Raw genomic sequence first — 144,179 nt, forward strand, 5'->3', positions numbered from 1 at the left:
CGAATTGCATTGTATAACAATAAAACATAAGGCTCCGTTAACGTCTGTACTTCAAATTAGATCAACTACCCACGTTAAGTACGCCGTCCTGTGAAATACAAAGGGTTCCTCCAAAATTGTTTTCATGCGCTTTTTAATATTGAAAAATGATAAAGGCTGTCTTCAGCGGCATCCGATGTCAAATATGACCTGTACGTACCTACGTACAAAGTGCTTAAGTGGGATGATAGATTTGTATGGGTTCTTAGATATTATTTTCTTTTCAGATAGGTGACGTTCATACACATGCGAATAATTTCAGTAGTGACATTCATTTGAAATTTTTTTTACGTATCCTAAAGTCGGACAACAAACGAAAAAAAAATCTTTTTTCATGTCAAATAACTTAAAATTAACTATTTTCTGATTTTCTCCCTTCAGTTTTACTGTGAAGCCGAGCCTCTAAGTAGAGTCCAGAGCTGGCCTACGATGCCTACGGAGTCAGAGCCTCGGTGACGACAGACGAACACTGCAGCTTGGAGACTCGGCGGTAACTGGAGGCAGTACACGACTTGGCGCACTGAAGAGACCTGTCCGTCATAGCTCAGTGCTCTGGTATATTAGAGGGCATCGATTAGTCGGTAACCACACACGTCATGCTCGTGGGTTGGCAACTACGGTCCCTGGCTGACATTGGTTTATTTCGTATAGTCTACCCATACAGCAGCTTCGCTACGGGTGTTTCGAGTGTCGCTTATCGATTGTGGAGCGGTACTCTCTGAATCGACGCACCATCGTCGAGGAGAGCTATGGGGTGATCGTTGGCGTGGGAGGATGAGAGGGGTGGGGGCACCGCCAACAGCCATCCCGCTTCCCGACGCCGGGAAACCGTCGGCCGTGGGCAAGCCCGGGCAGTTCCTCATGGGCGCTAGGAGACGAGGCATCCCTGTCGGTTCTTGAAGGTTGTCGGCAACGGAGATGACGTCAGCGCGTCCAGACCCGCAGGGGCCGGGTCGTCCGAAGACTGCGTGTCCAGGTCCATATGGGCACGCAGGGGGGAAGATGGCGCTGCTGGTGAAGTCTGTTCGCAGGCGTGCGAAGGTGGCTGCACCCTCAAGGTGGGAGGAGACGCGTCGGAGACAAAGGGAGACACTGCGGCCCGAAGGCAAACTGAGCGGTCCACTGAAGGCTGGCGATAGGGTGCTAAGCGTTTAAGGAAATCTTGCGGCAGAATCACCGTAGTCATCATAAGAACTAGGCCTCAATTAGATCTGGTGTCGACGACAGATGCAACCTGAAGCCGACGTGACGTCGGTAACTTGGCCTAGTTTCCAGGCACATCGTTGATTGTATATGCAGAAGCCTATTTTATCAGACACTGAACTTTGCGTGAAATTGCAGAGGTTATGGTACAGTTCGTGGATGCAGTAAGCTGAAAGGAGTACCGTAAAAACGTCTGTATTCAAGCTCTGCTGAAGACTGTAACACCTATTTTTGACCTATTTTGTATCTGTATCGATGTTTCCATCCAATTTGTAGTATTGCTAATGTATAATGATGTACCTGTCATGGAAATTCTTTGGCTATGAATACATATTTCACTTATGTGAATTTTTGAGCGATGTTGTTTAAATTATGCTTGTGAATTTATATAGGAACTGAAATGTTTGTTATGTAATGTACAGTAAATGATTTGGTCAATAATTAGGGAACGTAGGGTTAAGTGTAAAAGATGTGGGGAAGCCCTGCAGCTACGGAAGCAGCCTGGCGGAGTGGAAAGGGTTTAGTTCGCACTAGTGGCAACTCGTCTTTTGTGACGGGTAAGGAGTATGGAACGAACAGTGTTGTATTAACACCTCGCTAGCAGTAGGTGATCACTGTGGCTCATATTCCTGGAGTTTCGAGGTCAGAAGGGCTTAAGGGCAGTATTTATGGGCCTCGGATTCTGCATTTGATGATACCATTATCATGACATTGTTTTTGGCCATATAAATATAATTCCGACTCCAAGAAGATACTAACAGGGGGAGGCCAACAGTATCGCTATGACTGCATCGCTGCCAGGTTAACAGACACTGCAAATAGCGCCATCAGTGCTTCCAGCCTTCCACTAAATTGTTTATATTTGGCACCCTCTACATGGACCAGGTATTTGTGAAATTTATTTGTTCCAGAAACTAAATTATCATCTAGATATTTGGCACAACGTGGAACATTACACAGTAACTTTCTAAGTGCTTTTGAAATAATGCAGGAGCACAAGAGCAGCTGACTGGTAAATGATGAAACCGAAAGCTGCCAATGGAATACTGATCACGATGAACTGTAGGGTTTCTTCATCCAGTGGTACCTGGAGGTAGGCATCCTTCAGATCTATTTTGGAGAAATATGCGCCAGACTGAATTCCACGAATTATATTGTCAGGGTCAGGCAGAGGAGAGGTGTCACCTGAGGTTTGGACGTTTCCAGTATACCTGAAATCCAAACAAAATCTCCACTAAGTTTGGTTCATAAGACGATAGGTGACGCCCACTACACTTGTCGTAGTAGGCTGCAAAACGTCATTGCTTTGCAAGCTATGGTGCTCTGTGGCAACTTTCTCATGAAGTTCATGAGGGACAGGGCGCTCCGTACAAAGCTTTGGACATAAATCTGGGCGAAGGAAAACATGTTCAGCATAATTTTTTGTGCAACACAGAGCTGCAGCTAATAAAATTGGGAATTTCTAACATAAGGCATTACCTTCAGTAAAATATGTATGAGATCCAGGTGCAGCATATGGCCTTGTATTCACAGTCTAAAAATATCCTAACCAAATGTGTTCTGTCTCGAGGCTCCACGAAGGAAAGTACACTGATGTGCCAAAGAAACTGGTACAGACATGCGTATTCAAATACAGAGATAGGTAAAGAGGCAAAATACAGCGCTGCGTTCGGAAACGCATATATAACACAAAAAGTGTATGGCGCAGTTGTTAGATCTATTACTGCTGCTATAAATGCAGGTTCTCAAGCTTTAAGTGCGTTTGAAAGTGATGTTATAGTCGGCGCACGAGCGATGGGGCACAGCATCTTCGAGGTAGCGATGAAGTGGGGATTTTCCCAAGTAGTCTACCAGGAACATGAGTAATCCGATAAAATATCAAATCTCCGACATCGCTGCGGTAGGAAATAGATGCCACAAGAACGGGACCAACGACGACTGAAGAGAATCGTTCAACGTGACGGAAGTGCAGCCCTTCGGAAAAAATTTGCAGATATCAGTGCTGGGCCATCAACAAATGTCTACGTGTGAACCATTAAACGAAACATCTTCGATATGGGCTTTCGCAGCCGAAGTCCCATTCGTGTACATACGGCACACCATAAAGCTTTACGCCTAGCCTGTGCCAATCACCACCGACAATGGACTGTTGATGACTGGAAACATGTTTCCTTGTCGGACGAGGCTCGCTTCAAATTGTATCGAGCGGACGGACGTGTACGGGTATGGAAACAACATCACAAATCCGTGGACCCGGTATGTCAGCAGGGTTCAAGCTGGTAGAGGCTCTGTGATGGTTTGGGGCGTGTGCAGATGGAGTGATAGGGGGGACGCCTGATACGTCTAGATATGACTCTGCCAGGTGACACGTACGTAAACATCCTCTGTGATCACCAGCACCCATTCGAGTCCATTGTGCATTTCGACGGACTTGCGCAATTCCAGCAGGACAGTGTGACACCCCACACGTAAACAATTGCTACAAAGTGGCTCCAGGAACACTTTTCTGAGTTTAAACACTTCCGCGGTTCACCAGACTCGCCAGACATTAACATTATTGAGCATATTTGTGATGCTTCACAACGTGCTGTTCAGTAGAGATCCCACCCCACCGTAGTCTTACGGAGTTATGGACAGCCTGCAGGCTTCATGGTGGCAGTTCCCTCCAACACTAATTCATTCCACGTCGTGTTGCGGCACTTTGCGTGCTCGCGGGGGCCCTACACGATATCAGACAGGTGACATTTCTTTGGCTCTTCAGCCTAAATGGCTCTGTTTTCGCGGTGTTCTTATAAGTGGCATTTAAGACACACGTTCTCAGTATGTTAGGCTTAGCACCATAATTTATGTATTTACACGTCAAGTTCCACAGGACCAAATTGAGGAGCAAATCTCCAAGGTCATAGAACGTGGCAGTACATGGCATTACAGCATAAAAGTAATAACAGATACAAGTAAATGTTTATGAATCCGAAAAAAGTCAGTTCAAAAGTTTAGATAAACGCAATCAACAATACAACAACAATAAGCTTAATTTTTCAAGGAACTCCTCTGCAGAATGGAAGGAGTGACCCATGAGGAAACTCTTCAGTTTCGATTTGAAAGCGCGTGCATTATTGCTAAGATCCTTGAATTCGAGCGGTAGCTTATTGAAAATGGATGCAGTAGTATACTTTACATCTTTCTGCACAATAATTAAGGACGTTTGATCCAAATGCAGGTCTGATTTCTGCCGAGTATTAACTGAGTGAAAGCTGCTTACTTTAGGGAATAATACTGTTAACAAGAAATGACAGTAAGGAATATATATATATATATATATATATATATATATATATATATATATACATATACATATATATATATATATGGAGAGACCAATGTCAAAATACCCAGACTCCTGAACAGGGGTCGACAAGAGGTTCGTGAACTTACATCACTTATTGCCCGAACCTCCCGTTTCTGAGCTAATATTATCCTTTTACAATGGGGGGAATTACCCCAAAATATAATACCATACGACATGAGAGCATGACAATTAGCAAAGTAGACTAATTTTTGTGTCAAATGCTCGCTCATTTCAGATACCGTTCGAATAGTAAAAATGGCAGCATTAAGTCTTTGAACAAGATCCTGAACGTGGGCTTTACTGTCTATCTGAATTCCCAAAAATTTGAACTGTTCAGTTTCACTAATCACACGGCCATTCTGTGAAACGAAAACGTCAGATTTTGTTGAATTGTGTGTTAGAAACTGCAAAAACTCAGTCTCACTCTAATTTAGCGTTAGTTTATTTTCTACAAGCCATGAACTTAGCTCATGAAACGCACTATTTGTAACCGAGGCAGCCGGCCGTTGTGGCCGAGCGGTTCTAGGCATTTCAGTCCGGAACCGCGCCGCTGCTACGGTCACAGGTTCGAATCCTGCCTCGGGCATGGATGTGTGTGATATCCTTAGGTTAGTTAGGTTAAGTAGTTCTAAGTCTAGGGGACTTATGACCTCAGATGTTAAGTCCCATAGTGCTCAGAGCCATTTGAGCCAAACCGAGCCAGTGTTGCACACAACATCCTTTACAACCAAGCTAGTGCCATCAGCAAACAGAAATACATAATACTAGAGGGCGTACCATCTATATAAATAAGGAACTGGAGTGGCCCAAATACTAATCCCTGAGGCACCCCCCCCCCCCCCCCCCCCTGTATCCCACTCAGACCCCACATCACAGCCAGTATCAACATTGACCTTTTGCTTTGTGTTGCTAAACAAAGAGGGGACGCAGTTGTGAGCTACTCCCCTATTCCGTAATGGTCATAAGTCGTCGCACATTTATCGGAAGGAAACAATGGCGGTTTGGCAAGAAATCTGTAAGTGTTTTGATTCAGCAATGTTAAAGATTCACCAGTGTCCAGTTGAAATTGCACATCGTGCTGACCAGTATGCAGTGAATTGAACAATTTATTTGAACTTATAGCAACTTTCCATAGGCTCTGGAAGGGGTTTTCTTCATTAGCAGTAGCAGGTGCGGGGTTAATTTTCGTGGCATTAGTAACATTTACATCCATGCGTACTACGTGCTGAAGGCTTTTGCGAACGTCTGTTTTTAGAGCAGACTTCCTGTACATGACCAGGTTGTTACAGAAACATACATACAGCGTCATTATGAGGACAAGTTCGTTGCAGAGAAAGCTTTGTGAGCATGACATTAATTTATTTCCGGTGGGTACACCTAATAACTGTTTGTGTTTGTGCGAGCGCGTCTCTTGTTTACGAGAACACTGTGCCTTTGCCGGCCCACAGGATCATGGCCGGCCGCAGTGACAGAGCCGTTCTAGGTGCTTCAGTCTGGAAACGCGCCACCGCTAAGGTCGCAGGTTCGAATCCTGCCTCGAGCATGAATATGTGTGATGTCCTTAGGTTAGTTAGGTTTATGTAGTTCTAAATTCTAGGGGACTGATGACCTCAGATGTTAAGTGCCATAGTGCTCAGAGCCATTTGAACCAATTGAAGAGGATTATGGCTGTCCGCGCTTGATGGCAGCTGTTTGCCGCGGCACTTTGTCAACAGCAGCGATTACAGATAGTGTCATGTCTGTGTTTGCTAAATCACAAGCTTCCCATGCTTCGAGAATCTGCACAACATCTGACAGGGTTGGATTCCTGTGCTGCAATATTATAGAACGGATTCTTTTATCAGCAACACTGTGAGGAATTGCCTCTCGGAGCATTTCATCAGCAAATGATTATCCACATGAACCGTGAAATTTGCAATTTATTGTAAGAACACGCAGCTGAGTCAGTCATTCCTTGTAACTTTTCTGTGGTTGTTTCGTACACCGAAAGAACTTGAATCAAGCGACAGCAGCGTGAATTTTGTTGTCATAGAAATCCGCAAGATATTTAGTAATATGCTGAAAAGTGCACTTATCCTGCTCAGGCTCAGGGAAAATTTTGACAAGGAGAGTGAACGAGTCCTTGCCAACACAACTTAAAAAGAATGTTCGACGGTCCTCACCTTTGATATTGTAGGCCACAAAGTGCTACTGTCGTTGCTGAAAATAGATTTTCCAGTCTTCTGCCTTCTCATCATAACTACGAAAAGGTGGCACAGCAATTTCCCGTCTTGTCTAAGCAGCAATGTTTGAAGAGCAGCCATGAGCTGTGTTATCTGTTATCACTGAGACAAAAGCAAATCATCTAAGTTCACGTTCTCGTTAGGCATCATGATAAGTAATGAAACACACTAACATACGTGATAAATAATAAATACTGTTAAATTAAGTTCTGCTGTCCGCCTTCCTGAAACAGCAAACTGCGCACATGCACAGTAAAGTATTTGCGCAGTAGCGTTACACATATTTTTCCGCTATCTCCTAGCGACTGTACAGAAAACAGTGCATCAAACAGAAAATACCGACTGCGCCATTTCGTTGCGAATGGAGGACGGTGTAGGTTATAGTCGACTAGAAATATTCCCTACAAATAGCAATAAACAGATATTTATTAAATATGGAGAAATACTCAACTTAGCCGGCCTGCGTGGCCGTGCGGTTCTAGGCGATACAGTCTGGAGCCGAGCGACCGCTACGGTCGTAGGTTCGAATCCTGCCTCGGGCATGGTTGTCTGTGAAGTCATTAGGTTAGTTAGGTTTAATTATTTCTAAGTTCTAGGCGACTGATGACCTCAGAAGTTAGGTCGCATATTGCTCAGAGCCATTTGAACCATTTTGAAATACTCAACTTAAATGATACTTTTTCTTGTGAAATGTCCACCACAGTTAAACGTTTGAAATTATTACACGTCCCTTAAAATATTGACGTCTTGTCACTGTGCCTCTGACTCATGCCTACATAGAGTCCAGTGCTGGCCTACGATGCCTACGGAGCCTAAGTACCGGAGACAACGGACGAACTCTGTAGCTTGTAGGCTCGGCGATAACTGGTGACTCTACACGACTCGGCGCATTGAAAAGATCTGTCCGCTGTAGCTCAGTGCTCCGTTATTTAACAAGGCATCGACCAAGCTCTGCCACATACGTAATTCCCATGGGTTGGCAGCTACGGCCACCGCCGGACCTCGGAATAGTTTGTAGTACCGACCCATACAGCGGCTTTGCTATGAGTTTCGAGCACAGCTTATCGATATGATGCTGTACTCTCTGGAGTCCTGAGTAACGTCACAACAGTGGGCAAGTATATTATGTGGAAAGAATGTATACAAAATTGTACATACCTTTTTTGCGGTTCTAACATCCATTTTTGAATAAACGATTTTGGAGATTCGACATGATTGGGGATAAAATGAAGCACACGTTGGCATTTTCCCATCAATGACAAACTAGCCCCAATTTTCCGTGATACCGGCTGTGCTTGTTACCTTCTTTGAGGTCTGTGACTTACGGTAAACGACGATTGTCAACAAGGTTGACGATCTTATGCACAACTTCCTCATTTATTTCCTCTGTTGGTGAACGCAAGCATTTTCACCCTCATGTTTGAATGATGTACAGGAATTAAATGATACAAAATAGAATATGGAAACGTATGACTCATGACTAGGGAAGCTAGTTAATCAAGAGGGGCAGTCAAATCGAACACTACTCACAACGGGACCATGGAATGGTTGTATTCAAGAGTAATTTCCACACGCTTTAGGACATTTACCCCTGACGGATCCAAAACCGCATCCACTCTTGTACTTCCTAGTCCAACAGAAACCGACGTCAACTATTGTCCTTCCTCAGATCGCTGAAGACGCGAAAATCACAGTGAATGATATGAGCTGTACAGAGGATGCTGCAGTGTTTCTCTGAAGCATAGCCTTCGTCCGACTGGCAGTGTGGGGGCGAGATGATTCCGTCCGACAACATTCAGACAGCCAGGGGGCAAACGGCAGAACCAAAAGTGGGCACGTCCCACATCTTCCCTACAAACTAAATCCAAAGCTGGTCACACAAATTCCGGTAACGTTTTTTTGTAAGTAACTGGCTCTAAGCACTATGGGACTTAACATCTGAGGTCATCAGTCCCCTAGACTTAGAACTACTTAAACCTAACTAACCTAAGGACATCACACACATCCGTGCGCGAGGCAGGATTCGAACCTGCGACCGTAGCAGCAGCGCGGTTTCGGACTGAAGCGCGTAGAACCGCTCGGCCACAACAGCCGGCTGGTAAATAAAAATCGCCTTTTTTTCTGCACTGTAATTTGCTTCTCCCTTTTTTGGACTCTAAGGCTTCTTAGGAGTGATCTAGAACGAAACCCATCAGGCTGAGACTCATAGTGAACTCACAATATTTACGCCTGAAAAAGCACAGTTTTCAACAAATATCTATAAATAGTCGTCGAAGAGTAATACTTCACGATAAAAATGAGGATTAAACAAGATGAACACTGCGAAGGAAAAAGTTTGGATTATAAAAATGGTGCTTAGGTTTCGTAAACGAAATGGTAGTGCGACCTCCAGACCAGATGAGAGGAAACGCAGATGCCAACCAAACAAGCAAAAAACTGTAAATAATTACTTATTTACATAAAAAACGCTTTACGATCTAAAAATAACACTTATCAGGACAAAACTGTGTCGATCTAGATATTTCTGATGATACCATAGTATAAAAAACAGGCAAAACGCGTCTGGAAGAAATAAGTTTCAGTGCAGCAAGAAAAAGGGATTTTTATTTACAAAACAAACAAGTCTGTACTTGCTGCGGAGGATGACTACGCATAACAACTTGAACTTCCGGTAAGGTCATGATGACCTTCTACTTCAAATGCAAGGGTCCTCTACTCGTCGAGTTCCTCGAGCATGGAACCACAATCGTGGCGCAGCGCAATGAAGACACTTTGCGGAAACCGCGACGCGTTGTAAGTAGGCTGTTTAGGTTTTTATGCTGTAACGCCACGTATCGCTCTGTATGAAAACCACTGAGTATGCTGTGTGCAGTCTGTGATTTTCATACAGTGCGTTACGTGGCGTTACCAACATAAAAGCCTAAACATCTACATCTACATTTATACTCCGCAAGCCACCCAACAGTGTGTGGTGGAGGGCACTTCACGTGACACTTTCATTACCTCCCTTTCCTGTTCCAGTCGCGTGTGGTTCGCGGGAAGAACGACTGCCGGAAAGCCTCCGTGCGCGCTCTAATCTCTCTAATTTTACATTCGTAATCTCCTCGGGAGGTATAAGTAGGGGGAAGCAATATATTCGATACCTCATCCAGAAACGCACCCTCTCGAAACCTGGACAGCAAGCTGCACCGCGATGCAGAGAGACTTTCTTGCAGAGTCTGCCACTTGAATTTAATAAACATCTCCGTAACGCTATCACGCTTACCAAATAACCCTGTGACGAAACGCGCCGCTCTTCTTTGGATCTTCTCTATCTCCTCCGTCAACCCGACCTGGTACGGGTCCCACACTGATGAGCAATACTCAAGTATAGGACGGACGAGTCTTTTGTAAGCCACGTGCTTTGTTGATGGACTACATTTTCTAAGGACTCTCCCAATGAATCTCAACCTGGTACCCGCCTTACCAACAACTAGTTTTATATGATCATTCCACTTCAAATCGTTCAGCACACATACTCCCAGATATTTTGCAGAAGTAACTGCTACCAGTTTGTGTTCCGCTATTATATAATCATGCGATAAAGGATCCTTCTTTCTATGTATTCGCAATACACTACATTTGTTAAGGGTCTGTTTCCACTCCCTGCACCAAGTGCCTATCCGCTGCAGAGCAATTTTCTAATGCTAAAACTTCTCTGTGTACTACAGCACCATCCGCGAAAAAAATTGTTCAAATTGCTCTGAGCACTATGGGACTTAACATCTGAGGTCATCAGTCTCCTAGAACTTAGAACTACTTAAACCTAACTAACCTATGGACATCACACACATCCATGCCCGAGGCAGGATTCGAACCTGCGACCGTAGCGGTCGGGTGGTTCCAGACTGAAGCGCCTAGAACCGCTCGGCCACACTGACCGGCTCATCCGCGAAAAGCCGCATGGAACTTCCGACAATATCTACTAGGACATTTATATATATTGTGAAAAGCAATGGTCCCATAACACTTCCCTGTGGCACGCCAGAGGTTACCTTAACATCTGTAGACGCCTCTGCATTGAGAACAACATACTGTGTTCTGTTTGCTAAAAACTCTTCAATCCAGCCACACAGCTGGTCTGATATTCCATAGGCTCTTACTTACAGGCGTCAGTGCGGAACTGTATAGAACGCCTTCCGGAAGTCAAGGAAAATAGCATCGACCTGGGAGCCTGCATCTAATATTTTCTGGGTCTCATGAACAAATAAAGCGAGTTGGATCTCACACGATCGCTTTTTCCGGAATCCATGTTGATTCTTACAGAGTAGATTCTGGGTTTCCAGAAACGACATGATACGCGAGCAAAAAACATGTTCTAAAAGTATGTATTTATATGAACGTTTTTCACATGTCCGAAAGAACAGACAACTGGGTCAAAACCCCCAGGAATGCTAACTGACGGAATCATCATGTTGCACGATAACGCCAGCCCCCATACTGCCAATCCGGCGAAGGCTAGGTTTCAGCGATTTGGTTGTGAAACAGTGCATCGACCTCTGCACACCTAAGATCTTTCACTGTCTGATTTTCGCATGTTTGCCGATCTGAAGCAAGAGAAAGACATGCATGAACGTCGTTTTCAGTCAGACGTGGAAGTGCAAGAACAGGTGCGATTGTGTCTCCCTCGGCTGCCGACTTCGTTTTACGAAACAAGTGTTGTTCATCTTGTCTTGCAGTGGGGTAAATATCTGTACGCGTGTGGTTCCTAGTTTTGAATGGAGGCCCTCCATGGTCCCGTTGTGGCGGGTGTTCGGTTTTCGTTTTACTGCTACTTATGCACGGATTTATTTATGACGCTGTTCATAGATGTTGGCATTTAATACGGCATTATATAACGGATGTTAACGTATCGCTGAGCAGCGTTTGGCCATTAATATAATCCATATTTCAGCACAGTACAAATTTGATGCAGTTGCGGTATTTTCATGCAGATAATCGCGTGGCGCTAAGCATATTGGATTTTACATTATAGAAACAGATACGATTCGTATAGAGTATAGGAAAGCTGATTTCGTGTTTTGTCTGTGATTAACTATCGTTCGAAAGTCGTAAATATTGTACTGCCTTGTTGGTGTACTTGTGTCTTTGTTTTTAACACAGAACTGGTGTGCTGTCATACAATTAGGTCGAATGCGTGGATAATATGTGTATAAAAAGCATTTTAGTTTTTAGCTGCGTTTCCGTCTGATCTGCCTTGTCTCTCTTACTGGAATCAGTTATTTTATGTCTAAGTTCTCGTTTTTTTCCTCAACCTCTACCGTAAACTTGTTGGTGGTATGAGTACTTTTTAATGAAGCAGCTCTAGGGTCTGTTATTCTACCCAGTAGTACGGAGTTTCTGTTTCTAGATGTCCTTCCCCACCCTCCCTCTCTCTCTCTCTCCCTCTCTCTCTCTCTCTCTCACACACACACACACACACACACACACACACACACACACCACTCACACACACACCACACACACACACACACACACACACACACACGCGCGCCACGTACACACATGCTAATTGTTCATTCCGTCCTTCCGCTTGATGAATCGGGTTATTATTTGCTTGATAATCTGGTTTTCTTTTGTCTCTGTTGTAATCCTTTTTCAGATTGCGAGGGTACGATGAATCACTCCAAAAAATTTATACTCAGTCAGATTTAACACACGAATAGACGACATCAAAGACAAAAAGATATAAATTAAATATTAGATATCTAACAGTTACTAATTGTTCTGATGTACGTATTCACTATTAATCGTAAGACACGCTTCTACTTTAGACATATCGAAAGAAAATAATGTATAAAAATAATTAAAAAGTGAAGTGTACAGGTAAGAATATCATCCAAATGGAAGTGATCTGAGCTTGTGAAAGAACCCCCACGTGCTTGAAAACGATTGCTCCTTATTCAAGTGTTACGCCAAGAAAATTTGATGTAGCTATTTATCTGTTAATGTTCTTCCAAACAAGCGTATGCCACAACACCTTTCAGTGAAATACGAAGGTAAAGTATAAGATTTAGTAATGAGAAAAGACAAAAATATCGAAAGGTAGAAACGTCTTTAAGTAAATGTCAATAAAGATCGAAATTATGGACGGTGGGACTTAAGCAAACAGTGAAAGGTCAGTCATCAAAACAACTCAAAAGTATTAGCTAGAGACGATCCATTACTGTCGTTGAGTGCCGTGAGAAATTAGTCGTAAGAAGAACAGCAACATATTCTATGCATAACCGCTTGAAGAACGTACTCGTAGATTGCAGAAGACGGAGGGTGGAATAAAGTGAAGGATTCAAAGTATTCATGATAAAATGAAATTTATGAAAGCACTAAAGAGGAAATTGTGACGCATAGTGACTACAAAGTTAGGCGTCAAAATTTCTTGCCGCTGGCGCTTTGGTGACCGAAGATGTTTGACGGCAGCAGGAAGAGATCCTTTTCAAATTCTAAAAATTTCCGATGTAGCACACACAAGAACTTAAATTGGTTTATATAAAAGTAAAGAATACTTAAGAATATTAATGAACAATAAGTCTTGTAGCTCACTACTGCATCAAGATCAACGGTTGGGCTTATTGTTGTAGGTCTGGAAATGAGAGAACGACAAGGCGACTAGGCAGAAAACTGTCTCGTTTCTCGCAGTCTCTTTGGAGACGACATTAAGGAGTCGTTAGTTCACAGAACAGAATGGATGTCTGTTTGAATTACTGAATAGACTATGAGCTGCCATTGGTAGTCATCACTATCTAGGGAAATCTTCATCAATGAAGATGCTTATTTTAAATAACATAAATTTTCTAAAAAACAGTCCTTTTGCATCAAAATCCACGCTTATACTTTCCTACTAAAGCCTTTCACTGATTCTACATGGACCTAATCAGTATATGGCGGACACTCATGTATTTATATGAACGTTTTTTCACATGTCCGAAAGAACAGACAACACACGGAATCCGCACTTGTGAAACATATTATGTAGATTGAAGATGGAGTGGGGAGAAAGAAAAGGAAATGGAAGTAACTAATGATATTATCTGCATCGGGACATTATGCACAGTCAGCAGCGATGAGTAAAAATGTGTGCTGGACCTGCACTCGAACCTCAGATCTCTTGTTTAGTACACAGTTGCGTTAACCACTGCATCACCCGGACACAACACTATGACCAACGTGTGGACTGTCTCGGTATGCTGCCCAATTGACGCGCACTCCCACTTAGGGTAATATACACGTAATTCCCGTCCATGTCCTTCACGCTCGCTAATTTTAAATTCTCGCTCTAAGTCTAATGTAAACGTACATCCGCTCTGAAGGTTGTGGATTCATACCCATCCAGGCAAATCAATTGTATAAATGCATGGTGTCTACTTTTTTGGATCTGTCGGAAAGAGCAAGCGACAGGATCTGTCGGAAAGAGCAAGCACCAAACAGAATCCATAGCTGTGATAGATATTACGTAAATCTAAGGTAGAGTGGAGAGAAACGGAAGTAAAGGGGGAAGAACTAATGATATCAGCCGTATCGGGACGTAAACGCGGAATCAGCATCCAGGGGTGAAAAATTTGAGTGAGACATAGACTTGAACCTGGGATCTTGTGCTTACTAGACAGTCACGTTAGCCATGTGCTACCCAGATACAGTGTTTGCCACTAATATATGGACTATGTCGGCATTTTCCCCAGCCGATTCACACTGCCAGTTGGCGCCGCCTTTCCGAAACTCCGACCATCTCCTCAATGGACTGAAGTTTGTGGACTCATTGCCGATCAAGACGAATCAATTACGTGACTGCGTAGCGTCTGTTCTTTCAGACATATTCGAAAGAACAGACACCATGCAGAAATCACAGCTGTATTTCTTAATATTTAAACTGGTGGTATAAAGAAGGGGGGGGGGGGGGGGAAGAAAGGCAAGGGAAGGATCTGATGATGTCAGCTGCATCAGGAATCTATGTGCAATCAGCGGAAATGAGTGAAAATGTACTCTGAGAACAGCGCTTGAAGTCACGTTTTTTTTTTTTTTTTTTTTTTTTTTTTATTTACACCCCTAGTAACGGCTGCAAGTTTGTCTTCTCGAATAATTGGATTCCACTGAGTCCACAATCATGTCCGGATTTTCTGTGCATCGTTTTCCAGATTAAGTTTACTATTGGGGCTTCTCGTAACTTTGAGCGCGCCACTCGTCCGACGGTGCACAATTGAGGTTGCTCCAGATAATGGCTAAGGTACTCTGTTCTTTCTTCTTTTTTAATTCAAACAGAAATGATAGTTTCCGTCATGCCTGTTGCCTAAGAGCTAAATGTGCATTCCTATTTCTCCAAAACACAGACCATTATTCTAATGGCACTAACCGTGCGCCATGCACTCATAAATAAATAAATAAAACTTTCTGAAAGTTGAAACATAGATGTTATGAGAGGATACATATCTTTCATTTAGCATAAGAATGCTTGCGTTAAATCAAATTCCGTCTGTAGTGGGACAAGGCAGTAAGACACGACTACATACGTAGACGGCGCTCTTGGATTTGTCACACCGTGTTAAAAACTGCCGGCAAATAGTCACTTTCATTGTTTTTGCTGGGATTTTTTCGCGTACTCTTGCATGAGGTCGTATTGAAATTCGACTAGAGATTTGCTCTTAGTTGCCAAACAGAATTCTACGAACTTACCCATGAGCCAACAGGTTGAAAGTCTTTTCTAATTTTGATACGGCCATCTTGTGGGAGCGAGCAATTCTTCAGGATCTACATCGTCGTCAGTCGTGGGATTCATGATTGCCAGTTTATGTCGTGTCCATAGCCATACCTCGTTAGCGGCGCCACAAGTAAAACAGTGAAGTACAATATCAGTCGTCTGACAGTGCAAGCACTGGTCAGTGTTTGACAAGCCGACCTTAAAGAGACGCTCATTTGCGCTTATGGTGTTGTATAAAGTGCAATACCACGTATCTCTTAAATGGGACGGTAAGGCTGTAACAGGAATGTTTTGCCAAACTCGATTCCAAGTGACTGTGGGAAATTTCTTCTTTTATTTGCTTATACACTTATCGTCGGAACTTTATAAACTTCCTTGCTTTTGTAGTTCCTTACCCTTTGTCGGATATAGCTGTTCTCAACAATATATGTTTTAATATGCGACAAGCTATAGTTTATATGGCAGACCGTAACTGGCACCCTGTTGTCTGGAGCAGACACTGCATTCAGAACGTAAGCAGTGAGATTTCCATCAACTGATGCTAGGGCCTTTGCCGTCCGAGACATCAACAGAGCTCTGCATTTGTTTCTAACGTTGGGGAGACCTAAACCACCTCTCGTCTCGGGTAGAGTCACGGTCTGGTAGTCTACACGTAGGGTTTGCCCTGTCCATATGAGCCACGCTAGAGCAGATTCAATTCATTTCTGTGTTGTTAAAGGCAAAGGGAAAATACTTGCGAAGTAGTACACCTTAGGAAGTATAGCGAGATTTATCAGCGTGATATTTTGTATTATATCTGGAGAACGGGTGGAATTCTCTCGTAATACCTTCCGGAGAGTGCTGAGCATCATTTTCCAATTCCAGGCCCCTGTCTTGACAGGACATTTACTAAACCGTATCCCCAGAAATTTGATGGTATCCGCTAGTTCAACTGGTCCTGTTTCTAGGATTCCTAACCCTCTACCTAACTGTAAAACGCTAGATTTACTTAGATCAATTTTAGCTCCAGAAGAAGAACTATATATCTGAATTACGTCCTGCATCTCCACAACATCGGTCGGATCAGTCAGATACACGGCTAGGTCATCGGCGTAACATCTGCAGACAAATTTGTTGCCTCCAATTTCAGTTCCAGGGAGCCTGGCAAGTAATGATCGTAGAAGAGGCTCGATTGAGAGTACAAAATAAATTCCCAGTCTTTCGAGGCAGTAACATCTGTCGAGTATCTGGATGTGACTATTCGAAATGATCTCAAATGGAACGATCAGATTACACAAGTAACGGGTAAGGCGAACTCTAGATAGCGGTTTATTAGTAGAATCCTGAAGCGATGCTGTCCTTCAATAAAGGAAATGCTTAAGTTATCCAGTCTTAGAGTATTAGTCGTCTGTATGGCACCCTTAACAGTTGGGTCTGATTCAAGAGATTGAAAAGGCTCAAATAAGAGCGGCAAGATTCGTGACTGGTACATTTAGCCATTGCGAGAGCGTTACAAATCTCACAGAATGTTTGAAGTGAGACACACTTGCAGATAGTCGACGCGCTAAACGGAAGGGGCTGCTCACTAAATTCCAAAATCTGATCTTCGCCGAGGATGTAGATCATATATCAATACCACCAATGATCACTATTCAAGGATAAGGAAAATTAGACCCCGTACTAAGGCGTTCAGACGGTCTTTTCTACCTCACGCGATCCGCGAGTGGAACTGGGTGGGGGGTGGGTGGGGGGGGGGGCGTCATATGACTTTGGCGCAAATAGTGCCCTCCGCCACACACCGCTGATTGACTATCTGAGTTTATGTGTAGATGTAGATGTATACTGATAACGAGAACAGCTGCATCGAGAGGGGGCAGACTTGTCGTATCGACGCTAAGATGGCAATTCTCGCTGTCCATTGACCATTGACTAGAATTCTTGAAGTTGTATGAGTGTATAATCGCCTGACGAAATTCACGATAGAAGGTTTAGTTCCCATTTTCGACATGACACGCAGCAGGTAGTTGTGATGGATCCTGTCAAACGCTTTATGTCTAACGACATTATGGCCACTCTGCATTTCGACGCCGAGGCGCCAGCCGTTACATTCCGGTATTCTTCCAGCGCTTGCTGTATTGTCCTCCTTGGGACGGCAACCACTGATATTGACCGATGAGGTGCCCAGCAGTGGTGTTCAATCGACGAAGCAACACCCTAGCAACTGTCTTGACGGCTGCGTTTTGGAGCGATATGGGACGCATGGTTTTCAAATCATCAGTACATGCGCTTTTAGGAACCAACATTATAAGCCCTTCTAAAAACTCACAGGGATTAGTGTCAGACGTACGCAGTTCGTCAAACACTGCAGTCAGCGTACTACCGATTAAATTCCAGTACTTCAGGTAAAACTCCACAGGTAACCCATCGGGTTCAGGGGATTTGTTCCTCGGGCTTCCTTTCAGCGCTTTCAGCGCTTCGTACAGTTCTTCCGTAGTGACAGGAGCTTCCATTTCTGCGTTTTCTGCATCCGTCACAGTCTGGTCAACGCAGTTAAAAAAGGCCTCACAATTGTCGTTGTCGCCAGTTCAAAAATGGTTCAAATGGCTCTGAGCACTATGGGACTTACCTGCTGAGGTGATCAGTCCCCTAGAACTTAGAACTACTTAAACCTAACTAACCTAAGGACATCACACACATCCATGCCCGAGGCAGGATTCGAAACTGCGAACGTAGTGGTCGCGCGGTTCTAGACTGTAGCGCCTAGAACCGCTGGGCCACTCCGGCCGGCGTTGTCGCCAGTGTGCCCTTCAGCATACAGTGTCGTGAAATAATCACGGGCAAACTTCTTCATGTCCTGCTGGTGAATAAGTGGGATTCCTTCATTATTTCGGAGAAAACTTACGTGCAGCCGGCGTCCTCTTTTGAATTCGGCCAGAAGGTGGAGAAGAGCATTTTATTTTCATTCTCAATGACTCTTTTGTCTCTCGATCTTATTTTAACTCCCTCTGTTTGCTGGCGTTCGAGAGCGGTTATTTTGGACTTGATTCGATTTATTCTCGTGGTGAGACGTGATACATTGGCGGTATCGGTGTATAGTTCCTTTGGGTACTGGAAGTAGATTTCCACTGTGTGTCTTTCCCACTGTTTCTTTTCAAAAGCGTAGCGTTTGAGTAAAGTTCGTATATTAGGTTTTGCATGTGTTACCCACCATTCCATTTTAGTTCTGCAACGCCGTATATTCCTTAAGCACATTTTCCAATCTCGCGTTAACTCGTGGTCAATTCTAGTGTCCATCAGGTGCGAGGTATTGAATTTCCAGACACCCCTAACCTGAAATGTCCTTTTGCTTGTTCATGTTAATCGTAGCCACAACTGCCAAATGATCAGAAAAACTTGCTGGAGACGTTTCAACACTGAGAACATATTTTGGGCGACGAGAGGCGTAGATGCGGTCTGTCTTACTCATGGAATGGCTAGTAATATAAGTGAACCCTGGGTTCGCTCTTGGCTGGCTTTGCCAGGTGTCGATGAGGTGCATTCCGCTCATTAAGTCTTCCAATTCCAGCCATACGTTAGGATAGGGCGTTTGGACGGCGGCGAAACGAACACAGTTGAAGTCACCAGCAAGGATGATGTTCTCGTTTGCGGGAGTGATTAACTTAACTGTACTCTCCTGAAAGAAGGTAGATCGATCCAGACTCGCTTGCGAACCGGACAGAGCGTAAATATTAATAAACTGAGCTGTGTCTGTTTCGATAGAAATTCCTCCTCCACTTGCTAACGTTTTAACGCCCCTAGTTATTATCCCGTCCTTGAATAATGTGGCAGTGCCGCTTTCAGGTCCTCCACTGAGGATAGCATTGTATCCTCCGATATGTTCCACTCTATCCGTACTCACTTCTTGCCTCATGACTAGGTCTGTATCGAAAGCATATATAAAATCACGTAGGCATTTAATTTCCGTCAAACCAGTGATTCTGTTAATGTGAACTGTAGCTATACTATACGATTCTAGATCAGCACTACTACACATTTCTGTCAGGCTTCGATTCACAGTTGTGTGCTAATACAAGTTTCTTCCATGTCTACATCAGTTCCACCGAGCTTGAACGGCTCGCGTCCGCCACCGTGTGTTGCCGGAGGATTACAATCCACCATATCCTCATGACAAGGTGAGTTGTAATGTGGTGTTGCAGACATGTCCATATTGTTAGGAGGAAGATTGTCAGTACGACGATCTCTATGTTCTGTGCAAAAAGTCGCGGATTCGCCGCTTTGCGATTTGTTACGAAAGGTTTCTCCAGAGACGGTAGATTCAGCGTGTGCTGCTTGCGATGAGGGGATCTCGTGTTGGACAGAGTCCTTCTCCTCCTATTCTTCGTGCCTTGCCTTCAGGTGTTGCTGTCATTGCTTGGTTTTGAATACCGGCTTCCTTATCCTCCTCCCATGCATCTAGATGGTTGGCTCTCCGTGGTTATTTCTTCCCCTTCGGTGCGTCTGTAGGTTGGTTTTTCGTGTTTGCTGGGCCTTTTTGAATCTTTATGGTATTTGTGGTTTCCTCTAATTTTGTTGTTCCTCGATCTGATAGCACCTCCCTTCTTGATTACTTCGACAATTGTTGATGTCCTTCCTGGCTGTCCGATGGCATGGCATGTAGTTTCTGTCGTACCTGGCTGCACTTTTTCTCTCAAGGTGGGCACAATTTTTTCAGCTCCTTGATGGGCGATCGTGCGTTTTTGTGTTCATCTTCGTTGGTGGAGCTTGCTGGTGTTTCGTCGTTTCTCTTCTGTGCTTCAGTTTCATCTGAAGACTGCTTCTCGTTGTTCGGAGCTACGGTCGTTCCAATGTCTACTCGCTGCCTCGTTCAGTGTTCAAATAGTTCAAATGGCTCTAAGCACTATGGGACTCAACATCTGAGGTCATCAGTCCCCTAGAGTTAGAACTTCTTAAACCTAACTAACCTAAGGACATCGCACACATCCATGCCACAGGCAGGATTCGATCCTGCCACCGTAGCAGCAGCACGGTTCCGAACTACAGCGCCTAGAACCGCTCGGCCACAGCTGCCGGCTCGTTCAGTGTCAATGGGATGAGCTGTAACTGTATCTCCTACAGTTTCTTCTGCAGTGGTCGTTCTCATTCGAGTGTCCTCTTCGACGTGGCCTGTAGTGTTATCAGTAACTGCATCTGATGTCGTAGCTGGGGTTCCACTAGCTGCTGAAACGTACGTTACCGGTATCTGTGCCACACTGGGTGGAACAGGTGCCTTACCCCGTCGGTAGTTGTGCCACTCGGCGCAGCAGGCACTGAGCGCGTCCGTGTCCTGTAGAGCCACATCCAGTGCATGTTCTAGTATGCCCATCATAAATGACAATGGCCCTATACCCACAGACATTAACATAGGAGGGAATATTTCCAGAATGAGATTTTCACTCTGCAGCGGAGTGTGCGCTGAAATGAAACTTCTTGGCAGATAAAAACTGTGTGCCGGACCGAGCCTCGAACTCGGTCAGGCACACAGTTTTAATCTGCCAGGAAGTTTTATATCAGCGTACGCTATGCTGCAGAGTGAAAATCCCATTCTGGAAACATCCCCCAGGCTGTGGCTAAGCCATGTCTCCGCAATATCCTTTCTTCCACGAGTGGTAGTTGAGCAAGGTTCGCAGGAGAGCTTCTGTTATGTTTGGAAGGTAGGAGACGAGGTACTGGTGGAATTAAAGCTGTGACGACGGGTCGTGAGTCGTGCTTGGGTAGCTTCGTTTGTAGAGCACTTGCACGCGAAAGGCAAAGGTCCGGAGTTCCAGTCTCGGTCCGGCACCCAGTTTTAATCTTCCAGGAAGTTTCCGGAGGGAATATGTTTTATCAAGTCAATATTAAACTGCTGCACGCCATTTAATACCGGAAATTTATGTGCACCGGACCACTTCTCAGCAATTTTACTTAGAATGGTGCTATAAGGCTTCAACACTGTATTAATCTGCTCTGAGATTATTTCAAATGGTAGTTCGAAAACTCTAATACTTCTGATTCCAAGTCCAGCGTAAGTAACTTTAACGTTAGCGACAAGGCCGTGGGAATGTTTGAACTTTAAGTTGTTCCAGTATTATTCTACAATTTGCTCACATTTTTCGTGATTCTTTAACTTAAGATAGGCGGTACTACTAATGATCGATAGATGAATTCCAATTATATCCTCAGCTGTTAACTTGACTACTTCTTCCAGAAAGTCCTCTACTCCAAACGATTTAGGTCGTGCATAATTACTGTCAAACATAAGCTTCAGAGTATCTTTCCGTACAGGTTCTGCCATTAGAAAACGAATCTGCTCAGCGCGAATAAGTTACGAACGCTCTACGCACGGCGTTTCAACAGCAGCGCACGGCCTCTAGCAGCGGAGACGTAAACGGCTCACTTCCGCACGCCACGGCCGCCAAGGACCGACCGCTTTCTAGGCAGTTGCGTTAACCATTGCGCCAACCAGACACAGTGCTCACTGAAAATGCGCCACCTATTCTCCATCCTTGTCCGTGTGCTCCATACACGCTGATTTTACATTCACATTGGGGATCGAATGTAAGAGTACATATGCACTTATGTTTGGGGATTCATTGCCCATTGAGACAAATCAGTTATATGAGTAGGTGGTTTCTGTTCATTCGTACACATCTGGGGAACGTGCTGAGATAGTCAACGCCATAAACACAGTGTCCAGGTGGTATAGTGATTAACACAACGCAAAAGTTTCAGAGTTTGAGTGCTGCTTCGCCACACCTTTTCAAAATGGTTCAAATGGCTCTGAGCACTATGGGCCTGAAATTCTGAGGTCATCAGTCCCCTGGAACTAAGAACTACTTAAACCTAACAATTCTTAGGACATCACACACATCCATGCCCGAGGCAGGACTCGAAACTGCGACCGTAGCAGCCGCGCTGTTCGAGACTGTAGCACCTACAACCGCTCGGCCACCCCGCCCGGCGCCACACCTTTTCATCCGTCTTCTCTGATTCTGCATTAAGTCCCGACGCAGCTGATATCATTAATTCCTTCTCTTTCATCTCGATTCTCCCCTTCCACCTCCAATTTACATAATGCACTGATCAGCCAAAACATTATGACCGCTGCCCACCGTCACGCTGGATGCTGCCTGGTGGCGTTGTGGGCATTAAAGTATGTAAGCGGAGCAGACACGGATTGGTCACCACCAGATGGAAGGTATGGGCTTCAGATGCAGAAATCCATTGAGACAGGTGACTTTAACAAAGGGCAGATCATTACTACGCAGAGCTTGCGAATGAGTTTCTCGAAAATGGAGAACCTGGTTGAATGTTCACGTGCTACTGTCGTGAGCATCAACGGAAGGGCGAAGATGGACAGTGAAACTACCACTAGGCAGTAAAAGCTGGACTCCACGACTCTACACAGAATGGTTCAAATGGTTCAAATGGCTCTGAGCACTATGCGACTTAACTTCTGAGGTCATCAGTCGCCTAGAACTTAGAACTAATTATACCTAACTAACCTAAGGACATCACACACAGCCATGCCCGAGGCAATATTCGAACCTGCGACCGTAGCGGTCACCCGGTTCCAGACTGCAGCGCCTAGACCCGCACGGCCACTCCGGCCGGCTACGGAGGTTGTCTGCTGCGCAAAAAGCAGGCTAAAAGATGATCTGTGGCATCTCCGCCTGAATAACACTATGCTGGCGCACGCACAAGTGTTTCGGAGCACAGCGTTCATCGCACATCGTTGAACATGGAGCTCCGCATGGTGACTCAACGACCTCGTCTGTTACGATTGCGCCCGCATCTCGTGGTCGTGCGGTAGCGTTCTCGCTTCCCACGCCCGGGTTCCCGGGTTCGATTCCCGGCGGGGTATGAGATTTTCTGTGCCTCGTGATGGCTGGGTGTTGTGTGCTGTCCTTAGGTTAGTTAGGTTTAAGTAGTTCTAAGTTCTACTGGACTGATGACCATAGATGTTAAGTCCCATAGTGCTCAGAGCCATTTGTTACGATTGCAGTGTATTCGGGCTGTCGGGATTCGATCGTCGATAAAGGACACGTATCCGCTCTTCACGTGAATCACATTTTTTTCTACCTTTCGTCGATGTTCGTCTCCACAAACGCCGTCATCGTGGTAAATGGTGGCTCTAAACGAGCAGCGCGGCGTTGACACAGGCTGGTGGAGCAGTATTAAGCTACGGGAGACATTCGCCTGCGCTTGGATGGCATCTACGAAGTACTCGAAGACACGCCGACAGACGCGACCCATCTGCACTTCTTCATGCTTGTTGTCTTAACCGGCGGCGATGTCGTGTTTCAATAGTACAACTGTCCGTGTCTCGGAGCCAAAACTGTACTTCAGTGGTGTCAGAAGCATTATAGACGACTCGCGTCGATGTCTCGTCAACCAAATTTGCCTGATGTAAAAGCCTGGAACGCATCTGGTTCGCTATAGGGGGCCATAAACGCATCCGCAAATCAGTGGTCCGTTCTTTACGAGGAGTACACGACCTGTACGTAGACATCTAATGCCACCTACCTCCACAAACCTACCAACAACTGTGGGATCCCTGAAACGCCGAATTAGTAATGTGTTTAGTTCCAAAGGCGGACAAGCAAGACATTAAGCGGGTAGTCATAATGTTTTGTCTCATCAAGGTATGTAACGCAGCCACTGGGCAGCAGTTCTTTTGGACCTGTGCAGATGAAGGGACACCACGCATTCATATAACTGTTCCGCCTAGACGAGCAATGAAGTAGTAACCTTTAGGGAGGATTCAAATTTACGTTCGACTTCCTGTGGAAATCTAAGACTAGCGAGTATGAAGGACATTGACGGGGTCTGCGATAGGAGACGTTAAGTGTGAGTGTGAATCGTCAAGGGATCATGCTGAGATAGTTCGGCATTTGCGATAAAGGTTGTGTCCGGATGGCACAGTGGTTAACGCATCTACCAAGTACGCAGGAGATCCCGGGTTCGAATACCAGTCAGGTACACGTTTCCACTCTTCGCCACAGATCCCGTATAATCACCTGATGCACCTGATGTCATTATTTTGTTCCCCTTCATTTTTCGCCCTTCACCTTCAATGTGGATAAAACTCAAACGTTTATCTGCATTTCCACAACCATATCTTCCAGAAGAGTAATTTGCAAAGAACAGATCTCTGCAGTCATTTTGCCTGGCCATGATGTAACATTCATGACCTACTCGTTGCAATGCCCAAAGAACAAATCTCAAGTGACGACTCAGAGATTTTAAACACACAGCTATATCTGAATATAATTCTGATGCGTATGATACTTCTTGGCAGAAAACGGTAGAAAATACCTTCGACATTAATAATGAGTTATCAAATTTCACTGCGAGCCTCAATTAACTTATACGATAAACATGCTCCTCTAAACACGATGAGAGAAAGGAGTAATCCTGCACCATAGCTTGCACACCACATCAAACAGCTTATAAATGTCGGAGACGCAGCACACACGGCACAGAAATGATACTCGACCTCTGATAACCACGTCTCCTACTAGCAACTAGACAACCGAGGTAGTACAAAAGCACAACGCAGGAATGCCCACACGTCACAGTGGACATTCACAGACACGCGACCCTGTGGGAAAATCTGGGATGTCTAGGAACGGCCAGACATAGATCTCCTGCTGAACCTCTGTTCCCCATAGGCGATCTAAATGACTCTTTCGCGCTGCCGATATTTCGAACTTCACGACCGCAAAAGCAGGCAAACTATCGATTCCATTATAGTATCCGTATCTCGTTTTTGAGTCGGTCAGCCTTAACACGGTCAGGAAGTCCACTTTCTTCGATCGCCCAAAATAATGGATGTTTTTATCAGTCTCTGTCCTCCAGCATCTTCTCAACAGCGTGGAATCAGGGACTCACAAAACCATTTAACATGAAGAAATCTGCCGAACAAGCTTTCGACTACATTCCCAATTGTATTGTACGGGCATTATCCTAGATTTTAGAATACATAATCCCCAAGCACTTTACTAATCATTTAACAACCAAAAAAACATCATATCTTTTTAGTCATAATTCTGTAACGATGTTACAGAATATAGACCAATCATTGATTTAAATTCTGGTAAAGACACTCCTAGCGGTGTTGAAACCCCGTTAATTCTTTGAAAATAGTGACCGAGGGCTGTTTTTCTTTCAATTGCATCTATTCACGGTCTCTGAACTTGTAGCCACGTACAAAACTTTGCGATTGTTGGCTGCATAAGCATCCAAGGCTGCCACCAAATAAAAAGCTTTAAGAAAGAAAACACTAAATACAAGTAGGGCTATTAATTTTAATAAACAGTGTGAAATAAGGGGTTTAGTCCCTACCTACGCGAAAACTTATATGAACTTCGCTGTTTGTAAGAAAAATCCTAAATCCTTCAGACCTTTCATGAAAAATCGCTATCTGATAAAAGTAAAAGGCTATATGCCAAAAAACATCTTAACGAAGAAGCTTATTACCTGTACTTAGAACTGACAAATATTTTTCATGTGAATTACAATTTTAATGTTGACTATTAATGAACATTTAGAAACTTGTAAACTAGGCATAATACAGAAGCTAGAAAAGAAACTCAGTAAACTTTTCTGTCTGTTTCCTAGCGAAAACCGTCATCAGAGTACGTTTAAAAAGCAGTCACACTTTTTACAAAAGAATTCTGAACAGAACTAACATTATTGTTACACAAAATGAATCTGCCTTGCTGTAAAAATGGCTGAAGTATAATGTCTCGCCCAACTTTTCACATAGAAATGTGATTGATAAAGTGCTTGTAGATCTTAAAGTTGGCCTCGATGGTAAAGAAATAGATAATGCTTGTCAAACTCGTATTTCTTGTGACGTTGCTAACATTTTCATGAAAAATACAGCACCTATTTATAACGTTACGCATAATGATAGAAAATTGGTCGTTTCCATTAATAATAAACTTAAAGAAACAAAAGCCCTAATTACGTCAGACAAAGGGCGCTCTTTAGTTATTGCTTGTAACTCTGAATATATTTCCAAAACCGTAGATTTCCGTAACGAAAATAATATTTCGGAACTGGACGAGTATCCGACTCCAGTTTTACAAAAAGGGGGTTAGGTCAGCTATCAACAGCGCAAATTTCCTAGTTAAACCGTTTGAGAAGAAAATGCTCATTAACATGAACCCTCAGCCCCCAAAACATCGGTCTCAATTTAAAATCCACAATCCTAACCATCCGATACGCCCGATATCTAAAAGTATGAATAGTGCATACCATGATCTGGCTGAATTTCTACCTGAAACTCTGAGAAAATCATTCGTTTTTGTGAACAATTTTTCCGTCCCAAGTAGTCACACCTTAGTTCAAAAAATAAAAGATATAGAATGCAGTTCAGACACCAAGTTAGTTTCTTTCGAAATGAAAAATCTTTACACTAACGTCCCCGTACAGGAAACGCTTACAATTTTAGAAAAAAATTTATGTCGGCTTCGAAAAAGATATTTCAGAATACTTCATGAAATTCAGCATGAAATTCAGATACTTCATGAATCTCATCTCGGTCGTAGTCAAGTACAACTATTTCTAATTTAATGGACATTTGAAACAGCATTCCGACAGTATCGCTATGGGAAGTCCGTCAACTGGTATCCTTGCTGATATCCTTGCTGATATTTTCATCAACTCCCTAGAAGAAAAATTTTTTAATTGTTTTCCAGCTGCGTCACCAGGCATTCTTTCCTATTCCAGATACGTTGATGATATTCTAATTATCTACGAAGGACCCGCTGACGGTGTTGATCGTATCATTAACCTATTCAACGATCTTCATGAGGAAATTTCTTTCACTATCGAATTTGAAAATGAGGCCCGTCAATTAAATTTCCTTCACTGGACGCTTACTATAGGAACAAATAATATTTCGTTAAATATTTTTCATAAAGTAACATTTACCGACCAGGTCGATCCTGCATCTTCTACTCATCCACAATCGCATAAAAAAGCCTTCTTCCATTCTGCTGTTTACCGAGCGATTTCCATCCCACAGTCTAAAGAAAACTTCAACGACTAAATAAATTTACTTAAAACAATAGCAGTTAACAACGGATATAAACCTAACATCGTGGATGACGTCCTTAAAAATAAAATTGCTAAAAGACACTACGCTAGGCACTTCTGTTATCGAGTCTAACTGAAAAAGGTATTTCTCTGTTCCTTTCGTGGGGCCTATCTATTATCAGATCCAAAGCATTCTTCGAAAGAAATGCGATTGCAACGCTGCTTTTTATACTAATAACGATTTGGGAAAAAAATTCATTCATAATTTACATTCTATGCGTTCCCCTTTAGAAAATTCTGGTGTCTACAAAATTGACTGCTATACTTGCTCTTCTTACTATATAGGACAAACAGGACGTGCCTTCACTATCAAATATAAAGAACACTTGCTAAGAAAAAATGACACTAGCCCCCAAAATTCGTCTTTTTCCGACCATCTTCTAATTGCAGATCATTCACCTAAAGCCATCTGCGGTAGACATTTTGTACACCGAAAAGAAAGGGCGTAGACTAGATATTCTAGAAGAATTAGAGATTTTCAAGCATTTTGCTCGAAAGGATAGCCTCATCCTTAACGAACAGCTACAGCTACGTAATAAAAATTTTTTCAACCGTATAAAGCCGTTGCTCGATATGTGACTTCGTGTCTCCTTGTGCAGGTAGCCGAAATGTTCTTTTCCTTCTAATGTAGTCCTACGTTTTTCAATTATCCGATGTTTCTTGGATGCATTTTGTTGTGGGTTGGCAGGGGAGCCAACACTGGGTTACCAGAGGAAGCCGAAAGGCACGCGTTTTAGCTCACGCAGGTTGGCGTGAGGTCTGGAACAGGACAAGGAAATTAGACTTTAGAAAAAACGGACGTAGCTGGTGGAATACTTAACTTTAATCTATTAATGATGAGCGTCGCTCTTGACTGTACAAGATTCAGTATCAATAGTAACTGGTAATGTCGCCTTGCTAGGTCGTAGCAAATGACGTAGCTGAAGGCTATGCTAACTATCGTCTCGGCAAATGAGAGCGTATTTTGTCAGTGAACCATCGCTAGCAAAGTCGGTTGTACAACTAGGGCGAGTGCTAGGAAGTCTCTCTAGACCTGCCGTGCGGCGGCGCTCGGTCTGCAATCACTGATAGTGGCGACACGCGGGTCCGACGTATACTAACGGACCGCGGCCGATTTAAAGGCTACCACATAGCAAGTGTGGTGCCTGGCGGTGACACCACACATTTCACGTCAATATTGCTTTCTACAAGCTGTCATTCAGTCGTATCTACAGTTTCATAATGATGTTTTCATGTTTAATCTTACTGTTATCAACTTTGATGTAGACAAAATGTTGTGTTGTATGCTACTATCAAATAAACATTGCTTTCCACTATGTACCAAATACTGTTTATTTATAATCATTTCTGCCTATATTTCAATATGAAGTAGCCTAATTGTATCTACGGCTACTAGATGGCGCGCCCGTTGCAATGCCATTTTCACCTGGCCGCATTTGTTAACGCGGGCTGTTTTATTTCATTTGCATCCAGCATGTAATTGCTGATTTATCACAGTACGCAACACATCCTAATCCGTAGCAAACTTAGTCGTTCAAAAAAGACTTATTGTAACGCAGATCATAGAATCTCTTCCACTTTTAATCCTAAACGGCACAGAAATATCGTTTTCTTCTTCTGCAAAGAACTTGGGGGCAATTCTGGACCATCACTTCGACTGAACTGAACATACAAGTGCAGCCTGTAAGACGGTGTCAGTGTGGCTTCAGTCACCAAGGAAATATCCTTTCGATCTTAGAAAGAAGCTCGTAGAACCACTAATATTTACCATACTTGACAAAGATTATGCTGTTCTCTAAGACTGACGTACGACAACCCGTGCAGTATCGAACTGGCTATAAGTGCGTGTCTATGATACATTTGTGACCTATGCCGTTTAGCCCATACAACTCCTACCTACGAAAAAGTGTTATAGCTACGTACCAGTAAGCGTCGACATTGTTATACTCTATGTCTGTCGTAGCGTCTTCGCAATCACTGCGCTCATCGTACTTACCTTGAACTCTCACACTCCTACCTGAACAGCACAGCAGAAATACTTGTTCTGAACATAACAAAATCCCCTCTGTAGCATCGCGTGACACTGCCGTGTTCTCCAGGTAATTTTCTGTATCAGGAAACCAACGTTGGAACAATATTTCTCAAAGCATCACATCATAATAAAATACTTCCAAACTTCCAAAGACAATTAGTGGTCCACTTTTTATGCCAATTGCGATCTTTCCTATATACTAGTCTGCTGCTCACTTTTGTCAAATACACTTGCCCCGCAATTTTTCCTTCCCTACGTTGACAAAGTTTTTCATTTAAATTTTGTTCTTTCTTAGTAGCCACTGTCACTGTCATTTCAGTCTTCTTTCCTTATCCGTCCCGCTAGTTATAATAATAAACATGGCTTCAAGTGTGCGGAACTAAACCATATCAATTTTACTGCACTATACTACTACGGCTACTAGATGGCGCGATACTACTATTATTAATGCTGACTGTTCTTGTTATTCAAAAAAATGTTCAAATGTGTGTGAAATCTTATGGGACTTAACTGCTAAGGTCATCAGTCCCTAAGCTTACACACTACTTAACCTAAATTATCCTAAGGACAAACACACACACCCACGCCCGAGGGAAGACTGGAACCTCCGCCGGGACCAGCCGCACAGGCTACGACTGCAGCGCCTGAGACCGCTCGGCTAATCCCGCGCGGCTCTTGTTATTGTTGTCACTATTATTAATACTACTCTCGTGACTGATTTTATAATAGTTTTGGAATAAATGATTCCTGATGATATGTAAGAGAGGGCGTTAAAGCCATATATAATCACGCTAAATAGCCAGTAAGAAAATAAATAAGTAATAATAATTTGGAACCAGTACATGGTTGATGTAGCGTTACGAATGGAATATAGTGTTCTCATATTCGCCAATTACGTAACTATTCGTTCATCTCCTTTGAACATGGAATTAAAGTTCACGAGTGTGTGAGAACGTTGATTGAAACCTGGAAGCCTGCGTGGATCGTTTACCCCTTTGATTCTGAATCGTATTCATTTGGTTAGTAATATTTTTACTAAAATTAAATGAGTCGTTCTTTCAATTAAGTTGCAAGTCAACTATTCTCCACATTAAAGCAGATGAAATTTTAAGTGGAGGTACTCTTGAAAGTGATGTTAAATTATGTGTGGACATAAAGGATGCTAATGGATGTTTGCTTGGATTTAATAAATAAATAATTTAAGCTTCTAAAGAAACGACTGTTAATGATTTCCCAAAAATTATTCCACTTGCATTCATAAATATAAATTTTAGTTAGACTGATGCAATGTTTCTAAATTGTACTGATCACTTTCCTTGAGAAACTAATATCACTGCAACATTCAAGTGTAACGCTGAAATTGGTGGACCACTAATCTGTGAACCACATTGTTATTGTTGTCGTCGCCCTTAAACCAGAGACCGATTTGATGCAGTTCTCCATGTCACTCTATCCTGTGCTAACCTCTTCATCTCTGTGTAACTACTGCAACCGACACCCTTATGAATCTGCTTAATGTATTCAGCTCTTGGTCTCCCTCTAAGACTTTTACCCTCCACGTTGCCCCCTAATACTAAATTAGTGATCCCTCGATGCTTCAGAACGAGTCCTACCAACCAATTCCTTCTTCTACTCAAGTTGTGCCACAATGCCCCAATTCTATTCAGTACCTCCTCATTGCTTACATGATCTACCTGTCCAATCTTCAGCAGTCTTCTGTAGCACCTCATTTCAAAAACTACCATTCTCATCTTGTCCAAACTATTTATCGTCCATATTTCACTTCCATACACAGCTTCACTACATACAAACACTTTCAGAAAGGATTTCCTGACAAATCTATACTCGATGTTAACAATTTCTCTTCTTCAGAAACGCTTTCCTTGCCACAGCCAGTCCACATTCTATATCTTCTCTACTTCGATCATCATCAGTAATTTTGCTTCCCAGATAGCAAAACTCGTCTACTACTTCTAGTGTCTCATTTCCTGATCTAATTCGCTCAGCATCGACTGACTTAATTCGGCTATATTCCATTATCCTACTTTTATTGCTTTTCATATTATATGCTCCTTTCAAGACACTGTCCATTCCGTTCAGTGACTCTTCCAAGTCCTTTGCTGTCTCTGACAGAATTACAATGTAATCGAAAACGTCAAAGTTTTTATTTCTTCTCCATGGAGTTTAGTTCCTACTCCAAATGTTTCTTTTATCTCCTTGACTGCCTACTCAAATAACAGATTGAATAAAATTTGGGATAGATTACAACTCTGTATCACTCCCTTCTCAATCGCTGCTTCCCTTTAGAGCCCCTCGAACGTATAACTGCCATCTGGTTTCTGTACAAATTGCAAATAGCCTTTCACTCCATGTATTTTACCCATGCCATCTTCAGAATTTGAAAGAGAGATTTCCAGTCAGCACTGTCAAATATTGTCTCTAAGTCTACAAATGCTAGGAACTTAGGTATGCCTTTCCTTATCATGACTTCTAAGATAAGTCGTCGTGTCAGAATTGCCTCGCGTGTTCCAATATTTCTACGGAATCCAAACCGATCTTCCGCAAGGCCAGCTTCTACCAGTCTTTCCATTCACCTGTAAAGAATTCGTGTTAGTATTTGGCAAGCGTGATTTATTAAACTGATATTTTGATAATTTTCACACCTGTCAACACTTACTTTCCTTGGGATTGGAGTTATTACATTCTTATTGAAGTCTGAGGGTATTTCGCCTACGTCACACATGTTACTCACCGAAAGGAAGAGTTTTGTCATGGCTGGCTCACCCAAGGCTATCAGTAGTTGTAATGGAATGCCATCTACTCCCGACGCCTTGTTTCGACGTACTCTTTACCTACGATCTTTTGCATATCCATAATACTGCCCACAAGTACATCGCCATTGTACAGATTCTCTATATACTCCTTCCTCCTTTTTGTTTTCCCTTCCTTGTTTAGAACTGGTTTTCCATCTGAGTTCCTGATATTCATACAGGTGGTTCTCTTTTCTCCAAAGGTCTCTTGAAATTTCCTGTAGCAGTATCTATCTTACCCATAGTGATATATGCTCCCACATCCTTACATTTGTCTTCTAGCCATCCCTGCTTAGCCGTTTTCCTCTTCCTGTAGGTCTCATTTTTTAGACGTTTGTATTCCTTTTCGCCTGCTTCATTTACTGCATTTTTATATTTTCTCCTTTCAATAATTAAATTCATCTTTTCTCTTAACCAAGTATTCCTACTTGCCCTCGTCTTTTTACCTACTTGATCCCCTTCTGGCTTCACTATTTCATCTCTCAAAGCTACCCATTCTTCTACTGTATATCTTTCCCCAGTTCTTGTCAATCGCTCCCTAATGCTGTCTCTGAAACTCTTTATAAGCTCTGATTGCTTCAGTTTATCTAGGTCCCATCTTCTTAAATTCCTATCTTTTTGCAGTTTCTTCAGATTTATTCTGGAGTTCATAACCAATAGATTGTGGCCTGAGTCCACATCTGCCACTGGAAATGTCTTACAACTTAAAACCTGGTTCCTAAATCTTCGTCTTACCATTATATATTTCATCTGAAACCTTCCAGTGTTTCCAGGCCTCTTCCATGAATACAATGTTCTTTCGTGATTCTAAACCAAGTGTTAGCTACGATTAAGTTGTGCTCTGTGCAGAATTCTACAAGGCAGCTTTCTCTTTAATTCCTTACACCCAGACCATATTCGCTTACTACTTTTCCTTCTCTTCTTTTTCCAACCATCGAATTCCATTCCCCAATTGCTATTAAATTTTTCTCTCACTTAACTGTCTGAATCGCATCATACATTTCTTCAATCTCTTCATCATCTGCAGAAGTGATTTCTTCAATCTCTTCATCATCTGCAGAAGTGATTTCGGAAGGTGATATTAATGTAATTTTTACTTGGAGTTCTTGCGCAAATGATACCAATCTTCAGTCAGCTAACCACAATCACGATGGTGCTAAAAATGTGACCACTCTTCCTCAGTAAGGTAACATTGTTGATGAATCCTTGGAAATCTCTGTCCCTGTTCGTAGATATGAACCAGAACATTCACTCGAGCTAGAACAAGAAAGACTAAAGGATTCGAAGATTCCCATTTCTTTCTTTGAATCATAAACCACAGAGATAGCAAGACTAAGTGGAAAGAGAATTATCAGCTAGGCGTCAGCGGTTACTATAATTCTGTTGAATTTGATATGCCTCATTTTGTTTTTGCCGTGTTTCAAACAAATCAAGACCACAGTCAGAGAACTGACTCTTCCCTGCTCGATCATATCAAACTATAGAGTATCTATCTAAAGAATGGAAGAAATGAATTTTTTCCTCAAGAAATGTGGAATATAGATCGACCAAACAATTATCTGGAGGTTCGCGATGAGTTTTGAGATTTTAGACAAGTTGCACAATTGAATAGTGATTTTAATGTAAATTAATACGATTTCATAGGAAATTATCCTACCTATGACATAAATATGTATAGGAAAATCAATGTCATCGCCACCTAGAAGACTGTTATCTATATTTTTGACACTTTCAACAAGAAAATTCCGAATAAAACACTTGCCTTCATAGTCATCTATGGTAAGAAAGATATTGACATATAATACCCAGCATACGCTTTTGAATTAAATTCTTTAACTGTAGAGCTGTTAACTTTGTATTTACATTTTATGGAACATAGAGTTATTTCTCTGTATAGGCCTTTTCATGTGCATTATATTAGGTTTTTTAATTTTTGAAATCACTTAGTATTTGGCTCAGACATTTAGGCAAAGTGATCTATTTGGATACAGACAGGTGCCAGCTGCAGTACATAGATCCTGCCTGCCTGAGAGAACAAACTAGAGTGACTGATCCAGGAAGTGGGCACAACTAATACAACAATCCAGTCATGCCTTCTGCTTCGCTCCACCTACTTACTTCAACTCGCTTGCTCTGTCTGTACCGTTCACACAGCAGTTAAAGGCTTCACTCAAAGATGGCACTGAGCAGTCTGCATTCAAAACAGCATTGCAATATACTTGTTTTTTATTTAAATATTATTTTAAATCTTCAGTTTAGTGTTTACATACATATTTACATGTTGTTCACAATTCATCGTTTCTGAAATAGCGCAGTAATGTAAGTAAAACAATGCATTTGCTTCCAAAAGAAATTGATGTAAACTTCTCGATTTGAATGAAGTTATTCACCGAAACTACATATGCCAGCTTTGAGATGCTTTATTCTGTCAAACTCTACATGAGTACCTCGACTGAATAATTTTGCCCATTATCTGATGGAGTCTTAACTGCGTCACATGTGGAGAGAGCTAGGCATTTCACAAAACTTTTCTATCTTCGCGTCTGTATGACTCATCGTCATCCGTGGGCAGGTTTGATACCTGTGTTACTGAGGGTAGTGGCATATTCCAGCACTAACTAAAAAAGTGCTTCTATTAATTCAGGACTCCGTGATGCATGGATGTAGAGAAGGCTGGAAGCCAGTAGCTCAGCCTATAGATATCACGGAGTGGAAGTTGTTCGATACAGAAAGTTTGGCACTTCTTTAGTGTGCGGCATGCCACTCTCTGAATAAATATTTTAGCTATACAAATGGAGGCTCTACTCAAGAAGATCAATTATGCTAAGAATTCTAATTTCTTTAAAAAATTATCAAGTTAGAAATATGAATTATACTGCATTACAGAACCTGGATATTCAAATAACTTACACTACTGGACATTAAAATGGTTACTCCACGAAGATGACGTGCTACAGACGCGAAATTTAACCGACAGGAAGAAGAGGCTGTGATATGCAAATGATTAGCTTTTCAGAACATTCACACATCGTTGGCGCCGGTGGTGACACCTACAACGTGCTGACATGAGGAAAGTTCCCAACCGATTTCTCATACACAAACAGCAGTTGACCGGCGTTGCTTGAGGAAACGTAGATATGATGCCTCGTGTAATGAGGAGAAATGCGTACCATCACGTTTCCGACTTTGATATAGGTCGGATTGATGCCTATCGCGATTGCGGTTTAACGTATCGCGACAGTGCTGCTCGCGTTGATCGAGATCCAATGACTGTTAGCGGAATATGGAACCGGTGGGTTCAGGAGAGTAATACGGAACGCCGTGCTCGATCCGAACGGCCTCGTATCACTAGCATTCGAGATGACAGGCATCTTATCCGCATGGCTGCAACGGATCGTGCAGACACGTTTAGATCCCCGAATCAACAGATGTTGACGTTTGCAAGACAAGAACCATCTGCACGAACAGTTCGACGACGTTTGCAGCAGCATGGAATATCAGCTCGGAGACCATGGCTGCGGTTACCCTTAACGCTGCATCACAGGAGCGTTTGTGATGGTGTACTCAAACGACGAACCTGGGTGCACGAATGGCAAATCGTCTTTTTTTCGGATAAATCCAGGTTCTGTTTACAGCATCATGATGTTCGAATCCGTGTTTGGCGACATCGCGGTGAACACACATTGGAAACGTATATTCGTCATCAACATACTAGCATATGACCCTGCGTGATGGTATGGGGTGGCATTGGTTACACGTCTCGGTCACCTCTTGTTCGCATTGACGGCACTTTGAATAGTGGACGTTACATTTCAGATGTGTTACGACCTGTGACTCTATACTTGATTCGATCCCTGCGAAATCCTACATTTGAGCAGGATAATGCACGACCGCATGTTGCAGGTCCTGTACGGGCCTTTCTGGGTACAGAAGTTGTGCGACTGCTGCCCTGGCCAGCACATTCTCCAAATCTCTCACCAATTGAAAACGTCTGGTCAATGGTGGCCGAACAAATGGCTCGTAACAATACGCCAGTCACTACTCTTGATGACTGTGGAATCGTGTTGAAGCTGCATGGGCAGCTGTACCTGTAAACGCCATCCAAGCTCTGTTTGACTCAATGCCCAGGCGTATCAAGGCAGTTACTACGGCCAGATGTGGTTGTTGTGGGTACTGATTTCTCAGGATCTATGCACCCAAATTGCGTGAAAATGAAATCACATATCAGTTCTAGTATAATTTATTTGTCCAATGAATACCCGTTTATCATCTGCATTTCTTCTTGGTGTAGCAATTTCAATGGCCAGTAGTGTACATGGCGAAATAATTTGAGTGGAGCACGACGGTAAATTTTACTTAATTTTCCCAAACAGGTATCAAAAATTATTTCCTGTCTGGAATTTTAAGTTTTTTGGAGATGGTAATTTGAAGCTGAGATATAAAGGTGGTAATAAAGTTAAAAATAATGATAATATATTTCACAATCGTGAATTAATTATTTCATTTTTATATTTATGAATACACAGTTCTAAGTCTTGCATGCTAAATTGTAAATATTTTTTTTATATTTAGTACCCTAAGCCTCCGCCTGATTCACAGAAAGTAGGGATCTTATTTTACACCTTGAGTGCACCCAACGAACCCACTTAGTAGTCATGGTGGCGACTTGGTTAGAGTTACACTGATTGGTCCAGAGGTGCATTAGGAGGCCGCGCTCCTACTCTCGTGACTTGGCCTATCCTGACCCCAGCGGTAGGTGACTGAGTTGCCCTAGGTCTGGGCTGATGACCAGACGGTGGTGACAGGTGATGGCGGGTCCCAGAGACTCGGACCTGAAAGGAATTCTGTGGTCACCCTGAAACGTTGGCAGCCTCACAGCGTACCCAAGCACACAGTAGACATCGATTTGCAGTGCATATGTGGCAACATGCTCAGCCAGGCCAGATGGGCAGGTTTTCTACATCGCAGGACAGGTCATGTTGTGGCTGAGGTAATGTTTGCGGTCTACCAAAGCCATTAATATATCTTGAAATATCAGATATTACCCTAGTGCTCAATGTGCAGTTGCAGAGCCACTGAGAAACGTCCCCTTTGAAGAATTAAAAATGACAGTGCTGGAAAACCTCTTACGTTATTTGGCTTTCAAACAGCTGAGCAAAACTGACCGTACTCAGACATTTCTCTCTTTAATTATTCTGATCATCACTAAACTGACACACAATATTTTTAGCGGAACCCAATAATCTGACTTTCAATAATCCCCACAAAAGAATGACCCTGACTGACAGTAACCTATACCTTTCATGAATCTCTTACCTCACAAAAATCTTCGTTACTCGAACTACTGCAATACAGCGAGCACCAATACTGCCAGCTAAATAAAAGATTCTAACCACTGAAGGCACTAACTACTGACAGGCATAGTTAACAAATGAAAGATTTAAATAGAGAACAAACAATGTATTTACGTTAACAATGTTCAAAAGTCGTTTTATATATATATATATATATATATATATATATATATATATATATATATATATATATGACCTCCATCTTTACAAATTTCCTTCTTCTGGCGGACACACGTCCAGGCCGTCCCCTTATAGCAACCTCTCAAAACTCTGGCATCTCTCTCTCCATATCCACCACTGCCGGCGGCTCACCTCCAACTGCACACCGCTATGCGCTGTTCACCTGAATTAACTTCCTAAACAATTCGACGTTGACTTCTTAAAAACCAAGACTGAAGTGATAGTTTTCTGGAGGTAAAGAACTGATCAGATCTAAAATCATTGTGCACAATGTGACCCTACAACAAGGGTCACCTTTTATTTATTTGGGATGTCATATTCGCCTAGAGAGTTGTAAACATATACATGTAAAATTGGCTAGATGCTAAATATATATGGCACCATTGATAATGTAACCAAACACGAATGCAGGGAAGAAATGAGAGTAAAATTTTGTAAAACTATTATTTTTCCAGCAATGTTGGGTACCTACGAAAAGGACATTAAGTAAAACACACAGTTCATAAATGAAATTTCTAAAAAGAGCTGCAGGCTATTAAAGAACAGTTCACACAAAAAACGAAACTGCGACAAGAACAAAAGTAGAGCAAATTGAGACCAGAATACCCATTACCCCAACACTTGGTACGATCATGTCTAAAGAATGGACGGCATACCTAGTCCCAAACCAACCTTGGCTTACAAACCGGCAAAAGAAAGGATGTTAGAGGACATAAAAATGGATGGATTTGTGAAAACGAAGTAGACTTAATACCTAAACCATTAAATGTAGAAGAAGAAGATTAATTCGTTGTTGAAGGATTTGGATAATGGCTGTAAAGTAAAGGGCGATCAAAAAGTCAATATAAATCTGAAAACTTAATAAACCACGGAATAACGTAGATAGAGAGGAAAAAATTTACACACATTTTTAGAATGACATGGGGTTTTATTAGAACAAAACAAAAAAAAAAATCACAAAATGTCCAACAGATGGCGGGTGAAAGATCTCTTGCGCGCGTCGTTTGATGTCATAGTGTGCTCAGCCATCAATTTCGTCATGCTTGGCCTCCCAGGTCCCCAGACCTCAATCCGTGCGACTATTGGCTTTGGGGTTACCTGAAGTCGCAAGTGTATCGTGATCGACCGACATCTCTAGAGATGCTGAAAGACAACATCCGACGCCAATGCCTCACCATAACTCCGGACATGCTTTACGGTGCTGTTCACAACATTATTCCTCGACTACAGCTGTTGTTGAGGAATGACGGTGGAAATATTGAGCATTTTCTGTAAAGAACATCATCTTTGTTTTGTCTTACTTTGTTACGCTAGTTATTGCTATTCTGATCAGATGAAGCGCTATCTGTTGGACATTTTTTGAACTTTTGAATTTTTTTTTTTTTGTTCTAATAAAACCCCATGTCATTCCAAGCATATGTGACAATTTGTACCTCTCTATCTACATTATTCCTTGATTTATTCAGTTTTCAAATTGATACTGACTTTTTGATCACCTGGTATATGAATGTCTCTGTTTTTGAAACTTAAGTTTCTACTCCAATTTAATCCATTGGGAACATTGAAAATATTTTTGTTACAATCGAGAGAAATACTCTTCTTCATTGATGCACAAGATGTTCGATACCGTTCCTTGACTGAATACTTTAAGAAGAGGAGGGATGTGTACTCCGTTTTCGAGTCTTCTTTAAAAACAGGGTCAGCCTCACGGAAGTAATTTTACACAAGACAAGACTGTGGATCGGAATTCTGAATCACTTGTGACTATATCTCACATACTTGCCAGTTATCTCTCGGCGCTTTCGTAATTTCCCAGCGCTGCATCCTGCAACTGAAATTCAGTCCTCTAACGTTTGATTTAATTTGCTGCGTGCTGGAGGAGCATGTACATAAGGATTACCACAATTATCTTACAAAGTTCCACGTGAAATAAAGGAAAGTAATTTGGGCTGCACCTTTCTTACACTGCTCACACAATAGACGCAAGTTGTAGTTAGTACGTCAGCCTGAGTGGTCTATTTGGAAGACATTCAAACTGTAGTCACTAATCACTTACCAATACCTCTGCAGATAAATGTTAATTCGACAATCAGTATAGCTTCTTGTGGTTAACAGTAATTAATCCTAACGATGCTACCATTTACTTTCACGAGCGTGGACGCAATGGTTTGGAGACGCGGGTGGCTATTAATCTCAACGTACAAACGAAAGTAACTTCATCATTCCCGCGGATAGTTCATAGGCCTTTATCTCAATTACAGTGGATTATGGTGAAATCAACGTTGATTGATTCTATAAACGTCGCGGTGCGTGTGATTGTTACCTCGGCAACATCTTACAGGAACGGAGCTAATTTTAACCTCGACGAGACGGCAGACGAATACGAGAAGTAAATTTTTCAGAGTAACTTGCAAACGCCTTTGCTGATGAATACGGATATACTCGCGGCGCCCTCTACGAAAGCTCGCACACGACCTTCAATCTACCACAATCCGTGTTCTCGAGAGAGGCAACTATTGACTCTGAGGTGGGCAGTGATATTACAGTACGTTTACAGAATCCCATGTAGATGTAGAAGTAGGTGTAGTTTGAATATCAGAGTCGCGAAGGAAAAATGATTATTAAATGAGCTCTTGTGCGAAATAAGACGTTCCATTGACTTCATTGTCCCAGTAGCCAGTAGTGAATATGAGACATAAATCTACATCTACATCTACAAAGATACTCCGCAAGCCCCGCTACGGTACGTGGCGGAGGACACCCTGTACCATTACTAGTCATTTCCTTTCGTGAGCACATAGATCGAGAGTAAAACTAGCCTGTGTATGAATCCGTACGGGCCCTAATTATTCGTATCTCATCTTCGTAGTCCTTCCGCGCAACGTATGTTGGCGCCAGAAGATTCGTTCGGCAATCAGCTTCAAATGGCGTTATCTTAAATTTCTCAATAGTGTGTATCGAAAAGAATGTCGCCTCTCCTTCAGAGAATCCCATTTGAGTTCCCGAAGCATCTCCGTAATGCTTAGATGTTGTTCAAACCTTCATTTTTTTTTCCTTTTTCTGGTTTGATGCGGCCCGCGACGAATTCCTTTCCTGTGCTAACCTCTTCATCTCAGAGTAGCACTTGCAACCTACGTCCTCAATTATTTGCTTGACGTATTCCAATCTCTGTCTTCCTCTACAGTTTTTGCCCTCTACAGCTCCCTCTAGTACAATGGAAGTCATTCCCTCATGTCTTAGCAGATGTCCTATCATCCTGTCCCTTCTCCTTATCAGTGTTTTCCACATATTCCTTCCCTCTCCGATTCTGCGTAGAACCTCCTCATTCCTTACCCTATCAGTCCACCTAATCTTCAACATTCGTCTATAGCACCACATCTCAAATGCTTCGATTCTCTTCTGTTCCGGTTTTCCCACAGTCCATGTTTCACTACCATACAATGCTGTACTCCAGACGTACATCCTCAGAAATTTCTTCCTCAAATTAAGGCCAGTACTTCATAATAATAGACTTCCCTTGGCCAGAAATGCCTTTCTTGCCATAGCGAGTCTGCTTTTGATGTCCTCCTTGCTCCGTCCGTCATTGTTTATTTTACTGCCTAGGTAGCAGAATTCCTTAACTTCATTAACTTCGTGACCATCAATCCTGATGTTAAGTTTCTCGCTGTTCTCATTTCTACTACTTCTCATTACCTTCGTCTTTCTCCGATTTACTCTCAAACCATACTGTGTACTCATTAGACTGTTCATTCCGTTCAGCAGATCATTTAATTCTTCTTCACTTTCACTCAGGATAGCAATGTCATCAGCGAATCGTATCATTGATATCCTTTCACCTTGTATTTTAATTCCACTCCTGAACCTTTCTTTTATTTCCATCATTGGTTCCTCGATGAACAGATTGAAGAGCAGCGGCGAAAGGCTACAGCCTTGTCTTACACCCTTCTTAATACGGGCACTTCGTACTTGTTCGTCTACTCTTATTATTCCTTCTTGGTTGTTGTGCATATTGTATATGACCCGTCTCTCCGTATAGCTTATCCCTACTTTTTTCTGAATCTCGAACAGCTTGCACCATTTTATATTGTCGAACGGTTTTTCCAGGTCGACAAATCCTACGAAAGTGTCTTGATTTTACTTTAGCCTTGCTTCCATTATTGACCGTAACGTCAGAATTGCCTCTCTCGTCCCTTTACTTTTCCTAAAGCCATACTGATCGTCACCTAGCGCATTCTCAATTTTCTTTTCCATTCTTCTGTATATTATTCTTGTAAGCAGCTTCGATGCATGAGCTGTTAAGCTGATTGTGCGATAATTCTCGCACTTGTCAGCTCTTGCCGTCTTCGGAATTGTGTGGATGATGCTTTTCCGAAAGTCAAATGGTATATCGCCAGACTCATATATTCTACACACCAACGTGAATAGTCGTTTTGTTGCCACTTCCCCCAATGGTTTTAGAAATTCTGATGGAATGTTATCTATCCCTTCTGCCTTATTTGACCGTATGTCCTCCAAAGCTCTTTTAAATTCCGATTCTAATACTGGATCCCCTAGCTCTTCTAAATCGACTCTTGTTTCTTCTTCTATCACATCAGACAAATCTACACCCTCATAGAGGCTTTCAATGTATTCTTTCCTCTGCATTTAACAGTGGAATTTCCGTTACACTCTTAATGTTACCACCGTTGCTTTTAATGTCACCAAAGGTTGTTTTGACTTTTCTGTATGCTGAGTCTGTCCTTCCGACGATCATATCTTTTTCGATGTCTTCACATTTTTCATGCAGCTATTTCGTCTTAGCTTCCCTGCACTTCCTATTTATTTCATTCCTCAGCGACTTGTATTTCTGTATTCCTGATTTTCCCGGAACATGTTTGTACTCCTCCTTTCATCAACCAACTGAAGTATTTCTTCTGTTAACAATGGTTTCTTCGCAGCTACCTTCTTTGTACCTATGTTTTCCTTCCCAACTTCTGTGATAACACTTTTTAGAGATGTCCATTCCCCTTCAACTGTACTGCCTACTGCTCTATTCCTTATTGCTGTATCTATAGCGTTAGAGAACTTCAAACGTATCTCGTCATTCATTAGTACTTCCGTATCCAACTTCTTTGCGTATTGATTCTTCCTGACTAATGTCTTGAACTTCAGCCTACTCTTCATCACTTCAATATTGTGATTTGAGTCTATATCTGCTCCTGGGTACGCGTTACAATCCAATATCTGATTTCGGAATCTCTGTCTGATCATGATGTAATCTAATTGAAATCTTCCCGTTTATCCCGGCCTTTTCCAAGTATATCTCCTCTTCTTGTGTTCGAACCTACTGGTAACAAATGTAGCACCTAGCCCCTGAATTACTTCGATGTCCTCCTTCAATCCGACCTGGTACGGATCCCAAACGGTCGAGCAGTACTCAATAACCGGTCGCACCAGCGTCCTGTATGCGGTATTATTAACAGGTGAATCATTCTTACCTAAAATTCTCCCAATAAACCGAGGTCGAACATTCACCTTCCCTACAACCGTTCTCACATAATTCTTTGATCTCATATCGGTTTGCAACGTTACGCCCGTGTATTTAAACGACTTGATTGTGCCCAACATGACGGTAGTAATGCTGCAATCGAAAATTACAGTTATGATCTTCCTACTCAGCCGCATTAACTTACATTTTTACATATTTAGGGCTAGCTGTCATTCATCACACCAGCTGGAAATTTTGTCCAAGTCGTCTTGCGCATTCCTACATTCACTCAACTTCGACAACTTACCGTACACCACGACTGTTACGGAGTAAAGTGAAGCACCGGTACGCCAGTGAGGAAGAACAGGGAAGGGAAAGCTGCAAGAAGAAGTCAGCCAATCGCACGCTAACCGTATCTCCCTCCAGGACGACAATGTGAAAGCAGCGGCTCCTATGTGAAGAGAATTTAAGCTGGTGACGGCCCAGCTGGATAGCAGCTTCGAGATACCCACTTAGATAGCAGCGTCAACTCGAGGCACTTCGATAGCAGCTGCGGAAAATCTTTTGTCAGACAGTGATCAGCAGTCACTGAAAAGAGTAATTATTTCGTATGTCGCCCTTTGCTTGCGACACATCTCTGTAATTGCCAAAGTCAGGTATTGTAATTGATCTTTTTGTAATAAAATTCGTTAATACGACTTGTTTTATTGTTTGTGTAGCGAAACGAGTATGCAGGCTTACTAGACACTACAAAAGAATCATCAGCAAACAACCACAAATTGCTGCCTACCCTGTGAGCCAAATCGTTAATGCTTATAGAGAACCACAGCGCTCCTTTCACCCTTCCCTGGAGAAATCCTGACGATATCCTTGTCTTTGATGACCACTCACCGTCGAGGACAGCACACTGGGTTCTGGAACTTCCTGGCAGATTAAAACTTTGTGCTTGACCGAGACTCGAACTCGGGGCTTTTGCTTTTCGCTGGCAAGTGCTCTACCATCTGAGCTACCCAAGCACGACCCACGCCCTGCCCTCAAGGCTTTACTTCTGCCACTATCTCGTCTCCTACCTTCCAAACCTCACAGAAGCTCTTCTGCGAACCTTGCAGAACGAGCACTCCTGGAAGAAACGATATTGCGGAGACGTGGCTTAGCGGAGTGAGATTCTCCTTTTGGAAACATCCCCCAGGCTGTGACTAAGCCATGTCTCCGCAATATCTCTTCTTCCAGGAGTGCTAGTTCTGCAAAGTTCGCAGAAGAGCATCTTTGAAGTTTGGAAGGTAGGAGACGAGATACTGGCAGAAGTAAAGCTGTGAGGACGGAGCGTGAGTCGTCCTTGTGTAGCTGAGGTGGTAGAACACTTGCCTGCGAAAAGCAAAAGTCCCGAGTTCGAGTCTCGGTCCGGCACACAGTTTTAATCTGCCAGGAAGTCTCATATCAGCGCACACTCCGCTGCAGAATGAAAATCTCATTCTGGAAACACTGGGTTCTATTAATTAAGAAGTCTTCGAGCTCTCACATATCTGTGAACTTATTCCATACGCTCGTGGCTTGCTCAAGACCACCGTGTAAAATGCTTTCCGGACTTTAGAAATATCGAATCTGCGTGTTGCCCTTCATCCACAGCTCGCAGTATATCATGTGAGAAAAGGGCAAGCTCTGAGTTTCGCACGAGCCGCGTTTTCTAAACCCATGCTGATTCGTGAACATAAGCTTCTCAGTCTCAAAAAAGTTTATTACTTTCGAACTGAGAACATGCTCAAGGATTCTGCAGCAAATAGAAGTTAGGAATGCTGGTCTGTAATTTTGCGGGTCCTTTCCTTGTCCATTCTTATAGAATGGAGTCACCTGCGGTTTTCTCCACTCGCTTGCGACTTTGTGATGGGCTAGAGGTTCACGATAAATGCAAGCTTGGTAAGGCGTCAGTGCCATAGCGTACTGTTTGTAATATCCAACTGGGATTCCATCCGGGCCTGGTCATTTATTTGCTTTCAGAATTTTCAGTTGTTTCTCTACGCCACGGACGCTTATTTCTACGTCGTGCATACGGGAGTCTGTCCGATAGTCAAATGACGGTACGTTTGTATGATTTTGTTGTGTGAACGAATTCCTGATCGTGTAATAGATAGCCGTAGAGCAGGTTTTAGGAACTGTAAATAAAATGTATGTCTCTTTGATAGCTGGTGGTTTTAATAGTGTGCATTTATTTAATTATTTCTGTTTATCAATCAGCTTTATAACGAGGTACGAAACAATAGTCTGATCTCCCTTCAAGGATAAGCGTCAGTTCCAGCGGAGAAGTTTAAAACAACTACGCTAATAGGACGATTTCTCTAAATAAGCCAAGTAGCCGGCCGTGCTCGTTCCGGAATGGCAGGGAAAGCGCCGCAGGAGTGGTTTATCCGCCGAGGAGCAAATGAAGCACAGGCAACCAGCAATACTCCGCTCTCACCGCGGGCGCAACTTTGTTCGCCTTGGAGCCGCGCGGCCTAACAAGCTCTATTCAGGGATTTGTATCGTCTCGGGAGGGTTTTATGAGACAAAGAGCACGCGGATAATTCAGAGCTCTAGAAGTTCGCTAATTATCCGCCATAAAGAGAAGGGTAATGAACGTGGCGCCGCGCCGGCGAGACGCGGTGCGCACTCCATCAGGAGCATCGGGCAGTTCGCACGGGCGCACAAAGCCATTTAGCCGCTATGGATTTGCATTTCGCTGCGGCTCCTTCCACCAGACGGCGGCCCAGTTCCCACCTCTCATACATCTTTCTTCCGAAGCATTGGCACTGACGTGCAGCAACGCACACGGAGTGGTCTGCTTGCTATTCCCATGTACGCAAATGCGGCAGTAAGAACGTACGTTAACTTCCAAAAGTTAATTGCAGTGAAGAAACGGAAGCATATTTCTTAATAACATTGTCGAGCTACCAAGATTTACCTATGAAATTGTAGACTGGAGACGTAAGACATAAGAGTCACCTGTGTACTGCCGCTAATAATTTGTGGAGCGGCTCGGCCCCCTTTGTCAGCTTTGTTATCTGACGGTTTGATCTCCTGGTGGCACGACGGAAACTTAAGTAAGGACCACCCGCGTGCCCTCGAGAGGTAAGTTCATCAGCGCACCTCATCGTAGTTGGCTTGATATCAAGTTAAATTCATTACGTGGTGGCAGTGTGGTATGATTATAGGACGCTCACAACTGACGACCGAGACTGCTAATAGTGAACGCAATCGTGTGCAACGAATGGCTGTCTTATCTGAATAGTACAAACACCCTGAAGACGCTGTAAGCAAACAAATGACTCCCGTAATATGGCCGATATTAGATATAAATTAAATATTTTGATCGATCTCTCACTCCATAACATGTAATCCCCATAATAACAATATATGTGTCAAGGCAAAAACTACACCTAAGAGCACTAGAAGAGCCTGTGGTACAAACTGGAGTTTAAACCCTAGTAGTATGTAGAGTATCCTCTTTCTGCGGCGTTATAATTCTATTAATAAAACAAAAATTCAGTTATGATGCCGTTGGATTGATATACATACAGCTACATACAACAGAAATGTCTGCCGGCCGGTGTGGCCGTGCAGTTCCAGGCGCTTCAGTCTGGAACCGCGTGACCGCTACGGTCGCAGGTTCGAATCCTGTTGTGATGTCCTTAGGTTAGTTAGGTTTAAGTAGTTGTAAGTTCTAGGGGACTGATGACCACAGATGTTAAGTCCCATAGTGCTCAGAGCCATTTGAACCATTTTGAACAGAAATGCGGGAACGTAAAGACCTAGGACATTACTAAGCCAGTACTCAAGGCGTGAAACGGCTGACGTGCTGCTGGTGCAGAAATGGACAAACTGGGCCTGGTCTGCGGGCGTGACACGTTGTGGCGAAACTGCTCGTATTGCCAACTTTTAGCGCTGCAACTGAACTGCTGCTGTGACCGGACGGAACTACTGGTACTGTCTATTTGAGGCGTAGGGCGTAACTGACTTAGTTTCCCTATCTGTGGTCTAAGAGAAGTGCTGCCACTGTGTGGCTGGGCCTCCTGGATGGAAAGGTAAATGGGTAACGTTCTCCTTCTTTACTTGTAAGAAGGAGTGCGGGCTCTGCGTCAATGAGACCTTCTGTGATGTTGCTTTCTACACTTTTCTGTTGGTTAGCCGGCCGGTGTGGCCGAGCGGCTCTAGGCACTTGTCTGAAACCGCGCGACAGCTACGGTTGCAGGTTCGAATCCTGCCTCGGGCATGGATGTGTGTGATGTCCTTAGATTAGTTAGGTTTAAGTTGTTCTAAGTTGTAGGGGACTGATGACCTCAGATATTAAGCCCCATAGTGCTCAGACCCATTTGAACCATCTGTTGCCGCGGGGGATTAGCCGAGCGGTCTCGGGCGCTGCAGTCATGGACTGTGCGGCTAGTCCCGGCGGAGGTTCGAGTCCTCCCTCGGACATGGATGTGTGTGTTTGTCCTTAGGATAATTTAGGTTAAGTAGTGTGTAAGCTTAGGGACTGATGACCTTAGCAGTTAAGTCCCATAAGATTGAACACACATTTGAACACACGTTTTTGAACCATCTGTCGGTTACTGACGAGCTTCGACGATGGCCTGTGCCAGGCGAATGTGGTGCCAACGTCGTGGGACAACAGATCCGACGTAGTCCAGATGGCGGATGGTTGGCCAGAGGTCTTGAGTGGTGGCCAGGAACTTACGTGTTGCCTTCCTGACGGCGTTCTGGGTGGGGTCGAAGTCCACTTCTTGATGAAGATCCCTGCCCCGAGCTCATCGAGAGACTTTGAGAATGAGCGGAAGATTGAGATTTTGCAACGCTCGTAGTTGTTTCATGTTTGTGTTACTTGTGACGCCACATGATGAGCAGCCATGCAGCATGGAGGGTAGGACCGTTGTCCGGTAAAGTTTAAGTTCTGTGCTAACATATGAGTACTAGTAACGAGAGCGTACAAGTAATATATCAGGCGCAATATTGCTTTGACCAGTTCCTTGAAAAGTAATTTTTTATCGATTATGAATGTCAAATATCGGTCGTGATCAGTGCAAGTGACTGCAACGTTGTTTATAACTAGGCTGTCACGAAAGCTGGACGTCGGCACTGAACCGAATTGCCCTCAATTTTTCTGCACTAAGTTTTGAACGATGTGTCATTGTCCTGTGTTCTGAGATCTTCAGCTGCAGCTATGAAGCACCAAATTGCCGCGGTCATGCGCCGACTATTTGCTAAAGACGCGGTGCCGATCTTGAACTGTCCTAGGACTACCTGTGGGAGTACTGGCATGTCATTCACGTACAATGTAAAGAGCATTGGGAAGAGGACGGACTTTTTGGTGAGCCCTTTTGTAATTGTAGCGTGTTGGACCGTTTTCAGTTTATCTTGACATATATGCGCCGTCCTTGCAGAATATTGTCAACATTTTTGATAGAATATCCCGGTATAGAACCTAAGGCGTTGAGTTTGACGGCCAGTTTCTCCTTCCACGATCGGTGGTAGGCTTTTCGATATCCAGGAAATCAGTGGCAATGGAGACTATGTGATCAAAAGCATCAGGACACGTGGCTGGAAATGATCTACAAGTTCGTGGCGCTCCCCATCGTTAATGCTATAATTCAATATGGTGTTGACTCACCCATAGCCTTGCTGACAGCTTCCACTCTCGCATGCATGCGCTTAATCAGGTGCTGAAAGGTTTGTTGGGTAATGGCAGCACATTCTTCACGGAGTACTGCACTGAGAAGAGGTATAGACATCGGTCGGTGAAGCCTGGCACCAAGTAGGCATCCCAAAACATTCCAAAGGTGTTCTATAGGATTCCGATCAGGACTCTGTGCCGGCCAGTCCATTACAGGGATATTATTGTCTTGTTACCGCTCCGCCACCCGTGCATTATGAACATGTGCTCGATCGTGGTGAAAGATGCAATAGCCATCCGCCAATTGCTCTTCAACAGTGGAAAGCAAGAAGGTGCTTAAAACATCAATGTAGGCCTGTGCTGTGGTAGTTCCACGCAAAACAACAAGGGGTGGGACCCCCTCCATGAAAAACACAACCACACCATAACACCACCGCCTCCGAATTTTACTGTTGGCACTAAACACGCTGGCAGATGACGGTCATACCCACACCCTGCCGTCGGATCGCCACATTGTGTGCCGTGATTCGTCACTTCACACGACGTTTTCCCACTGTTCAGTCGTTCAATGTTTACGCTTGTAGTGGTTCTTTATTTATGTGACCATTATGGCACTCTAACCCCAGTTCTCGATACCAGTAATATCGTACTACTTTTCTGCGAAGAAACAGACATATATTGCTGATAATATTCACATTTGGTTTTATTAATGTATAGGTACTCCGATGTATCGGTATCTTACAGTGATATGGTTCTTGTGTGTATTCATATCTGTGAGACTGTCATAATCTTTAACTTACTTGTAACCGTCTTGGCGCGAATGCGCACAGAGCTGTCTTTGTTTCACTTTGTAGAAGTTAAGTTGTTATTTCGCTTTGTAAAAGAACAGTCAAGTCTTGTGTTTGGTTAAAGTGGAAATTAAATATATGAAGATTGATACAAAACTGTTTTCTTGATGATGTGACAATTAAGAAGAAGTATATGTGAATTTACAAGAAGTTTAATAGAAATGTGCATCGTGAACAGCAAGTCAAAAATTATTTCTACCATACAATTGATCTGATCTGGGATTGTTTGATCACGAAGAATTTCCTGAAAAACGCATTTGTTAGGTCTTCAAATGTTGCTAAAATACAGATCTGGACCTTCTAGCAGTCAAATTGGAATCACCCTAGAATCAAAAATATAAGCCATAACAACTTCGACGAAATCTACGTGGGAAAACATTCAAGATAAGTGCCAAAATTAATGACTTTCTTACAGTGACTTCATTATTTCCGTTCTGACGATATCATCCAACCGAGCGAGGTGGCGCAGTGGTTAGCACACTGGACTCGCATTCGGGAGGATGACGGTTCAGTCCCGTCTCCAGCCATCCTGATTTAGGTTTTCCGTGATTTCCCTAAAATCGCTTCAGGCAAATGCCGGGAAGGTTCCTTTGAAAGGGCACGGCCGATTTCCTTCCCCATCCTTCCCTCACCCGAGCTTGCGCTCCGTGTCTAATGACCTCGTTGTCGACGGGACGTTAAACACTAATCTCCTCCTCCTCCTCCCCGATATCATCCACAGTCAATAACTGTGTTGTTGCCCGATAAAGCGAACATATGCTGCGTAAGCAATATTATTAATCTGATTTCTAACCTACTTTGCAAGTGGTGGTATTGTTAGACGCTGCTTGCACCAAGCGAGGCGTCGTTTGGCATTTATCGGCGCGATGTGTGGCTTATGAGCAGCCGCACGACCATGAAATCCAAGTTTTCTCACCTTCCACTTAACTGTCATAATACTTGCAGTGGATCCTGATGTAGTTTGAAGTTCCTGTGTGACGGTCTGAATAGATGTCTCCCTATTATACATTACGACCCTCTTCAAATGTCGGCGGTCTCTGTCAATCAAGGTCAGCTTGTACGCTTTTGTGCTGCATATATACCTTCACGTTTCCACTTCAGTATCATATCGGAAACAGTGGACCTAGGGATGTTTAGAAGTGTGGAAATCTCACGTGCAGACCTGTGGCACAAGTGACATCCAATCACCAGTCCATGTTCGAAGTCCGTGAGTTCTGCGGAACGCCCCATTCTGCTCTCTCACGATATCTACTGAGGTCGCTGATGTGGAATACCTGGCAGTAGATGGCAGCACAATGCACCTAATACAAAAAAGGTATATTTTTAGGGGTGTCCGAATGGTTTTGATCACATAGTGTAGTTCGATCGATTCATGATTGTATGCTGAATATTCCGTAACGCGCAGTTGCTGAAGTTCCGTTGATAGTCTTGGTTTACAGGCGAAAGGATCTGGTCTAATCATGTCCTACATGGCGATGGGTTGTCGAAGTCATTTCCAGATTATCAATTAGAGGACCTTTGATAAAGTAGGTAATAAACTCGTTCATATGGCTTTAAGCACAATGGGACTTAACATCTGAGGTCATCAGTCCTCTAGACGTAGAACTACATAAACGTAACTAACCTAAGGAGATCACACACATCCATGCCCGAGGCAGGATTCGAAGCTGCGACCGTAGCAGCAGCGTGGTTCCGGACTGAAGCGCCTAGAACCGGTCGACCATAACGGCTGGCAATAAACTGGTTGGCCGATAGTTTGTCGGTAGGCTGAAGTCCTTTCCCGGCTTGGGAGTCGGCATAAGGTGAATTGACTTACCGTGGCCTGGCAGTGGCGTAAAAAGTCGCGATCGGATGGAATTCCGTGTGACGCTGCGAGGTTACGTGACCTGGCGTAGCGAAATTGTGCACCGTTGGCAGCGCTCTCTGCTGCGACAGGCACGCTGCCTGTTGGTGGGACCGACATCCCCAGATGCTGTGAAGGAACACGTGTAACTCCGTGGTACAAAGGAGAGCCGTGCAAACGAGTGTGTGAACGCAAATACGCTCCGCGAACGTTGGAGGAAGTTGCCGAAGATTACTGATGTTAATTACAGACGTGTGCTCCCTGCCACATGGCTGGCACTGCCGTATGGGTACTTGCCCCCCAGCCAAGCAGATTTCATGTACCTGCACTCACTTCCACATGGGCTGGGAATTTACAGTGTGCGAATGCGTGATGAACATCCCTTACCAATAGAGTTCGATACGAATGACGAGTTAAGAATACAGTTATAATAATTCGTGCCGGCCGAAGTGGCCGAGCGGTTAAAGGAGCTGCAGTCTGGAACCGCAAGACCGCTACGGTGGCAGGTTCGAATCCTGCCTCGGGCATGGATGTTTGTCATGTCCTTAGGTTAGTTAGGTTTAACTAGTTCTAAGTTCTAGGGGCCTAATGACCTCAGCAGTTGCGCCCCATAGTGCTCAGAGCCATTTGAACCATTTTTGAATAATTCGTGAATAACAAATGATATTCTAAACTTTATTCACTTACAAGAATGAAAACACTTATTCGTCAACTGTAAATAAAATGTGGTAAGGATAATAGGTAAGTTTGAAATCCAATGGCATTTATTGCTCCAATTCTTTGTCATTTATTAAACGAACGTACGTATTGTTTGTTTTTGATACGTGGCGCCGTTGGCGCTAGTTGCTTCTCTGTATTCATGTAAGGTCTCTGTGATCGACTCTGTATCGCGTGGCCGCAGTTTTCCTCTTTGGTCGCTTCTGGACTATTTAAGCTCAGCTCGCGTGGAGATATGGGTCGTTTGGTCGTTGCCTGGCGCTCCGGGGGTGCAGTCTGGTTGTCAGTGGTCAGTCTTTGCCTCTCCCTGCCTCTTTCTGTTACCTGGGCAGTGAGCCTGCGGATGGAGACGTGCGTGAGGTCGAGAGTGTGTACTGCCTCTAGCGAAAGAGCGATGGTCTCGTCTGTGCTGCTAAACGATGTGCACACGCAAAAGTGGCTTTGGATTGTATCAGCATGCAACTGGATACGCTACAGAATCAAACGGTGGGAATTATTCACGTTCTTGAAGTGCTGCTCTGTATATGTGTGTTCTTGAAGTGGCCAAAGTTGATTTTACAATAATGCGGCAACAGGAAACGAAACTATAGACGACCGGCCGATTGGCTATTCTCAGGCTCTAATTTTCAGTATGGAATACTGTTAGGGAAAAAATTTGTGCCGTGCTTAACGGCTTCGTTTTCATCTAGTTTTTCTTTTCGTTACTACTTTTGGAATTTATTATAAACCAAGTTTACGACGAGCTAGAGACTTCAGACTTTCAACATATCTCATATATGGTTGCCAATGAAGCATTAACTCGCTTTCTTCTCCAGGGTGTGGCGAAGTTTCCTTTGTTTACTAACGTCATTTCCAATGAGTTACGGACTTGAAATTTTCAACACAGGTCAGAGATATATAGCAGTGCAGTATTTTCTCGTTTTCCTATCTGCCGGTAACCACTATCATTTCCCCCTTGTTCTGTTATAGTTTCGAATGGTTGGCGGAATGAACGACTGCTGGTAAGCTACCGTGTGAGGCCGAAGCCTAATTTTTACCCTTTGCAAGATATTCATAGGAGAAAGCAATACACTGAAAATAACTGAAAATCTATCACATGTCTCAGTAGTGATCTCATCGAGATATTCAAATTGATTGAAAAATTTCACACACACATGACTTAGAGGCAGAACACAATTCAATCGTTAAGTTGGAAAAGAGGCCATGTCCCAGAAAGCAAATATTTCAGGAGACACAAAGACTGTTTTACTACACAGTGGGTTTAAGCATGGTGTAGCGGTGTGGCTGAGAGGTTCTAGGCCCATCAGTCTGGAAACGCACGACCGATACGGTCGCAGGTTCGAATCCTGCCTCGTGAATGGATGTATATGATGTCCTTAGGTTCGTTAGGTTAAAGTAGTTCTAAGTTCTAGGGCACTGATGACCTCAGATGTTAAGTCCCATAGTGCTAAGAGCCAAGCATGGTGTCGTGTAGTTGTCGTGTAGAAATTCGCCCCCGAGTGAAACAAATTACATCATTACAGTATACATTAGCCATCAAGTGTTATCAGTAATCTAGTTGAATGAGCTGGAGATGATCCTTTTCCGTACCCGATGACACTGATGAGGAAACTGACGTTCTGTTTGCAGCAGAAGATTTATGTTCTGCAGTTTCATATTAGTCATCTTTAGTACAACAATAAAATGGTGTGTTATGAGCGTAGAGGTTAGTTCACAATGCATCCAAAACAGAATCGAAATCAAAATACAGCAAAATCGACAATGGTGGATTTTCTTCAATCATCTTTGTATTATCCATGCTCCACTAGCCACTGGTAGATACTGTTATAAAATGGTTTCCGATCGTCAACTACGTATTGTAGAATTATCTTAATATCGTCAATGTTTTTTTCCTTCTTCATTAGAATGGATCTACTACATGCTTGTTTCTTACTTAAAAGGTGGCAATATGAGGGTTGCGACTGTTGATAAATACAAATAATACAATTTTCTGCATCATTCATTTGTTTATTTCGATGGTTCACACAAACATCTTCGGTAGGAGAATTGTTTATTTACGTAGTTTCAGTGAAGAGTACAGTCATATTTTCACAGTCACAGGACGCGAGCCGTCTGGATTATGTTACGTCCTTTGCCAATGATAAAAACTGTTTGTTTAGAAAATACACTTTTGAGCTTACAAACATGGGTTTATGAATGTGAATTGTAAGATGGTAGAGTCGTAAAATGTCTGGATACTGCCGCCTGTTCTATGTCCTCTTCTATGTAGACTATGTCTACATCATCACCTGGAAAATGTTGTTCATAGTACAGATGTACTTGTTTACACTGGATACAAGCTTAAATAACAGATGACTCTTCATACATACGTTTTTCTTTCAAAAAATAAATGAGCTGCAACAGTGTATGGACATGTGCACAATTTAGTTATTACAATAGATCCTAATATATACAGGAATATGTTTCCCCTGTATTTTTAAAAAGACAAGATAAATGGCTGTATGATTATGTGCACAAATATGTTTTCCTTTTATTTAAGAATATATAAATTGGCTTCACCAGAAAATGGATATGTGCAAAAATTAAATTACTATATTTATTACGCACATACAGAAACATTACATCAGAACATTCATATATGTTGTAGGTTGAACTTACTGAGAAATCATTGCGAATGATTACATTAACTGATGTTCTTGGAACTGTAAATTATCAGCTTAGTTAAAGCTTTTGGAAACGTGGGTTGAGCCTGTTTCACTATGGTCGTTGAGTAAATGTTCCCCAAGTTTCTTTCTGTGGCTATGGATTTCTAGTTCTTCATACTGAGACATTCCCCGTCCTCTGTGCAGTTTATGTAGTATTTTAAGGTTGATATGTCCAGTGTCTTTTACATGGGAGGATACTGCAGATACTGCAGATTGTGTTGTACCGGCAACACTCTGGTGTAGAAGTTACGGCCAGAGAACGAAAATTTACCTTGATTGTTATTTTAGGTTATGAGGTAGTCTTTGGAAGACTTTATGGTTTGTTTGTTATGCAATTTTTATTGGGTGTCACTTGAAGATACTGACAATTTGAAAGAAAGACACTGGCCTCACCAGAATATGGATATGTGCACAATTCAATTATTATATTAATTTCTCACATATCGAACATATGTAAACATTACATCAGAACAAGTTGAACTTGTTGAGAAGTCACTGGGAATCATTACATTAACTGATGTAAAGATATTACTCAGGAAGGGAATTAATGTTGTTACTGTATTTTCCTGTTGCTGATTTTGTTCATTCTTCTTATTTTCCTAAATGATTTGTGTCTTAATATCTCGTAGTGTGGATTTGTTCCCATTAGCTGCAGCTGTCGGTTTCATGATTCTTGTTTCTTTTTGAATGTTCTCATCACTCAATGGGATTTTTAGAGCTCTATGACGCATTCAGCGGTATGTCGATCGTTTGTGCGTTTGGGCAACATCTTTGTTTACCCCATCAATGATCAGAAATTGAGGAATATTTCGGCTGTAATTCCTGATATGCTGACACCCATAAGTTCGGCGTGGAACCTCATTGAATGGAGCAGAACTGTCCTAAGTGATGATTCGCGCTTCGAGTTTACCCCCGATGACCAGCGATGGTGTGTCTGAAGACGTCCCAGACAGCAGTGGGACACCAACCCGCTTGTCACCAGTCATACGGCCCGACAACAGGGAGCGGTGGTCTGGGGGCTGTTTCTTTTCGTAGCAGGACTCCTTTGGTAGTTATCCGCGGTACCCTTACAGAACAGTGGTAAGTCGCCGTTATTCTACGCCTCATTTAGATGCCATTCATGTCAACCCAACCTGGGCGAACATTTCGGCAAGATAATGTCCGCCCACACATGGTGAGAGGTTCTGCTACTTTCTGTGCTTTCCAAACCCTATCTTGGACAGCAATTTCGCCGGGTCTCTCTCAAATTGAGAAAGCTTGAAACGTTGTGGACAGCGCGCTTCAACGATCTCAGGATTCTTACGATGTAACGCTCCAATTGTAGAGAATGAAGAGAGCATACGACAGCTCTGTTAATCAATGCCATGCCGAATAACTTCTTGCGTAAGGGACAGAGAAATGTTAACGCGGAACTGACTTGCCCACTTTGTGAAACTGTTTCTCTTGAATAAATTATGCAGTTGTTGTGAAATTGTAATCATTTGTTTGTCTGGAAACGTACATCACATCTGCCGAGCTCCATTCAATTCGGATGGTTTATTCATGGTGCATATTTTTTTAGAGTGTACATTGCCACAATAAACACGTGTGGTAGATGCCAAAACTTAAGGGATCTTGGAAGCATGGCATCTGCGTCGCCTTAGTACACATCTGTGGGCCAGAATGGTGGTTATCAGACGCATTAGACCATACTTTTCAACGGAATAGTTAGTAGGTGCTGCTTGCTATCAAGATCTGTCATACAGTAAAGGATATTTGAACACCTCAATGAATGACAATGAATGTGGTTCATGCAACGCGGAGCAATGCCCATTTCCTACGCATCTTAGGACTAGGGATACCTTAAGACCCAAGCGACGTAAGACGCCGATCGGGACGCTAAGCTTGGAGCGCAACCAGAGGCACCGCCACTGTGAGATTTTCCTGCAGGACTTACCACAATCAGTAGCGGTTACTTGGGTGCAAAGCAGAGAGTGGCGCCAATTGAAAATTTATGAATATTGCATTTGATTATTAGTGGCTAAAACTGACTCTGGTGGAAGTGAACGAGTAAAAAGAGGTAGTTGGAGGGAGGGGGAAGGAGGGGAGGTAAGCGCCAGATAATAAGTCGCTTGTGCGGAAAAGTGCTCTCGCACCGGTTCTCCTTACGACAATACCTAACACAAATAAATAATGCGCGATTGGTTGGACAAGGAAGGCCACTGATACTGCCTCCGTGTTTACCTGACCTGAATACCATACACTTCTTGGATCAAGGTCTCTTAAAGACATTGGAGTAATCCACACACACCGAAAAGTGCACACGTTTCATCACTGTGTAACCAGTGGACGTGACCAAGTCCAAAGTCAGTCAGCGGTGCTTTCGCGAGACGCCATTCTTGTGAGTATCGACGAACCTGTAAACATAATTGGTAACCACAATGAGAACGTCTTGTAATGTTGTATAGTAAGATACACTGACCCATAGTTAGACGACATTATATAGAATTTTTCATAAAATTTCATTTTTTTCTTTTGGACCAGTCCCATTACATGGAACAGTAGTTTTAAACACTCTATATATATATCTGCATGGAATAAACTTCGGGAACTGGACGTACTTTCCACAACTGCCATTCAATAGGACAGCTGGATTAGTAGTACCAAATTTAAAATGTCTGCCACATAATTTTGGTTTCCCAATATTCGTAGAAATGAAAAGTGGACCGGTTCCACAATATATTAATTTCTCCTCTGCCATCTTAATTTTGTGCTACTGAATTATTGGTGTACTATATCAGAAGACGTTCGTTGAATTTGGTATGGAAGTTATGGCCTGTACTACGTACGTATTGAGCAGGACACTTAATAGATATGACTTTGTATATGCCAAAGGATGAAATTTATATTGACTGTTTTTTAAGTTACGAGGCAGCCTTTGGCAAATTTCATGATTGGCTTCGAATGCAATTCTTTTTGACATTATTCTCACAAGAGAAAATTAATTTCCCATCTGTTACGAAGGGTCAGTGACATTTGTCTACCATCGTGAATTTATATTTTAGCACAGATGAGTTAGTTACGCCATCTTGTACTACTGTCTTTCAGTTTCTGGAAGCAACGTCTTTAGTATAAGGAATTTGAAATAATGGGTCCACAGCCCCTAACTGAACCACTTTATTTGTTTTCGTTTAATTTCATTTACAGACAATTCTGCTTCATCGTCACAGACATCGACTGCATTATTTAACATAATTCATTTTATCCATAATTAAATACAACTTCTCATGTTTCAAAATAATATTGTCTTCGCATTTACAAATCTTCTTTATTCTAACGGCAAGCAGAAGTAAAACTTTAAGGCACTAGTATGACACTATGAAACACACAGAGAAGTGCCAAAATTTTATTGCCACCTGCCACCTTGGCGCCTTGAACCACAGTACAGCAGTTATGCTGTGTGGAGAGAATACGGAAAGTCCTTGGTAGGTTTCCGCAATATATAGCACCAGATGTCTGTGCACAGGTCACGGAATTCCCGTAAATTACGGACGGTTACTTCGTGGGACAGGAGACGGCGGCCGATATGGTCCCATCTGGATTTCATCTGATTCAGGTCAGTCCAATCTGGCGGGCAAAACATCAACGCGAGTTCACTACTATACTCCTCAAAATGCTATAGCATGAAAACAGCAGATGGACACAGAAGGACACCATACTGCTGAAATTTGCCATTTCCGACAAGGAAGACATCAAGCATTAGAATACAGATGGTCCGCATACTTCTCAGGAAATTCGAGGACGAGGCGCCTTTCATTACTACAACAGTCCCTTGTGAACCCAGCGTAATATACCCCATAGAAGAACACCGCCCACACAGACCTGCCTCTTGAGGGCGTTGCGTGTTCCGAGCGTGCGTTCGACAGCATAACGACGTGTGCGGACTCAACCACCGAGCTGGTATAACAATAACTGTCTGACCAGGCGAAACATTTCATCGATCTATAGCCCAGTCTCCATTATAGAGGACCCACCGCAGGAGTAACTGACATCGTCTGCTGCGGAGCTACATTTTCAATAGTGTGCGCTGAACGTTGTGCTCCGAAACACTTGTGCCCGAACCAGTATTGAACTCTGTCACTAGATCTGAAACTTCATTGAGCAGGTAAGCTTCATAGTTCAACGGTTCGTGATGGGGCGTGGTCCAGCCAGGTCTTGCTTATTCGTACTATAACGGTCTTTGAACCACTTTCCATAGATGCTCACTGTAGTACAGCAGGTTATCGATAGTGTCAGAGCCAGCGCCTCGAATATAACTGCATACACCGCGCCGCCAATGTAGAACCTCCAGGTTTCCGACCAATGAAGAACGCCAGGACGTTACAATAAGCATCGGCCGCCAGGGTACCAGTCTTCTGCTTGTAGTTCTGTGCTTGTAGTGAAAGTTCTTAATATATCCGCCGTGCGCGGATAGGAAAATCTCAGAGTGTGAGTTATAGCGGTTTTATTTAAACTAAAGTCTTTCTTCAAAATTTACAAAACAATATTCGTGAGGTAGGACTGACCCTCCAAGCCTACCAATAACTAAATCAGAGATTCTTCCAAACATAAACTGTGTGTAGTAACCATACAACTTCACCAAACCAAGCCCCGGGCGTCTCGTGAAGAGCGACGCGGAGTCCACGTTGCCGTCACCTGAGTCCGAGGACGAGTAGAGGCCCTGCGAGGATGGTTCCGGTACGCTGGCGGCGGTGGACGATGACGCGGCGGCTACGATGACACCAGTGGGCTCGCTCGGCGTGCACTGCCTCTCCAGGTTTTTTTGTTTTGGTTCTTTTTCTTTATTGTTATTTTGAACACCCTATACAAAGACGGGCTGTCAGCAGCATATTACGCCGCTCTTCACCCTTGAGTGGTACAATAAGTATTGCATATAGGTGGCACAGATAAAACAATAAAAACGGCGGGCAAAAACTGTAGACACGAAAAACAAAAAACATGGAGCCAACCACGCTGGAGGAGAAAAATTACTAACACTAGTTGACACGGCGCACATAACATGGAAGACGGCGACGGCACACGTGAACAGTGGTGGCGTGACGGCGAAAGAACACTAAACACAAAACGAAAGCACACACACGAGACACTGATGGCGATGATCTCCAGAGCGCGAATGTTCACTGAGCGTGTGCGAGTCCGGGGACCTGCCAAGAGAGGAGGAGGGGGGGATGGGAGAGGGAGAGTGGAGAGCAGAGATGCCACTGGCAGGGGAGATAGGGGGAAGGGAGGAAGGGGGAGGGGAAGCCCGGGGGAAGAGGGTGGAGGTAGGGGAATGGGGGGAAAAGGAGAGAGAAGGGAGGGAGGGTGCCTAAAGGAAAAGACACAGGAAGTGGGAGGAGGATCAAAGTTGATAGGAGGGGTAGATGGAGGGGAGGAGGACATCATCAGGGAGGGGGAGCTGGCGGAAGCCACCTTGGGAGAGGGTTAGGAGGGTGGAGAGATGTAGACCAGGTGGGACGTGGGAATACAGGTGCGGCAGCGGGCAGGGGTGGGAGAGGATGGGCGAGACAAGCGGGTGAGGAGGATCGAGTTTACGGGTAGTGTTCAGGATCCGTATCCTTTCAAGGGAAAGGAGGAGGTGGGGGAACGGAATGAGATGGTACAGGATCCGCGTGGGGGAGGGAAGACGGATGTGGTACGCGAGGCGGAGAGCATGGCGTTCAAGGATTTGAAGGGATGTATAAAATGTAGGGGGGGGGGGGGGTGGAGATCCAGGCCGGATGGGCGTAACAAAGGACAGAGAGGATGAGGGATTTATAGGTGTGGAGTATGGTGGAGGGGTCCAGACCCCACGTACGGCCGGAGCCTCTCCAGGCTCCTGAGCCAGCCTAAATACTGCTTGGCACACGGATATGGCTGGCTCTATTTGCAGTCACGTGTCGAGCGGAAGGAAAGAGGTCCGCGGCTGTAGCGACCTCTTGCGGCGCCGTAGACGTCCTGGTGGTCTCTGGGAAGCGTCTGTGTTTCCCGGACGACCGGCCAGGCTGATCCCTACTCGGTCCGGGGCCCGCTGTACCGGTCTGCTTCGCGGGGAGTGAGAATTGCAGGCGCTTAGTCTGGACACAGTAGTTCGTTGTTGCTAGTTGGTGCCGAACATTACACCCAGTTGTTGATTTTTAGCTCTACCAGCAAGTATTCGCTGTATACAGACGCACGACCATTTCAGTGCCGTGTTTATTTCTAGTCACGGCTGCAACAAGTTGTCAACGGTGCAGCAGTTCTCCAGAATAAGTCCAGATTTCTACGGTGACAGACTCTTTGACCACTTTCCATTCATTTGTCATTAGCAGCGAGAGCATAACCGTGGCCGATGCGCAGCACAACATTCAAGACTCGCAATTTCACTGTCATTCTACCACCTTCCTTAGGTGCTCATGACAGTGGCACACGAAAAACCAATCAGCTTCGCAGTTTTGTAGATGGTCGTCTCAGGCGCAGGCCACAAGTATCTGTCCTTCGTCAAAGCTACTTATGTTAGTGGCTTCCCATATTTGCAGCCGGTCTCGTCGCTGGAATGATTACCAATTTCTCACTGCTCGCCCTATATACGGTCTGACGTCCTACATCGTCAACAGGACGCATTCAACAAATTCAGTGTAGGATGTACTCTTAAACGTCTTCATTAATAAGCGTACCCTTTCACAGTCATATTCCATGCATTTCTGTTCCAATATGTACGCTTGAAACACTTAATTGTAGATTAAAACTTCTGTAAAGAAAAATGTTACGGTACGTAAGGTGTCGAATACCTCGGAAATTTGTAGGAAGACAGGGTTGTGGTTCCTCTTTAGACAACATTCAAGACTGTTAGAAATCTAGCGACAGCCCAACTAACAAAATTCTGGGTGTGTAACATATAACTGGCCAGACGAGTATTTATAGCTCCTGGAGAGATATTCGGGCTGTGAGAATCAGCAAAGTTTCTGATATTACACCTAATTCTCATTTCTCATTGCGTCTCAGGTGCACACTTTTAATACGATCACACGTTTCGATCACGCTGGATCGTCTTCAGATCTAAGTAGTCGAGTCAACAAAACGTCTTGTTTACGCATAACTGCGTATCAAAATTCTGTACTCTATTACGCGTTTCTGAATAAACAAGATGAGTTTCTGAGGCATTTATTTAGATCCAAAGATTAACCTGAGTGATCAGAACATGTAATCTATACTAAAGGACCTACGAAACTGGTATAGGCATGCGTATTCAAATATAGAGATATGCAACCAGGCAGAATACGGCGCTGCGTTCGTCAACAAATGTCTGGCGCTGCTGTCAGATCGTTTACTGCCACTACAATGGCACGTTGTCCAGATATAAGTAAGTTTGAACGTGGTGTTATAGTCGGCGCACGAGCGATGGGACACAGCATCTCCGAGGTCGGAATGGGGATTTTTTCGTAAAACCATTTCGCGAGTGCATCAGGAATCCGGTAACACATCAAATGTCCGACATCGCTGCGGCCGGGAAAAGATCCTGCAAGAACGGGACCAACGACGACTCAAGAGAATCATTCAACATGACAGAAGTGCAACCCTTCCGCAAATTGCTGCAGAATTCAATGCTGGGCCATCAACAAGTGACAATCTGCGAATCATTCAATGAAACATCACCGATATGGGCTTTCGGAGCCGAAGGCCCACTCATGTACTCCTGATGACTCCACAACACAAAGATTTTCGACTCGCCAGGGCCCGTCAACACCGATATTGAACTGTTGATGACTGGGAACATGTGGCCTGGTCGGAAAAGTCTCGTTTCAAATTGTATTGAGCGGATGGAAGTGTACGGGTATGGAGACAACGTCTTGAATCCATGTACCCTACATGTCAGCGGATGACTGTTCAAGCTGGTGGAAGCTCTGTAATGGTGTGGAGCGTATGCAGTTGTAGTCATGAGGGACTCCTGACACGTCTAGATACGACTCTGACAGTTGACACGTAAGTAAGCATCTTGTCTGATCACCTACACCCACTCTTGCCCATTGTGCGTTCCGACGGACTCGGGCAATTGCAGCAAGACAATGCGACACCCCATACGTTCACAATTGCTACAGAGTGCCTTCAGGAATACTCTTCTGAGTTTAATCTCTTCCGCTGGCCAGCAAACTCCCCGGACGTGAACATTATTGAGCATATCTGGGATGCCTTGCAACGTGTTGTTCAGAAGAGATCTCCACCCCGTGGTACTTTTACAGATTTATGGACAGCACTGCATGATTCATGGTCTCAGTTCCGTCTAGCACTATTTCAGACATTAGTCGAGTCCGTTCCCCGTCGTGTTGCAGCACTTCGGTGTGCTTGCGGGGGCATTACACGATATTAGGTAGGTGTACCAGTTTCTTTGGCTCTTCAGTGTAATTAGAAATGTGCAAATGAGATGAAACAAGAGATAGGGTAATTATTTATAAGTATTTATAAGACTATTTCGGAATGTATCATCGGTAATGAAAAGAGGAACTACACATCAGAGAAAACACTGGAAACGTTCATTTCAAAGTACGATAGACTGCTATCACATGTTTGTGGGAGCGCATCTTTGGCATACTCTGTACCGACTACATCGCTGTCATTATGTCTGCGAGATACAAGTAGACATACTTAGTGAGATGGAACACAAACTTGTACCCACAACCAAACAGTGCGTGTGCATTATCGAGTATTATGAGAATTAGAACTGGTGGAAAATGTATACGGATGTCTTGCGATAGAGTTTAAGAGCAGGAAATATAGAGCTTACGACCAGGAAAAAACCTCAAACGAAAGACATAGCTTAAAAATGGTGTGAAACGGACTTCTTAGCGAATAAAAATCGTATCCGAAATGAGTTTGAGCACCTGAAAAAATTATTCCAGTGAAGGAAAGCCTGGAAAAAAATTTCACTAAATCTCAGCATAATTTATCTGAGTAAGTGGGAATTGAGGTTGTCGTCTCGAAACATTATGGAAATATACCTGCACATGTATCCTTAAAAAATTAGTGCAGTGCATTAATAGAAGCGTGCAGAGGAACTGTTGCATGTTGAATCTGCCGCTGGTGTGAGAGTTAAATGGAACTGGAGTTTCTGGGTCCTGTAATTTTCATTTCTTCAGGTGAGGCCTGGTTCACTTCTCAAGGTGTGTGAAATCATAGAAAATGCATCATTAATACATCAGAAAAACATCGCTACTTTAAAGAACCACTGCGTAATTTCAAGATATAAGTGGATCAATTCACAGAAGATGAATGGCTGCATGGATATTTTTAGTAAGACGGAGAGACTGCAGACATCCCCCCAACCCCCTAACAACCTTGTTACGAGTGCATAAGGTGTTCGGTGAGGAGAGGACAATCGGCAGTGGCAATACAATTTCCTGATTGTTTGATTCCTCTTTCAGTAATTTTTACATATGGGGCAAACCTAACGTTCAGGTATCTCAAATAATCCTCACACTCTAGAAGAGCGCGCGTGTCACACAGTTTGATAAGTTTAGCACAGTTTATCGATGTCGGTAGTGATCATTTCTACCGTCTTTTGTGATGCTCATTATCAACCCTCAATCCGGCCTCAGTCACAAACTTGCGACCCACTCAGCCTTTTTTTTCTTTGCTGTTATTGCATTGGCGCTCCCCCCTTCACCTACTGGGGATTGGGGCAAAGCTGTCTGCGATAGGAAATTACACCCTCAAGCCAAGAGTTTTAAAACATGTAACAAAGACGAAGACAAATGTTACTAAACGGTGAAAAGTTTACAGATGGTCTTAAAAACTATAAAAAGGTTGAATTTTGTTGGCATTTACATAAAATCAGAAGCTTGAAATATAAAAACGAACAAAGAAACTTAAAAATTAAAGAAGGACAACAGACAGTCAAAAATATTCGTAATCGATTGCAGCAGATCTAGATTTCGACTGTAACATATCATCAGTGGAGTACCAAAGACTGATATAGCTCCCAATGTGTCAGAGCAGTAGCATATGTCACAATGAGACTAACCTTAACATGGCGTAAGCAAAAGTTTTTCTGTGTCTGATATACAAAGGATACTGTCAGTTTGTCATATCTTTGTGCTCTGACACATTGGGACTTATATCGCTGTTCAGTAACGCTCCGATGATGACTATTCTATAGTCTAAATCTAGATCTGCTGCAATAATTTACGGATTTTTGCGGCTGGCTGTTATCCTACATTGAATTTTAGTATTCCAAGGTTGCTGCGCACACAGGCATTCCAATGCATTCCAATATGGTTAAAAATGCATAAATTCAAATACACATAAAGAAACATGACATTCTTCTAAGAGACAGCACTGCACATTCACGCGAAAGCTGAAGCATCCACATAGGGAGAAAAGAAAAAGGAGAGGGATGCTCTGACGTAGTATTGGGATGGGTGGGGAAGAATTATAGTAGGTAGGACAGGTAAATTTCGAGGCAGATATCAATGTCTGGGAGAGGGAGCTGCGTTGACTTAGGATGCGGCCTCAGGGATGCGGGTAGAAAATATATTGAGGTGAACGTAGGTGTTGGGTTCTATAGCGAGAAGACACAGGTTGGGCATGAGTTTGCAGATTGGGGAGGGCAGCAAATTAAAGAGGAAGGGAAGAGCTAGAAAAGGAGAGGGATGCTCTGACGTGGGATTGGGATGGGTGGGGAAGAATTATAGTAAGTAGAACAGGTAAATTTCGAGGCAGATATCGATGTCTGGGAGAGGGAGCTGCGTTGACTTAGGATGTGGGATGTGTGTAGGTGTAGGGACGGAGTAATGTGTTTGTAAAGGCACAGCAGCACACAAGGAATGGTAATCAGGAGGAAAACGAAAGGATTGTTGGAACCTAAATTGTGGATAGTGTAGTATATGTGGAGATGTTTGATGTGGGCGAGGAGGAGAAACAATTCGATGAAATGGTAGAGGATCCGCGTGGGGGAAAGGTAAACAGGTGCGAAAAACACGCGCAGAGTGTATGACATTGAAGGATTTGGAGGGACATAGGATATGGCATATTGGCCTACATACGGACATAACATATTGGGGGGGGGGGGGGGGTAGGGCAGATTTCCATTGTGAAGATGGGTTGGATGAAGGTTTTTCAGGCTTGGAGTGTAGTAGAGAGGTGTAATCCTGAAGTTAGAACAGTTAGTAGCTTTAGTAGTTCCAGTATGTTGTGGCTGCCCTTGCTTCGAACTGGTAGTACCCATGATCGAACCGTTTGTCTGGCATAGCGTAAGAAATTATGTCTATATAAACACGAAGCATTCTCGTCACTCACTCTATTAGAGAAAACCGTGTCAAAATCAGTACAGTAGTCCGCGAAATCCAGCTTCACGCAGACAGAAAAACGCGGCAGAGAACTTTAATTTAAAATTTGTGAATAAAATATGTATACGTATATATGTATGAAACGACGGAGAGGCTTCGCCCCGCTGTAGCTATCAGTGGTTCACAGCTACACAACAGGCCATAGCAGCCCACCCAAGCCACCGCCGCCCCACACAAAACCCAGGGTTATTATGAGGTTCGGCCCCTAGTCGACCCCCCCCCCCCCCCCCCCCGCCATCCGTAGTGTTTCATACCAGACGAGTGTAATCCCAAATGTTTGCGTGGTACAGTAATTATAGTGTACGCGTACGTGGAAACGGTGTTACAGCAGCATTCGCCGACACAGTGTAATTGAGGCGGAAATGGGGAACCAGCCCACATTCGCCGAGGTAGGTGGAAAACTGCCTTAAAAACCATCCACAGAGTGGCCGGCACACCGGACCTCGACAATATTTCGCCGGGAGGATTAGTGCTGGGGACCGGCACCCCATCCCTCTCGGGAAAGTATGCGTAGGTAAAATGGAAATGTCGTGTGGCTAGGGCCTCCCGTCGGATAGACCGATCGCCTGGTGCAGGTCTTTCGATTTGACGCCACTTCGGCGACCTGCGCGTCGATGAGGATGAAATGATGATGATTAGGACAACACAACACCCAGTCCCTGAGCGGAGAAAATTTTCGACCCAGCCGGGAATCGAACCCGGGCCTTTAGGATTGACAGTGTGTCACGCTGACCACTCAGCTACCGGGGCGGACTATGCGTAGGTGAATAGATTCTCCACAAGCTTCGCTGCTATATTGAGTTCCAGTGGTTTACAGGGTTTCCCGCTAGATGCCACCTCCTTCGTAGCCGGTTTGCTAGTACCTTTCATCTCTGTCACGAGATGACACTCCAAAATGTAAATATGGAACAGAAACAGTTCAAATGGTTCAAATGGGTCTTAGCACTATGGGACTTAACATCTGAGGTCATCAGTACCCTAAACTTAGAATTACTTAAACCTAAGTAAGCTAAGGACATCACACACATCTATGCCCGAAGCAGGATTCGAACCCGCGACAGTAGCAGCAGCGCGGTTCCAGACTGAATCGCCTAGAATAGCTCGGCCACAGCGGCCGGCAACAGAAACAGTACATACATTACACACTCATCAGTACTATACAAAATATATTCATAAAATTTTCTCATGAATGAGTCTCTCTACAAGCGAAACCTGTATAAAAAACTCTGAAGTAGTTGCTGAGATTAATATTCTCATACAAACTGAAATATGTGACGTGTGACTTTACGTAAGTAATATGTATCGATGACACCATGGCGTGTTTTATTTCACGCACCCAGTACAACAGAGCAGCGGTCCGACGGTATTTTCTACCTCTGTTCGTCACGAAAGAATTCCTGTTTCGTTCCTGGCAGAGTGTATGGGCTCTGCAGCGACAAAGCGACAGGGAAATTGAGGATGGTGGTTTCTTTCTGTGGAACAGGCCGCCTCGAGAAACACCAGTCCATTCCAGAGGACAGTTAATATTTGACGAGATCGTTCGCGGCGGCGTCGCCGATTGCGCCCCCTGGAATTTGTCATGGCGGCGTGTCGTTAACTGGAACCGGAATGTGCCGCTTCCTCTACGGACGACTGTGTGGTGTACGGGCTTTTGTGGGTCGACTGGACTTCTGCACACCGCAAATAAAGAGAAATCATATTTACGGCTCGCTCATAAAAACAGATAAAGAGGGATTTTTGCGGCAGCACCCTGTACATATCGGTCTTCCACTTGTGACGGGGACTCGGGAGAGGAAGAATGGAATGGTTAGCGGAATGGGGCCGAAAAGGACGCGGAGGAAGAAGGAAGCGGAATTAGTGGGGCCGAGAAAACCGCCCCTGCGAGTCTTCTAGCGCATTCTTTTGCCGGCGCGAACTTGGTGGCTGTTTATTACTGCTGTATTTATAATGAGGACGCGCTACCGCCGTAGCGATAAATTCTCGGCAAGTTTAGCCCAAGAATTTCTGCAGAGTAATGATGAAGTCCGTGGCTTCGCCTGTGCGCCCTGCCACGACAACCAGCTGCTCTCCGTGACGTTAAGCTCACGGCCGTGGTGTATTTTGTTCAAAAATTGGCAGATAGAGATTCGATACAGCGCGTGGGATTCCACAGCGGTCTTGTTTAGTATTCAGCGAGTAATGGTTTAGTACCTGCCATACCGTGAGAGACGAAACAGAAAGGGAAAATCTGGGAAATGAATGGCATCCCAGAAGAGATGAATTTACCATTGTCACTACTGACGTATATTTTTTATTATTCTTTTTCTGTTACATCTGTCACGACCTTTGCTGCAAACCCAAGAGCATTATCTAAAGAAGGAAACCGGTAATGAAATTTTTGAAAATCCAATTCCTTTTTTTTTAGCTGTTTAGCCGTTCAAGATGTGCTCTTTCCATTCCGCGCTTTTGCTGTGGATGTACTGCTCGACAAACGCTGGGACTGAGAGGGGCGGCGTTCTGCCGATATGAAATACTTATCATTGAATTATTCGAAAATTAGTAAGTGAAAAAAATTTAATTTTGCACATCTTACCGGCCTTAATTTGAGGAAGAAATTTCTGAGGATGTATGTCTGGAGTACAGCATTGTATGGTAGTGAAACATGGACTGTGGGAAAACCAGAACAGAAGAGAATCGAAGCATTTGAGATGTGGTGCTATAGACGAATGTTGAAAATTAGGTGGACTGATAAGGTAAGGAATGAGGAGGTTCTACGCAGAATCGAAGAGGAAAGGAATATGTGGAAAACACTGATGAGGAGATGGGACAGGATGATAGGACATCTGCTAAGACATGAGGGAATGTCTTCCATGGTACTAGAGGGAGCTGTAGAGAGCAAAAACTGTAGACGAAGGCAGAGATTAGAATACGTCAAGCAAATAATTGAGGACGTAGGTTGCAAGTGCTACTCTGAGATGAAGAGGTTAGCACAGGAAAGGAATTCGTGGCGGGCCGCATCAAACGAATGAGTAGACTGATGACCAAAAAAAAAAAAAAACAGTTTGATATATTCACTGGACAAATAACTGAATTTATTTGCGCTATCCATCATACTTACTGCGCTACATCACATTACGTAAAATGTTGCACAGAATTTTAAAAGGGTTCGCACAGATAAAAACGCAGAGCGGAAAATTTGCGTATCAGTGGTTTCAGCTCGTTGTTGTTGTGGTCATCAGTTCTGAGACTGCTTTGATGCAGCTCTCCACGCTACTCTATCCTGTGCAAGCTTCTTCATTTCCCAGTACGTACTGCAGCCTACATCCTTCTGAATCTGATTAGCGTATTCATCTCTTGGTCTCCCTCTACGAGTTTTACCTTCCACTCTGCCCTCCAATGCTAAATTGGTGATCCCTTGATGCCTAAGAACATGTCCTACCAACCGATCCCTTCTTCTAGTCAAGTTGTGCCACAAACTCCTCCCCAATTCTATTCAATACCTCCTCATTCGGTATGTGATCTACCCATCTAATCTTCAGCATTCTTCTGTAGCACCACATTTCGAAAGCTTCTGTTCTCTTCTTGTCCAAACTATTTTTCGTCCACGTTTCACTTCCATACATGGCTACACTCCATACAAACACTTTCAGAAACGACTTCCTGATACTTAAATCTATACTCGATGTTAACAAATTGCTCTTCTTCAGAAACGTTTTCCTTGCTAAAGCCAGTCTACATTTTATATCCCCTCTACTTCGACCATTATCAGTTATTTTGCTCCCCAAATAGCAAAACCCAAGATACCCGTACTTTATTTGAGACAGAGAGGAGAACGATACCTCATTTCGTTTAAGATTTATTGCGTTTTACATCCCATGGAAGGTCGGGTGCGATGCGTGCAGATCCGTCTATGCGGACCTGGCAACTGCTATGAAAGCTTTATCACCCGTTTTTCGAAAAACTACTACGTGAACAAAGTCTGATTTTTGCACGTCATACAGTCTATCGTCTCTTCATAAACGACTAGGTTCCTTTCGCTGTAGCCCATAGTTACTGTGCTTCTTCACATTAAGTTAAACGTTGCACGAAATTTTAAAGATTTTGTAGAGGTGAAAACACATGGAGTAAACATTGTAGACGCTTGATTCACGTCCTAGCGCATCGCCTTAAGATAGCGTCATACTTCATTAAGAAATCGAAACGACGCTTTTTACAAATGGATGAATGCAATGAGGCACATACGTTGAGGCACATACGTTGTATGATAAATACTCGAAAGTTATTTATTCCCTGAGATTATGGAGGGAACTCGTCCACAGTAGTGAGATGTCGGCTGCTCAGGACACCTTCTGACGTCCATATAACTGCAGGAAAACCCAAATGGCGCTGGTATACGCGTCCACAACACATGGGGAACGGCGTTTCAGGATGTCTATACACCAACACTGCAGAAGAAGGGTTTAATGAATATTATTTTTAAATTCCGAATGTCGAAGGGAACTGTAAAACACCAACTTTGGATTCCGAAAAATGTATGTATAACTGATTGGGTGATTAAATTTTATGGTTTCAGGTGTAAACAGAAAAAAATAATCGTAAACCAATAAGCTTGAGAATGTCGGGCATGCACAAACTTTTCCAGCTGTTTTCGTAATCCCCCTATGTTTTGATGCTGTATCACATGTTTCTTAGCGAATATCTTTCAGTGGTATAACCTAGTAAGTTGCGCAATTAAGGTACCATTGAGATTACTTGTTTATTCTTGTATGTTGTTTACCGCTCCCTGCTACCACTACCGCAGCACTAGCGCCGCAGTTCCGCACATTTTCACTCGTCTCTCTGGTTGATTGTATTTGCACTGATGCCGTTACAACCGGACTGTAACGTATTTACATTTGTTAGGTTATCATTCATAACTATTAAGTTAATATCTGGGCCGACTGAACATGATATGCGTCCTGTGATATGGCTTTTGAACGAAAAGAATGTTAGGTCAAATTAAATTCATCGTCAACTTATAGAGATTTATGGTGAAAATGCGAAAACTGATGGATGAGCCACTGTTCACCACGAAGCACGTAGGGGGTGCCCTTCTGTTGTCAGCGATGGTTTGGTTGGGAAAATGAACAAGACAATTAATGAAAACAGACAGTTCACAATAAATATGCTTTGTAATGAGTTTTCACAAATTTCAAAAACTGATTTGCACGAGATTATCACAATCAGCTTAAATTTTAGTAAATTGTCATTTCGTTGTGTTCCTAAATGCCTGTGAATGTCAACAAAACAAAACGACTTGGCAGTGCATTGACATATATTACTCGGTGCCATGATAATGAAGATAGAGTCTTAAACATGAATGTCACCGCCGATGAAGTTTGTGTTTGTTATGTCACTCACGATCCCACTAAAAACAAAAATACCAACATTGTCTGCTGCACAGAAAACCATATGTACTATGATCTGGGACAGACAGGGCATTCTGCTTATTGAATTCCTTCCCAGCGGTGAGAGTGTGATCGCAGTACAATATTTTGAAACCCGGGAAACTTGATTTTTCTTTTTTGTATTTCGACATAACTGTCGTCAAAGAGTGTTAAAGGATTGTCACTGAATCGAATTTTAAATGTTTGTTGGATACCTCAAACGATTGTCAAGCCACTTTACTAATTTCGCCGCACTGAGTTTTCATTTTGAAATTTAATCACAAACCTGGAGAACTGCATGAATATTTGCAACCACACATCTTACACATATTATGAAGAAAACTCTAAAGGCAGTAAACTGCAGCAAAGGCAGCATAAACGAGTCACAAGATATCATGACAGTTTTTTGGTTCATCAGTCATTTCATTTCTTAATGCAGCGTAGATAAAAACTGTATCGGTATGAAAGATCTTATATAGTCTTGCACAACGTCCTGCGCTGATGCAACGATCATTTTGCAAACAAAGACTCACATATCTGAAAATTAAAAAATACGTATATTTAACTAACATCATGGCGAAAGCCGCCTTGAGATAAGTAGATATCATTCCCTCACCGTAATCGTATAATGTACGGCAAGTGGAAAATTAGAACACCGCACACAATCGTATTGTGTTCTATTAATGAAATCTTACGAAGATGATGCACTCCCATTTTGGGCTAACACGAGGCTAAGCTGCAACCATGATATCGCTTCAGTTACCTGGTTGCACATCAGCTCACTAGAGGGCATAAGTGAAGCATACAAAAACAAAAGACAAAAAGAGACCTACACAGAGTTTACATGAACAAGCACCAGAAGGAGCCACTGATGGTAATTATGATGTTTGGTTTGTGGGACGCTCAACTGCGCGGTAATACCGTCTTTACAAAGTCCCAATTTTTACACAAACCTGGCCGGGAATGGAACCCGGGACTCCATGATCAAGAGGCAGCAACGCTAGACACTAGATCACGACCTGCGCACAGATGGCGCCACTGTCAAATTTCTACGAACGTGTCTCTTGCTAAAACGTAAACACTATCAGAATGTGATATTCATAGTTTACAACCTACAAAGACGGTTGACAGAGTGCATGATTATAGTAGAGTAATTGTAACAGCTTAGAGAAAAAATTTTTCTTACAGTGCAGCACTATGGCGCCGCAAATATTGTTATAAAGACAGTATATAGTTATAATCCTACATTTAATAATATGATGCCACCTGTAACCCATTATTATACTGGTATGTTCAGAATATGTAATTAATAAAAATGAATGATATCTCTAATGTATCTGTTGTTATTAAGCTATTGTCTTTGGTTTTAATATCACTGATACAGTATTTGTTGTTTACCCTAGTAGTTGTTGTGCAAATATGAAGACGAATATTGTCCTGATAACTATAATTTTGGAGATTATGTTACATGGTGTGACACTGGTTATCTTTCACTCATTATTCATAAAAATATATAGGTTGACTAGCATGTTTGTAAATGTTAAAGTTATATGGCGTCGTGTACTGTGTTGCACAATGTACTTACACAACAGCCTTGAGCTGTCTACCATATGAATTGTTGTTGGATGTCTGTCCTACTTCTCAAGAAATAATGTTTGCTTGCGTTGCTTATAAGTATTTGTGTGCTATATTTTTACTTCGATATGGTTCTCTATTATGAATCAATGTATTATTACACATTCTGTACTCACTGTCACAGATAGTTTATCCTACTTTACAAAATACACTGGTGGTCTGCCTTATTTACAAGTGGTATTGTTATATGTCACTTGCCTGTCCTACTGTACATGGTACTGGTGTTCTGCGTTGCATGTAAGTGTTGTTATGATATGTCATAGTGACACAGTTGTGTATTATGAATCAATATTTTATTACATATTTAGTATTAACTATCACTGAGTTGTTTTCTTCAGTTCACTTTTACTGCCATCGTACATCTTTATTTGTAGTAATTATTCGTGGCAATAACAGAGATCAATATTGTCAAATAACTTATAATGTTTCACAGTATATTATGATATGCAGTTAATTAGACATCTAGCTACATACAATACACAAGCAATAGCACAGACCTAATGAAACCTACTGCTATTTGGTCTTCACTTGTTTTTATTTATAAAATATCAGTTGTCTACCTCATTTGTGAATGTTGTAGATATATCCTGTTTTTAGACACGGTAATATATTTTGTGTAGAATTACATATGCAATAGCATAGACCTTGAGCTTCCTATCACATTCATTTATGTCTTTACATATTTTTGTATTATTGTACAACATATAGGATCTCTGGCCTGTTTTGCATCCTTTGCAATAGAGCGCAACCGAGACAGTGTTCCGTACTGGCTACACATTTGTTGCACCTTAGATCAAACTTAAAAAAATCAAATATGTATCACTTATCAACGACCCCTTCCCCCCACCCCTAAACTTTACTTTCACACTTTCTATAATGACTGTACTTTTGTATTGCCACATCGCATTACAAATATAATAAAATTGTATTGACTGCTTATTCTGTGCATAATTATGTAATTGTGAGTAATAAACAGTGTTTCAATGGTTACCACAGCATTTTACTCTGTTTACAACAATATTCAGGCTGCATAATGCTGAACTGTGATGAAATGTCATTGTGGCATTGTTATGTGCTTGCTATACATTTTTCCAGTTCATTCAAAGATAAAATATAGAGTATAAATTAATTGTTTTCTCCCCCACCCCACGAATCCTTCCCGTCCTACTACCTGTGATAGTTGTACTTTTGTATTAACATAGTGCAGTAGAGATGTAGTTAATTCGTACAAATTGCTTATTCTGTGCATAACTACATAATAATGAGTAACAGATGGTATCATAATAGTGAACATATGATTATCACTTTATACTGTACTTATAACAATATTCACGTCCAAAAGTGCTGCGCTGTCAGGAAACTTCTTGCTGTAAGCTGCTACAATTAGTCTACTACGATCATGCACTCTGTCAGTCGTCTTTATAGGTTGCAAATTATAAATAGCATCTTCTGGATAGAGACATTTTGACAGTGGGGTCTTCTGAAGCTTGTTATTATAAACTCTGTGTAGGTTTCTTTTTGTCTTCTGTTTTTATATGCTACACTTATGCCCTATAGTGAGCTGGTGTCCTACCAGGCAGCTGAAGCGATGTCATGGTTGGAGATTAGTCTTGTATTAACCCGAAATGGGAGTGCATCGTCTTCGTAAGATTTCATTAGCTGAACACAGTACGATTGCGTGCTGTGTTCTAATTTTCGGCTTGCTGCACGTTATAAGATTACAGTGAGGGAATGATAAGTACTTAGCTCATGGCAGCTTTCGTCTTGATGTTAGTTAAATATACTCACTTTTTAATTTTCCGATGTGTGAGTCTGTTTGCAAAATGATTGTTGCATGAGCGCAGGACATTGTGCAAGATTATATAATATCTTTCATCACGATACAGTTTTTATCTTCGCTGCGTTAAGGAATGAAATGTCTGATATACCAAACAACTGTCATGATGTCTTGTGACACGTTTATGCTGCCTTTTCCTTCAGTTTACTGCTTTTAGCATATTTTTCATAATATTTGAAAGAAGTTTGATTGCAAATGTTAATGCAGTTTTCCAGGTTTGTGATTACTTTTCAAAGACTCAGTTGCTTTAGTGACTGCGGCTTGACGACCGTTTGTAGTGTCAAACATCTGAAACTGAAAACTTAGGTGTGAAATTCAAAACAAAAGGCGTCGATTTGTCAGTCAAGGCACTGTGTTGCTTCATGACAATGCACGTAGATGTTATGCTGGTGACACTCAAAATGTTACTCAGAAATACGCTTAGGAGCAGTCCGATCACCAGCTTTACAGCCCCGATCTCGCACCCTCTCACTAACACTTGTTCTTGAACTTGAAGCATGATTTTGGAGGAAGGTGCTTTGACAGCGATGAAGACGCAAAAATCACGTTCAGCAGTTGCTGTCTTCACAGGCGTTGTCTTTCTGTGAAGAAGACACAGAAACTTTCTCAGTCAGAATACGGAAAACCGCTGGCAAAATATAGAAAAGCGTATTCCGATGATTCAGTATGAACTACTGTACAACTGGCCAACATGATTGCAATGTAAGAGATAGCCCAATGAAAACGAGAGAGATGGAAAATAGTAAGTAAACTGTTTATTATTTAAATAAGAATCGCCGTAAGTGTTAATACCTTTATCCCACTTTGAGAGAAGAAAATTGTCTGCGGTTGCCTACACAAACATGACTAAAACATTGACTGTCTTGGCTCCCAGTAGGATTAAGGTATAAACAGTTACAGCGATTATTTTTGAAGTACTAATCAGTCCACTTACTTTCTCATATCTGTCTCGTTTTCATTCACTGCCCAATATAGGAATCTTGGGTAATCTATTACAAAACTGCACCACAGTCACGCAGTTATAAATAATCGTTCATATGAATTGTCCGTTCTTTCGGTTATGTCCAAAAGAAAAGACACAGTCGTTGATCATGCAGCCTTTATATGACAATTAATCAAAGGAATAATTGCATTTGTTCGCAACTACCATTGAATTAAATCAGTGGAGAAAGTTGGAAACTTGTGCCACACTTGGTCTCCAATCTCGATTTTTCCGTTTCTAGAGAACCGTCGCTTTGACCACCGTGGCTATCCAGAAGCAAACCCCCACCAACCCACATTCCAAACTTATCCACACACTACACACACGAAGTACTAAGTGCTACTGACAAGGGATTTCAGATCTATTCCGTATATCTGGATTTCTGGAAGGCTTTTGACACTGTAACACACAAGAGGTTCGCAGTGAAATTGTGTGCTTATGGAATATCGTCTCAGTTATGTGACTAGATCTGTGATTCCCTGTTAGAGACGTCACAGTTCGTAGTTATTGACGGAAAGTCATCGAGTAAAACAGAAGTGATTTCTGGCGTTCCCAAAGGTAGTGTTATAGGCCCTTTGCTGTTGCTTATCTATACGAACGATTTGGGAGACAATCTGAGCAGCCGTCTTCAGTAGTTTGCAGATGACACTGTCGTTTATCGACTAATAAAGTCATCAGAAGATCAAAATAAACTGCAAAACTATTTAGAAGAAATATTGGAATGGTGCGAAAAGTGGCAGTTACCCTAAAATAACGAAAAGTATGAGGTCATCGACATGAGTGCTAAAAGGAACTCGTTAGACTTAGGTTGCACGATAAATCAGTCTAGTCTAAAAGCCGTAAATTCAACTAAATACCTATGTATTACAATTACGAATAACATAAATTGGAAGGAACGCATAGAAAATGTTGTGGAGAAGGCTAACCAAAGACTGTGTTTTATTGGCAGGGCACTTAGAAAATGCAACAGACCTACTAAGGAGACTGCCTACACTACGCTTGTCCGTCCTCTTTTAGAATACTGCTGCGCGATGTGGGATCCTTGCCAGATAGAACTGACGGAGTACATCGAAAAAGTTCAAAGAAATGCAGCACGTTTTGTATTATCGCGAAATGTGAGAGAGAAGGTCACAGAAATGATACAGGATTTGGGATGGACGTCATTGGTGATTAGTCTGGGCCCTAATGACCATTGTAGTTGTGCACCCTAAAACCACAAACAAACAAAAAATCGTTAAAAGAAAGACATTTTTGGTTGCTACGGAATATTCTCACGAAACTGCAATCACCAGCTCTCTCCTCCGAATGCAAAAATATTTTGTTGACACCGACTTACATAGGAAGGAACTATCACAAAGATAAAATAAGGGAAGTCAGAGCTCGTACGGAAAGGTATAGGTGTTCATTCTTTCCGCGCGCTATATGAGATTCGAATAATAGAAAATTGCGAAGGTGGTTCGATGAACTCTCAGCCTGGCACTTAAATGTGATTTGCAGAGTATCCATGTAGATGTAGATGTAGATGTATGGACGTTTAACGGGAACAGGCCATACGTTGAGTAGATGCCATGTATCCGGTTTGGATAAATTTTGCTGTTTCATAATAATAACTAAATCATTGCCTTTGTTAATTATCTAAGTTTCAAGTGCTTGAGACATATTAGAATAATAGAGACATCTTAAAGTGTTAAGTGCATTCAGTGGGTTCTTCGCCTCAAACTGATTTGCAAATTGTAGCCGATATAGGAGGGAGTTAACAACAACTTACACCTGACGTGAAGGAAGTTCTGTATGACAAAAAGCGTGCGCAGCTAAAGACACATCGCCAATTCGTTCTTTCCAGGAAATTCCAGTAACAGACTGGAGTTTGACCTACTTTCAGTAGTGGGACGGCTCTCGACTATACCACGGCTCTCTTGGCGTCCACTCAAATCTGTCTGGGCGTTTAACCGTATTGCATGATTCCCTGTGATGTTACTCACTCAGTCGTATCCCTGTTCTGCCTGATGGGTTCAGCTAGCCTTGCACGCAGACTCGCGCCAGCACCGGTGTCACGGCATCCTCGCTGACAGCGCCCCGTGTAGTCGCTGCTGCAGAGGCAACTCTGCTAGCTAAATTTTTCGAACTACCATGGCTGAGTGATATCTCGTGACGGCACATCCTCCCTTCTACGGCCTTCGAGGCTGAGTGTAGGAACGAAGCTGGAAAAGTCAAAAGCGCCATTTAGTAACATGAAGGCTACCATAAGATCCACAGTTTAGAAAACTTTATATTACAGAGAACCAACGAACTGGCATAGTGAAAATTTAGTTTTTAAGAAAATAAAACCATGAGAAACTCAATATCAGTCTGTAACACATAAACTCTAAAAACACATCTGTTCTTCGGTCATCTGTCAATATGGAATGGTAATGAAACATACAATTTGGACCAGGTCCTTGATAGGAGGCAAAAATTTGTCCATGGCCTTATCGATACCTTTACTCACAGCACGAAACTCTTTAACAAAAATCTGAACCTTGGCTTCAGTGACAGGGGCCGTCTCCCTAGTGCTGAACGATTCTTTCTTCATTCACTCTTAAATCCTCCCTAACCAGTTTCTAAGTGTCTCGGATTTTTCCAGCGTCAACATTCTGCGTCAACGAACCATTCAGGAACCTCAGATTGGAGAAGAGTGAATTAGGCTTCAATGTAAATATGGGATTGATAAGGATAAACTTGTGCACCCAATGGTCAGCGTTGTAAGTGGTTTCTTTAACACTACGATATATAATGATAGAAAGATATATAATGATAGAAAGCAATGAACATTGCTAATAAATTTTGGGTAACGCGCTCTGTGAATCAGGGACTTAGGTACTAATGTGTTATAGTAGTATATTCCGATCGCGAAGCGGAGGTGTATAATCTCCATTGACGTAAAAGTGGTAACACTGTCAGACACTAGTGTCCTACAGGTTCCCAATTTTCCAACAGTACCCTTCAGATATTTGACAGCGGTCGTCGGGTTAATGTTCCTAGTGCAGAGAAGCCAGCGAGCACGTGCTCTCCTCTATAAACATGAGCCTTTATTTAGGAAATGGACTGACGTAATCTATGTGCATCACGTGCAACATGGCGTGAACGACGTCGGGGGATATTATACCTATTCGGCTGTTCAACGCCGGCTTACTAAGGCAACAAGTCTTATTGGACTTTACCAGCTTGTGGATCTGATTGTCCATCCTCTTCCCGATAAAATTTTATAGGATCTTCATCCTGGTCTTAAAGTTACGTATATGTCCTCCTACATGCATTTCGTTATAATTCCTAAAGAAGCACAGTCCCAGTATCGATGGCAAAACGATTTTATTCCAAGGAGTCCCAGGCAGGGCAACAAGACATTACCGCTCGTAAAATAAGGCTTGCCCGTCTTCCCTTTCCACAAACACTCTTTACAGGGAGCCAATTCGCAGTGTCTATCTCGTTGCTATGCAACGTCCTCAAATGGGAGAAGATGCTCTCTCAAAATTGAGCAATTCACTTCATCAACTTAATTACCTATAGGAGAAGATTCCCTGTCAAAATCGGGCATACCACTTCACCGAGTTCAGTGCCTGTCACCCGTGTGTGTTCGTTTTCCTGCGTATCTCCGCACTGTCTTCGCAGAATATGCGGATCAGACCATCCGGGACAATGTTCTCCGTATCTTGAATACGTATAACCATAAAATGTAAGAATGACATCCTGAACGCCAAACTACAGATCTCGTCAGCCTCTGCCACAACAGCATCAATCTAGGGAGATGGTTAAGCGTTTCTAGCTGAAAGGTCCCGTGCTTCAAACATATTTTTAACTTTTCTAAATAATATGGAAAATGTTTCAAGTTTCGCCAGCACAAGAGCGCCTACCAGACCCGATTTTAGACCTTCAAACGACGTCCTATGAAGTAGGAAACTGCGTTCAAATTTGTAGGCGGTGGGTACGTTTAAACCGCTTCCAATCGAATCTGATCAATACCAACGCCCACTGAAGACACTGTATCTCACAGAAAAGAGATCTCTGGCTGGAAAAATTTCGCCTTAGATGGTTTGACACTAAACCTTAATGTAAACGTTAAAGGACTTTCCTAACATGGACGATGGTTCAAATGGCTCTGAGCACTATGGGACTTAACATCTGAGGTTATCAGTCCCCTAGAACTTAGAACTACTTAAACCTAACTAACCTAAGGACATCACACTCATCCACGCCCGAGGCAGGATTCGAACCTGCGACCGTAGTGGTCGCACGGTTCCAGACTGAAGCGCCTAGAATCGCTCGGCCACCCCGGCCGGCAACATGGACAAAATACGCCTTAAAATCTCAGCTAAATATAACCAAATTGAAGTAGTGTTGATCATAACTATGCTCCAAATAAGAAAAAAAAGACATTACCTAAAATACAGGACAATACTTATGTTCTAGTTGAGAGCCCAGAGAGAACATGATTCTAGTTAATCAGGATCACGACATAAAATTTGGTGAAACAAGCGTGCTAGCGAGGACGTCGCACTATTATACACGTATGTATAGAGAGGCAATTGAAATCCACAAACATCAATACAATTTTAATCGTAAAGAAGAAGGATTAAAATTGGATAAGATATGGCGGTCGACGTTGCATCAATCACGTGACAATCGATTGCCTGCAATCGAGAGAACAAACGATAGCCAGAGATAGCTGCACATCGACGCCATGTGACGTGTGGTGGCGCCCCCTACGATCTCTATATAAGCGGCGGCCCCAGCTCCTAGCAGCCAGTCGTCGACTCACCTCGGAAGATGTTCTCCGTAGTTGAGAACGAAACGTCAGGGAGAAGAAGTTCTACAGATCGACCACGGCAACTTAGCCCGGAAGAGTTTACTGATAAAGGTTCCCGTCAGTTACAAAGCGCTGTAACTGGTTTCGGCTTTTCCGCTAACAACAGATGGAAATAAGCCTCTTTAAGATCAAAAGTGGGGAACACATTAGCCGTTTAAAATAACAAAAAGCAGGAGCACCAATACGGCAACAGAATAGACTGCAAGACAATTTTGTTACCGAGTGTGCAGAACTCAGCCACAGGTCTAAACCCCACCCTGAGGATTCGGAACCAGAAAAATGGGTGGGAGGGGGATGGGGGAGGGGAAACTTAGATGGCCTGATTACTCATTCCCTCATCATATCTTCCACAGTGACCTCCAGTTCCTTCGTGTAGGGAAGGGGGAGGGAGGCAGATGATAGGCCAATGGAAGATATCTTAAATGGAACAACATCATCTCGTTCTGTTTTATACAGCCTGCACTTCACCGGCACTTACCAGTTAGTGACAATATCCCTAAATTTTTCGCATATATTCTGCAGCTGTTCCGACTGAATATGTGCAGCCTTGACGATGCCACTCTTATATAATTTTGACCAGAGACGTGAAATATTTTCAGAAGAGGTTTTGGCATCATATCCTCTACAGCTCTACATATACAAGGCAAGATATGAATTATTTAATTTTGATTATTACAGTGTCGTTCTGTGACCAAGTGTGTTTTGCTCATTGTTATGGTACTTACACCTACAAAGTATTACCGCTAGATATCAGAATCAATTTCATTTTTCTTAAATGTTAGCAGCGGCTACAACAGTGGCAATGTTTTCTTAAATTTAAATTGTCAGAGTATCGCTCATTTTTGATCGTTCGGTTTTTTTGCATCACTTGAGTAAAATCCATTTAGATAAAAACATTTTATCAAAGTTTCAAGAGTATATTACTTTTATTCAAATGACAAGTTGAAAAGACATGTAGTAATTGAAGCAATTCAATAAATATCTTCTGAGATTCATTCTGATTTTCAAAATCAAATTTTAGCCTTATTAAAAATTAACTTGCTTAACCATTCCCAATTGAATGAACGGATTTAACATTCAAATTCGTTCCTCCAGAACAAGGGAACGCACATATTTCCTGTCATCAGCAGTCCAATATCGGTGATGACGGGCTTAGGCGAGGCGTAAAGCTTTGTGTCATGCAGTCATCAACGGTACACTAGTGGGACTCCGGCTACGAAAGCCCATATCGATGATGTTTCATTGAATGTTTAGCACGCTGACACTTGTTGGCAGAAAAGCATTTAAATCTGCCGGAATTTGCAGAAGAGTAGCCCTTCCGTCACGTTGAACGATTCTCTTCAGTCGGCGCTGGTACCGTTCTTGCAGTACCTGTTTTCCGGGCGCAGCGATGTCGGGGCCTTGAGTTTTACCGGATTCCTGATATTCGCGGTAGACTCGATAAATGGTTTTTGTTGTTGTGGTCCTCAGGCCAGAGACTGGTATCAGCTCTCCATGCTACTCTATCCTGTCCATCTTCTTCACCTCCACGGACCTACTGCAACATACATCCTTCTGCATCTGTTTAGTGTATTCATCTCTTGGTCTTCCTCTACGACTTTTACCCTCCACGCTGCCTTCCAATACTAAATTGGTGATCCCTTGATGCCTCAGCGTATGTCCTACCAAGCCATCCCTTCTTCTAGTCAAGTTGTGACACAAATTTCTCTTCTCCCCAATTCTATTCAGTACCTTCTCATTAGTTATGTGATCTACCCATGAAATCTTCAACACTCTTCTGTAGCACCACAATTCGAAAGCTTCTTTTCTCTTTTGTCTAAACTATCTATCATCCATGTTTCACTTCCATACATGGCTACACTAAATATAAATACTTTCAGAAACGACTTCCTGACACTTAAATCTATACTCGATGTTAACTAATTTCTCTTCTTCTGAAACGCTTTCCTTCCCATTGCCAGTCTACATTTTATATTCTCTCTACTTCGACCATCGTAAGTTATTTTGGTCCCCTAATAGCAAAACTCATTTACAGCTTCAATTCCGTATCTAATTCCCTCAGCATCACCCGATTTATTTCGACTACATTCTGGAAAATCCCCACTTCACCGCCACCTCGGAGATGCTATGTCCGATCGCTCGTGCGCCGACTATATCACCACGTTCAAACTGACTTAAATCTTGATTACCTGCCTTTGTAGCAGCAGTAACCGACCTAACAACTGCGACAGACCCTTGTCTTATATAGGCGTTGCCGACAGCAGTGCCGTATTCTGCCCGTTTACATATCTCTGTATTTGAATACTCATGCCTATACCAGTTTCTTTGGCACTTCAGTGTATGTCAGATTTTTTTCTCTTTGTCTTGTTGTATGATCGCATAATGGATCTCATTGTGTACAAATTTTTCACGATTGTCTGTCTTAATATATTTAGGTCTTTAGGCATTTCTTGACTGTGTAATGGGAAGCGAATACGTGAACAGGTGAATGTTAAAAAGGAATACAACTGTAAAGAAGACTAACCAGCAACATCAACTGTCTTTTACAACCGTCTCTTACAGGAAAGGCAAGCAAGAAAGAAAAATCTAGGATAAAACAGTGGAACCTACTGTCCACATTACAAACCCAGATGAATTTTCAGAGGGCTTTACGTCACTTGCAAGGTGAATTTCAGGCTTTTACATTGCTCCTCAAAAGCAAAATTAAGGCAAAAATCGTAAGACTTTCTTCACGTAGCCAGCAAGTGTGGCCGAGCGATTCTAGGCGCTTCAGTCCGGAACCGCGCGACCGCTACGGTCGCAGGCTCGAATCCTGCCTCGGGCATGGAGGTGTGTGATGTCTTTAGCTTAGTTAGGTTTAAGTAGTACTAAGTTCTAGGGACTGATGACCTCAGAAGTTAAGTCGCATAGTGCTCAGAGCCATCTGAAGAATTTTCGTCTCGTCTGAAAGTGAATGGAGTCCAAACAGGCAGCAATCATCTATGTCCATTTAAGAGAGGAAACGAAAAGTTTTGGAAAAATATTCCCCTTTGGTATGCGTAGCGCAGGTATCGAACGAGTCATCGCATCTACTGATTGGCCACGTTAGCAAATACGCCTTTACATACGCTGCGCTCTGTAATTTTTTGTCTAGTATGTATAGTCAGAGAATTAAATAAAAAATAGTGCCTTCACCCAGATTTGACCAACTGTTGAGGATGTTCCCTTGACTGTGAAACAATTGAGGATATTGGAAATCCCTTTCCAGATGCGACCTCCGATGCCCCGCCACCATGTCACCTGGTATTTGGCATAAAACTCCCTGACTATTTAGAGGAGGCAAGAGCGTCACCTGGTATTTGGCAGAAAACTCCCTGACTCTTTAGAGGAGGCAAGAGCGGCCTATGCTGTCCCGGGAACCTGATCGCATACTTAACCTTGCTGGCCGCCTTGTCATGTGACGTGAGATTAGTGCTCCTGGTGCATGAAGCCAGAACTAGAGCGACGGTGATGTTTTTCGTGAACTAAAGGGCCGACATGAGTGGCACTCCTTTTCCGATACACCAAGCCAAAAATTTGTGCCTCATAACACGCGGTTGAGTGTACGTATATTTTACGTTCACTTCGTCTTCAGACGTTTGTGTTTATTTACGCGTAGCGATCATTTTATCTAGACTTACGACGTCTTCCAATAGCTAGCTTAATATCTTCAGTTTGTAAAGTTCAGCAACGCCATTACTAAAGAAGTAATTTCACGACATGTTAGTAAATCCAAACATCTGAAGATGGGTTTGCCAGGCATCTTCAGATATCATCATGAAGAAACAGGAAGAAAGAGGAGCCTACTCGTTGCTGCTAATTCTTTATATTATACCTTCAATTTCAAAAGTTGTAGTTTTAATACGTCCAGAACGGACAGTAGAGCCAACGGCCTCGTCGTAGTGGTAACACAGGTTCCCGTCGGATCATCGAACTTGAATACTACTGGGCTAGGCTAGCACTCGGGTCCGCCGAGCGCTGTGGGCAAGTGCGTTGTATTCAGCCTTGTGTGGGCACTTCACGAGTTACCTGACTGAGAAAAATCGACGCCGATCACGAAAATAGACAACGGCCGAAAGAGCGGTGTGCTGACCACATGCCCCTCCGTATACGCATCCCATGACATGTATAATATGTTAGAGCATCATGAATTACCTCGAAGAAAACGATTTACTGACACGTTGTCAGCACGGATTCAGAAATTAACCTTCTTATGAAACACAACTAGCTCTTTAGACTCATGAAGCAGTTAGTGCTATCGACAGGGGATGTGAAATTGATTCCATATTTTTAGAGTTTCGGAAAGCTTTCGACACCGTTCCTCATAAGCGTGTTCTAACCAAATTGCGTGCCTATTGATTATCGCCTCAGTTGTGCGACTGGATTCGTGGTTTCCTGTCAGAAAGATTACAGTTCGTAGTAATAGACGGAAAGTCATCGAGTATAACAGAAGTAATATCCGGCGTTCCCCTAGGAAGTGTTATAGGCCCTCTGTTATTCCCGATCTATATTAACGATATAGGAGACAATCTGAGTATCCCTGTTAAATTGTTTGCAGATGATGCTGTCATTTACCGTCTTGTAAAGTCATAAGATGACCAAAACGAATTGCAAAATGATTTACACAAGATATCTGTATGGTGCTGTGACTGTACGTCACATAAATATTGAGATTTTTAACGGTTATAAATCGTAGTTTACGTATTTTATGAATATAATTAGTGTAAAAGGTATAGTTAATGTTCTAGAAGCAACTGATATGCAGCGATAGCAACTCTATTTAATGTCTATGAAAATAAAAAAAAGGATCGAAAGATACGTGATTGTACGGCCGAGGAGGAAGGACGTATTTTGTGGTGGACACACTATTTTGTTTCGCTATACGGAAGGCAGCCATTGAGCGGCTACACTTATTTTATGTAAGTTATTCGTATTTATAGTTAAAATAAACTTGTTATTATTATTACAAAGTAAATTTCTTTGTAATAGTTGTCACCTCAAACGCTCGCAGTGGCTAATTATTTTTAATAAGCATTTTTTCAGTAATTTGCGCTGAGAGAAGCTCATCTTCCGATGCAGCGTCTTGTCGGCCATTACGCGCCGAAGTATTAATTTATTTTTCAGTGTTAACACTAACTGTAAATGCGAGAGATTTCATTCGTTATAAGAACCTTTTTAACAGATAATTAATTTACGTTAAAGTTCATGTTTTTAATCTATAAATATTCCATGAGTTCAGTAAGTTTTATTTTGGCCGGTCCACGGTAACAATCGAAATTCTCTCAAGCTTTGCTTTGCAATCAATAAACAGAAATTAACAAAATTACATTCAGTTCAGTTAACGGCAACTGTATTTTAGTCATCACGTTCAAAATCTAAAGTTGGTACATGAATAACTGTGCCCCTTCAAGAACCCGTTTCATATTTGCTTATGCACGTAAGTAAGAGTCATAAGAAGAGACAATATCCCTGAGTGAAAGAATCATGTTGATAAATTAAACACACACACACACACACACACACACACACACACACATATGTATATATATATATATATATATATATATATATATATATATATATATATATAAAACTTCCATTGTATATAACGAATAACGAATGACAAAGACGTCACAGTGCGAAAAGTGGAAACTGACCCTGAAAAGAAAAGTGTGGAGTTATTCACATAAGTACTAAAAGAAACCCGCTAGATTTCGATTACGCGGTAAGTCACACAAATCGGAAGGCTGTGAGTTCAAGTTCAAGTAAATACTTAGTGATTATAATTACAAATAACCTTAATTGGAACGATCACATTGATAATGTTGTGGGTAGAACAAACCAAAGAGTGCCATTCATTGGCACTTAAAAGGTGCGACAGGTCTACTAAAGAGACTGCTTACACCACGCTTTTCCACCCGATTCTGGAGTACTGCTGTGCGGTGTGGGATCCACATCAGGTGGGACTGACGGATGATATTGAAAAAGTTCAAAGAAGGGCAGCTCGTTTTGTACTATCGTGAAACAGGGGAGATAGTGCCACAGACATGATACCTGAATTGGAGTGCCAATCATTAAAACAAAGACGCTTTTCTCTGCGACGGGATCTCCACATGAAATTTCAATCACCAATTTTCTCCTCCGATTGCGAAAACATTCTGTTGGCACCTACCTACATAGGGAGACATGATCATCACGATAAAATAAGAGAAAACAGGGCTCGCACAGAAAAATTTAAGTGTTCGTTTTTCCCGCGCGGAGTTCGAGTGTTCAGAGACAGCTTGAAGGTGGTTCATTGAACCCTCCGCCAGGCGCATTATTGTGAACAGCAGAGAAATCACCTAGATGTGGATGTAGTTGTAGAAGGACTGAGTACGACACGGCGGCCCGTTGGTACCGTTGGGCCTTCATGGGCTATTCAGACTTGTTTGTTTTGCTTTTATAACGGACGAAAATATTTACTAATGTTAATATGAGAAATGGCAGGAAAACAAAATATGGTATTGAAAACAGGCAATCACAGCAACCAAACATTTAAGGGTAACTTCGGGAATTTTTTCCGCCTATCGAAATGAAAACTGTCGCAAGCTGTATCCGACCCACGGGCAGCCGGTTACCCATCCTTGCTATAAAGGTTCATTATTCGAACAAATCAGTTGTTTTGGTGTGAAAATTTTGTTTAGGCAATCGCATGTGATGCTTTATGCAATGAGCAAATCTTTTTGTAACAACGCCACTAACGAACTGTGTTTGCACAGTAAAGTTTGTCATCTCCTACGTAGTTTGGGCTCATACATTTAATAGTCGATTCGTACTGCGTATCACACAAATCTCAGAAAGTCTGAACGCAGCAGCTTGGAGAAGGTACGTCACTGGCTCAATAGCAATACGTCCAGCCCTTTTAGTTTTCGATTCATGGATACCTTGGATGTTTGCCTTACTTCTAATTGTGATATCACTTCGGTTTATTCCTATTTTCTCATTGAAAATGAACTCATTGCAATCTCTGATTCTGAAATCATATGTACCGTCACATGTGGATAGATCAGAATTGAATGTACCACTTATGAAGGTAGCTGGTCATTACAATATGTGAATAGCCAGAGTGTAGGTACTGTACGCGAGTTCATTTGAATGCTATTGGCAGTAACCGTATAAGACTCAGTAACGTCGCCGTTACGTCATCACTAAAACGATGAAGAAAGCAACCACAGAAGCTCGAGTAAGACGTAGAACTACGCTGGATGGAAAAAAATCGCAGCACCTCAAAGCAATTTCTTTAGAAAAATGAAATTTCAGGATCACCTTTGTCTAGATATGATATTACAGTGATTAACATTGCAAGATCACAGATTAATGAAAGTGAAAGATCAGCCATTTCAAATGTGAAATGCTGGTACATTAATAACTAGTCTAGCCGAGGAATGCTGTTCATGAACGGCAGCACAACACATCGAATCACCAGAATAACGCACAAATTTGCAATCACGGAGAGTGGAAAGATCACGAAAGTGCTCCTGATGTCATACGAAATCGTGCGCCAGACCATTAGACCAAGTGCACGTCCAGTGTGTCTATCCCGCAGACAGGTTCGTTGCAGGACCTCAGCTCTCCTCCTCCTAACCGACAAACGGCCTTCACTGGCACCGAGGAAGAACCAGCTTCCATCAGAAAACACAAGAGATTCCACCCTGCCATCCATGGGCTCTCGTTTGACACCACTTTAGTTGTAAATGGCGATGGTTTGGACGCAGAGAAAAGCACGCTACACGTATCTGGCTCGGAGCTGCCCTTAAAGTTACCCATTTGTAACAGTTCATTGTGTTACTGTGGTGACAACTGCAGCTCATGTTACTGCTGTAGACGCATCACCATGCGCCGGAGGCAGATACCGATTACAATGATATTCCCTCTCGGTAGTGCCACTCCGGCGCCGGATCATCTTGCGCCCGTACATCATCGTGACCTTCCCTGTTATATTCCTGGTAAATCTTTCTGCAGTGTCACAGAAAAAACATCCAACTTTTCGTAGCACTATTACACGACCTCATTGAAACTCATTGTGGTGTCGATAACGACATCTTCGTCGTCTTAAAGGCATTCCTGACTAACATCAACTCACCACGTCCTGTGTCAAAGATAACTAACGCACACTACCGTTAAAAACATTTCTTATTCGCATCCTCATAGCTGCGTTGCTAGCGCCGCTCTTATGCGGCTTGCGCGAAATTTTGATAGATAACTTCCTTCAGATCTAGAAATGCTCCTACCAACTTTCGTTTACGTCGCAGAACTCCCTCTTAGCGATGTGAGTTTTTCCTCTCAGCGTATTTACAATTTTTTGATAGCATATTCGGAGAAATTTAGAGGCGGAAATTTGAGGAATCTTCCCGTATGGCAAGCTGGAGATTTGGATATTATACTCAAGTTCTTATAACATTTTCATACACTAATCCAAGGCGAGGCAGTCGAGAGAGCGCCTTATACCAGCTGACTCCAGAGATGAGAAGGCTCAGGTAAAGATTGTACCAGAGGGTCTTTGATGTGACAAGGAGCGCAATGGTAGCAGACCTACACAGGTGTAAAGCGCACTTTCTCAAAAGGAGAAAAATAGTAAGAGGAACACTACAATTTGTCACATTTCAGCAGACTTTTTCTTTCCACTGGCCTCAAGCATCAGTAGAATAAAGACCGAATTCATACTCGTCACTTGTTTTGTAAACGCATTGTCACTACTGCTGTGGAGGCCGAACTGACACTGTTGATACGGTAGGCCGCGTTTAGGAGTTCGAGAAACGGCTTCTGGTGCGTACACTAAGACAATTTCTCCCTGCCACTATTACAAAGCTATGCCACAAGGTCAGGTAACCGGATAGTAGAACGAAGGTTCTACAACACTCCAACAAATTAGTAACAAAGTTACACACATGAGATATAAAGGTTTACTTATCTTTGAGACTGCTTGAAAACGGAAGACTGGAACTCTGCTTGTAATATAACGCAAAAAGGCCCTCAATGGCTAAGCGCATATAATCATAGGTAAAAAGTGAATGCAATGGACGACAGCTCTCTGTTCACTTCTAAGAGTTCACTAAACTACCTTCCCCGTCTAAGTCAGCCCTGGACGATGGTCTATAACCGAGTGGGAGAGAGCTGCTCTTCTATCTTCCGAGTAGGCTTTTGTACGTTGTCATCCGCTTATTGGCGGAATGTACACTGCCAGCAATTTTCCATCGCGTAGTCGATATGTTCATCCTCAGCGCCGTCCATGGCACTGGGTGAACTCGCGCAGCCGGCCGAAGTGGCCGTGCAGTTAAAGGCGCTGCAGTCTGGAACCGCAAGACCGCTACGGTCGCAGGTTCGAATCCTGCCTCGGGCATGGATGTTTGTGATGTCCTTAGGTTAGTTAGGTTTAACTAGTTCTAAGTTCTAGGGGACTAATGACCTCAGCAGTTGAGTCCCATAGTGCTCAGAGCCATTTGAACCATTTTTGAACTCGCGCAAGTGGCATGTCTCTATGGCACTGCAACCAGCTCGCATTTTTGCGCCTGTGGTGCTTTTGCCCTGGCTGTGCCTTGTTCGGACGACTCAGCACATACTGACCTACTTCAACCCCGAGGCCACGCAGGAAACTGATATCGAGCTCCATAACGTCAGAGATACTACATTGTCTTCCAGCAGTAATATTAGTGAAAGGATGAATAGGTGCAAACGTAACTCACAGAGTTTCATCTGGCTGGAACAATTTGCTTTCAGTGAGATCCAAAAATGACTGTAAAAAGGAAAATTTATAGAACATGGTGAGACCAGTTCTGGATGGCAGTGGCATCAAAAATGACTCAGGAGCAGAAGGTCCGTACAACAGTAATGCGTGTGTTACGAGGCGTTCAAATAGTTCAAATGGCTCTGAGCACTATGGGACTTATTGTCTGAGGTCATGAGTCCCCTAGAACTTAGAACTACCTATACCTAACCGACCTAAAGACATTACAAACATCCATGCCCGAGGCAGGATTCGAACCTGCGCCTAGAACTGCTCGGCCACACCGGTCGGCTACGATGAGTGGTAAGAGTAACAATGAATGACAAAGTGCACCATGAAGCAGTGAGAAGTAATTTTAAATTCCATCAAATTAAAAGTAAAACAGGAGTGAATTCAGAAATAGCTTCTAATATAATATTGATGTGTTATGTCTGTTCTTTCGGACGTGTCCGTAAGAAGGGACACCGAACACTCATGTAATTTGATTGGCCTAGCTGGGCAATTGCTCCACCTTCTTCACTGCGAATGTACAAATACATCCGCTCTACTGTGGGAATCTCAGAGTAGCGAGAGGGAGCATAATGGACAGGGACTGCAAACAGGTGAGTCTCGATGGTAGTGTGGATCAGTCGTCAGGCCTGCCGAGATAATCGTCGCAGCGGCGATAACTCTTAATACACCTGCCTACTAAGCAGGAGCTCATACGTTCGAATCCCGGTTCGGTGCAAATTGAATCCCGGTTAGGTGCAAATTTTTGCTCGTCGCTGTTGATTTTGTGTAATGTCCCGCTGGAGCTGGCAGCAGTGATCCACTTCAATTTACGTACCTCTAATATTGCCAATGGGACTGTAAAATCAACTGAAGGAGGAATTTACCGCTGCGCATACTTAAAATTGTAGAAATCCCATTAAAAGTATTATGAAGCTTACATGCCAACGTTTAGTACTGGAATGAAAGACAGCTGGAATACTAATTTTCTTTAAAGGCACCGAAGTTAAAATTTTTCGGGTTGTTAGGTCATGATGCATTTCTTTAAACAATGGATGTTTTGACCTCTCAGCTGGCATCTTCTTCAAGATCTTTTCTTGTCCACCGTCAGAAACAAGTGTCACCTGCTCCAATTAAGGAGAGTTTGCCGCGTTTAGCTGGAGAAGTGGGATTATTGGTAAACGCCTTGAACTACCGTTGGTGGGCCTTCGTCATTCGACAGCAAGAGACGTTTACTCATGCTAATAGCGAAGGAAGGGGTTATTGGTTAAAATCACTTTAGTGAGCCAATGTCATTCGTGGTAGGTAGGAAAGTAAGGCACAGGGGCTGCTGGAGTAGAAACGTTGAGTTTCATATGGTATCCACTTTTTACTTCATTCCAAAATACATAAAACAAGCTTCACTGCTATTACCAGCTTAACTGGTATTAAGAGCTGCACTGGTATTAGCACAAACGTTATCTGTCCTAACATCCAACATGATGAACTTATTACAGTTAATCAGCATTAAATAAAACTACAAGGCTAAAACTTTACGAGAGGCCACACTCTTGAAAAAACCTTCCCGAATTTTTTTAAAAAGACTTTAACTGCAATTAAATAAGCATGTTATTGCTTCTGCATTTTGTTTTCCCCACTACCATTTAGGTAGATACCATTGCTGCTCAATTTTATAAAAATAGTTTCAGACAACTAATGGCATGAAATTATCAGGTAACAGCAACAGAGATTACTATTGATCACCCTGTTTAAGAGAAGCACTCGTCCTGAAAAGTTTGTGCATGACAATTTTATAATGAACTGCAATCATCGAACAAACATTGCCTTGTTGTGATCTCAGTCTCAATAAAGTCAATGATACACTCTGCTAAACCCGCAGGACAGGACAGATACTTTAAGTTGTGGAAGGGTGCCAAAATAAGCGGCTGACAGTTACACTCGAACATACAACTTTTTATTTTATCAAACATTACAAGAGCCAAAAAAAATTAAAAAAACATGGTTTGGTTTTGGAGCTTAATTAGCGACTGCATGCGCAGTAAAATCTCATGCCTTAAGGGCAAGACTACTTTAGTTGAAAAGCGGCTGAAAGCCAATAACTTAAAGCTCAACCAAAGTCAGAAATTTAAAAGGCAAAGCCGTATCTTAAAACATTTCCTTAATTAGGCTGAAGGCACAAAGAATCTGACACTTTAAGAGGGAACAACTTAAATTCAAAATCGGCTGAAGGCCCAACACTTAAAAGACTCAATAACATTAATTTCAAAAATGCCGAAGGTTTTATGTAACACATTTTTTAAATTAGTTGAAGGCCAAACCATCACATGCCTTATGGACAAAGCAACATTAATCTAAAAATCGGCTAGAAGCCATACTAGTACAAACAACAAGAAGCAACAAGGGCGCTCAGAAGTTCCGAGGGTCCGCCTGGAATTCAAACACAAACGCTCGCTTAGGTGAGACAGGCAGTCCGGCCCAACCATTTCCGATCCGACGATAACCCAACCCACAGACAATCAACGGACCCACCGACAAGATAACCTCCGCTTCACCCGACCAGCACACAACAGGGTTCAATGGAACAACGTAGAAGGTATTGGCGCCCACAACCAACTATACATTGAGCTGTCAAACTATACACCGTGGTGGGCAGCGACAACACGATGAGGGAAATACACTGCCTGATTTTACGTCAACGGCCAGGACAGGTAACCGGAACGTTAACGGCCACGAGGCAGAAGATTCCGCTGGTGAGGGTGGCTAACATTTGCCAATTTGAAAACACACGTTGTTGCTCGTGGGAATATCCCAACAGCTGACAACGACAAACGACACAATGTGAACAGTCGTGACTTGTTGGTAGATTAAGTCAAAACTCAACCTTCATGAGCAGGATCGGTGAGCCACGAACCTCGTAACAACGGGAACAGCACCACACATACTGTCACCCACAGAGGCCATCAGCGGGCCCTGCCAAACTATGCGCCGCGGAGATTTTCTCGATGCTCCACGCCAACCAACCAACTGCCCAGGCCCAGAATCAGTGAAAGGACCGAGTATACGTCGGCCGATGAGACAACCAGCCAAACGTCCAACCAACCGTCATCCCGTTCCAATCTGCCTCCGTCGGACAGTTCATGATTGTCTCCAGCTGTCAGCGAGCACTGGAGGTGGGCGCCTCACCGGCGCTCCGTCCCCCAACTTCACTTCTGCTGCGTCGCGACTGCACTGCTGCTCCGTCCTGAACTGACTGCCACATACAAGAGGACCCAGAAATACTATCAGTCGCTCCAGAGATGGTACAACAGTGAACTTACCGATGCACGCTGCTGCTGCTGCTCACCGGCAAGTACGTCAGGAAATTAGTGACGTCAGTAAATGGAATAAGAAAACGAGGCGGCAGTACCGTAATAGAAGATGACAAACAATAAATGGAATAGCCGGCCGTGGTGGCCAAGCGGTTCTAGGTACTACAGTCTGGAACCACCCGACCGCTACGGTCGCAGGTTCGAATCCTGCCTCGGTCATGGATGTTTGTGATGTCCTTACGTTAGTTATGTTTAAGTAGTTCTAAGTTCTAGGGGACTGATGACCTCAGAAGTTGAGTCCCATAGTGCTCAGAGCCCATTTGAACCAATAAACGGAATAAACGCGAGCTGTGCACAGATCAGTCAAATTAAGAAGCGGGGAGGCAACCATTTTACAATCAGGCACAAACGTGTTCTAAAAACTTTTATGGTTACCGTACATTAAAGAAATTGTCGTAAAAGAAGTTGCTGTTGAAGAATAGCCAATGTAGACTCCCACCATTTGCTGTAAATTAGTTTCTTCTCTTAAAAATTTTTATTATAGGGATACTCTGCATTGTCTAGTCACTGTAGCAAGAAAAAAAAAATTCTCTTAAAATACACAGTCAGGAGAATAGAGGCTCTCTGTGTGTGGCCAGTTAGACAACACAAGATGTTTAACAACTTAGTCCCGCAACCGAACACTATGCCCTAGGCAGGACAAATAGACTATGAACAGCTAGATCTAAACCATAAGAACACAATATTAACACACTGATGTGGCTTCAGCATCTAATTCTTGCTGCATCAGCTAGCAGGCAGTTTACATTCTTGGGCACTCTCATGAACAAGTGGTTGAATTATCTGCACAATTATAGCTATTTCTCGTATTCCCAATTATTTTTCAAGTGAACTGAGAAGCACGAACCTTAAAGTTGCCACAGAATACAAATTTTGCACCTGTGACTTTGAAGTATGGTATTCTCATAACCGCGCCTTTTGAACATGGCTAACACAACCATTTGAAATATTAACCTTCAGAAAAGTTTCGAACTCTGCCTCATCAGCATTTGTTTAACATATTAACTGGGATGGTCTCATCTAGCAACTAGCAAAAGCAATTTTCCACAACTCTCAACAGAAATGTCATAGAAAGAAATAGATGCTCTTAGTGCAATAAGAAATCACAGTCAATTTCCTTTCTGTACTCTTAACGCTACGTTCACAACAGCTGGGGCACAGTCACACTTAAGCAACGAGCTTGGATGAGACACCAAATCGAAACAAGTATTAATACTGGACACAACGGCATAAAGCACGAGCCCACTACATGGGTTGGAGCTGTAACTGTCTTTCTCCGTTTAATGTCAATTCGACCAGCGCAGCAAGGCAGCAACTCCGGACCGGCTCGGGCGCTTGCAGACAAACACCGACAGCCCCAGGAAGCAACAGCGGCTGCTTCACGCTCCCAGCCAAACACCAGCTCCGCTACCAGGGACACGCCACGTCACGTTGTCCCATACAGGTGTGCTGCCAAACTAACCGCCGTGTTACACCCTGCCCCATGCTCGGTACCCAACGACAATCCACCAGGAGCCTCCGACGATATGCCGAAGACACCCCTTTTTTGTGTCAGTTGTTTCCACACCTATTTTAGGTAACGGACACTCTCGAACAAAATGCCCTGGTTTGCCGCAATCGTAGCACACCCCCTAGCAGGCACGGAGGACCGGACTGGCAGAACATTAATGTTATTCATCCTGTCCAGACAACAACCCATGTCTAATTCTTCCCGCTTAATGACACCATAACTACACTGAAGAACCAAAGAAACTGGTACAGCTGACTAATATCGGGTACGGCCCCCGTAAGCACGCAGAAGCGCCGAACTCGACGTGGCAAGGACTCGAGTAATATCTGAAGTATTGCAGGAGGGAAATGACACCATGAAACCGTCAGGTCTGTCCATAAAACCGTAGAGTACGAGGGGGTGGAGATCTCTTCTGAACAGCACGTTGCAAGGCATCCCAAATAGGCTCAATTATGTTCATGTCTGGGGAGTTTGTTGGACAGTGGAAGCGTTTAAATTCATAAGAGTATTCCTGGACTCACTCTGTAACAATTGTGAACGTGTGGGGTGTCGTATTGACCTGCTGGAATTGCCCAAGTCCGTCGGAATTCACAATGAATGAATGCAGGTGATCAGACAGGATGCTTACGTATGTGTCACTTGTCAGAGTCGTATCTAGATGTATCAGGGGTCCCATATCACTCCAACTGCACATGCCCCCACAATTTTGTAGCCTCCACCAGCTTCTAGACCCGTCCCCTGCTGACATGTATGGTCCATGGATTCGTGAGGTTGTCTCCATACATTCACGCGTCCATCCGCTCGATACAATTTGAAACGAGACTCGTCCGACCAGGTAAAATTATTTTCAGTCATCAGCAGGCCATTGTCGGTGTTGACGGGCCCACGCGAGGAGTAAAGCTTTGTGTCGTGCTGTCTCCAAGGGTACACGAGTGGGTGTGTGGCTCTGAAAGCCCATATCGATGATGTTTCGTTAAATGGTTCGCACGCTGACACTTTTTGATGGCCCAGCACTGAAATCTGCAGCAATTTGCAGAACGGCTGCACTTCTGCCATCCCGAACGATTCTCTTCAGTCTCGTTGGTCCTGTTCTTGCAGGATCTTTTTCCGGTCGCTGCGATGTTGGACATTTGTTTTACCGGATTCCTGATATTCACAGTACGCTGGTCAAATGGTCTTACGGGAAAATCCTCACTCTGTCGCTACCTCGGAGATGCTTTATCCCATCGCTCGTGGGCCGACTACAACACCACGTTCAAACTCATTTAAATCTTGTTAACGTGCCATTACGGCAGCAGTAACCAATATTACATCTGCGCCAGACACTTGTTGCCGTATATAGGCGTTGCCCACCGGGCGCCGTATTCTGCCTGTTTACATGTCTCTGTATTTGAACACGCTGGCCTATACGAATTATTTTGGCGCTTCAATGTAATATTTTCAATTCTGACCGTTAATTTGTCTAAGTCAGCGAAACACAATGGCTTGTCATAGAAGAGAACCCTTGATCTGTCTTCCGATCGCATCCCTTCCAGGATAGTAGCCACGGCCACAGCTTCAGAAATTTCTACGCACAAGGCTAAGATGGCAAAACGTTCTTTGCTGATATAAAGCGCTAAGAATTCGTTTTTTGGATTTCACCTGATACACATAGTTAATTTCTCAATTTGTTCTCTTCGCGACTCACAACCCATAGATTCAAATGTGACTTCCGGAAATCCCATAACGTTTCCTTATTCTCTAACACCTCTGCGATAACCCTAGCCAAGCGAATGGTGGCTAATGGGTAAACTAGTTACAACACCATACTATGGTCTACCGGCTTCACGTTCTCATCTTCATGTAACTTAACCAATAACGACAAACGTTCCATTAACTGGTCAGTGCTATCAACGGATAAACTTATCTCTCCTTGGAGAGTAACCATTATTGGATTAGGTAATCATCCGAATGGACTGTCAAGTTTTAGTTCACGGTTACCCTCACTGAAACTAGTACCAGCATTTGATTTCTCAGCATACCAACTTGACAATTACATCTGCTGCCGCAGGGAGAAAATTTCATCTTGCAGTTTTTGATTTTCGTAACACTGCGGGGTCTCTCCTCATACTACGAACATCACGGACTATGGGCCAAATGATCATGGAGGGACTGTACTCGGCAAATTTTCTTACGACGGAGGGAGGCAACTTCGAATGCTGTCACATAATCCTAGAGATCCCCTACCACATTTATACTCACGTCTCTGACTGATTTGGCCCTAATATTCATGGGCAAGATCAAGGCAGCCCGGCAGCGTTGACAGGGGTCACTAACGCTCCCTTTTTCATCATGTTCACGTATACGCAACTCATACTGGAGACGTACTGGAGACTTGGTTTTCGGTGGCTGGTTACACTGATAGCTTTCCTTACCCCAAGGATTCCCATTTACCCCAAGGATACCCATACAGACTCACACGACATTTCAGCAGACCCAGAGATCGGCATGAAAAGAGCAAATATATCATACAATAAAAACTCTACCGACGTTATACTAGTGCAAGTGTAAAATTTTGTTTCCTAACTCCCACGGAACGCAACAACGTGCTCTGCTACAATTGACAGGTAGAAAAGCAGGGCACAGGGGCTACTGGAGAGATAACACTTTTAATTTTATATTTCTTCCAAAATACATAAAAGAAGCTTCTTTGGTATTACTATGAACACTGAGTGACTAACATCGAAAATGATGAACTTATTATAGTTAAGTCAGCATTAAATAAAGCCGATACGCAACAGCTTTTCGGGAGGCTCCACTCTTAAAAAAAATCTTCTCTCTTTTTTTTCTTTAAATAACATTAACAAAAGTCAAACAGCAGTATTACTTATTATATTTTACCTTGTGCCAGCAGCATGGTAGGTGCAATGACATAATAAAAAACGGTAAAGTACTATAATGCTGCTGAAATTGTTAATTGCTAGAAGTTTTAGATTAGCAATAGGCCTATTCCGGCCTTATCCCTGTCTTCAGGCTATATGCAACCAAATAGGTTTTTTTACAAGTTGTGACTTTACAACGAACGATAATTTTGTTTTACTGTGTGCTAGTACTTACTTCCAGATTTCATCGTGGTGCTGTCGCTGTCTTTTAATGTTATTGCTGGATATGGCAATTCCAAAAAAATGGTTCAAATGGCTCTGAGCACTATGCGACTTAACATCTGTTGTCATCAGTCCCCTAGAACTTAGAACTAGTTAAACCCAACTAACCTAAGGACATCACACACGTCCATGCCCGAGGCAGGATTCGAACCTGCGACCGTAACAGTCCCGCGGTTCCGGACTGAGCGCCTAGAACCGCTAGACCACCGCGGCCGGCGCAATTCCAAATACAGCCGAAGTTTTAAATATTTGACTTAATTATCTCTGTTAACCACTCTTGCTCCCAAATGTAGGCTGTGTCTTGTATGTACTGTTGTGATCTTGACAGCTACGATTGACAGCTAATCCAGCGATGCAATATGGATAAAATTTGTATATTCTTCTGCCTATGTGTCATAATAATCAATGGCCTGATATTAAAATGTTATGTTTTTCTTCCACTAGCCTTCAGCTAAATACAGTTGCTGTTCAGTTTTACAAAACAAGCTACTGCTCGAAGATGAAAGTATTTGGGGAAGGGAGAAGAAACCAGAGGTGTGCGACTTGGAGAGAACGTTGTGAAAGTCCTTGTGAGTCTGGACACAACATCACCTGTGATAATTTTTTCTGCATCTCTCCACTTAGTTTAAAATTATATGTTTCCCTGAGACTCTTCCTTATCTACAATAATGATCGAAGCAGAAGGAATGAATTATAATTCGTGCTGTAGCCGGGACTCCAACCCTGGTCTTCTTGCTTGTTAGGCACAACACCAACACTACAAAATGGTCAACAGTGCTGCACAAACTACCCAAGCTGAGTGCCGTCCCTCACACGAACTTCAGTTCATATCTTCAGCTTACATTTTCTTCTGCTTCCATCATTATCGTAGATAACGAACAGACTTAAATATCTCTGTCAAACATTTAATTATAAGATCTATGAGATCACCTGTGGTGCAAGACTTTCACGTTACGTCCAACACTGGGGTGTTACTCCAATGCCGGAGACCCCTGCCAGTTATGTTCTCGGTTTATCTAAGAAAATGAAATTTTTGCGGAAAATTTTTGCCAGGAAGCTACATTACTAAGGGCTTGTTGTACGGTACCCGATTAGCAGCCGTTTAAGTTCTATTTTCAGAACAGCGTGGAATACGCTTTGAACAAACAAGTAATAACGCCTAACCGGAGTACAAACGCGGGATAACTAAACTAGTGCTTCTGGCAGGGTTAGCGAAGTTAACCGGAGAATAAATTCCGACAATGGCAGGAATAGTTTACACAATTATTAATGAAACGTTTTTTGGGTGGAACGAGGAAGGAGAAGAAACAGGGACGTCACACAAATTGTATGGAAGAAACTGACGATCCCAAATTTATATATAAATTTCGTACTGCTACTTAACTATTTCCTATCATAAAACATTTTGCTTCATGTAGGCCTAAAAGGCATTTGATATTGATACTTCGTGAACTATATTCTGTCGCGTTATTTATATAAATGAGGTACATAAAAATGACCACTTGTGCCAAAGCAGTCTCGCTTATGTCGTGTATGTTACAACTGCTTCAGTACTAGAAATGCCTATTTCGTTTTATCTAGCAGACACTGACAATACAGACGTAATCAAATCGAGAAATCACACTAGTTTTGGTTAGTACTCATATTAACAGATTTTTCAGTTTTGCACAACGAAATTTTGATTTTTCACGCACCAAAAGGTTTGACGGACTTTAATGAGCCAATAGAGTCTTTCGGAGAAATGAAAGCACGTCTTGTAAAGCTGTAGCAAGATTAGAGCTAAGGATTGAAGAAGTGTGTACATTTTAGTTTTCATTTCCCCTGTCATGGATATAGGTTTGATAGCTTCCATTACAAGACATACCCTTTCAATTTCACAGATCGAAATACAGTGTTGTGCGATATAAGAATCATGTGTGAAGAGATGTGGCACTGCACTTTGGCACGCTTAGGACCAAATAACTTGTCTTACGTTTCCTCGAACCTATATGTTTTATATATCAAACTCTTCAGAAGTATGTGCGCTACAAAATTGGAGAATTCTTGAAAAATAGATTTTATTTTTATTTTTGGCGTCCTCGAGGGGCTAGTGGTACGGGGGGGGGGGGGGGAGGGGGGAGGCGCCTCTATCAAGTTTCTACCCCGGTTTGGAAATATCGTAGATCCTGGGCTGGCGTAGAGCTCAAGCCCGCTGTGTATTGGACCAGTCAATGTCGCTCAAGGCATTAACTCCGCCTCTTCCTCGTGCGGGTTAGAGTGAGCGCAAACACTGACATCCCTCGACAGCAACCACGTCTGACTCATGCCCCAACCAAACACCAGTTCCCCTATAAGGGAGACCCCACATCACGTTGTCAGAGAGAGCCGTGCTGCCGAACTTACCGCCGTGCCACTCGCCGACCACTGCTCTGTTCCGTTTGCCCCCCCCCCCCCCCCCCCCAACCGCCTCGCGAGCCACGCGACCACACTTTAAGCTGCCGCCAACCAACTGTAGCGGTTGCCAGAAAACTCTACATTCTCGCGAACCAAGGGCATCGGCCGGAGTTATTGGTTAAAATTCCTCCTGCTGCTGTTGGTGAATCCACATCATTGGCTAGAAGTAAAACGGGCAGAGGATGAGAGGGAGAGGGTTTGTCCGCAAAGGTGGTTTCGCGGGCGTCGTTTGTATCAATCGCACCCTGCAGCTGCGTTATTCACTTCCTCGATGGCGAGGAGTTGATATGTTTCGAGCCTATAGCCGTCCTCCGTATAGAGTTATGTATGCGCTTAGAAATTTCAGTAGCTTCTCGGATAGTTCTGAAATAAATTTTGATTTAAATATTAACGTAGGATTCCGCGGCCATTGTCACCGTCAATAAATTTTTTTAGTTCTGTGACCGCATTGTCAATACGTAAAATTACCAACGTTTCAGTCACTGTTTCAACTGACCTTCTTCAGCGTGTTTTTGCGTACTCACCCCGAAGAAGGTCGCTTGCAAACAGTGGCCGAAAAGTGGGTAATTTTACTTATTGACAATGAGGTCATAAAGGCAGAAAAATTTTACTGATCGAACTGTTAGTTTCCTTGACCAGCAGTTGTATGTTAGTGAAACAGATTTGAAGGCCACAGTTCTCGTGATGTTTCGCTACCGCCGATTCTGTACTTTGTTTCAGCAGCCTGTAGCGTTCGTGTTTCTTAACACGCCTAACAGCCCAGAAGATTTTTAACTTCGACGGCATACATATTTTAGATGGATTCGTTTCTGTACTACACAAGACGTAATTTGTCAGTTCCAAGGAACTTGAAGGATGTGGAGGAAGAAACGAAGATTAATCCCATTAACGACGAGGTATTTAGAGATGAAGCAGAAACTCTGACTAAAGAAGGATGGAGAAGGAAATCGGCTGTGCCCTTTCGAAGGAACTACCCCAGAATTGTTGTTGATAATTCTTCCGGTTTAGATGGCCGTGGTCCATGGAATTCTTCTATTCCTAACGTTTCGTCCAATACTACGTTGGACGTCCTCAGAGGTACGGCTTGTCCTGCTGAGTCCTGCCGACTCAACGTAGCATTGGAAGAACGTCAGGAATAGAAGAAATCCATGGACCACGGCCATATAACCCGGAAAAATTATCAACAACAGTACAATCCGGTCGTGAAAGCCTTCATTGTACACCAGAATTTCCAAAATTAATTTTCTCTCTGCAGCTGAGTCTGCTCTGTTATGAAAGTTTCTGGCAAATTTAAACTGTATCTGGACTCACGAGGCAAACGAAGGACCTTCGCCTTTCTCAGGTAGATGATGTACCGACTGTGATATCCAAGCACGTATCATAAACCGCAATTCCCCGTGAAAGAAAAGGTCCTAGGTTCGAGTCCTGATCCAGCAAACAGTTTTAATTTGCCAGTAAGTTTCTCATCCATGAATTTGCCTTAAGTGATTTAAGAAAATAAAATTTAAAAAATTGAAAAAATATTTGTTTCTCCATATGCTGATTCCGCGACTGGTTGTTTAATTAATCAAATGACACACAAGTTATCTTGAGAACTTTATTTATTCTACTACCTGTTTCGACCTTTATATCACGCCATTTTCAACTGGTTTATAAACTGCTATGAATGTGTGGTATCTTTAACAACAGAATAACAGATCCACATTCTGCAACAATATCAAAGGGAAATTAGGAAAGGATATTCCTCATCATACAAAATTTTTACAGTAAGATAACTCATGGAATAGAAAATAGAATTTAATCTTAAAACCTACAACAGCTTTATCTGTTTTCTAGAACCTTTTCGAATGAGTTGAATGAAAAACCTTATGAGCAACAATAAAAGACAGTGGCTACACAGCATAACTTAAAGCCAATGAAAATCTTGCATCATGAAAGAAGAGAAAGGACCAATGAGCGAAAATTCAATCATAGAGTGATACTCAGGTCTTATCTTTTACAGGCTCTTTTTAACATTTATATTATAATAATCCTTAGAAAGGGATCTATTGGACCTCAGCATGTAATTTGTCTCATAGTTGTTCTCATTTTGATTATGTCCACTCATATGTCCACCAGTATTCATTAGCACCAGTTGTGTTGTGAAATGTAAAGGACTCTACATTCACAGTCTGTCTAATACCTAGACACACAATCAGTTATTATTTTGTTCCGGGATACGAAATTAACATAGTTTTCCTTATTTTCTTAAATTCACTCACGTGTCTACCAAGGTGCATATAGGTCCCAAAAGTGTTGCTAAATGAATAGATCTCAACTTTCTGAGTAAATACCTAATACCTGGACACATAATTAATTTATATTCATTTCTGAGATATGAAATTAACATCGTTTTTCCTAGTTTGCGGATTTCCAACCACGGTTCTATCAAAGTATACATACAGAGGGTACTAGGAAAGTTTACAGCTCTATTTACTTAATTTCTCGAAGTAATTTCCGCCACATTGAGTACAGCTCTCTGTCCTCCGAAACCGATCCCTAAACGAGTTCTCCCAAGTTTCTGCAGGGAGTAAAGCATACTCGTTATCCAAGCCCTCGTGAGGTCCTCATCTCTTGAAAACTTCACTCCTTCAAGCTCCATTTTCACATGTGGGGATAGTGAAAAATCACGAGGAGCAAGGTCTGGCCTGAAAGGAGGGTGCTCAAGAAGTTATAGTCCTGTATCCGACAAATATTCGGTGCATGCTTTGGTGCGGTGAGCTGGAGAATTGTCGTTATGGGGAACCAAGTGTCCAATTTTGACCTCGGTCGGAGGTTTTCTCAAAGACTGGACTACTTTTGGCAGGCACTGCCCAGTGTAGCACTAAGCTGTGACTGTCTTCTGTCTGTCGAAAACAACACGCTCCACAATTCTACTCGGTTTGAATAAAAAAAAACTATGAAACGAAAAAAGCTATAATTTTCTTCTTTACTGATCTGGGTTTTCTGACAGCTACGGGTGTGTCGTCATTTTCAAAGACCAAACCCGTGTTTTACCTCTTAGTCGGCACGTCATAATAGTACGGCCAACTCTCGTCAGCAGTCTTGATGTGATTCACATACTGATATTGTCGCTTAGAAAGCTTGTTTAATATCTCCTGGCACCAAGTCACACGTCGTGTCATCTGCTCTTCCGTCAGTCTATGCGGCACCCAGAAACAACAAAGTTTCGTTACTAGCACATGATCATGCTGAATCGAACGAATTGCTGGTATATTCAGCCATAAGGTATGCTCTATGTGCTTAACGTCACTCACCTGTCTTCGTCTAACATTTTCCTCACAGCACCAATGTCTTCCTCCGTAACTGATGATCGTGGCCCTCCCTCCTCTCAGCGTTCTATAGAGTTAAATTTCCTCTTCGGAATTCTCTATACCACCTGAATGTAGTTGTATGATGCGGATACATGTCACGGAGTGCAAGCGTCATATTTTCAAGGCATTGGTCTATGTCTAAACCAGGCACGTAATTGTATCGCAAAACTGCCCCAATCTCACTTCGTGACCACGATGCCTTAGCAAACACTTCAAACTAACCCTGCTAGTGAGCAACTGCGCCCACAGACTTCGCACAGAGACCACAACTTAATTACGAAGTATTCTCAGAACACAGCAACAGTCAGCCTCTGCGACTTATTGTTGCGTCGTACTGCGAAACTTCGCTAGAACTCTTTGTAGATTCCACTAGCGGGGCTGAATCATACAACTCTTTTTTGAGTCATCTAACACCTGTATATATGGACAATTTTTATTAAATTTTGGGACACCAAATTATCGTCATTTTCTCCGTATGGTTATGTCCAGCTATACTGTGTTAGCCTGCACAGAGAGTCCAGTAGTAATGATAAATCAGCGTGCGGAATAAAACAAACACCTATATGTTTCCGTGCGACCTCCGAGTTCCCTTATTTTATTATGACAGTTTCGTCCTGTGTACGTCGGCGATAACACTTCAGTTTCTGAGTATATCCAATACTTGTGACTATGGTAAATTTTATTTAGTTTCGAGATACTCGAATTATTGAAATTTGTCGTAATTGCCACGTATTCAGAAACACAGTCCACCTTCTCTACCAAGCATTCTGTATAGTTTTTTGAGTTTGATTTGTACTAGAGAAACACCCTTCTTAGTTCTAATTGTCTAAATCAGGTATAAATGAAAATTCCTCTTCTATGGACTAGGGTTAAATATTACCACCTGCCTGTCCTCATATCCAACTGCACAAATTATCATTTCTTTCGATGTGTGGACCGACTCAAATTATACACAATATCGATGTTTTGTGTTTGACATAACCAACTCTTTTACTGTTTAATGAATCTAACGTGTGATTTCTCAGAAATCTGTGCCTACTTTTTCACAGTCACACACCAGACCCTACTGATTGTACCCAATACGTGTTCCTTGATAAGCATGTCTAATCACAGGATGTTGGTCAAAAGAAAATGACTTAGGAGAACTCAGTGTCTGTAATTTTGAGATCCTTATCTAAGTCGTTAGCTGTTTCTACCTTCACGTTCATTAAACACTCATCTCATTTATTTAAATGGGATATCCTGTTAAATAGTACTAGGCATGCATTTGTTCCAGTAACTGTGTCAGTAAGTTGACACTCTGGAAAGACCACTTATAATCATTATTCACCCATAGACTCAATCATATCAGTTCAAGAACGTTTTATGGGTCGAATCGTACCTTACATAATATTTTCATTAAAATGAGAGTGAAATTCACATTTTCCTTCAATGTTGAAAATCAGTTACTCAGAACTCAAATGAGTTAACACATTAATATAAGTGAATTATTATTTAGAGATGGTCAGGTGACAATACAAGAATGTAAAGACAAACTCTAGATAGCAATGCATTAGCTAAAATGAAAAATAAACAGAATAGGAGGCTAAAATTTCATAACATAGGTCGAAATCTGTAGACTTTCAAGCCAAATCCTCAATACAATAGAAAATACTAATTAATAACGAAATTCTGAATATGTGGATAAGTACAATACAGACGGTAGCTATGCCGCTGAGTGTGGACGAAATGAGAACACAAAAGAACTGCTGACAATAGTAATGAGAGGTTAATGATATGGGCTTTAAGAGTGTGGGCGTGAAGCGTTGTCGTTAAAGGCACGTTCGCATCCATAGCAGCTCGAGCATGCAATTATAATGGCGTCACTACAAATGACACGGGACACCAACTGGAAGTTGAAACGACTTGAGTTATTCAACGAGAGACGGTGATTGTTCTAATGTGACACGGATCAAATACTAGATAAGTTGACTGTAACTATGACCGGTTTAGTTCTGTATATTACACTGTCTGGTACGTACATGTAAGAGCTATGTGGTAACTATATTTGCATGAGAGAAAATACTTTTGCAGTGACTATATTCGATCACTCTAAATGGGGAGTTTACACCAAGAGCTAAATAGTGTCTCAAAGACACTTTTTCTATCTATTAATTTTAAATATTCGTATTGTAAAATTACGATCATGTAAGAACTATAGTTACTCTTCTACCTTTGCCACCTACTGTTTTTCCAGTACTCCTTCATTAACGCATATGTTGTTATTTTATTTCTCCTGTGTATGTTATTCCTATTTCCTTATTTCTTCTGCCTTCTAAATTCAGTGTTCACTCTAAAAATTTTCTTTCCATTACTTCTGATTCTTTGAAGTTCTGGACCTTTCCTTATGTCTTCAAGCCATGTTTTTGGCGATTTCTTTTGCTATTAGTACAGAAATATTTGTTTCGTTAGTCCAGTTTCATACACTGGAGCTGATATATCACTATATCTCCTTTTACATGTGAAGTATATACTGCACCCAATACATTTATAATATCATGAGTTTCAAATACCTCCAGCTTTTAGTATATCACTAAGCGTTCACGTGCGCATAAACCTTCTCGTCTTACCATTATGGTATTGTGTTCCATTTTGTATTACTTGAAGTGCATTTATTGTTGAAGATATATTTTTAAAAACCGCATGCTCTTTCTTTTCTATGAAATTTCACGTCTGCTGCAATATTTTGTAGAAGATTCTGCTGTATGGTTTCTCTAAGACAGTTATATTTTCTGACTCACTCAGTTTTACACATTTATGTATCCATGTATTTAGGTACATTATTTGTATTTGCATGATTTGTTATAATTATTGTTTATAATAATAATTATTATTATTAGTATTACTATAATAATAATTATTATTATTCAGCTGGGATTCTGAGACTAGTTCTATTGGCTATAATTTCCGGAACTTTTATTTGAGCTAGTGAGTCTATCAAATATTCTGAAAGTACACTAAAATGGTCTACAAAATGCAAAGCAGTGCTTTAATTCCTCTAGGTTTCCTTCCCAGCAATATTGGTTCAATTTTGTGATTTCTTTAGCTCCAAGCTCTATCTACTTATATTTTTGTCTAAATCACAGTTACGCTGTAAATGTGCCCTTTTCGGAAAGAAATTTTCTCTCTGCAACGGAGTGTGCGCTGATATGAAACTTTCTGGTGGATTAGAACTGTATACTGGATAGAGAATTGAACTCGGGACCTTTGCCATTTGCAAAAACGTTCTCTACAGACTTAACTACCAAGTACGACTTACGACATGTCCTCACAGGGCAGGTAGGACCGAGGTACTGGCGGAACTAGAGATGTTAGCACGAGTCGTAAGACGTGATAGGGTAGCACAGGCGGTAGAGCTCTTATTCGCGAAAGGCAGATGTCCCTAGTTCAAGTCCAAGTCCGGCACACACTTTTAATCTGCCAGGGACTCTAACGTGCACTTTTCCCTTCAGATATCGTATTTCGTCTACATCTACATGGGTACCCTACAAATCATATTTAAGTGCCCGGCACAGGGTTTATCGAACCACCTTCACAATAATTCTCTATGATTCCAGTCTCAATCAGCGTGCGAAATAAAACAAACACCTATATGTTTCCGTGCGACTTCCGATTTCCCATATTTTATTATGACAGTTTCGTCCTGTGTACGTCGGCGTAAACAAAATATTTTTGCATTCGGACGAGAAAGTTAGTGATTGAAATTTTGTGAGAAGATTCCACCGTAACGAAAGATGCCTTTGTTTTAATTATGTCCACCTCAAATTCTGTATCATGTCTGTGACACTACCTCCCCTATTTCTCTAAAATACAAAAGGTGCTTCTCTTCTTCGAATTTTTTTGATGTACTCCGTTAATTCTATTCGGTAGGGCCCTAAACCGCCCAACAGTACTCCAAAAGAAGACGGGAAAGAATTTTAGAGCGTAGTAGATCGATTGCATCTTTTAAGTGTTCTGTCAATAAAATGCAGTCTTTGGTTTGCCTTCGCCACGACATTTTCCGAATGTTCTTTCCAATTTCAGTCGTTCTTACTAATAATTCCTAGGCATTTAGTCGAATGTACAGCCCTTAGATTTGATTGATTTATCGTGTAACCGAAGTTTAACGGATTTCTTTTGGCACTCATGTGGATGACCTCACACTTTTCTCTGTTTGGCATCATTTGTCAGCTTTTACATCGTATATACATCTTTTGCAATTTGTTTTGATCTTCTGATGACTTTTCTAGACGATAAACGACAGCATAATATACAAACAACCTAAATTATCTGCTGAGATTGTTTCCTCAATCGTTTATATAGATATGAAACAGCTGATGTCCTATGTCGCTACCTTTGGGAACTCCAGAAATCACTTGTGTTTTACTCGATGACTTTCCCTCAGTTACTACGTACTGTTACCTCTCTGTCAGGAAACCACGAATCCAGTCACATAACTGAGACGACATTCCATAACACGCAGTATATGAAATACCATTTCGATACCACTCAACAGTTCCTGGGTGTAAAGAGCTAGTTGTGTTTCAGAAGAACGATGTTTTCTCAATCCGTGATGACTGTGTATTAATAGACCGATCTCTTCGAGGTACGTAATTCATAATCTTCGGACACAATATACACTATGTGATCAAAGTATCTGGACACCTGTCTGAAAATAACTTACAAGTTCGTGGCGCACTTTATGGGTAGTACTGGAATACAATATTGTGTTGGCCCACCCTTAGCCTTTATGACAGCTTCCACTCTAGCAGGCATACGCTCAATCAGGTGCTGGAAGGTTTCTTGGGGAATGGCAGCCCATTCTTCACGGAGTGCTGTACTGAGGACAGGTATCGATGTCGGTCGGTGAGGCCCTCGCACGAAGTCGGCGTTCCAAAACATCCCAAAGGTTTTCTGTAGGATTCAGGTCAGGAATCAGTGCAGGCCAATCTATTACAGGGATGTTATTGCCTTGTAACCTCTCCACCAGAGCCCGTGCTTTAGGAGCAGGTGCTCGATCGTGTTGAAAGATGCAATCGCCAACCCCGAATTGCTCTTGAACAGTGGAAAGCAAGAAGGTGCTTAAAACATTATTGTATGCCTGTGGTGTCATAGTGACACGCAAAACAACATGGGGTGCAAGCCCCCTCCACGGAAAACACGACCACACTATAACACTACCGCCTCCGCCGGCCTGGGTGGCCGAGCGGCTCTAGGCGCTACCGTCTGGAACCACGTGACCGCTACGGTAGTAGGTTCGAATCCTGCCTCGGGCATGGATGTGTGTGATGTCCTTAGGTTAGGTTTAAGTAGTTCTAAGTTCTAGGGGACTTATGACCTCAGAAGTTAAGTCCCATAGTGCTCAGAGCCATTTTGAACTACCGTCTCCTAGTTTTACTGTTGTCACTACACACGCTGGCAGACGACGTTCACCGTGCATTCGCCATACCCCACCCTGCCGTCGGATCGTCAGTTTGTGTACCGTGATTCGTCACTATACACAACGTTTTTCCAGTGTTAAATCGTCCAATGTTTACGCTCCTTAAATCAAGCGAAGTGTGGCTTATGAACAGCCGCTCGACCATGAAATCAAAGTTTTCTCACCTCCCGCCTAACTGTCATAGTACTTGCAGTCGACACTGATGCAGTTTGGAATTCCTGTGTAATGGTCTATGACACAAGTGACACCCAGTCACCTGACCACGTTTGCGGAGGGCCCGATTCTGCTCTCTGACGATGTCTAATGACTACTGAGTTCGCTGATATGGAGTACCTGGCAGTAGACGGCAGCACAGTGCTCGTAATATGAAAAAGTATGTTTTTGGGAGTGTCCGGATACATTTGATCACATAGTGTATATTCCAAAATCCAGCTGCATATCCACGTTAATAACATAGGCCTGCAATTTAGTAAATTAGTCTAACTAACGTTCTTGAATATTGTTACTGCTATGGTTTATGTTGCTCGTGTAAAATACACTGGTTTCCTATTTGTTTCCTTTCGTATATATCTGTGTTGTAATGTTAACCTGAAAAATGCAAGTGGTGTGATGAGATAACACTATTTCATATAAAAGAGTCGTAAAGGCAAACTGAAACTGCATAACGGAATTTCGATTAACATTTACTAACAATAACAAAAATCGTAAAACTTTGTCCTAAATGAGATATCCTGTGACGCAGTGTATTTTGCTGTGCGGTGAACAGTGCTACAGTATGTGAAGTCACAGCAAGTTATTTGCAGCTCTGATACACTAAATTAACAGGATAAAAATTCTACATAAAATCACAAATCGAATTTCGGAAGTCTAAATGTCCAACATGCTTTTATTAAAATGCCCTGTAAATTTACATGCAGAAACTAGCTAAAGGAAGTTCGAAACTTTAAATGATGCACACGCAAATATAACTTAGCACTACAAGAATAAAAACATCTACATATTAAATAAAAGTTGTACTGTACTGTACCTAAACTGAACCTGACAACAATTTTGAAACGCAATGCTTAACTGTGAATGATATAATTAGGTACTAACTGATGGTAAACAGGAACTAGCAAATTTTGATGAGCTACTTTATGGCAAAAGAAACTCTCTTTTGCTCGAAAGAGGTAAATATTAAATTAAAACACTACAGCACATCCGGCAAAAGGAAAGAAACTTTTCCCCGTGCAATGCAAGGAAAAGCATCTGTGTTAAGCTGATTACGCTTTACTTTTGAACACCTATGTATCCATAAGTACAATGCGACGACACGCAATGACAAAACAAAATTTTCTTGAGGAAACAATGGCAGAAACTCGACTTACGAAATGATTTAAAAAGGACTATCATTCAAAAAGTGTATTGCAAAATTTTGATCCCTTAACATTTATAATAATCTTTGCAAAAATCACTTCTTACTGAAAAAAAAATTACTCTGCCATATAATACATTACTGGATTGTAAGGGAGTGGAGGGACTATAACTCTGAGTGTAAGTCATGTGCTTGGATAATTTTGTTTAGTAAAGTTTTTACCATCAAACTAATTGACCTTAACCTACATAGAGGAAGTTGTTAAGTATTTGTCTTCCATAAGCTCGTGATAAATTACTGGCGAGCAAGCAATGCAGCGACAAAATTAGCTGACAGTCTTTACACGACTGAAGTAATTCTTTTAAAATTATTTTTCCTAAAAGAAACATTATCGGCATTTGTATTTCTGTGTTCCACAGGTTATTTCCCGACCGCACAGCAGTGTAACCAACACTTGACTCCGTGTCTTACTTCTCACTGAATCTTACTGGAATTGACAATGCTACTTATAGCTAAAGAGGACATTGCGTGGACTAAGAATCTATGTTGCGTAACGTATCAACTATTGAAGACATCTGTTAGAAAAATAACGCATGTACAATTATGAAGTATGACACATAGAATAAACGTAGAGCTCACATCGCTTTCATTGAATACCAAAAAACAAGCTAGTGCCCTTACAAGTTTCACAAATTATGTTTAATAACTTTGCCTTAACAACAAATTACCTATTTTTTTTACGTCTACAAATTCAGATACTCCCCTGAAACTGATAAATCATACTATTAAACATTTTGTGGTTAACATTCTACGCCAAACCATCGATTTTAAGTTAGAGATCTGTTCTATGCCAGATACTACCTTTTTAAAACCACACTGATATTTTCTGATTTATTTGTGCGAAATTTCTTTCTTTCCATCCAGGAGAATTTTTTATAATATTTTGGACTCCACTGGCAAAAGTGAAACCTTTTTATGCAAAGAATGCATTAATGCTGCCATTGTTCTTAAACCATTACTCACTTCCGAATCTCAAAAAGCAAGTGTCAATCTCTTGAGATCTTTGGTTACGAGCATTTAAATAATTCATCTCTAATGGAGTATTTATCACTTGGTTTGCTGTTGTCTTATTGTTATTATTAGATTATTATCAGTTTACTCAGAGGGATGGCATTATAGAATAGACGTAGTGTCATAAATTAAACCACTTAATACTTACGCACATTCACTGGCGCTCACATCACCGAGCTAAAGACGATATTTCCGGTGGAAAGGACCAACTGATTTTGACTATTAATATCTTATCAGCCATAAAAGCTGGTTCTGTGTGATCCATATCCTACAAGACCACGACATTCTGTTCGTAGTCTCCTTCTAATATTATAAAGAATTTCTAACAAATATCTCTGTGTCCTGAATCGTTTTGCAATTATTTGCAACAATATGGGAGAATAATGTTCCAGGGAAATAGTAATGGTTGTCGTTGAGTGTGTAGATTGTGGACGCTAGATTGATAGTGTTTCACCTCATACCCAGCCATACGAAGATGAATGGTACTGATGTAAAAATGCACAGCATATTATGAAAAACAAGAAAAAGTTATATTACATTTAAACGGCTGTTGCTGTTTGTAGAAGTGATCACCGGTGGACATTGAACCGGAGGGCAGTGACAGATGCTCGGATGAACAACAGAACAAAATTCGTGCAACAGGCGAATGCAAGGGGAAGGTTGCACTTGCCCTTCCTGAAATTTAGATGCTCGAAGTTTTTCTTCGTTGCAGAGTTATCAAGCATTTATAGAGATTATTCTCTCTGATTGTAATAAACCACGTTTCTGAGACTGCCTAGCGGGTGTAGGAACACACATTAAGAAACATTAATGACGAAGGAATTGTCGGAATGGGACGGAAATCGCTGCACGTAGTGTGCATGTACAAGCACACAAATGACTACGATTTCAGAAAAATTGGCCATTTATCCATCAGAAATAACTTCAAAAATTGAGCAAGGCAATAACACGTTGGTCCAACACTAGCATTTATGCAAGCAGTCATTCGATTTATTGACAGAGTTGACGTATGTTATTCTGAGGGATATCGTCCCAAATTCTGTCCAGCTGGTGCATCTGATCGTCAAAATCCAGAGATGGTCGGAATGCCCTGTCCATAATGCTCCAAACGTTCCCAATTGAGCAGAGAGACGGCGACCTTGCTGGTCGAGGAGGGGTTTGTAAAGAACGAAGAGAAGCAGTAGAATCCCTCGTCGTATGTGGACGAGCATTATCTTGCTGTAATGAAAACCCAAGATGCCTTGTCGTGAAGGGCACCAAAACGGGGCGTAGAGAATCGTCGGTGTACCGTTGCGCTGTAAGTGTGCCTCGGATGACAACCAAAGCAGTCCTTCCATGAAAAGATACGGTACGCCAGATCATCATTCCTGGCTGCCGAGCCGTATAGCTTCAGACCGGGGCGTTTCCGGACACGCTTTCTACCTGGAATCTCATTGCCTCAAGTAAAATCCCCATCAGTGACAAGTCCCACTTCCAACTGAAACCCCAGTAGCAAAGACGTCGCTGGATTTGCGCCCATTTGGAAAATTCATTCGTTTTCTTTGTTTTGCCTCTTTGTTTAGTGTACTGTGGCTTTACGGTCCTCCATAGAATTGTTATGCTGTTGACGAGAAGTTATGCCTTTGCCTTGGCGTGGTAGTGATTTTGACGCAGTCCGGAAGTCAAAGGCGATACCCATATTATGAAAACAATGCCGAAGCCGTATTCTGTATTTTTTCCCTAGCGCATTCTTATGCATTTCCCAGCGAGCTGCAAGAAGTAACGGTCCTGCAGCCTCTGGCTGAATGCGTCGTAATTTCCCAGGTCGCTCTTCAGTAGAAGAGAGCAAAAAAAAAAAAAAAAAAACTGTGTACATCGAATATACGTCCTCCCCAGAAGTAGATGCCCTTCATCTAACTCCGAAATGCAATCGAAAGCAGCATGAATCTTACTCTCTTCCACCGCCGGAAATGTCATTTACTTTTTAGAATGCTGCATTTGTATTCGTAGATAATGCATACAGCAATGCGCTTCAGTACAATACCATCAACAGTAAAGGTCACTAATACAACAAAAGTGGGCATTTTTGTGACAATTTTACTCTTTTTCAACGTAACATTATCCATGTCAGCAGTGCGACATTTAATTTCTACAAATAAGAAATTTTATATTAATTATCCTTTAATGTAGACTACAATAAATATTTTATGTGCAGCGAGGTATTCAGGACATGGGAGTATTACACAAATAAAAAAAAGTTTTGGATCACCCCAATTCCCAGAAGTCCTGAAGACAGACATTGACTGTGGATACTGTATCACAGACACAGGTCCTTTGACTGTTCAGAGATGTCACAAAACCGGCCAAAAGATGTAAACAACCATGCATGAGCAGCGCCAATTACATGCAGGGTGCTCGACAGCTGATCGGTTCCAGTCATTCCACCAGGAAGAAGGTACACGGCTCGTGTTGTCTGTAGTTCAACCATACCTACACGGTCAATACAGCGACTCGATCGCCTCCGCGTTGTTACTTCGTGCCAGGAAGGGCTCTCAACAAGATAAGTGTCCATAAGTCTCGGTATGAAGCAAAGCGAAGTTGTTCGGACATGGAGGAGATATAGAGAGACAGAAACTGTCGATGACATGCCTCGCTCAGGTCGCCCAAGGGCTACTACTGCAGTGGATGACCGCTACCTGCATTATGGCTCGGAAGAACCCGGGTAGCAACGCCGCCATGTTGAATAATGCTTTTCGTGGAGCCACAGGACATCGTGTTACGACTCAAACTGTGTGCAATATGCTGTTTAATGCGCAACTTCACTCCTGACGTCCGTGTCGAGGTCAATCTTTGCCACCAAGACACCATGCAGCGCGCTACAGAGGGGTCCAACAACATGCCGAATAGACCGCTCAATATGGCATCACCTTCTCTTCACCGATGAGTGTCGCGTAAGCCTTCAACCAGATAATCGTCGGACACGTGTTTGAAGGCCACCTGGTCAGGCTGAACGCCTTAGACACACTGTCCAGCAAGTGCAGCAAGGTGGCAGTTACCCTGGGGTGGCATTTGTAAGTAGGCTGTTTAGGTTTTTTTATTGGTAACGCCACCTCTGTATGAAAATCACTGACTGTGCTGTGTGCAGTCTGTGGCTGCTTTGCATTGTTGTAATACTCGCCATTGTAGTGTTAAGCGGCTGGATGTGAACAGCGTGTAGCGTTGCGCAGTTGGAGGTGAGCCGCCAGCAGTGGTGGATGTGGGGAGAGAGATGGCGGAGTTTTGTAATTTGTCAAGAACTGCTATATATATATTATGAATATTAAGGTAAATACATTGTTTGTTCTCTATTAAAATCTTTCATTTGCTAACTATACCTATCAGTAGTTAGTGCCTTCCATAGTTTGAATCTTTTATTTAGCTGGCAGTAGTGGCGCTCGCTGTATTGCAGTAGTTCGAGTAACGAAGATTTTTGTGAGGTAAGTGATTTGTGAAACGTATAGGTTAATGTTAGTCGGGGCCATTTTTTGTAGGGATTTTTGAAAGTCAGATTGCGTTGCGCTAAAAAATATTGTGTGTCGGCTTAAGCACAGTCCTGTAGGAATTGTTCAAAGGGGACGTTTCATATGGCGACCTTGCCAGGATACCTCACTGGAATCTTCTGTTTTTTTCTTGTAGTTTGCGTAATTAGTGTAGCTTTTGTTTATTGCTAGCACGTAATTGTAGAGAGAATCTCCTTTGTAGTTGCAGTCTTTCATTGTTGTTGTGGCATGCATGTTAATTTGCACCAAGTGTTTCGCAGCTGCGCTTGCAATTAACTAGATATTATTTTCAGTGCTATGTTAATGTGTTCTCTTATTTTTGCTCTTCAAATTGTGCTTTTCTGTGTTATCGTGTGATATATTGTGACAATAATGGCGTGTGAAAAACGTAACACTAGGCTCCAAAGTAAACTGAGAAATAATAGTGATGACAAGCGTAGCTTGCCAGCACCACTGTGTAATGAATTAACAGACGTTCAAAGTAGTAATTTGGTAACTGCGCATAGGGAAATGGAGCGGGCTGCAAACAATGGCGTAGACAGTGAAACAGCCTTTAGCAAATGCAACAAATCGAACGATTGCCCCACACTTCCGTTACGTAAGATTAAATTACAAGGTGCAATCTTTGGAAAAAGTGTAGATGTACGCCAACAAACCAACTTAGAATTCTTTTGTCAAAGCGACAGCTTGTCTATGAACTTTCTCATTGTTCCATTATTGTCGACAGAAATTATATTGGGAGTAGACTTTTTGAATGAATACAAAGCAATCTTAAGCTTTCACGATGCTGAAATAAGTTTAGAGAAAGAAGATAAGTCAATAGCTTTGAAATTTGAAGATTGGCTCTCAAACCATGACGAGGAAATTAATCGGCTTTACTTTCTGTTAGACAACAGTTCGGAATTTTCTACGGAACTAGACACTAACAATCACTCTGCAAGTACTGACAGGGATGATATCGACGGCATATTTGAAATTAATGAGTTAATTCAGAATAAAATTCAAACAATTGAGAATTGTAATGACACTGATAGGCAGGACCTTTTTGAGATTTTACAAGCACATTCCATAGTTTTTACTCACAAAACAGGAACAATCAAGGGATATCAATACCAATTTCGTGTTCGTGAGCATACTAAATTTTGTGTTAGACAATACGTAATTCCAGCACATTATAGGGACCGCGTTAGAACAGAAATACAATCTATGCTTGACGAGGGCATTATTGAGCCTGCAGTAAGCTCATACAATAATCCATTACATGTTGTTGTGAAGAAAAATGGATCGATCAGACTTGTCTTAGATTCGAGACAAATCAATATTATCGTTATTCCTGAAACAGACAGGCCGCAAACGTTGGAAGAACTTCTTCAAAATTTTAATGGTGTAAAAGTGTTGTATTCCATTGATCTCAGATCCAGCTTTTATCAGATCGAACTTCATCTAGAATGTAGAAAATACACAGCTTTCCTTTGTTTCGGCGTTTGTTATCAGTTTCGGAAACTTCCCTTTGGTTTGAACATTTCTTCAGCAGCATTCATTCGCGGGCTAAATTACATGTTACCTGAGTTCTTAAAAAGTCACATCACCTTATATGTGGACGATATTCTAATAGCAGAAGCTTCATGGGAACTACATAATCGCAACCTCAACAGTTTGTTACGTATTTTTGCAGAATCTGGAATTACAGTTAACTAGGAAAAGTCTGAATTCGGTAGGCCAAAGGTGAGGTTTTTGGGACATATTATTTGTTCTGAAGGCATTCAGCCGGATCCTGAAAAGTTAGAAGCAATCAGAGCCATTCCAGTTGCATCCACAAAAAGACATGTCCGCGGTTTTCTAGGTCTCGTAAATTTTTACCGCCGTTTTCTGAATATGCAAATTCTTGTTACACCAAAACTTTGTTCTCTCACTGGAAAAAATACTATTTGGGACTGGGACAAACAAGCACAGTTGGAATTCAATTCTTTGAAAGAATCGCTACTTAACGCGCCAATACTAGCTCATCCAGATCTGTCACAAGATTTCTGCCTTAGCACGGATTCTTCTAAAGTCGGTCTTAGTGCCCATTTATTTCAAGAAGCCATAGAAAATGGCACTACCGTTCAGAAAACCATTGCTTTTGCTAGCCGAGTGCTAACAAAATCTGAAAAAAATTATTCCGTTACTGAATTAGAAGCTTCAGCTATCGTTTGGGCATTTAACAAATTCCGTTTCTTTCTTTCTGGTAAGCACGTAAAAGTATACAGTGATCATCGTGCATTACAATTTCTTATGTCTTCAAAATTAAATCATGACAGGTTAAAACGTTGGGCATTGTTTCTGCAAGAATTCCGCTTCACAATAGTCTACATTCCCGGTAAGGAGAACATTGTTGCGGACGCACTGTCACGCACACCAGCTGGGCTTGAGAAAAGTAACACACAAGGCAACCTCGAGAAAAATTTCAGTATTCTTTACATTCAGAAAGTCGCCTTTGAAAACTTCATCACCACATCTATAAAGGACATTGCTCATGAACAAGATAAAGATCCGATTTGGAAAGCCATCAAAAGTAAATGGCATGAAAAGCCGCACACTCAGATTCGGCATTATTATCTGGTTACAAACAACATACTCTTCAAACGCTGCACTGTTGATGACAAGCTATGGGTACTTTGCATTCCAGAAGATTTTGTTAATAAGCTCATTTGGTACATTCATTTCAGCTACGCACATTTTGGTCCACGAAAATGTTATCATATTCTTCGGACGACTTGTTATTTTAACAATATGGAAAAGAGAATTCGAAGAGTCTTGTCTATTTGTAAACTTTGTCAAAAGGCGAAACCATCCACTATCTCACATCGTGCTCCGTTGTTTCCTATTATTCCTTCTAAATTAAAAGAATTTGCTGCTGTTGATCTCCTGGGACCCCTTATCAGCACATCGAATGGATTTTCGTACGTTCTAGTCGCTGTTGAACTTACTTCAAAATTTGTTTCTTTCACTCCGTTACGTAAAGCCACTGGACGGTCTGTATCCAACGCCTTTGTTAAAAATTTCTTACGTGAAGTTGGACATGTTAGTAAAGTCATTTCAGATAATGGACCGCAATTCAGATCTGCTGTTTGGTCACGCATGCTTCGCAACCATAAAATTAAACCTGTTTTTATTTCATTGTACTCACCACATTGTAACCCCTCCAAACGGATTATGAAAGAAATCAATAAGCTTTGCAGACTTTGTCACAGTAAGCATCAGCATTGGGACAGATATTTACACTTATTTCAAAACATGCTGAATGAAATGCCTCATGATTCCACTGCTTTACCACCTACTCTTGTACTGAAGAATGAAGAACCACCGAACAGAATCAGAGAGCTTGTACCTTTCCCGAATACACGTGAACTTCGACACAAAGAAATAATTGATTTGGCTCTTAAAAATATAAAATCTGCAGCAGACAAAAGGAGAGAACTACACGGTAAAGCAAATGCAAAGAAATTGTATATAGGTCAGAAAGTTCTCATTAAAGCTCATTCATTGTCACATAAGAAGAAACACTTGAGTCACAAATTCTTTCTAGTTTACAATGGACCTTACAGATTCCGACGTATACCACATGATAATTGCGTTGAAGTTGAAACTTTGCGTACAAGGAAGAGTAAAGGTTTACATTACATTTCACATGTAAAACCGTTTATTGAAAGATAATCTGCTTTTTAACTTTGTCTTTGCCATAATACGTTTCACTTTATGTTACTAGTATGCTTTAGAAACTGTTACCATGCAACAATGTTTGAAGTTATATATCCAGTCAAGAACCAAGAGAACTTATTTAAACAGAAATTACGAATGTATTGTTATAGTGAACAGACGGCACAATGTTGTATTTGTACATTCTTGCTTGTTAGTTGCACGATTACGTAACGACTATCAGGCTTACATACTTAGGACACATACTGGTACTGCTAATGCGATTTTAATGCAACATTTTGGTTACTTGAAAATACATTCTGGATTTAAAGTACTTTCAGTGAGATACCAGATGACACAGTGGTTAGTTTATGTGACAGCCACACGATTTTATCACGACGCTACTAATGAGTGACAATTTACATTGTTGCTTTTTCAGTGTTTCTGTTTCATACCTGCACAGTTTTTCTGTATTATTCTGGAAAATAAAACATGTTTTAGTAGTAACTTTTCTGGTATAGCTACAATGAGACTGCCTTTTCCGTAGCACAACAATACGTTACAGCACAGTACTTTCTTCATCATGGCAATAAGCATAATAACTAAGATATCTATACGCAAAGCATTTCACTTTTGTTTATCATGAGATAAATACATTGTCTCTTGCAGAACTTTGCTTTCAGAGGACAATAAATACGACACTTCCACAGAGATTATCTTACAACAAGGCGCACAGTTTAGCGCTACAGTACACGTATTTGAGTGATTAATTTTGTACTTAAAACATTTATTTTTAAAGATATTTGAAGTACAATGATAGAAAGGTTTTCCGTGATACATTTCTTTCCATTGCTGTAATCTGTAACACTTGAGGATATAATTACATTTATCCTCAGGGGGGTACACACTTACTTTGTGTATCATGTGTTTGGCAAGCACAAGGAGCCCTAGCTAATATGGTATTTGCTTATACAACTTTACACATCGGTACCATATTCCTCTAACACGTAAAATACATAGCTATCTGATCATTTAACTGAGAGATAAACATTTTTTTTACTACATCAGTGACACATGTTTATGCAATTATACAGTTGGGTAACTTCACACTTACGAAATTGTATTTTGTCTGTACTTTGTGAACTGTTCATATTTTTTCAGACCCATTGTGATATTATGAGAGCTTTGAATGATATATTTGGTATGGGGTCACGATTTTTAAAGTACGTTTGAGGCAGATGACACTTTTGACATGAGCAGAGAATTTTTGTAGGTTTGGAAATTATTGGAGGAAGCTACGACGATTTTGAGAGTTGTCTGAGGTGTTATGATGTTATTATTACGATGACTATGTGTATTATGCTGTTGCGGTATGTTTATGATCAGTAAACTGATGCTATATGAGTTATTTGATTATGCTACGTATCTGTTATGATGAAATATTGAAGAAGTGTCGACGAATAAGGTAAGGAATAATGAGTAGTGGTTAGTGACACTGGTTTGTGAAAAAAGGTTGTTGGAAACCAAGAATCGTACTTTAAGAGTTATGAAATGTGTGTAAATGCATGAATGTATCACAATCCAGCCGAAATTTTTTTGCACACTGTTATATTCATAGGATTTTGTTTCTACACATTTGTAACGTAAATTTTCGACCTGTGAAATTTTCATTTGATACTGTCACTGTAGCAGAAACCGGTGTCGTAAATATTCCGGTAAGAAAGTTAAGTGACCACCTGCACCTAGTGCGTCATGGGCACCCAGCTGGGCGACAGTCGCCTTGAAAAAAGCCATTAGCGTGTGCCTTCCAGAGGCACAGGTGAAAAAAAAAGGGAGGCCATTATCCTCGCTATTGACGTTCCTTTGTAGAAAGCATCGGAAAAACGACACGGTCGAACTTGATAACATATGATTACACTGTGGAGCTCTTAATTTATGATATTTACTAAATTGCCTAATGAGATGATGAGGAACATTATTACATCTATTGTCTTGCTAGCTGAGGCAAATGCCATTGGGCTTGCTTTATGTATATATTTGCTCATTTCGTTGAATATCTAGTTTCTAGCGGCACTGCAGCATTGGTTAAAATAAAATTTTATACATGTACTAATATAAATATTTTCTGTCTACAGATCGAGTAAATAATAGTTTTTTCAAAAAAATGAGGGAGCACAAAAGACATTTACCTTCACAGGAACTGCATTCATAATTTTCTTTTCAAGTACTTGGTAACTTTTTTGGTAGAATAACTTCTTGTGGTGCACCACTTTAATTACTTAGACATTAAGATGTGATTATACATTTCCATTATCTGCATTGTTATCTTTAGTGTACTATTTTCTCTGCTTGAGCTATGTCATGTTTAGGTATTTCATTTTCTGCTGGTGTTTGCCAGGCATTGTGGTACTGAATTTGACTTTGTGTTACTCTTCTAAGCCAGTTTACTACTGATTTATTTTTCTTGTTTGCTGCACATTGCCTTGTATTAGTTGTAATATTGCAATTGCTTTGCTAATTCCTATAATGCTGCTTCCTTAGAAAATCTGCATTTTTTATTATTGCTGTTTGTGTTAATTGTTTCGTGCTGCTGCATTGCCTCGTTCCTTAGTTTAGCGTCTGAGCTCAGTAGATTTAAGTTAGCTTAAGAGGGGGTAGACTATATAAGAGAATGAGTTGTGATAAATTGGAGGAAATGCATTGAGAAGGTATATGAAAACGATTTGGGCCAAAACGAGTATTGTACAATGAGTCATAATTATTTTGAAAGAAATATGGTTAGAATACAGAAAGGAGGTATACATAGGATTTTTGGGAATAATGATGAACGAAGGGAGATCTCCAAGAACAAAAAAGGTTTTCTTCGCAAAATACTGCAGTACCAAATGTCATACTGAAAACGAACCCTGTCCTTTCCATTGTGTTATCCCCCTATGTGTTTGTGTACCCTTGTGTATTTGTTTTCTTCCTGTCTCTGTGTACTGTTTCATAGAATTTTTTTCTCTTCTAATACTAAGCTACATTCACTATGTTGAGGAATACTGTTATCCTCAAATATAATTTGCATTTATAATATGTTATTTTCTTTGTAAAGTTGTTTAGACATTATTTATTCTGTTTTGTTTTAATGCTCACGTGTGAAGTTGATGTTTCGAAAGTTATTCAGACCTTTTATGTATTTACTTATGTCATAATTCCTGTAACACTGATGTATATGTTTATTTCTATTCTTTTGTAAAGCCCATATTACTACAAATGTTATCTGTACTATTATGTTCTTTAATGATGTATTTTGTACCTTTGTAATTGTATTTTCATGTTGTAAATTTATAATTGTATAGACACTAGTTCTTCAAATTAAGTTACATTTCACTGCACACATTTCTGTTGGTCATAGTACATGGACAATATGTGACACATAGGGACTGTTAGTGTTTGCATGTGTGTTAATAATTCAGCAAGGGACTGGATAACAGCATTGCTGGTTCTAATGACAATTCCAAAAATTTTGTGAATGCACAAGTGGTGGTTATGGACGTGCTATATTATCCGCAAGACTCTTCGATGGTGATTGTGCACCTGCACAGTCGCAGCAGATGGCTGCTGGCCATCTCTACAAGGACTACAGTGGGTCTACACTTTTGCTGACTCACCAATACCATACTCTCTACCAGGACTACAGTGGGTCTGCTCTGTGATGACCTACCCACCAATACTCTTCAAAACTTCGACTGACTCCGCTGTGTGTTTGCTCTGTTGTGGCCCATGACCTGTCTGCATGTCAGTGTAAGCACAGTCCTGTAGAAATTGTTCAAAGGGGACGTTTCATACTAAATAAAAGATTCAAACTATGGATGGCACTAACTACTGGTAGGGATAGTTGGCAAATGAAAGATTTTAATAGAGAACAAACAATGTATTTACCTTAATAGTCATAATATATATAGCAGTTCATGACAAATTACAAAACTCCGCCATCTCTTTCCCCACATCCACCACTGCTGGCGGCTCACCTCCAACTGCGCAATGCTATGCGCTGTTCACATCCTGCTGCCGCTGCCCAACACTACAATGGCAGACAACAATGCAAACTAGACACAGACTGCATACAGCACAGCCAGAGATTTTTATATAGAGGTGGCGTTACCAATAAAAAACCTAAACAGCCTACTTACATAGCCCCCATGCTCCCCACAAAAAATTCTACAAATTGTTTTGGGCAGTGGCCAATAATGATTTGATAAAATTTTTCATAATTACAATAACAAAGATATCAAATGCACACACTTATTGATACAATGTTGGTCAAAAGATAAAATTTTCTCACAGTCTATAAAGACAGTCCTGATTCATCACAGTAAAATTACAGTGTTTTTCTTTTTTTTTCAAAGTCTGAACAGTAAAAGAGAAATCACACAGAAGTAGTGGATTTCCATGCAGTCTTGAAGAAGTAGTGTTGTCCTTCCAAAGGAAAGACAGTGCTGACTCTTGACATGCAGACAGGTAATGGGCCACAACAGAGCAAACCCACAGCAGAATCAGTCGAAGTTTTGAAGAATATTGGTAGGTAGGTCATCACAGAGTAGACCCACTGTAGTCCTGGTAGAGAGTATGGTATTGGTGGGCCACCAGAGGTGCAGACTCACTGTAGTCCTTGTAGAAATAATGGTAACGATGGGCTATCAAAGATGCAGACCCACTGCAGTCCTTGTAGAGACGGCCAGCAGCCATCTGTTGCAACTGTGCAGGTACACAATCACCATTGAAGAGTCTTGCAGATAATATAGCAAGTCCATAACCACCACTTGTGCACTCACAAAGATTTTGGAATTGTCCTCAGAACCAGCAATGCTGTTATCCAGTCCCTTGCTGAATTATTAACACACGTGCAAACACTATCAGTCCCTAGTTCTCACATATTGCCCATATACTATGACCAACAGAAACGTGTGCAGTGAAATGTAACTTACAAGTTACTTAATTTGATGAACTGGTGTCAATTACAATTTTATAACATAAGAATACAATAACAAAGGTACAAAATATATCATTAAAGAACATAACAATACAGATAACATTTGTAGTACAGGCTTTACAAAAAAATCGAAATAACATATACATCAGTGTTACAGGAATTATGACATGAGTACATACATAAAAGATCAGAATAACTTTCGAAACACCAACTTCACACTTGAGCATGAAAACAAAACATAATTAATAATGTCTAACACCTTTACAAAGTAAATAAGATATTATTAATGCCAGTCATATTTGAGGATAACAGTATTCCTCATCATAGCGAATGTAGTTTAGTATTAGAAGAGAAAAAAATTCTATGAAACAGTACACAGAGACAGGAAGAAAACAAATACACAAGGGTACACAAACACATAGCATAATAATACAAAAGCAAAGGACAGGGTTTGTTTGACTGCAGTATTTTGCAAACAAAACTTTCTTTACTTCTTGGAGATCTCCCTTCATTCATTATTACCAGAAAGTCCTATTTATACCTGCTTTCTGTATTCTATTCATATTTCTTTCAAAATAATTATTTCTCAGTGCACCATACTCATTTTTGCCAAATCTGTTTCTTATAACTGCTCAATGCATTTTTTCACTATTGTCCATAGTCAGTTTCTTATATAGTCTACCCCCTCTTAAGCTAACTTAAATCTACTGAGCTCAGATGCTAAACTAAGGGACGAGGCAATACAGCAGCATAAAACAATTAATATAAAAATCAATGACAAAAAATTCAAATTGGCAAAGCAAGCTACAGTAAATCTAAATTACCAAGCAATTCAGCATTACAACTAATATGAGGCAATGCGCAGCAAACAAGAAAAATAAATCTGGCTTAGCAGAGTAACACAAATTAAAATTCAGTAGCACTATGCCTGGCAACCAGCAGCAGAAAAAGAAATAACTTATACCTAAATATGACTAAGCTCAAGCAGAAAAAAAACATTACACTAAAGACAACAATGCAGACAAGGGAAATGTATATTCACATCTTAATGTCTATGTAATTAAAGTGGTGCACCACAACAACTTATTGTAAAAAAATATTACCATGTACTTGAAAAGAAAATTATGTGTGCAGTTACTGTTACTAGTCCCTTCTTATTGTTCTTTCCTTTCCAAGTGCTCCTTTTTTTAAGAATGTGGATTACAAAATTATTATTTAATAGATCCGTTGGCAGAAAGTGTTCACATTAGCAAATGCATTTTATTTTGTAAAAGCAATGCTGCAACACAGCTGGAAACTAGATATCAAATGAAATAAGCAACTATGAAACGCAAAGCATAAGAACATCATTCAGTAGTCATGAGGCATTTCATAAGTTAGTAGAAAAATCTCTCAACTAGAGAGACAGTAGTCTTAATCAGGTGTATAGACATAAAAATATTTCTCGTAATTTCATTAGGCATTTCAGTAAATATCATAAATTAAGAGCTCCACGGTGTAATCATATGTTTTCAAGTTCGACCATGTCGTTTTTGCGATGCTTTCTACAAAGGAACGTCAATAGCGAGGATTATGGCCTCCCATTTTTTTTCTCCACCTGTACCTCTGAAAGGCACATGCTAATGGCTTTTTTTTTCCTGGGGTGGCATTATGTGAGGCCGACGTACGCCGCTGGTGGTCATGGAAGGCGTCGTAACCGCTGTAAGATACGTGAACGCCATCCTCCGACTGATAGTGCAGCCATATCGGTAGCATACTGGCGAGGCATTCGGGCATTCGCACCCTCATCGTCTGCATCGTGTGAATGAATTCCTTCAGCATAATGACATCGCTCGACTAGAGTGGTCAGCATGTTCTCCAGACATGAACTCTATCAATCAGTGACTGGGATAGATTGAAAAGAGCTGTTTATGGACGACGTGACCCACCAACAACTCTTAGGGATCTACGACGAATCTCCATTGAGGAGAGTGATAATCTGGACTATCAGTGCATTGAAGAACTTGTGGATGTTATGCCACGACGAATACAGGCATACATCAATGCAAGAAGGACGTGCTACTGGATATTAGAGGTACTGGTGTGCACAGTAATCGGGACCACCATCTCAGGAGGTCTCGCTGACTGGTGGTATTGTTGTGTCTAGACAAGACAGCCTAGACACAATGAGAGGAAGCCGAAAGGCACGCTTGAACTAACGCAGGCTGGCGTGATGTCTGAAACAGGATACGTAATGAATGCTATAAAGAAAAGTACGTAGCTTCTGGAATACTTAACTTTAATCCACAATTGTAGAACATCGCTCTTGATGATACATGCTTTACATAATAAATATCAATTGAATACGGCGCCTTGCTAGGTCGTAGCAAATAACTTAGCTGAAGGCTATGCTAACTATTGTCTTGGCAACTGAGAGCTTAATTGTCAGTGAATTGTGGCTAGCTAAGTCGGCTGTACAACTGGGGCGAGTGCTAGTACGTCTCTCTAGACCTGCCGTGTGGCGCCGCTCGGTCTGCAATCACTGATAGTGGCGACACGCGGGTCCGGCGTATACTAATGGACCGCGGCCGATTTAAAGGCTACCACCTAACAAGTGTGGTGTCTGGCGGTGACACCACATTCCTCCCCGCAAATCGGTGAACGGTTGTGTAATAAGGCTTTCGCCCGCCGTGGGGAGGTCCCCATGTTGACGTTTGCGACGAGGTGGGGAGCCTAACAACAGGCGAGGCTGTGCCACCCGCACCTGGCCATTCGGTCCGAGGGGAGCTAGGAAACGCCTGAAAACCTAGTCCAGGGAGCACGCCAACATGCGGTGTATGCGCCCGTAAAGAGACAGAAGGGGGCGAAGATTCGACCTCCATCGCGTCGGGGTACCCGACGGGCGAAGACGACATCTGGTCCGGAGTGGGCAAGAGTTCTACGTTGGAGGACAGCTGGTCACGGGAAGCGATCGGCTGCGCGTGACCCAGGGAGGCGCCTGGCAGGTGCAGCGAAGCGTCCACTGCGGGCGGCGCCGGCGGGAGAACAGGCGGCGGCGGCGGCGGCGGTGGCGGTCCGTTGCCATGGGGCAAAATGGAAGGCAGCGTCGGTAACACCTGGGGATGAGGTGAGCCAGTAGATGGGTCCCCAGGGCGCTGACCTGATGGCACCGTCGCTGAAAGCAGACGGGGAGCGGCAGAATCCGTGCGACGACAGAGGCGCAGCTGATTGAGATGCCGACGCACCTCACCAGAGGCCCCCAAAACCAGATACATAGTGCGGCCGAGGCAGCGAAGAATGCGTCCTGCGAGCCAACGCTGTGAACCTCGATAGTTGCGATAGTATACAACGTCGCCTGGAGCAAAATCAGGTGGCTTCCGCTGCACAGGATCCTGATGCGGCGGATGCAGCAAAGACATCAAGGTTCGATGAGGACGACCGTGAAGCAACTCAGCCGTCGAGCGACCATCTCGGGGCTGAGAGCGATACGAAGACAAAAAGAGCAACAACGTGTCCTCCCGAGAATGCGACTCTTTCAACTTCAACATCTGTGACTTGAAAGTCCGGACCAATCGTTCAGCGGCACCGTTTGACTGCGGCGAAAACGGCGCGGATGTCAGATGTTGAATACCATTGGCCTCTCAGAATGACTGAAATTCTGCGGACATGAATTGTGGGCTATTGTCGGAAACAATAGTCTGTGGAAGGCCTTCAATGCAAAAGAAGCCGATAACGCTTGGATGGTGGCAGAGGACGTCGTGGAAGACATCCGGACAACAAAAGGAAAATTACTGACAGTATCGACCACAACCAACCATCGAGCATTCCAGAATGGACCAGCAAAATCGATGTGTAAGCGTTGCCAAGGGGAAGTGGCTTTCGGCCATGCAAAGAATATCCGCGGTGGTGCGGATTGTTGTTCGGCTCACGCCATGCAAGAAGAGCACATATTTGTAATTGCAGCATCGATTCCGAACCAAGTACAGTGGTGACGAGCAAGTTGTTTCGTTCTCACTATACCCCAATGTCCTTGGTGGAGAAGCCGTAAGACAGAGGACTGTAACGAACGTGGGACCACGACCCTGGGCTGATCATTATCAGAACGCAACAGCAAAACACCACGTCGTACAAAAAGTCTCTCCTTGTGAGCAAAAAGTCGGCGAACCAACGGATCCGCGATCCGTGACTTTAACAAGGGCCATTGCGTAGCAATAAAACGCAAAACGGTAGCAAGGACAGGGTCAGCAGCTGTGGCTGTAGCTACACGACGAAAATCAATCGGAAACGATTCGACCACGTCATCGGTTTCCGCATCAATGAACATGCAAGCAAGTTCGGAAGAATCAAATGCGCTATCCTGAGCAACAGGCAAAAGGGACAACGCATCAGCGTTGCCGTGCTTAGCAGTGGACCGATACAAGATATCGTAGCGGTACTGCGAGAGGAAAATTGACCAGCGAATGAATTTTTGCGCTGTACGTGGTGGTACAGGCTTGTTCGGATGAAAAAGCGAAGTCAAAGGTTTGTGGTCTGCAATGACGGTAAAGTGACGACCATACAAGAAATCATGAAACTTTGTAACACCAAATACGAGAGCCAAAGCTTCTTTCTCGATCTGTGAATAATTTCTTTGCGCAGACGATTGCAATTTAGACGCAAAGGCAATAGGGCGATCATGCGATCCATCTTTGTGCGCAAGCACAGCACCGATCCCAAAATCCGATGCATCTACCATCAACAAAAGGGGTTTCTGGGGATCGAATGGCGTAAGGCAAGTATTGGAAAGCAACGCCGATTTCAACTGGCGAAAGGCGCGTTCGAATTCCGTCGTCCAGACGAACGGAACACCTTTACGGCGTAAGCGATGAAGCGGAGTTGACATGGAAGAGGCATGCGGGATATACCTGTTATAATAATTTATTTTTCCCAGCACACTCTGTAGCTGCTTCAAATTCTGCGGCGAAGGCAAGTCTTGTATGGCACGGAGGTGCTCTGGACTCGGATTTATGCCTTGTGCATTGATTACATGTCCCAGATATATTAGATCACGAGCAAAAAACACACATTTGTCCTTCCGCAAGCGAAGACCATTTTGTCGCAAGACCTGAAATAATGTTCTGAGATTGGCTAAATGTTCTTCTCCTGTCTTTCCAGAGATCACAATATCGTCCAGATAGTTTGCTGCAGTAGGGACCGAGGCACAAACAGTTTGCAGATATTGCTGAAACAATGCTGGGGCGGATGCACACCCGAATGGCAGTCTTTTGAACCGATACAAACCAAGATGCGTGTTAACCACCAAGACGCGCTGAGATTCGTCGTCCACGGGTATTTGCAAGTACGCATCTACCAGGTCCAACTTCGAAAAATATTTACCCGGGCACAGTTTGTCAAAAAGATCTTCCGGGCGGGGTAAAGGATAAGTTGCAATCACTAGTTGTGGATTCACCGTTGCCTTGAAGTCCACACAAAGTCTCAATTTACCGGAAGGTTTTGGCAAAATGACTAAGGGTGATGCCCAGAGAGAAGCCTGCACACGTTCTATCACACCTTGTGATTGTAAATCGTGTAATGTTCTTGCGACCTCATCACGCAATGCGTGGGGAACATTGTGCGCTCTGAAAAATTTTGGTTGCGCGTTTACTTTCAGTTCCAAATGTGCTTTATAGTTCTTAGCGCAACCAAGGCCCGGTGCAAAAATGTCTGCAAATTCTACACATAGACTAGAAACACTGGCTGAAGTCACAGTCTGGTTCACTAATAGGACCTGATTGTCTATAGACAAGTTAAACAACTGAAATAAATCCAAACCAAACAAGTTCACAGCAGAAGAAGAACGAGGGACGTAAAAAGACACAAGTTTTGATTGTCCTTTGTATGTTGCAAGAAGGCTGCACTGTCCTAACACTGGGATATGCTGTCCTGTATAACTAGTTAGCCTAACATTTGCGGCACGCAACGCAGGTGTGCCCAGTTGTTTGTACGTGTCTTTATTGATCAATGAAACTGCAGCTCCGGCATCGAGCTGGAATGGGACCACGTTGCCATTAATGCCCAAATCTACAAAAAGTTAATTGTCCTGTTGACGACAAGAGCGACTGTCTCGTGCAACGTGAACAGACACTGGTACAGAATCACTTGCTAATTGACGTGATTTCCGGCGACGTCGACGCACACTTTTTGTGGGAGGAACACAGTCACTGTTAGAGAGAGTGGCACTGGGGGGAGTGGAATTAACTACACGAATGTCCATGGGCGAAGGTTCACGAGCCTGAGTATTCTTGGTTCGATTCTGACGCGAAGCAAAGGGCCTGGAATGGTTGTTAGTGTCCGATCTGTGCTTTTTCTGGCAAACACTTTGAACATGTTCTTTTTTATTACAGAAAAAGCAAATAGCTTGGCGTGACGGGCAAGTCTCAAGCGAATGTCTAGTTGCACACGGCGGGCATGATTTCGCTGCATTTGCTTGCCGCCGCGGGACACGTGGCTGCGCGGAAGGGCGCGACGGCTGTTTTCCGTTCCGTGCAGCTCGCCCGGTGGGCCGGTTAACGTGACACACTGCTGGCGAAGGTTCAAACGATTCCTGAGCAATATGTCTATCACTTGTTGAAGGGAGGGATTGACTAGTTTCAAAATTTCCTCCCGTATACGAACATCAGAAACGTTCTGTGCAATTGCATCACGTACCATAGTATCTGAATAAGGGAGTCCACATTCACACTCAAAAGCACAATCCCTAGTAAGGCCTTGCAAAGTTGCAACCCACTCCCGATTGGTTTGACCGGCCGTACGTTTTGTATGAAAGAACGTATACCATTTTGCAACTACATTGACCGATTCCTTGAAATATGCATCTAATGCAGACAAAATTTCGTCGTAGGACAGAGTTGCTACGTCGCGGCGGGAAACAATTTCACTATCATACGGTACGTCTGGACGCCGACACATGATAATAAGTGAGGCTGCCACTCATTACCTTGAATTCTGTAGGCGGCAAGATGGAATCCAAATTGGCGTGACCACTCCGTCCTGCTTTCCATTGCCGCATCAAATTGACGAAAAGGTGGTGCAACTGCGTGTTGTGGCTGCCGTAGCGGTGGAGCGGCGGCAGCCGCATCATTTTGCATTGCACGTTGACCCTGGACGAGCTGTCCAAGGGCATACAATAACGCCTGCATCTGCTGATTCTGCAAGCGATAAAATTCGGACAGTATATCTGGAGAGTGTGGCGAAGCCATGACACAGGTAAATTAGGGCAATACGAACGCTAAAGCCTCTTTTGAGACTCGTCGCCAAAAATGTTGTGTCTAGACAAGACAGCCTAGACACAATGAGAGGAAGCCGAAAGGCACGCTTAAAATCACGCAGGCTGGCGTGAGGTCTGAAACAGGATACGTAATGAATGCTATAAAGAAAAGTACGTAGTTTCTGGAATAACTTTAATCCACAATTGTAGAACATCGCTCTTGATGATACATGCTTTACATAATAAATATCAATTGAATACGGCACCTTGCTAGGTTGTAGCAAATAACTTAGCTGAAGGCTATGCCAACTATTGTCTCGGCAACTGAGAGCTTATTTGTCAGTGAACTGTGGCTAGCTAAGTCGGCTGTACAACTGGGGCGAGTGCTAGGAAGTCTCTCTAGACCTGCCGTGTGGCTGCGCTCGGTCTGCAATCACTGATAGTGGCGACACGCGGGTCCGGCGTTTACTAATGGACCGCGGCCGATTTAAAGGCTACCACCTACCAAGTGTGGTGTCTGGCGGTGACACCACAGGTATAACATGCAATGTGTGGTTTTCATGAGCAATAAAAAAGGCGGAGATAATGTTTATGTCAATTTCTATCCCAATTTTCTGTACAGCTCACGACAACATTGGGATATGGCGTCTAAAATTGGGAAAGTAGAACTAAATTCGTCTTTTTAAAACATGGCTGACCTATTGTTCCTTTATGACACACAGGTACAACTTAGTTACACATATAGGTGGTTTTACAAGTGCTGTTTTATCAATACACACTAAAGCGTTAGTCACGGAGTTTGCCAATTTACTGAAATTTATTTTTCTACTTTCCTTAAAATTCAGGTAATAGCAGGCCTATCCCTACTGAACCGAAATATGAATGCAAAAAAATCTAAACTGTCTCGAAAAAGTAATTAACTTTTTCACATATGTTTACGGACCTGTTTAGCGGAATTCTGAGACGAAAAAAAGAGATCACGATTCTTACATTTAACGGAACATCCTCTAAGCTAGATGATTAGTTCACAGTGTTACACAGTTACACGTTCAGTGATACAACGAAGAAGGGAGGTCATGACACATGTACCGGTAGTACAACATTCGAAGTAACTTCATGTTATATTTAGAAGCTAAGTTATAATGTGAAATGGAGCTTTGTGTTTTTTACCAAAGGATTCACAGAGGTCTCTAATTTCATAAATGAGATTTGTTTCCCACAGTTTCAATTGTCATATTTGTGTCTGCAGCAGTGGCTCCCCCTCCCCCTCCCCCTCCTCCTCACCCTTATAGGGGCCGCTCGCACGGCCACCCACGCCGCCCCCGCCAGTCAGCCCGCATGCTATTCGTTTCTTTTCTTTCGTCAGTAGACTCGACTGAATTAAGTTAACGAGTAGTTGAATCGAGTTATCGAGTAGTTGTACTTTCTTATGTAGCATTATAATTTAAAATTCAACACATGTTAGCCCTCACAATTACTGACACATGACGGTAATGATACGCAAATAAATTGGATCAGAGCTTAACTGAACCACCGTTCTTTGAAGAAGAATCACTATTTGTGACTAAAAAGAGACTAATGAGAGAGATTCTTCAATAAAAGCAAGCGGACGTAAACGACCTTAATGATCGTCATTCTGTTATGCAAGCGCCATCATCGGCTTTAGTTCCGCCGAAACCGGTAATCATGGGATAAGAAGATTTCCTGCGATCTTGGCTACCAGTTTATTGTTTTACAAGCATCTAGATCGTTCCCACATGAACACAATGTGCTCTCTACAAAAAATCGCTTGTCTACCTACATCTATTGCTACAGTAGAAAGAAGTTTTTCAACATTGCGGCGTAAAAAGACATGGCTGAGGTCGATATGAAGGAGGATCGACTTGCCGGCCGAAGTGGACGAGCGGTTCTAGGCGCTACAGTGTGGAACCGCGCGACCGCTACGGTCGCAGGTTCGAATCCTGCCGTAGGCATGGATGTGTGTGATGTCCTTAGATTTGTTAGGGGACTGATGACCTCAAAAGTTAAGTCCCATTGTGTTCAGAGCCATTTTTGAGGACCGTCTTAATGGCTTAGCTATGTTGAACACTCACAGTGATATTGATTGTCCTACTGAACCAATTTGCCAGGAAGAATAGGTGCAAAGAATTCATCATTCAAGGAAGAGAACCACAATTGTAACTTTTTTACATCATAAGATGGCATTGTCTTGAATATGTGTACAATCTGTTTAAATAACACACTCTCAAACTTTGCATGTGACTTGATTATTTTATATTACAGTAAAAGTAATGGTAGCTCAAAATATCCTTAGCGCCCTCTTCTTGAGGTTTTCCTGTATCCGTCACTGAGATTCATGTTTGTGTGCTGTCACAAAGTTATCTCTATAATCTACGGAAAATTATTTCGCTTTCCTAAGGTCAAAGAAGTTATTCGTAAAATTTAACTCCTATATGGAATGAACTGCACGTGTAACTCATTTACATCAATTTATCTTCAGCTGGTGACCTCTTAAAATTTATTGGTAGTAGCAGAAAGTTTCCAGGTAATCAACAAACACGTTTTTTTACCCGCGAACTAGATGGATTGGTTGAAAGCTCATGAATAATGTATGTACATCTAGCTTGCATCACTAATGGTAGCACTATGCAACGACACACTTCAGCTGAAGTATATTCTGAATGTTGACCCGTGTTAAAGTACTTAAAGATAAACAACTATTGTGCGCTGTTGTCACAGCGTAACAGATTATCCAAGTCACAAAGCTGCCAACTTTTACCGTAATATTACAAACAACCGAGGACTGACAGATAAACAACATTAAATATGAAAGGATGTAATTTATGCTACTGAAATGTGTTTACCTTTTGTACAACAAATTAATCTACTTTCAAAAGAATATTGGGATAAGTCCTCTGATAAACAGCATATTTTGTGTGAGTTCTGTCATATCCATTTCTTGGCGTACGACAGGCCCTGAAACACATTGACTAAGCAGTACAATAAATGGCAGTTTTGAAATCTTGACCTTTGCCCCCGTCCCATTTTGAAAATTTCTGTGAACGTCCATAAATACTGCGGTTCTAATGAGCATTTACAGTGATGTGTTGTGGTTATGCTTTAGATATTTTGGACGTTTCCTGTAGTTCAATAACTTGGCATTGTGATATATATATATATATATATATATATATATATATAGTCAAAAAGATTTCTGTGGTTATTATGTGCCAAAAGCTCTGTTATTGTGTTATTCATCTTATTTTAAAAAATCATATAATTGTATCTTCCAAACTGAAAATGATGTTATTGGCGTGGACTGGCGAGCTTTGTCCGGAAAAATGGGAGACCATATATCGAGTCTGAAAATGAAAGTATTTTGTGTACTAAGTTCAGTATTTGGACCGTAGCCCACATACTAGGGAAGAAAGTGGAAGTGCTGTGGCATTTGATAACACATGACTGTGTACACTACTCTCCACTGTTGAGAATAATATACCTCGACATTATATCTCGCAGGCAAATATCCGTCTATAAGTTTGCAAGTCGATGTGGGTGGAATTACCAGCGTGCAACGAACAACGAACTTCATAAGGGAATGTCTAGCTCCTGCCTTGGAATTGTCAACATATCAACTGTTTCCAACCTTAACAGCCGCTCAGATAGATCGTGAGAAGGAGACCCATGTTACGTTGGCACCTTTGTAGGAACATACAAGTAATTTTAAGTATCGTTATAACGTGAATAAAGACAACTCAATTTGTATTTGTTGATATAGTTGTGAATTTATTACGAATGATGCCGATGGTAGATGAATCGATGTACGGAGGAGATTAGTGGATCCATGTTACGACGGTGTGTGCCATGCGCTGATCGAAGCTATCAACTGGCACTTAATACAAAATTAAGTCTATCTCAGATAAATTTTTTAAACGTTCTCTCAACTTATTTTATGTTTTTCGAAGCAGAAGTGGACTCTGGCTTTAATACGCTCAAGCAGAAGGGAACTCTGACTAGTACCCTCACGCCTACGTACATGAAAGAAGCGTTCACTCAAAGAGCATCTTAGTTATTCATCTCTACAAGGGTTTATTTGATGTATAATTGTGTCTTACTTATGTTGTTAAGGAATAGTGGGAGATATCACGCAGAGTGACACAGTCAACCAACCATTACTCCGTAGAGATGTTTCGCACGGCAATTGACAGCCGGCCGAAGTGGCCGTGCGGTTAAAGGCGCTGCAGTCTGGAACCGCAAGACCGCTACGGTCGCAGGTTCGAATCCTGCCTCGGGCATGGATGTTTGTGATGTCCTTAGGTTAGTTAGGTTTAACTAGTTCTAAGTTCTAGGGGACTAATGACCACAGCAGTTGAGTCCCATAGTGCTCAGAGCCATTTGAACCATTTGGCAATTGACAGCAGATAATAAGACAGCAGAGGCAGAGAGATCTTTTAGCTTTTATCTACCCTTTAATTTACGTACAACTCAGATAAAGTAACCCACAGCGACACATTTCTGGAGTAGATGGTAGTCCTTCCTTTTCCACATTTCGCGAGAACGCCTAAGTTTCTGTCTCTCGTGTTTCAAAGACTTGGATGTACCACGGAGCTGTTCCTTACTTCTTTTGAAACAGGTCCTTTTCTCTGAGTGAGTCAAAGTTTTGTTCCCCACCTAGCGATAGATTGTTGTTCACCATCAGTTTCGTGTCGTTATCGTGTTGGCGAGCACTAAACTATCACATTCAGATGAGATGATCATAGTCCTACAGTTCATCAAAGTCTGCTTCTGCAAGTCTTGTGCAGCACTTGAAAGCCATTCCCACTGATAGGCTTCATCATTTCGCTAACGGCTGCCATTGTCTCTCGGAGCACCACTTCCTGAAGAGCACGAACGAAATTGCACTCCATCGACCGCCTCCCTGAATGGCTGTACTCTGCCGCGTGCTTCGGGCAGACACTCGACAGACGGCAGCGAAACGCGCCCCTCCAGTTCCTCGTCTGCTTCTGAAATATCCGTTGAAAATGCCGTTATTGGGTGGTAGAACACGAGGAAATATCGAATGTCTTTTATTCATATTATATCCACCTAGATAAAGTTGATTACTGTATGTGACCATGGTAACTTGTTCATTTATGTACAGGCCCCTTGTTTTAGACAATTTCAGTATCATTCCATACCTGCAATTTGAAACGGTCGTTTGTAATAGGGGTACGTCCACTTTGTTCTCAAATTACTCCGTTTACCGGAGATACCTGATCTTTATATCACTACGCACAATTTGGTATAACAAGTGGTTGTATCTCATCAATATAAATGCTCCATAAATTGTACTGAGGTGTAGAAGCGGCCATGTCTGGAGATGACGCAAGGGAAGTATGAAAGCTTGATAAGATCGTCGTATCAGAAGCAGTACTTTAGCATCACAAACTTGGAAGCAGAAAGTATTCTGGACTTCAAGACCTGGTGGCCTAACTACTGCAAAATGCATGCTGACTCATTGTGCTCTTACAGTAGCAAACCCAAAATGAAGTTTCAGTTATCTACGTACAGACACTTCATTTACCTTGGTGATTCTCCTGGAGTTATTGAAGTGAGGACATTAATTGATGTAGTCACTGCTTTCCTGTTTCCACTTCTCAAAGTAGGATGCAAGGAATACTTTCCAGATATAGTGGACCTGTCCCAAAGAAAAAAGAACAACCTAGAAGATGTAAAGAAAATTGTAAAATACATACCCGAAGCGTAGAAATCATTTTATGATGGTTTCTATGAGTGACCACGATGAATGGATTAGATGATTGAAGCATATCCACCATTGTCTGCTTCGCTGTGTTTTGATTGTGGTTCTATTTTGAATACGTCGTGAGTAAACCTGTAAGCTCATAAATCACTCTTTTATTGTTATAATAAATACGAATAGTATGAACTTGTATAACACAATCCTTCTGCTGTAAACAGAACGCTAGCTGCCTCAGAAACTTTATCAAGGGTCGTTTCCAGTACATTCCGACTGGATTGCTGACTACACTATAAGGGTAATGTTGTAATTGTGTATATTGTTTCACACTGCGGCCAATTGGTACATGGCAGCTCCAAAGCACCGTTTTTAAGCTCGTTGGTCCTGAAACGGTTTTCCTTTGTTTTTCCTTAAAAATTTAGTATCTGGAACACGACCCATTTTCCAACACACAGTTTCAATTCGGTCTACCATTAGCGCATTTGGACGATCACAGAAATAGAATGTAGTATTCAAGCTACTATATCTGCATCATAATCCGCAAGCATTAACAGTGTTTGGTGGAGGGTACTTCTAGTATCAGTAAGTGACGATCCCTTCCCTGTTGCACTCGCGAATGGCGCGTGGGAAGAATGAATTTCGAGCCTCCTTATTAGCTTCAGCCTCTCGAATTTTCTCTCCGTGATCTTTCACGAGATGCATGTGTGAAGAAGTGGTATGTTACCCGACTCTTCCTGGAAAGTGGCCCCCGAAACTTCAATACTTCTCCGTGGTGCAAAACACGTCTTTTCTCTGCCACTGGAGTTTGTTAAGCGTCCCTGTACGCTCTCGCACCGCCGAAACTATCCCGTGACGAAAGACGCTGCTCTTTGTTACATTCTCTCTCTCTATCTATCAGACGTCCCTGCTAAGTATCCCAAATTTGTGAGCAATACTAAAGAATCGTTCGATCAAGCGCCTTCTAAGCCACTTGCTTTTTGGATGAGTTACTTTTCCTTACGGTTACTCCTATGAATCTCACTCTCTAGCAACTACTTTTCGTACTGCTTGTTTTATGTAGTCATTCGACATAAGGTCGCTATGGATAGTTACCACAAGATATTTTACGGTAGATACTGTTTCCAGCACTTTGTCATCAATTTTACGTTTTTACAGTTGGGGATTTCTTTTCCTATGTATACACAATATGTTACATACATTTACGATTATCTTCAACTGCCATAGCCTGCATTTTTCATCAGTCATCTGCAGGTGATTCTGAAAAACGATACTGTCTTTTGGCGTTGCTACTTTCTTATTGACAATAGCATCGTCTGCGAATTGTCGTAAAGAGCTTCCGACACGTTCTAGTAGAACATTTGTATATATTGTTAATAAGAACGGTGCCATCAGATTTCCTCAGGACACTCTTGAAATTACCTTTAATGTACCGGTTACGATCCATTAAGAGCGGCAGGCTGAGCTCTGTCTGCTAGGATATCTTGAATCCAATCGCAAATCTTGTCCTAAACTCGGTGGGCTCGGATGTTTTTTCACTAAACTGCAATGCAGAGCGGCGTAAAATGCATAACTACAGTCAAGGACGGTGCATCAGTTTCAGCGTCGTTGTCTATAGAGCTGTTCCTTAATTCTGCAACAGATTGACGTTAAAGGGAGGTTTACTATCTTTGGCAAGATAAAAGCATGTTCTTTGAGAATTTGTGTCTCGGGATGTGTTAGAGACAACTGTGTCAAATTTGGTCAAAATGTTTATTGATAGTTCCTCTACAAACTGGAGTTTTTTCGACCGGAAATGTCGAAGAGCAAAGGCGGAAGTGCCGTCGGAACGAAACAAAATTTCTATGTAGACCTGCACGCGCGGTATGTCACAGGTCAGCCGGCTCATCTGAAATCTGAGTTGACGTTAGCGAAGTACATAAGATCCTTTAGGAGTTGTACGTCGCGTAAGTTATTTGGACCATAGGAAACAAAATGGCGGACATTTGAAAAAAACTTGGGTTTCTTCCTCGATTTTTCGTCGGCCTAGGAAAAATACTTATAGTTGATGGATCAGAATAAAATTGGTACAGATCCTAGACAATTTAGTTAGCCTCGTCGGAAACAAAGAATCACGCCAATCTGTTTAGTCGATTTGAAGTTACCATACCACGCGATAAAAAAAAGTTAATTTCTAGAAAAATGAAGTTTTTGACTACATGTAAACGCAATATTATGCAACTTACGTTCAATCTGCTATTCCGGGTCCATAAACTAGTCCTTCCTCTTCCTCACAGAGGGCGTCCTGCTCGATCTTGGCCTTCCTGCGTTGCTCCAGAGCCTCTCGTACGGCCGGTGACAAGCAGGTTTCGGCCGCTTGGATCCGGTGGTCGTCTGAATACTTGACGAACTGCGTCGAGTAGAGTCCCAGGGTGACGTCCATCGTTGCCATGGTCTTCAGAATTCCTGAATACCCTTCATTGAAGGTGTCACTGCCAGGAAAATAGCCGTCTCCACAGTCCTTGCACCAGAATGCAAATGCTTGACGGCCAACTTCCAAACACATGCGTTCAAACTTTCATTTGAATTATATGTTTTTTCTCCCAAGCACCGTACAATAACTCAGCTCCGAAAGATAAAAAACTGGTGCATGAAAAGGCCGATTTTAAACAGGTAATTTTTTTGTTCAACCGCGAATAACAAGCATTTCCGTTCCGTATTCGGGAAAACCATTTCAGGGGTGGATTTTAAACACTTTTATAGGTCGAAAAATGCAATTTAAGAAAATCAATTTTCTGAACCAAAAGATAGTAAACCTCTCCTTGACGATACAGGCCCATAATTATGTGCATTTGTCGTACGACTCTTCTTAATAAGGGTCATGATGTACGCTTTTATTCCACTCGCTAGGTACCCTTCCTTGCTCCAGCAGTTTCTAACACAATTTTCAGCAGTCATTATGTTTCAAAAAACTCATGCAACTGAACTGCATAACTGTATTTTATTAGCACTACTGATTTCGACCCTAAACCATCATCTGGTACGAAAATCACCTTAGGCAAATCAAATGTTTTAAGTGATTTTTCGTACCAGATGGTGGCTAACGGCTGAAACCGGTAGCCCTAATAAAATCCAGTTAATACAGTTCACTGTCATGAGATTTTTGCTGCGATAGACTGGTACTGGAAGCAGAGAAAGTTCTTCTGCGTAATTTTTTTAAAATCTTATAGGTATCTCTTCTAGTCCTGATTTCATTCCACTACTAAGCAGTTCTAGTTGTTTTCTGTTCAGCTGTCGGTTATGTCACTATATTTCACTGCGAGGTTTGTACGACGATTGAAAGAAGGGCCATCTTATGATCTACCGTGGTGAATATCATACGTGGTGAAACTAGTTAGTAATACTGAATTCAGTATTTCTGCCGTGCTCTATGACAGTTCATTTCGGTGCCAGTGTGGTCACTGAGTGAGTGAATAGATGATACCGAACCGTTTGCAGATTTTACGTAAGACGAAAAGTTCTCTGCGATTTTTACGCACATTATTTGACAACCTGATACTTTGAAAATCATTGACCGCTTCTCTCAGTGCTCTCCTTCCGCCCATTTAGTCTTTGCTCAGCTTCTGTTTGTCAGCTAGTTACGGACTTCTCGTCAATCTACTTTTTCCCTCAAGGCCTTTTTTTTTCCTTAGTTCAAGAAGTGTAGCCCCTCCACGCCCACATCGAAATGATGGCCAACACAAAATGTCTACTGCCGTCTCTGCATAAGAGTTAGTTCTCAGTATAGTGAGTTCTAGCAGGATGTGGGTACTGCGATGTTTGCGTACGTCTGGTTAAGATTAACCATTAATACGTGCTCATGCGGAGGTAGATTTGGTTGAAAGTTGAACGAAGGGTAGCGGTTTGAAGGGCAGAGGGGGAAAAACGTGCCAAGGCAAGAGCCAAGGGAAAAGAAAATCTCTGCGATAGTTGGGTAGGGTTGTAAGAGCAGTAGCTGTGTTCTTGCTGCCTGCGACAGGTCATGAAGGATTTGCTTTATTAGTAGTGGGTATCATGCAGGTCGATATCTTTGACGGTGTGCCGTTGTGTTACTCGGCGTCTGCCGCTGGGTGCCGGTGTTGATTGCTCGGTCAGCGTCAGCATACATGTAACAGTTAGGTTCATCATAGTTTTGTGACCGATAGGTCATACGTCGGATGCACGGTGTAGGGTAGTAATGGCGGTTTGTTTGTGCGTTAGTGTGCTAGCTTGTCGGTTTCCCTTCCGCAGCCTGTTGGTCGGCTTTAATATTAGCTGGCATATCCAGGCCACGTTGCTGATATGCAGGGGCTTGCCGATGTTGTCGCTTGTGGATGTATGTTAGCTTGCCATAGGTGGTTATGCCCTAACTAGTAGAGTCTGCGGCCTCTTATGCTTCCGCCTGTGGTTGTGATCATAGTTTCCCAGAGCAAGGAAGAAAGGATTTGTCAAGTGTCTCGAGTTTCTGTATAGCCGTATGGCTTGTTTTTTGAATACTTCCTTGAGGGTTTCAAGGAGGTATTAATTGTGAAGATCCACGGAGCGTGTGTAGCATGGCGCGTTGCTAATGATGTGTAACACTTTTTTCTGTATGGTCTGCAGGCGGCGCAGGTGTGTAGGATCTGCGTATCCACAGGCGGAAGCTGGGTACGTCATCAGAGGCCTAACCAGTGTCATGTATATGGACCTCCACAAGCTCCTATTCAGTGAACTTTCCTTGTTGAGCATTCGATAGTGTTGTTTGAGCCTCGCGTGCGCTCTGTTGGCAACGTATTCGATGTGGTCCGCCCATGTAAGTTTCCGGTCCAGCCAGACACCGAGATATCTGATTTTCCCTCGGAAACGTATAGGGCTTCCATGTAGTGTTACCTGTCAACAGTGTTTATACTTCCGCAGTAGCTTCGGTCTGCGTGTCTGTATGTGAATAGAACTGCTTCGCACTCGTCGACGTTTGCTTTAATACGCAATCGTTCCAATAAAGACTCAATTAGGAGTCAGTTTATTTTTAGTAGCTGTGTATCCGCAATTTATGAAGTGTGCATTCTGTGTTGTTTAAACTCCTTGATGTATGGCAAGAAAATTAGAGTTTTGCAATGTATGTATGAAAGAAGGAGAAGAATATGTTGAGATTTCAAATTATTATAATAGGGATATGTTTATGAAAGAAATATGTTTGTTAAAAGCCGGTTCATGTTTAGGGCATCAGTATTTGTTGTAACATGTAAACGTTGTAGGGAAGTCCACATCCCCCCCCCCCCCCTCACCCCCCGCCCACGCGCAATGACAGTAGCATGGCGCGATGTAAAAGGTAGGTTTGGCCGTCGAACTGAGTGGCTCCTTTGTGTAAGCGGCACGCAGTTTGTGGCTAGCCTTAGTACGGTATTCCTCGATGGTGCTAAGAGAGGCAATTGGAATTTGAACTTGCATTAGAAGGGATTTGTCTCGCATGTGGATCTGGCTATTATTTGGTATTCACGGAATAATGGGGGGGCCTAATATGTTGGCAACCTGACAACAAGACGAGATTTTATAGAGCATTCGCAAATCAAGAGCCGTGCGTACAGTTAGCCCCCATTTCGCCTGCCACTGATCTTCGCCACTGCTTCACAAACTTCATACATTCAGTTACGTAATGTATATTGGCATGGACCAGTTAATTTGTGTGTTGTTTCAATAACAATTACACAAAACCTAAATTTCTGTTCCAAACCAGAACTTCAATCCTGATCACGAACCTAAACAGGGTCCTCACCTATGTGCCACTAAAACCGAGTATCCTGATTTAAATGGACAATTCTGGCATTCATGTGTTTAAAAGTGATTTTTGTCCAAAGTGAAAGGAGTAGCAAAAGTTAAAGTAAGAGTGATATTTCGATGCTTTGTTTATGGACGACTCCAAGTGAAACGGTTAAGGTAGGAAGTTCAAGTACAAAAATTCAAAGATCTATCAACAGGAAAGTGAAAACCTTTGTTATCTAAAAGCTGTAGCCATAAAAGTGAAGTTGGATAGGCTTTTGCTATAGTATCCTTAGTTTATTAGAAAATATAAGATTACAGTGCCAGATCGTGTAAATATTATTGCCAAGAGTACCTTCTTCACAGGTGATTCAAGTGCAAGTACTTATAAATTTATAATGATCTGATTTGCGGTAGTACTGCTAGAAGTGAAGTTATGCACATTTTAAAAGATAGTGTTGTTTTGGTACCCATCATGAATGGTTCCTTCTGAAGTTAATTAAGCCCACTGGAACTGTGTGTTCCTCACAGTTAGGTTCCTCTCCCTCTTAATGTAGCTTGCAGCGTTTATTTCAATTC

This window comes from Schistocerca piceifrons, chromosome 6 (assembly GCF_021461385.2).
Source record: "Schistocerca piceifrons isolate TAMUIC-IGC-003096 chromosome 6, iqSchPice1.1, whole genome shotgun sequence".
NCBI classification, from domain to species: domain Eukaryota; kingdom Metazoa; phylum Arthropoda; class Insecta; order Orthoptera; family Acrididae; genus Schistocerca; species Schistocerca piceifrons.